This window comes from Manihot esculenta, chromosome 5 (genome assembly GCF_001659605.2).
Source record: "Manihot esculenta cultivar AM560-2 chromosome 5, M.esculenta_v8, whole genome shotgun sequence".
In the NCBI taxonomy this organism is placed as follows: Eukaryota; Viridiplantae; Streptophyta; class Magnoliopsida; order Malpighiales; family Euphorbiaceae; genus Manihot; species Manihot esculenta.
Genome location: NC_035165.2, coordinates 6,961,324 through 7,102,035, shown reverse-complemented (window position 1 = coordinate 7,102,035; position 140,712 = coordinate 6,961,324). Strand labels below are relative to the sequence as shown.

Genomic DNA, 140,712 nt, shown 5'->3' with positions numbered 1-140,712 from the left:
AATATAACGAAAGCTGGAAATACCAATATAACTATCAAAGATTCTACATCAAAATTTACCATGTCAAATCACATTGAGCGATCATTCTGACATTCTTACTATTAATTGAGACTCACTAATTACAGTCATAGTCTTCAAATAAATGCATCTAACAAAGATTTTACCTTATTTTGCAAGATCCAGTCTAGTAATGGCATATCCAGACTGCTGAAAACTCCCATCTCTAAATGAGAAGGAATGACTACAAATAGACACAAGTGACTCCTGACTGATTCACATAACAGCAGATAATCATGTCCATTTAGGTGTCCGACCTGTATCAATAAAGCCACATTAGAGCAAAGTCAAGTGCTCAAAGAAGAGATTACACCATCAAGAACACTAATTAACAATGGTTAAGACTTGAATGACATATTCATAGAACATTTTGAGCACTAAATCCTCCCAATGATTTTCCAAAATAATGTCCATTCCATTCCACTTTCATTAAACTTCTTGTTATTTTTCTTTGTATTTAAGAAAGCATACCCAAGAAACCATGTCCATTCTAGGTGTCCGATGTGTGTTACACATGGAGACTAGGGTGGTATCACATTCTTTCTTAGAAGAAACACATCAAGTGTTTCTTATATCTTTCCTCATATCACGAGTTGTCAGTGCCACATTCTCCCTATATGCAGTTCCATATTTTCCTAATATCAACTTTGTACTAGTCCTCCTCCATGAAATGAGGCTTTTTCATAGTCTATCAACTTATACATCATAAAGTACATTATTATCATTTTCAATTTCAAATGTGCATTTCTACCCACTACAACCATTGAAATAGGTATACTGAAATACATGGAAAGTCGAATAATGCACAGCCGCACTTGGTATACAAAATATTTTCTCTTTTTCGCAATCTAACTTCAGCAATCTTTAACATTAAATAGGACCCTTATCAATACAGGAACACACACACACACACACACACGTGACATACTGAAAATAGGACTGTATAATCACTCAATTATTCAGGCAACAGTATATTAGCATGCAAGCATTTCTCAGCATCTTTTAACCATCAGTATAAACAGAATTAGTCTAGTCTGCTCAAATCCCAGACATCCAGTGTGATATCCTAAAAGATTATGGTGTAGGACACAACCATCTAGTTAAGAGCAGTGTAAATATACTAGCATACCCTATCTTCCAGAATGAACTAGCTGAAACGAATGTCTAGTTTCAGTCATACTTCTGTCAAATGCTGGAACCAGAACAGAGTATACAACAAGCGCTCACCAAGTATTGACCTACCTTCCATGAGAGAACCTATTAAACCACACCGCTCTTTTTTAGCAGTCATCAGGCATTGTATCATTTTATTGGCTGTTTTTTAAAGCATCATAACCAGAACTAAGTCTAAGCAATCTTCCAATGCAGACAAGGTAGATGCGAATCCAACATGTTTGAGAATTCATCAGTGAGTGTCATATATAATTACCACAAGTGAGATGACAATAATGTTGCTATCAAGATCAACTAGATGGGGCATAGCAATTAGATTAATGAGAACTTCCATATCCTGCGATGCATAACTGAGCAGCAAGATTAACAATGTCCAACTATATGTAAGTAGTTTAAATTCTTAACCTCTTCAAAAGATTGGGTAGTGATAAACCAAGCTCATGTTGGTTTCAAAAGATAGTTTCGCTAAACCAGTTCAATACACTATAATGCTCCCAGATCCCATAAAGTTAAAGTTCAAGGTTTCAACCAGCACAAATTACTAATATAAATACAAATTAGCCCCCTCTTAAAGGGAACCTGTGCACTGTAAAGTTTAAAGAGCGAGATTAGAGATGTACCTGGTTAGAAGCAATGTCCTCTCCTAGGGTTGTCCACAAAGGTGATGGTAACCAACTCCACATGAAATGTAAGTGAAGAAAGAAAGAAAGGAAACCTAAGCCCCTTAAAAACTAGGTTTTTTAAATGCCAGAGCACCCAATCGACCTTAATTCGGTAACCCCCATTTGCGCGACGTTTATCAACGATCTTACCTTAATTACCTAAATTACAAACGTCTATCCGTCATGATAATAATAATAATCTACAACCGGAAAGCTTATGAACCATTTTCTCTAGAAGGCTAGAACCCACCCCATTGGAGATGAACATGCAATGAGAACTTATAGCATTAATAGCTAAACTGATCTTACAACTTACAACTCGAAAAATTACAAAAGAGAAAAAAAAAAAAAAAAAAAAGAAAGAAAAACTCAAGAAGTACAAAAAAAAAAAAAAGTAAAAAATAAAAGATCCGATGTTTTTCTACTTTTTGTTTTTTGGTCTATCTGACATACATCAAAATACACCTCAAAGAAACCCCTCGCTGTCACGATCACTTCCTACTCTTTCTAGCTGAAGCCCTCTTTGCCGGCGACTTTTCGCTCTTTGGCTTCACGCTCTTAGCCGGCGTCTTCTTTGCAACAGGAGCCTTTTTAGTTGCCGCCTTAGGAGCAGCCGGCTTCCTCCCTGGATTTGTCCTCGCCGATGTCCTGGCCGCCTTGGCCGGTCTCTCCTTAGGCTTTGGTCTAGCCGAACTAGCCTTAGGCTTTGCTGCAGGCTTAGACTTGGCAGGAGCAGCCTTAGGCTTAGCAACCGTCTTCAGCTTTGGTTTAGCCTTGGGCTTAGCAGCTGCCTTCGTCTTGGCTGGAGCAGCGGTAGCCTTGGTCGACTTTGTTTCCTTTGGCTTGGCAGTAGCCTTTGGCTTGGCAGCAGCCTTAGGCTTGGGGGCAGCCTTAGGCTTGGGAGTAGCAGACTTCTTCTTAGCCTTGGCAGGAGGAGCAGTAGAAGATGGTTTTGGCGCCGATGACCTCGCTGGTGGAAGCTTGAATGATCCTTTCACCTTCACAAGCTTACCAGCAGACACGAGTTTCTTCAAATGGAATAGCAACAGCTTCTTGAAATTTGGAGGCAGCTCCTTCTGCTTCTCTTCAATGAACCTAGTAATCGCATACTGACTTGAACCAGTCTTTTCCTTCAAAGTCACAATGGCATCCTTGATCATCTGCAACCACAGAAACAAACATGTAAATAAATCAAATCAAACAAAACGATCACCTAAAATACATCGAATTCGAATCTGAAAATGATATGACAAGGCATAATCCATAGGACGCACCTCTTCATATGGAGGATGGGATGACGGTCTCCGTTTCCTGGGCTGAGCAGGCTTTTTGGCTTTGGGTTCCTTAGCTTTCTTGCTCTTACCGGTCTTGGTGGCCGGTACTTCCTCAGCAGGTTTACTGGCTTCCGGTTCAGTATTGACGTCGACAGCCGCTACTGGCTCTTCAGTGGCCATTTGACAAAACAAGGATTAGAATCAAAATCAAACGCTTAGGATTCGGGAACAGAAAACTGAGTGCAGAAACGAGGCTGAATTGGATCTACGACTCTATATTAGCAGTTTCGATTGTATGAGGAGGGACCGAAACGGTGGAGATTTAAATAGTCAAGTGCGTGCTGGAGGGTATCCAAAAGCTGAACTCTGATTGGCTAATGTGGCAAGCACGCGGATCTCTCCCTTGTGAAAGTTTGAATATTAGCCGTTGGATATTGGCGTTATCTACCGTTGAGAATGCTAGGCAAGGGGCTTTTATGGTCATGTGGGTTGGGGGAGAATGGATGAACTTGTGAGCATAGGTGTGCTTTTAAGGTCAATTTATTTGGGCATAACTTGAGCTACACTTGATGGATTTTAGTAAGGTCTTTTGCATTTTGTAGCTTATTATATAAGCTTTCTAATGAGTACTTGCACGTATTCTAGAGATTAGTAATTTAGGAGAAATTTGAGTTTGAAGCCACAATGCTCAAAATTAGGGTTTAGTTTGATGTTATTGTGGTTTTGAGAGATTTTAGAATAATGCCTTCATTTGCTTGTTGATTTTTTTATCTCATGTGATAGTAGGTTAGTAAAGGAAGCTATTGATCCAAAAATCATTAAATTTAGATAAGATTTAGATGTTGGTTGATGGATTAAACCACCACTAAAGTTGAACACATAATATAAATCATTTATATACTCATCTTATATACTATGCATTTGTTTATTTCAGGAAAAATATTTTTTATATATTTTATTATTTAAAAAGTTTAAAAAATAAACGATAAAAAGATATTTTTTCTGATCAAATAAAATTATATTTATCTTTCTAATCAAATAAAATTATAGACGTTTCTACGTTTTCAAAAGAAAATATATTTATTGAAATTTGAAAATTTCATTAAAACTACTATTTATGCAAATTTATTAATATCTTTTATTTTCTTTAATTACAATCATGAGAAATAGAAATTTTTTCAAAAAATATCTTTCATAAAAAATATTTTTTAAAAAAACATACTTTTACGGAAAATATTTTATATATTTGAATTATTTTTTGCAAACAAATGAAGTATTATGGATATTTATTTTGAAAAAATAAAGTGAGTTATCAATGTTGCCTTTAAATATGAGTAAACACAACCAATAAATATAATAACATATTCAAAATTATCTAGTCATAATTATATCTCAATGTTCAATGAAAATTTTGATAGATTATAACATAACCAATGTGACATCTATTTAAGTGCACATGAACACCTTCAATTTTGCATACAATATCAAATTAAGAAATAGCTATTGCCATCTGCAAAATTGTAATGTCTAAATACCTTGAATGATGTCATCTTCTTTACTGAAGACATATAATTCACATGAATACCAAAGTTTGAATTCTGATTTTCCATTCCTACTTAAAAAAAACTATTATCATTTAGATAGATCAAAGGGAAAAAGAATTAAAATGTCTCATGATAAACATTCATTCACATCATGTTGTCCTACCAAAGCTATCATAAAAAAATATGTACATATGTCTATTAACTCATGAAGCACAATTACACATAAATGTGAATTAATGAATAGGCTTATTGGATATAAAAATGTATAAATTTTATGCGTTTTGATGGTTATAACTAAAATTTCAATTTTAGACCATAAAATCTCGATTTTTAAATTCGTTGTTATTGTAGTCAATCTTTAATTTAATTTTGATCATAAATGAAATCTGACATATAGACAATATTTTTTATTTTTGTATTTTTTGTTAAAATACATATAAGTATTCACCTAACTCACTTTACCCTCCTCTAACTATGATTAACCATTCACAAATCTCTAATTAATTAAAACCCTTAATTAAAAAAGATAAGATCCCTAATTTTAAGAGATAAAATCCCTAATTTTATCCCCTATCAATATCACATGGTTAAGAAGTAGTGGTGCTCTTTCATTCCGCTAGCAACCTCCCACCCAGCCCCTTTGCCTTTATAATTTCAAATTGTATGTAATAGCTGGCATGAAACTATTAAATAATTTGGATTAACCATTTTGGGCTAAATGGAAAGTAGGTCCAAAAATTATTTGGACCGAATTATTTCAATTGATATCAGAATCACCCTAGGTCAGACAAATTATACGGAGCTAGTGGACCTTTGAGGAAAGAGCTACCCGTGTGAGACGATGTAGAGTCGCCTGAAATACTAATGAACCACAATACCTAGGAGTCCGGTTCTGATTTAGCAACTGTATTCGATTTAATTGCGATGAGGACGTCGCAAATTTAGCGGGACCGAGTATAACGGTCAGCTGCCTTCTACATCGGCATATACGAGAATTCCGAATTGAATATAATAAATAGCACGAAACTACTAAATAACTTGGATTAACCATTTTGGACTGAGTGAAAAGTGGGTCCAAAAATTGTTTGGGCCGGACTCTTTCACTAAAGACCTATTCTCTATTCCATCCACGCTAAGTTCGGCCCAATCATCACGGGTTCTTGTCCAGCTATCTTGATTGTTGATCATTTCCTCGCTCACCAAGCCTTGGTCCATAATGATGCCCTCTTCACATACCATCTACTAGCTTTTCCCATCAATAAAATCATCGGTAGCATTTCCCATCAATAAAATCATCGGTAGCAATCAGCATAGCATAAGTTCAGCTTTCTACGATCTTTAGCATAACATAAGTTCAGCTTTCTATGATCTTACTTGGTGGCTTCTCTAGAGGAATCTCACTGTGGAAATTCTCCACCCTTCGCGTGTTAAATGTTATGCTCATGCTTGCAAGTGATTTCTTCAAATTCTTCAAAATCGCATCATCTCTCAAGCAAAAACCGGTCATCATGTGTCCGTCCTGGACCATTTTTAATTTTCCATGTTTGTGCTTTTAATTTTTTTTTTATGATGAGTATATTTATTATTTAGTGATTTAAAACTTATTAGACTCTGTCAGGAGTTTTAACCAATAACGTTTGGTTAAGACGAAATAATGGAAATGAGAGCTAGAAACAAAAAAAAGTTTTATTAAAATTCGTGAAAGATTGAAAAGTATGTTGAATAGCTAAAGAAAAGCTATTTATAATAGAAAAAAATCTTAATATGTAAAATTATAAAAATATCCAAACAAATAATTAAAATGCAAAATTAATCCTCCTAAACGGTAAAATTTTCGCTTCGAATTTTATGACAAGTCTCTGACTCTTGTCACACTTTAGAAAGTCGTGCTTCTCAAAATTTCTTTTTCGAAAAACTTTCATAGATTTCTATCTGACGTCGGCAGTAAAAATTAAATTCAATTCAAGTCTTTCGTAAAATTTGAAATTAATTGTTTTGTATCACTTAGTAATGTATCCATGAATTGCACAAAGCCTATACTGTTGTGCTATAATTATATAAATAAAATATTATGTGAATAGAAATTTATTTATTTATTTTTCTAAAATATGGAAGATGCAATTATGAATTTGGCGTTGCTCAAGGGATTAAAAGGTTTCACCGCTCATGAAGTTTGAAATATATTAATTACAAGCATATAAAGTGGAAGAAACATGGAGAGAGCAAAGATGCACATTCATATGGATTGGATGAAGTAAGGAAATTAGGCCTATTACAAGCCGAAGAGGCCAAGTTCAAATGGAGAAGTCCAACTCATTTCGATATGACATTGTTTGGAAAGTCTTATTTATCTTAAAATTTATGGGTTTATTTTAATTTTTAAAAATTTATATTCAAAAAAATGTATTAATTTTTTATCACTTTTATATCATATATAAAAATTATGAGTCAAATTAGCATATTTATCTAACAAGAATTTACCATATGAAAATGAAATTTGGCAAATTGACAAATTTTTTATTGTAATAATTGGAGTTTACATAAACTTCTCTTCCTTATACTTTTAAGAGTGACATTTGGAACTAATTACAACAAAAGGCAAATTTCTATTTTGTATTTTGGTAGACTATATTTTAGAAAAAATTACTATTTAATTCTTATGTTAGGAGAAAACTCACTAATTAATCTCTCAATTTTGAAACATGCATTAAAATGTCTCTAACGTTTTAAAAAGTTTATTAGTTAGTCACTCTATTAATTCTAATTATTAAATATTGTAAAAAAGTTTAAAATATATATAAAAATTAATTGGTAGACTTTTTAAAAATATGAGAGACTAATTAATAAATTTTTTAAAATCATAGGAATTAAATAGTAAAATATTTAATAGCTAAAATTAACGGAAGAACTACTAAAAGGTTTTTCAAAATGTTAGAAACGTTTTAATACATTTTTCAAAATCGAGTGATCTATTAATGAGTTTTTTCATTTTATAGAGACTTAAATAATAATTTTTCTAATATTTTATTTTAACTAATTATTAGTTATTAAATATTAATTGTTAGCGATTAATTATTTATATAATATTTAAAATAAGAGATTTTAATAGAAAATAAATATTAAATTATTTATTAAATGTAAAATAAAAAACATATAAATATTTACATGAATCATGTCTTTTTATTTTTATAAGCCGGCTTGCTTTATCTATCTACCATGAATTTTGAAATTGTTGATATATGAGTAATGAAATACCACAAATTTTATAATCCATTAATAATTTTTGGAGAAAAAAAAAACTTAATTCTTTACAAAAAAAACAATTACCAAGCACATTTGATTTCTACTTTATCACTTTCTTTGCTTTTCTCCCATCAATTATCCACTTTTGAATTTTTTTTTAATAAAATATAATTTAGTCCTGGAAGTATAATGAATTTTCCACTTTAGTCCTTGTATCTAAAAAATGCACCTTAATAGTCATTGACATTTGAATTATTATATTAAATAGTCCATGTTGTTAAATTAGGTGTTAAATGGACATTAGTTTGTAAAACTCTAATTAATTAAGAGAAATTAAATTCTCATAATTCATTATCTTCGCTTATTTTCGTTACTCGTGCATCTTTATGGAACTATCGTTCATTTATTTAAGAGAACTAGAGGATTTTGAGGTTTTTACCCAAAAAAATCTTTGGAGACACTAGATCATCTACCTTTTTCATCTTTTACAAGTGTGATCCACATAAACTTTCATGTTTAAATATACCACAAAGGTGATCCTTGTATCCAAATGACCCTAAAACAAAAATTTTGCATCCCTAATTTAAGGGTCTCCCATAATCTCAATGTCCTATTGACTACAAAGTTAAACTCCCTAGATGACAACTCCATCAATACCATCAAAGTCAGTATGAGTATGAGAACTGAGAAGTACTTGTATTAGAATATAAATTCTCAGTAGTTAACCTGCTTGCCTGCACAACTCAACAATTGCAGTAATGCCATCAAACATTCCTTAATAAACATTTTTAGCGAACAGTCACGTCGAATTTGCCAAATATAATAGATTTTATTTTAAGTTTAAATATTCTATAGATAAAATGAATGAGTATGGAATTATAGAAACTTTAAATTTATTTATTTTAAATGTTAAGAGAGAAAAAGAGAAGAAAATGAATTTTAAAATTTAAAAAAAATAAAAAAGAAAAGGAAATTTCAATTAGGAATTTTGGTTCAAGAAAACTAAAGAGAAAAAACATAATAAATATGATGGAATAATGAAATAAACAATTAATAATTAGAACTCAGTCGAAGGTAATTCAAATGAAGAGGTTTATCAATTGATTATTGATTCTAAAGATAATTCACTTAATTTTCTATTATTTGGTTAAAGTGTTCGAATTCCATAAATTATTTCTTAATATTAGATTAATTTGTAAAGTGTTCAATTAATTTTTAATTAATTAATAATTTCATTAAACATGTAGATTTAATTAATTAATTATATTAAGAAAAGAAAAACTCAAACTTAATTAATAATTATAAGTACATTATTTAAAGCAAATTATTTAATACCTTAATTCAATTGCTACTCATATTAACTCAATTAAACAATTACGAATTTACTTAAAATAATTAGCAATACGTGGTTTACTAGAATATTCAATAGGTCTCTTAAATTCTTAAAAGAACAGTAATAGAAATAGTATTTTTAGAAAACAGAAAAAGAATGAAAATACAATTGGATGATAAAATTTCAACTAGATTAACTTTTACCTAATAAAAGAATTTAATTATTAAGAGTTATTACAAAATGCAGAAAAATAAAAGGTGAGAATTCTCTTTAGATTAAAATGTTGAAGAGATCTAGAGACGAAGAGAGATGAGATCGAGAGATGCTCTCCTACTCCTAAAATAGTCCTAAATTTTTTTCAATAAAAAAATAAAAAAATATTAAATTTAAAAGAAAATAATAAATCATTTTACTGTAATTATTTTAGTGATTTATCTGATTATATTTACAGCTATCTCAAATATTTTTAAATTTTATACCACTAATTTCTTCTATTTATTTATCGAGGGTGGATCATGGCCTTGGCAAAAATAAATCTTTTTAGTTAAAAATAACTCTAAAATAATCTTTAATGGTTAATTCAATACTTTAAATTTAATCAAAATTAAAATTTATGTGGAAATTTATTTTTTGTTATTACAAATATAATAAAATTATACTTGGTTCAATAGGGGCTAAAGCAAACATTTAGGGTATGTGCAATAATAATAGTTTTGCAATTATTATTCACAAATAACAAAAGAAAATATAAATTATATTTGGTTTAATAGTTTTAATATAATTAAAAGATCAGTTCCCATATAATTAACATAGATAAGCTCATTGTAGCTCCAAGAATTGATGCTTATCTTTAACTCAATCCTACCTTCAATTCAACCTCCTTGCACAAGCATCTATAATTCCCTTTTGACAACACTCCTTTTACTAAATATCACATGTTTTGCATATTGAAGAATCAACACAAAATAAGAAAAGTATATAGGAAAAATTATAGCACAATTAGAATTTAACATTCCTAATCTTAAGATATAGCACAATTAGAATTAATTCCGTTAAAATTTAAAATCCTTCCATCCAATAATTGTATTAAGTTAAGAGATTAAATATAATTTCAAAAATATCTTTACTAATAATAAAAATTACTTTTACCTTTTATATTTTTAAAGTATCTTTGATTATCTTCAAATTTCTAATCATATTCTATCCTATTTAAATTTTTAAATCATTTCATTATTTAAGACTCTCCAGCCATCAATTCTAATGACCTGAACACGACCACTTCCTCTAACGATGTGAGTCACCTGCAGAGCATAGTCACAAGAAAACCCAGAAGAACACATAGCACCTCCATCCAATCTCACAAGGTCAGCCCCAAGGCCAACCTCAACAACCGGAAGGTTCTTGGTATTCAAGACCACGACCCATTCTTAATGTCGACGTCTAATGGAGCTTCTTCACAATTATAAACCAAGCCACCATGTGCCTCCTTCTTGGGTTCAGGCATCTTAGATGATGCAGGTAGCTTGACAATGCCTTTGCCTGTTTGGTTTCCAATAATTTTATTCATTGTCTTTTCATCCACCTCCCATGCTCGGCTCACAAATTCAAGAAAGAAGCTAGTGAAAATTCTAGTGAAACCGGTAGAAAAGAAATCTGTAAATTCACCAGCTTTGTGTCCTTTGGATGTATCGTCCAATAACCGTACAACCAACTCAACAATCTCTTTATTGAACCACCATGTCACAATACCAAAAGGAAGGGTTATGGCATCACCCTTCTTGATTGACACAACTTTTTTTTTTCTCATGTAGGACAATTGGGACAACACCATTTCTTGACAAAAATTAAAATTAAATAATTCAAATTTACAGAAAAATCATTCAATAACATTACATCAAACAAGTTAAATACTATGATTATCAATTCATCCACTCATGAAATCGAGTTAAAGAGAATATATTATTTTTCTTTTATCTCTAAAATGTAATTCAAAAACAATATCTTATTAAGAAAATCCAATCAATCAATACTGAAAGCAAAAGAAAAAATCCATTCTAATTGTGAATAGAGTTTTGAAAAATATAAAGAGAATGCATTGAGAATAAAAAGAAAGAAGAATAAGAATGATAGTCCCGGTTATTTCTTCATTTACAAATGGCATTTTCAATGGAGAGGTATCTAATTTTATTAGAATTATCATAAAAATAAAAAGACAAATTCATTAATTATGTTATAATCTAGAGATAAAAAAATAACTTTTCTAATTACATATCATATCGGAGGGTAATAAGGTAGTTTACACAGTAAATACACTAATTTAGGGGTTGATGTTATGAGATCCAGAAAATATAGGGTTTATAATAGTTGAGTGAGTTTGGTTTGAGAGTAGGATGCTCCTCTCCTTTTATTCTTTTTCTTCTGTCTGCTAGTGACGTTTAACGGTCTTGCAGCTACTGGCCACCTGTCTCTGTCATGCGAAAGCGTCAGACATGTCATTTAATTCCCCCTGGCACGCGTGTAAACAGGACTATTAGGTGGCTGGACCTGCTAAGTTTCATGGCCGAGCTTGGGGTCGGGAGACTGAGACTCAAGGGAATCTCGATCCGTTTAGCAAGATTGAGTCAAGACCGAATGGGTTGGACCGGTCTACTCTTGAGGCTTCGTGAACCTTGGACTAGTGCTGTCATTGTGGGTTCGGGGGTGATAAAACCCAGCGGTCATCGGGGTTATAACAGTAAAATATATATAATTCATTTTGTAATATAAAATCCATTTAACTTCTATTTAAGTAAATATAAAATCACATTTCATATGCAATGGTAAATTTTCCTATTACTGTGCGGATATGGTAATTGTTAAATTAAAAATATATTTAATTTATTTCTTATGTATAATATTTAATTAATTTTTAATATTTAAAAATATTTTTTTAAAAAAATTTAAAACTTAATTAAGCATTATATATATATAAAACTTAATAAGTATCGTGTAAGTAAAATAATTTAAAAATATTCTATTATAGGTGAAATAAAGTTTTACATATTTTAAATAGAAATAAAAAAAATTATATTACAAAATAAAGTGTATATATTTTACTGTTATAACCTTTAAATTGGTTTATGTCTGTGTAAATTTTATATATTTTAATAAATTTTTTACATTTTTAATTAAATTATTAAATTTTCAATAATTAACTAAGAATCATATTAAAAAATCATAAGAAAATAAGTTGTAAATTATATTGCCTTTTTTTTAATAAAGTAAATTTTTTTTTATTTTATATAAAATAAAGTAATTTTTTATGTACAAAATCAAGTAAATTATAGAAAATTTTGCGTAAATGCAAGAAACCATCGATTTATGGTGTACACTCTCAATATATATATATAATAAAAAAATAAAATAAATAAAAATCAATTTATCGGGTGTACCCCATAAGCATAAATACGACAATTACCATCCTCGAAACCCTAATCTACTCAAGAGTGCAGGACCTAGAGTTTTGGCAAATTCACCTCTAACCATGGTGAGCATATCGTTATCAGCTTCTCGAGTATCAAGCGAACAGAGGCTTCGTATTGATTTTGGTTACTTATCTCTTGTTTTGTTGGTAATCAGGCGGATGTCGAGACCGATGTTGCTGCTCCAGGCATGCCGAAGAAGAGAACGTTCAAGAAGTTCAGTTTCAGAGGAGTAGATTTGGATGCTCTCTTGGACATGTCCACTGATGAGCTAGTCAAGCTATTTCCCGCTCGTGCTCGCAGAAGGTGACGTGCAGAAGCCAAGCGCATCTCTATGTGTTTCTAATTCTCAAATGATTTGTCTTTCTTTCCTTTTTTTTTTTTAAATGGCGATGTCTCCGATACGTGTTAATTTCAATTTTCAGGTTTCAGCGAGGTTTGAAGAGGAAGCCAATGGCACTCATCAAAAAGCTTCGCAAGGCGGTATGCTTTCTTTTATTAGTAATATTATCATGGACGTTTATTTTGCTTGTTATAGGGGGATGTGCCTTTGGTTTTTCTTGTTGTTAATTTGTTTATGGCTTGTGATGGCGGAGTTTAGATGGTCATCAATTGATTGCATTGCATTATGTATCTGTGATTGATTTGGCTGATTGAATTGTGGTTATCTAGTGATTTTGATTTATATTAATGTTGCTCTTTCGTATACATTGATCGTCTCCTTCTGGATTATCTCCGCTGTTATTATCCTCTTGAAATTTTTAAGACAATCTTGCTACTTATTTTCTTTTAAATATTAGGCGCATAAAGAAAAACTGATATATTATTTTTTTAACTTTGGGCCATAGTTGTCAAATTGAGATTCCAATGAGAATCAAAATTCTCATTTTATGATTGAAAATCTAGGATCCAATCGAATCCTAAGATTCAAAAAAAATTCTAAAAATTAATTAAAAATAATATATATTCAAAAAGTAAGTAAAAAAAATCTTACAATGACATGTTTTGCTAAATATATGATTATCATTTATATGACTACAAATATTCTTTATAATCGGATAACATGTGTTTTCTAATATAGTTTTATGTTACAAATTATAAACTTTGGAATTGTAGACAATATTTATTGTACTACATATGCTGAAACTCTCACTTAAATTTAATCAAGTAATTAAATAGTAAAAAAAGATAGCAGATTTTAATTTTATTAATATAAATTGTCATAGCATGACAACTATAATTAATTAAGTAAATTAACTAAAAAGAAAAAAGGAAAAGAATGAAGAGGGAGAGGGAAAAGAATGGATGGTAGAAGAAAAATAGTTCAGGAAAGATTTTATGTACACTTTTTTCATGGCAAAAATGAATGAGATCTTACATCGTAAAAATACAAGGTCTGACAATCCTTTCATAAATAATCGATTGAATCGGGTGAAGACTCGATCAATTCATATTAATTTACTTGATTTACTATTGATTCTTTCAATTTAGTTACAATTTAGGTGAATTTGCAATTACCCTATATATTTGAATCGCTAGCATGTAAAATCGAATCGAGAATCGCAGTATTAGAATCAAGATTTGTAAGATTCAGGTACATTTAAGATTCTCCCTATAGATTTTAGTCGATTTGTTGGAAAATTGATTTGTATCATAAGATTTGAATCGAGAATCATAAGATTCTAACAACTGTGCTTGGGCACATTTAATTTTACATCATTTTCTTTGAGGATCTGGTTAATAGGATGCTTATTTATAACCAGAAGAAAGCAAAACTAAATTCCCTTCCACTCCTTTCCATGCTGGAATGTTGAGATGGACGGCTATTAGCTTACAACAATATCAAATTTGCATGGTTGCACCTAGCAATCAACTTATGAGTTATGATGGTGGATCCTAGGTCAGAGCCAAATCAATTACATGATGCAGTGAGGAAGATGCTGTATCTTTCATTTAATTGGTGTTCCATTATTGGGTTTAATAGATTTCTTATTGAATCGGTAGGTAGTGAATAAGGTTATGGGAAAGAGTAACACCACCACCTCAGTGGATGGGAAGAGCAAAACGAGGTGAATTACTCTTTCTTCAGTGGAAGAAGACAGAAATTTCTGGTTCAAGTAGTAAACTATATGTGATGTAAATAGGTTTAGGATTCAAAATATTATGACAGAGTGCATATGTATGGTACTCAGGTGCCTGTCTACTTCTCCTGCTTTAAATTTGTTTTTTCCATTAAAAAAAAATCTCTCATGATGTTATGAATTTGCCAATTGATGCTACTATTTGCCCTTGGAATTTCTAAAATATACTTTCGAGTTTTTAATGTTTTCACTTTGATGGAGATTGCACCTGAATGATGCAACAGACTGTTTAGAGTAATAGGATTATTTGGAAGGTAGTGCTGCATTGTGTCCATGGGCGTCTCTTACATATAAGAGAGAAGAAGAGTTTCTAAGTGAAGATTGATGAGGTGGCATTAGAAAGGCAGGAAAGGAATTAAGTAGTTGGCTGAAGAAGTTTGGTTGTTGTCAAGTAGATGAATTAGTTACTAGCATTCATGAGTCTGCTATATAAATCAGATATCATCTCTTGTATTGGCATTCCAAGAATTATCAAATATTAATCAGTCTTTCTTTCTTGTATTGGCATTCTTTCTTCTAATTCAGAAAGAGATGAATTAGTTACTAGCATTCTCTACTCTGCATTTCTCCCCTTTCTTTCTCCCCCCTTCTATTTTCTCTCCCTTTTCTTCTCTTTCTGACTTGTTAGGGATTCAATCCTTAACAAATAGTGTCAGAGCCAACAATTTGGAGGCCTAAATTCCAGGTTCTTTCCATTCTCTATTCTTCTTCTTCTCTCTTATATGTAACAGCATCTTTCTAAAGTCTCGCCTTGAAAGCTGAGTTAGCCTGTTGCAGAATTATGACCTGTCTTATAAAGTCTTTCCTTGAAAGTTGAGTAAGCCTGTTGCAGAATATGGCCCCTAGCAGATCTCTTTGTAATCTCAGTAGTTATGTGGTGCTGCATTGTTGTGGCCTTCTTTTAGTATGATTTGTTGATTGGGCATGAGTTGCTGATAGCAACCAACAACAATTAAAAGTATACAAGAGATACAGTCATGGCTTGAGGAAGTTACAAGACTGACTTAGTCCTGGTCAATAAGCTGCTGCTATTTTTTCTCGGATTTTTAGGAATCTTTTTATTTCAGTTGTGATTTTGTATTTTGTTAGTGGGAGTATATTTTTCATTATTTTTAGGAGATTATTGTTAAACTTGCTGTATTTAAACAAACAGCTCATATTGAATAAGGATATCAGGAAATTAATCAAAAGTTTGAGTACTTAAAACTCAAGGATTTCAGATTCTCCTTAAGTCTGTAAACATAGGCAGAAGAAAAAACACCCCTTCTTCTCCTTCATCTTCTAAACCTGACCCTTTGTTCCAAAGACCCATAACCAGATCCTACGCTAGGGACCGTATCATTTTGGTATCAGAGCCGGGCGTTATGGGGGATCCTAAGCCAACACTTGAGACAATGATGAAAATGTTCCTTGATGAACAGGCTGCCAATAAGGCACGCCAGGACGAATTAAACAGCAAATTAGAAGCGCTTACCCTTGATTTGGCGAGTGTTAAGGAGGCTACTACTTCCACTAGAAGTAGCGCACAGAGGCAAGCAATAACAGGCAAGGAACCAGCCAATTCCACTGGTTCTGAGACTTCTTCTGGGAAAACCATTGTTCCTAAAGTCACGAAATTAGACTTTCCCAAGTACAATGGCCTTGAAGACCCGATTGGGTGGTTAAGTCGATGTGAGCATTTCTTTCGCCATCAACACACTCCGGAAGAGGAAAAGCTCGAATTAGCTTCTTATAACTTGATTGGCGTTGCACAACCTTGGTTTATGCAGTTCCTGGATGACTATCCTGATCCAATGTGGGCTGAGTTCAAAGATCAATGCAATCTAAGGTTTGGGCCTACAGTTCAGTCCAATAAGCTGGGTGAATTGGCCACACTGAACCAAACTGGGTCGGTGGCAGATTACCAAAACCGGTTTGAAATTCTTATTGCTAGGGCTGGAAGTTTAACTCGCATGCAAAAAATTCAGTTATATATCAGCGGGTTACAGGAGTACATCGCCGCAGAGGTCGAAATACATAACCCCACCGATTTGGCAATCGCTATGAGCATGTCCCGTTTATATGAGAAGAGGCAATCTGCTTTGAAACCTGCATGGTCGTCCGATGCCCGCCGGAATTACACCCCAAATTCAGTACCCTGCCAGGACGATTAAACGGTTGTCACGGACAGAAATGGAGGAACGCCGACAAAAGGGACTATGCTTCAATTGCGAGGAACCTTTTGTCCGGGGCCATCAGTGTAAAAGGCTTTTCTGGTTGGATTTGATGGAGGACGAAGATGACATGGAACTTAGCACCGATTCGCCACCGGGTTCAGCCCCTGCAATTTCTCTCAATGCTATCACAGGAATTGGTGCCCCACAATCTATGAGGTTGGAGGTCAATTGGAATGGTCAGAAAATCCTAATTCTGATCGATTCGGGAAGCACTCATAGTTTTATTTCTTCTGAATCAGCATCAACGATTAAGAACAAAACAGAGCTACGGTCAAACTTGCGGGTGACGGTGGCTAATGGGGAACAGTTACAGAGCCCAGGTACCTGTCAAAATGTTCCTCTTACACTGGGGGACTACTCCTTCAATATTGATTTATTAATTCTGCCCTTAACTGGATTTGATGTGGTTCTTGGAGTTAATTGGCTCAAGACTCTGGGACCTATTTTATGGGACTTTTCGCACATGACAATGTTATTTTTTAAACACCATCATAAGTTTCAGTTGCAGGGAATTCAGCCTTCTCCAATCACATTAGCTTCCATCCAACTTGATCAAGATGAGCACTTGCTTCAGTTACTGGCAGAATACTCATCTCTTTTTGATGAACCCACCACACTGCCTCCACGTCGGTATTGCGACCATCGCATTATCTTGGAACCAAATACTAAGCCAATTGTGGTGCGTCCATATCGTTATCCTCATATCCAAAAAGAAGAGATTGAGAAGCAGTGTTCGGCCATGTTACAGCAGGGCATCATTCGTCCAAGTCGATCACCGTTTTCTTCCCCGGTTATTTTGGTTCCCAAGGCTGATGGGTCATGGCGTCTTTGTGTGGATTACCGGGCATTGAACTCCAAGACTATCAAAGACAAATTTCCAATACCGGTGATTGATGAATTATTGGAGGAATTAGGGGGAGCTAAGTTCTTCACGAAGCTTGATCTAAGATCTGGTTATTTTCAAGTTCGAATGTTTTCTATGGATATTACTAAAACAGCTTTCCGCACACACCATGGACATTTTGAATTTCTAGTGATGCCATTCGGCCTCACCAATGCTCCCTCAACTTTTCAAGCTCTTATGAATGAGGTATTTGGGCCATATCTACGGAAATTCATTTTAGTATTTTTTGACGATATCTTGGTTTTCAGTAGGACCTGGGAGGAGCACCTCCAACACTTACAAATTGTTTTCCAGCTCCTTGCTCAACATCAGCTATTCCTTAAAAAATCCAAGTGTTCTTTTGCTCAAACACAGGTAGCATATTTGGGACATGTCATCTCTGCTACAGGGGTTCAAGCTGATCGTTCAAAAATTTCAGCTATGCTAGATTGGCCTCAACCTTCCTCTATTCGGGGTCTTCGTGGGTTCCTTGGCCTTACAGGGTACTATCGGAAATTTGTTCCTCTCTATGGAATCATAGCAGCCCCTTTAACAGCCTTGCTCAAGAAAAATTCCTTTCAATGGACTGAAACCTCTCGAACAGCCTTTGAAGCACTGAAGCAAGCTATGGCAACAACTCCATTACTTGTCTTGCCTGATTTTTCTCAACCTTTCACTATAGAATGTGAAGATTTTTGGAAGAATATTGAGTATTCTTGTATTTCACTCTTGATTTGTACAATATGTCTACATGGCTATTTATACACAAAGAATCATATCTAAACAGGAAGCAAATAATCAAATAATAATTACAGAGATAATTAAGGATCCTGAAGCAAATAATCAAATAATAATTACAGAGATAATTAAGGATCCTAATCAAATCAAATCAAATCCCTAGAATCAATTAGGATTAGCAAATAAGTCAACACTCCCCCTCAAGTTGGTGCAAAGATGTCACACATGCCCAACTTGCAAATCAGATTATGATAGATCTTGTTGTTAAGCCCTTTAGTAAACACATCCGCAAGTTGCTCAGTAGAAGTCACATGAACTAGGCTCAAGACACCGTCTGTTAATTTTTCTTTAATGAAGTGCCGATCAATTTCAATGTGCTTCGTTCGGTCATGTTGGACTGGGTTTTGTGCTATACTTATAGCAGCTTTATTGTCACAATACAAGGTTATCTTGTCTCTCTCGGACAATCTCAACTCTTCCAATAACTTCTGCAACCATAAGAGTTCACACACTCCTTGGGCCATTGCTCTGTATTCTGCTTCCGCACTTGACCGAGCAACAACACTTTGTTTTTTGCTCCTCCAAGTGACAAGGTTTCCCCCCACAACTGTGCAGTAGCCAGATGTGGATCTCCTGTCATCGAGAGATCCTGCCCAATCTGCATCTGTAAAACTTTCAATTCGGAGATGACCATGTTTGGAATAAAGAAGCCCTTTCCCTGGCGCAGACTTTAGGTATCTCAAGATGCGAAGTACAGCTTGCATATGAGTCTCGCGAGGGTCATGCATGAATTGGCTGACTAAGCTAACAGCATAGGCTATATCCGGTCGAGTGTGTGAGAGATAAATCAACCTTCCTACCAATCTCTGATATCTTCCAATATCTACGGACTCACCAGTTCCTGCTTTCAGCTTGTGGTTACTTTCAATGGGAGATTCTGCTGGCTTACACCCCATCATACCAGTTTCTTTCAAAAGATCCAGAATGTACTTTCTTTGAGAGATGAAAATTCCTTTTTCTGATCTGGCCACCTCGATACCTAGAAAATATTGCAGTTTTCCCAGATCTTTGATTTCAAATTCCTGAGCTAACAACCTCTTTAGTTGAGCCATTTCCTCTTTGTCATCACCTGTCACCACTATATCATCAACATACACAATAAGAAGGGTGATCTTACCCTTATGATGTTTGATAAACAGAGTGTGATCAGCATTGCTTTGTTGGTAACCAAAGGACATCATGGCTCTGCTAAACCTGTCAAACCAAGCTCTGGGAGATTGTTTTAGCCCATACAAAGCCTTTTTTAACTTGCACACCTTTCCTTGTGTCTTCTCATCAGCGAACCCAGGAGGAATTTCCATGAATACTTCTTCCTCTAAATCTCCATGGAGGAAAGCATTCTTCACATCAAACTGTTGCAAGTCCCAGTCCAAGTTGGCCGCGCAAGATAACAGAACTCTGATTGAATTCATTTTTGCAACTGGGGCAAATGTCTCTTGATAATCCACTCCATAGGTTTGGGTGAAACCTTTAGCAACCAATCTGGCCTTAAATCGTTCAATTGTGCCATCAGCTTTATGTTTCACTGTGAATACCCATTTACAGCCAACGAGTTTCTTCTCAGGTGGAAGAGTGACAAGCTCCCAAGTTTCATTTTTAGCCAATGCTTTCATCTCTTCAATCATTGCTTTCTTCCATTTAGGATCTGCAAGAGCTTTCTTCCAATCCTGTGGAATAGACACAGAGGAAATAGACAAGGCAAAGGCTCTATAGGAAGGTGATAAAGATTCATAAGAAACAAAGTTAGAAATAGGGTGTTTAGTGCAAGATCTGACCCCTTTTCTTTGTGCAATAGGTTTATCTAAGTCATTGAAACATTCAAGAGTTGTGGGTAACTCACCAGAAGAAAGAGTTGTGGGTAACTCACCAGAAGAAAGAGTTGTGGGTAACTCACCAGAAGAAAGAGTTGTGGGTAACTCACCAGAAGAAAGAGTTGTGGGTAACTCACCAGGAGAAGATTCATGACTAGGTAACTCACCAGGAGAAGATTCTTGACTCTGAGTAGACTGCATAATGGCTTCTTCTGCCTTGTCTCTCCTTGAATACCTTCTCAAATCTGGCTTGTCCAAACGACCAGTTCTCTCTCCCTGATTGGACATCTCCCCCTGTCTACTAGAACTCAAACTTTCTGGTTGAACCATATCACTCAAAATCACAGAATTCGGGATCACCTCTTCTTGCTCATTATTCTCCCCCTGAAGAGGTGAGGGGTTGGTACTGAAGTAGGGTTCAGTTTCTCGGAAGGCAACATCCATACTAACGAAGTATTTCCTAGAGGGAGGATGATAACACTTGTATCCTTTCTGTGTTGGAGAATATCCAACAAACACACATTTAAGGGCCTTGGGATCCAGTTTTCCTGCCGTCCTAGTATGGACAAAGCAAACACACCCAAATACTTTTGGTGGAACAACGTATGAATTCTTCCCTTGTAAAACCGCCAAAGGACTCATAAAGTCAAGGTTCTTGAGAGGCATTCTATTGATAAGATAAGCAGATGCAAGAATTGCATCTCCCCAATATGCTTTGGGTAGATTCATGGTGAACATAAGAGATCGAGCTACCTCCAATAGATGCCTATTTTTCCTCTCAGCAACGCCATTTTGAGCACTAGTATAAGGACAACTAGTCTGGTGTATTATCCCATTATTCTCCAAATAAGCAGAAAAGCTACTATCCATGTATTCTCTTCCATTGTCAGTTCTCAAAATTTTCACCTTAGTATTAAATTGAGTACAAACCATCTTATGAAAGGATTGAAAACAAGAAAAGACATCACTTTTAGCTTTAATCAAATAGACCCAAGTCATTCGAGTACAACAATCAATAAAGGTGACAAACCATCGATTACCAGACAATGAGACAGTTTGAGTAGGCCCCCAAACATCAGAATGAATAGTCGCAAAAGGAATTTGACTTTTATTATGACTCAAAGGATAGGATGTTCTAGTGTGTTTAGCATACTCACAAGCATCACAAAATAGAGAATCAAACTGAGTTCTAGCAAACAAATTAGGATAAAGTTTTTCTAAGGCAAAGAATGATGGATGTCCTAACCGTCTGTGCCACTGTATTATTTCCTGATTGACATCTTTATTTTCTCCAAAACAGGCTTGAGATATCGAAGAACCTGGATCACCCTCCAACATATATAAGCCATCATGCAGTCTACCATTGCCAATCCTCTTTCCTGTGTGAAGATCCTGAATAACACAATGATCAGGAAAGAATTCAATTTTACAATTAAGGGCATTGGTGATAGCACTAACAGATAAAAGGTTGACAGGAAAGTGGGGAACATGGAGGACAGATGATAATTTAATATTCGATGTGCAAATAACAGAACCTGTTCCGGATATGGGAGTAAAAGAGCCATCAGCAATTTTGACACTATCTTTGGTTAGGGAAGGAAAATAATTGAGAAGGCCTTTAGACGAACCTGTCATGTGTCTATTCGCACCAGAATCGATAATCCATGGAATATTATGGAGAGATGAAGTATTACCTGACTTTACAACGTCAGATGTGGCACTAAAGAATGAGGAATCAGAGTTAGGAATCGAGATTCTTGTACCTTCTGCTATCGACACCCTTTTACCTTCTGTCATGGTAAAGGTTTATAAACGGTGACAAAATATGGGGTATTCAAGGGTGTACACACAAGAGAGCCCAATCGATTCACCAAAAGGACCGGGTAGCAGCACGGGAAGGCCGGAAAGATGATCGGAATCGTCGCCGGAGTGATCGGAGCAGCAAAGCAGTGGCAGATGATGGGTCACGCGCCGGGAAGCGCCGGGTCACGCGCCGGGAAGAGGTGGCGCGTGAGCCTCACGCGCAAGCTTTTCCGGCGTCGGGGCTGGTCGATCGGCCGGCGGCAGTCCGGCGGTTCTTCTGGTGCCGGCGGTGAGAGAGTGAAGGGCTCCTAAATGGGTTAGTACCAAAAAAGTAAATTTAGGGTTTTGAAACTCTGAAGAGGAAAAATTGAATTTGACCCCAAAAAATCAGGAAAAAGGCTCTGATACCATGAAGATTTTTGGAAGAATATTGAGTATTCTTGTATTTCACTCTTGATTTGTACAATATGTCTACATGGCTATTTATACACAAAGAATCATATCTAAACAGGAAGCAAATAATCAAATAATAATTACAGAGATAATTAAGGATCCTGAAGCAAATAATCAAATAATAATTACAGAGATAATTAAGGATCCTAATCAAATCAAATCAAATCCCTAGAATCAATTAGGATTAGCAAATAAGTCAACAGAATGTGATGCATTTGATGCGGGCATTGGGGCTGTCCTCCTCCAAAACAACAGGCCAGTGGCATATTTCAGTCGACCAATGCCACTCAGACACAGGAATTTGCCTCCTTATGAGAAGGAATTAATTGGTCTTGTGAAGGCAGTCAAACAATGGAAGACTTATCTTTGGGGATGCAAATTTGTTGTTCGGACTGATCACTACAGCTTGAAATACCTGTTGGAGCAAAAGGTACTTTCTCCCTTCCAACAACGCTGGTTTAGCAAACTAATGGGTTTTTCCTTTTCAGTGGAGTACAAAGCTGGCAAAAATAATACAGTGGCGGATTCACTCTCTCGTTGCCATGAAAATGTTACGGCTCTTATGGCAATTTCAGTTCCTCATCTGAATTTATTTGACGAAATCCGTCGAGAGCAATTGCAGAATTTTGAAATTCAGCACTTGATCACTAATGTTAATAATGGAACTGCAGCATTACCATGGAGTTTTAAGCAGGGACTTTTGCTCTACAAAGGCCGCGCTTTTTTCCCCAGCTCTTCCTCTTCAATTCAGGCTGTGCTGTCTGCTGTACATAATCAAGGCCATGAAGGTTATCAGAAAACTTTGTATCGCATCACTAGAGATTTCCATTGGGTGGGCATTAAAAAAGATGTTAAAGAATTTGTTCGTGCTTGCTCTGTTTGCCAGCGCCATAAATCCGACAATCTTCATCCTGCGGGTCTTATGCAACCCTTGCCTATTCCAACTCAAATCTGGGCTGATGTCTCTTTAGATTTTATTGAAGGTTTGCCTACATCTAGGGGCAAAAACGTTTTATTAGTGGTGGTGGATAGATTTTCTAAACAGGCCCATTTTTTGCCTCTATCACATCCTTACACAGCGGTGAGTGTTGCCCGACTCTTCTTTGATTGCATTTTTAAATTGCATGGGCTTCCAGAAAGTATAGTCAGTGATCGTGATGTGCTTTTTACAAGTGCTTTTTGGACCGAGTTATTTACCTTGTGCGGCACTAAACTATCCTTTAGTTCGGCTTATCATCCCCAATCTGATGGCCAGACTGAGGTAGTTAATCGTACTATTGAATTGTATCTTCGCTGCTTTACAAGTGATCGTCCCACCAAATGGATGGATTGGTTAGCTTGGGCTGAATACTGCTATAATACCAGCTACCATTCTTCTTTGAAGGCTACCCCATTTGAAGTTGTTTATGGCAGGCCGCCCCCGCGTTTGCTTTCTTATTCTCCTGGAAGTTCCAGTTTGGATGACTTAGACATTGCTCTACAGTCTCGTGATGATCTGCTTTCTTCTTTGCGCACTAACTTGTTAGGTGCCCAGCAGAAAATGAAGTTATTCTATGACGCCCGGCATCGTGATGTTCAGTACAAGGAAGGAGACAAGGTTTTGCTTAAACTGCAGCCTTATCGTCAAAAATCACTTGCTGCTAGACGTCATCAGAAGCTTCTTCCCAAATATTCTGGTCCGTATACTGTTCTCCAGCGCATCGGTCCGGTGGCATACAAATTAGACCTTCCTTCCGATACTCAAGTGCATCCAGTCTTTCATGTTTCGAAGCTCAAACCATTCCATACCAGTATTCCTGGTAACTTTGCTACTTCAGTTCCAGCCACTGTGCTTGAGGACAAGCACGTAAAAATGGGGGGGAGTAATGATAGCAACCAACAACAATTAAAAGTATACAAGAGATACAGTCATGGCTTGAGGAAGTTACAAGACTGACTTAGTCCTGGTCAATAAGCTGCTGCTATTTTTTCTCGGATTTTTAGGAATCTTTTTATTTCAGTTGTGATTTTTTATTTTGTTAGTGGGAGTATATTTTTCATTATTTTTAGGAGATTATTGTTAAACTTGCTGTATTTAAACAAACAGCTCATATTGAATAAGGATATCAGGAAATTAATCAAAAGTTTGAGTACTTAAAACTCAAGGATTTCAGATTCTCCTTAAGTCTGTAAACATAGGCAGAAGAAAAAACACCCCTTCTTCTCCTTCATCTTCTAAACCTGACCCTTTGTTCCAAAGACCCATAACCAGATCCTACGCTAGGGACCGTATCAGTTGCCTTTGCTCTTAGTTGTCCTTTGCTTTTAGTTTTACTGAGCTCTCGGGTAAAATTATTTTACATCACTGATTATGTTATCAATTTGTTAATTCTTCAATACTATTTGAAACTAAAATACTATTTGAAACTAATTGTTACTGTTCTGTTAATTAATTTTGCTTATATTTCATTGAAGCTTGAAAAGTTTTGTTTCGAACAAAACAAAATATCCCTTTTTTTTGGGTAATCAAGTAACAAAATACTGATACTTTTTTGGTCCTGTGATCTTTATCTGTTATTATTGGTGGAGATCCATAGTGTTCTAGATGTCGGCATGAGTTAATTTTGGTGTTGAAGACAGAGTAAAAGGATCTTAAAATTTGTTGCAGAAAAGGGAGGCTCCACCTGGTGAGAAACCTGAGCCTGTTAGGACTCATCTCCGCAACATGATCATAGTACCTGAAATGATTGGTAGCATTATTGGGGTTTACAATGGCAAGACTTTTAATCAAGTTGAAATCAAGCCTGAAATGATAAGCCATTATTTAGCCGAGTTCTCAATCTCTTACAAGCCTGTGAAGCATGGAAGACCTGGTATTGGTGCTACCCACTCATCCAGGTTTATTCCTCTTAAATGAAGATTTTGCATATGCCATGAACTGCTTATCTAAGGGGGAGTTCTCTATCATCTCGATCCTTAAATTGGCTTTGGTTTTAACAGTGTTACCTCATGTTGAGCGAAAAGGCTGGCAAGCTAACTAATGTTTATTTGAATTTTTCTTTGGGTTAATGAATTAGAAATATTGTCTTGCTGTCTATTTTGAGAAAGAAACGCACCACTTACCTTTTCCGAGAGACGGGCATAAATCAGCTGTGCTTATCGATCAAATGTCCATTATCTAGTGAAACAGAATCAGTTCGATCATGATTGAATATAAATTGTCAGCCCAGTTTGTCAAATTCTACAATTGCCGGCCAGTTTGACAAGTTCAATATTCTGTGAAGCATTATTATTTATTATTTAGAAAAATATTTTCTTTAAACTCAATAAGATCTTACTCTTAAGGGAACATAAACGGAGGAAAGCTATTTGGATCAGATATTGAATTCGAGCTACCGAATTTATAATAAAGTTCAACGAGCTACCAACTCTGTTGCACTTGTCCGCCTCATGAACTTTTTTTTTGGGGGTACGTTTGGGTCTAACTAGAATTTGAACTGAGATCACTTAGTTTTGTATTTGGTTTCAATATTATCACGCACAAGCCTATTGGTATCATTAAATTGTTTTTAATTTTCTAAGAAAATGTAGTTTTTATTTTTTTATTATGCAAATTAAATGTATTAGACGAGTTTTAAATGCACTAATGGTATATCAAGAGAATTCATTACAAAACTCAGACAATGTAACCCAGTTCATCCCTATGTGACGCAACCCTTCACTGGTAAATGAATCCTTCAGTTGGGACAGATAGGCCAATTTTATTGAGGATTGTCACGCTCGGAAGGTTTTTTCCTGATCTGCTTTAACGAGGTTGTATTTTTTGGTATAATATTAACGATAGATGGAATTTCGGTAGGCAGCTCTCCCTAAGATTCCCTCATCTGGGATCTCTTGGACAGCTTACAACCGTTCCTTTCGATCCCATGCGAAGGGGTGCTCCTAGGTAGGTGTAGGGCTTTTTATGTAAAAAAGACAAAATAGAATTGGATTTCCACCCTAATTTAGGCAAATCAAAATCAAATAAATCCACTTCTTTCCCTAGAGACCTAGGAGTAGAACATTTTCACTGTCACTGCTATTTAGGAAAATCACCATAGTTGGCAGTTGGCACCAAGAACGTTCCTCCATAGATATGGAGCTAGAACCCATAAAACACAAGGAAAACAACCTGAGTCGATAGCATATTGAACCATGAAACCTAAATCTCCAGGAGGCATAAGGAACAACTTGTGGTGTCTCTTATAGCCTAAGGGTATCTAGTCACTGGACATGGCAGTGGCTATCTAAGACTCCGTCATTTAATGCATACAAGGCTCTTTCCTTTCGATAGCTGCAAGTTCTTTGAATAATCCACATAATAATTTTACAAGGAAGGTCGATCAATAGATCATCAATATAGACTCTCTCCTTTGGAGTACATATCTGGGCCACAAAGAAAAAAAAGAAAACCATAATTACAAATTCAGTCTCCATGATGGTGTGTAGAGAGTAAATCCATCATCGAAGAGGCAGACCCACAAAACTAACAACAAAACATTAATCTTTCTCTGCGCAGAGGGTAAAAGCAATAATGAACTTTCAACGTTCGACAGTTTTAAGCGATTGGTAGTGATGCGCTAAAATACTTCTATTCAAAGTTAGAAAGAGTTTTTTTTTTTTCTTTTTGAATTCGAGATTATTACAGTTTTTATTTTTACAACAACATAAAGAATATAAAAAGTATGTCACTTGTTATAATTGAAAATAATTTTCTAATTTAACAATAAAAAATTATTCACATATATTAAAACTATGCAAATAGCACAATGTTGGAAAATTAACTCTAGTTAATTACTTCCAAACTTCCATAAAAAAAAAAAGCACTCCCAAAAATAATTAAGAATAAATAAATGAAGCAATGGCGCTTAGGAGGCCCTGTTGCCTACTTGTGTTTAGGATCGGGTATTTTCGGGTACTCGATCCGACCGAACTCTAATAAAACGGATTTGGATAGTTATAATCGGGTTTGAAACGGGTTCGAATTTTAAAAATAATACCCGTTGCGGATTCGGATCGGATTTGGATTTTATGTACAGGGTACCCATCACCCGAACCCGTTTATATAAATAATTAATTTAATATAAAAAATATATTTTACAATAATATTTATATTTTTTTTTATATATTTTTATTTAAAAATTTAAATTTAAATATTTTTTAGAAATATTAAAATTTTTAAATGAAAATTATTAATTAAAAATATTTTTTATATAAATTATTAATTAAAATATATAAAATTAAATGGGTTCGGATTTTATTCGGATATTAATAATCGGGTTTGGTACAGATTCAGATAGTTTAAATTAATTTTTAATCGGATTCAAAATAAATTCAAATATTACTAACATAAATCAGATTCGGATTCGAATAGTTTAATTTTCGTGGGTACCCTATCCGTTTACATCCCTACTTGTGTTGGGCTCCAACATCCTTTTCTTTGCTTTTCGTTTTTTTCCTTTTTCCAATGATTTCTCCAAAAAGAGAGAAAAAGAAAAAGGTTTAACGTAGCTAGCTTTTGCAGTGACCAAAATGAAAAAAGAAAAAAAGGGAAGAGAGAGATTACTAACAGGAGAAGCAAATTCATTGCCAGTATGTTAGGACTTTTTTTTTTAATAAGCAGAAAGGATGTTACCCTACTTTTTATATAAATTAAAAATATATTTAGTTGGAAATTTTTATTTAATTAGGTCGCTAGATCATTTTTTATTGCAATGTACCCCAAATTAAAAATAAAAAAATAAATAAAAATCCTAATCGTAAAATGCCAATGGAGATCCGTAATTTACATTGACGATATACTAATTTAGTAATAATAATAATAAAGTATATAAACTTTATTTTATAATATAAATTTTTTTTCAATTTCTTATTTAAATAACATAAAACTCATTTAACTATAATAAAATGTTTAACATTTTATTAATTTATTGATATGGCACTTGTTATATATATATATATATATATATATATATATATATATATATATATATATATATAAAATAAATTACATTTTAGTCTATAAATTTAACATAATTAACAGATCAATCTCCATATTTTTAAAATTAAATACTTAAATCCTTTTTATAATCAGATGATTCAGATCGTCTAAATGAGAGGTTTTTTCATTCATAATTCTATTAATCAATAAGTTAAAGGGAGAATAAATATTTTAAATATCTGAAATACCCTTACGAGTACTAAAATCTTTGCAAATGTGATTAAATCATTTTATATTGCATAAATTATACTTTAGTCCCTGACTTTTAGTATAATTAACATATTAATTTTTTACATTTTTAAAATTGAATCCTTAAATCTCTCTATATTTAGTCTATTCGAAATTACAGTTTTTTCATTCATTATAGATATTAATTTAAAACTAGTGGATGGTCAAACTTCTAAAAGTATTATTTCTTTTTAAAATATTTTTTATAAAAATCTATAACCTATTTAAAGATTATTTGGTACCACTTAAAAATGATTGAAATTATAAGTATTTTTTAAAAGTTTTGAAATTATCAGGTACTGTAGTATTTTAATAAACGAAAATAAATAAAAAAATAAAAAATGTTAAAACTTATATAATAATCTAAATAAAAGTTAATGGGGATGGAAGTATTTTTTTAAATAAAAAATAAAAAATAAAAATGTTTAAATTTTAATAGATGAGAAAAAATAGATAAAATATTCTTTAATATTTTTAAATTAAAAAAGGATAATAAAAATATTTTTATACTTGCAAGAAATGGATGAAAAGATTGAAATCCGAATGAACTTATATCGAGGAATTTAAGTATTTAATTTTAAAAACATAGAAATCGATTCATTAATTATATTAAAAATTTAAAAACTAACGTATAATTTATCTATTTAAAAAAATAATAAAAATATTTTCATACGTTTATTTAAAATGGAAATATTTTCATGCTTTAAATAGTAAAAATGAATGGAAGACCATTTCTGATTATAAAGAGATTTAAGGGTTATCCGTTAATTATGTTAAAACTCAAAAATCAAAGTGTAATTTATCTATATATATATATATATATATATATATATAATATCTAATTAATTTTTTTGATAAAAAAATTAATTAAATAATTTGTTTGATTTTTAAAATATTAAAAATTTAATTAAATATTAGAGATGAGAAATATATTTTTTAATTTAAAGGCAGAAAAATAATATAGAAAAGATAAAATGGAGTCTTAATTACTTAAATAAAAATTGAATAAGTTTTATGGAGGTTCCTTTTTATATTTGCAATTGGATCCATTTCATTTTTGCAATTGCACTCATTCTTTTATTGTTCGTCAATTAAATTTTATATGTTTATATTTATTTCAATTATATTTTGCTGTTACATTAAAAATTACGAAAATGTCACGTGATCTAAAATCACTCTAGTAAAATTCAAAATACAATTAGTAATTATACTCTAAATTTCGCTGGTTTGGTAGAATAACGTAGTAATAACATGTTCCATGATGTCATACTTCCGTAGAATATAATTAAAACAAATATAAAAGTTGAAATTTAATTGAGGAACAATAAAAGGATAGAGTGTAATTGTAAAAATATTTTTTTTATTATTAACTTAGTTTTATATTATAAAATGAAACTTATATATTTTATTAAATGATTTTTTTAAATTAAAAAATTAAATTATTTCATTCTAAAAAAAAAATAAAAAATCAATTGAATTAATCTCTTGATCAAAGAGATTGATTTCCCAAAGAAAAGGGATTATATCCTAACGCACACCGCAAGAGACATCTCAACCATCAACTTGGATTCATCAAAGGGTTTATCATGATCACGCACGATGAATAACCAGTTACCATTTATGTCCTTGACTTCAATGGCTTTCAGACTTCAATAACAATGGCAATAGCTCCCCGTGCGCCATGGAATTTGAATCTAATACATAGTTTAGCATTAAAAGAAAATGAATGTTTTTATGAGTATACCTTACCTTTCAAAAGAAGAGAAAAGAAAAAGGCAGGTTTCTGATGATTGTTCAATCTTTTATGCTAGGTATTTTAGTATTCTTATGCCCGGAGATGATCTTGATCGGTCGGAGAAAATTTATCATAAATAACCGTCAATCAGAAAAAAAGAAAACGAAAAAAGATACAAAATTTAACTTTGGGAATATCCGGAAGAACTGCTTCAAGCTTTGCTTCATGGAAAATGAAAAAGTTGTTACAATGTAAAGCCCAATTCTACATTTTCCTCTGGTGGGTGCTATGATTCCAGCTCATTGACCTAACTGCTAAGAAGTTTTTGAAGAGCCAACTCCACAGAGTAAAGAAGGAAAACTTTTTTTTTTCTTCTTTTAACAGAAAAGGGAAAATATGTACAGAGGCCATCCATATATAAGTTTACCTAATCCAACGGTCAGAGGCTCGAAAACAGCATGTAAGGATTACGCGTTTGTAGTCTGTGATGGTATTCTGGGGTGGTTATGTTCACCTTCATAACTAACGATGAGCATGGATGGGTCTTCGAAGCACCTCTCAACATGCTTCCTAGCAGGACAACCTCTCATGCTACTACACTTATAATATCCCCTGCAAAAGGTTAAATAATGAAATCTCAATCCAAATAAGTTCCTTATAAAGTTAGTATTGGAGCATATGCAATCCCTAAATACAGACAGTTGAACTGCAGTTCATTAGACTACATCCTCAGTTTTAATAAGAGAGCAAATCAAATTTCCCTACCATGTTCTCAGAGACCTTAACTTAAAATCAAAAGAATTATTAAAAGAATATGTTTCTACTGACTCCCAATTTCTGCTCACTCACCCACCAACCAGCATCTCTGATGCTCTAAATGTTCATTTTGCTATGCCATGCCGTCTCACTCGGATATAGAGATCTCGAAAGGTGAAAATCATAGTTAATATGACACTCTTTTCTCTCAAGATGGAGGGCATGGATAAGAAAACATTGTTTCTTAGATAGAAAATAGTTATTTGGTTGCATTTGAAGATATATTTAGGCTATACTTATTATTAAATAATTTTATATTTTTTAATCTATTTTACTTTACATAATGTAATGTATCTCAAGCATCCGTGTCAAACATGAGATCCATATCCTGTATTTGCTATTCAGAAAATGACAAGTCAGACACAAGGATATGCCATTTCTGATACTTGTACCTTAGTCCGAGTAACATAGACCAACGCTATTGCAAGCTTTAGAACAAACAAGCAAAACCCGAGTTTTTAGCTAGTTTTGTCCAAATGAAAGCAAGTTCACATCATATAAGTAATAACTAGATAAAAGACTGAAAAGTCGGTTGTATTTATACTTCCTTTATATTGTTGGTTGTCAAACTAATAGGTGTAATGACACTAGGCTTCCTCATTCAAGCTAATTCAGTACTTCCAACAAAACAAGAAAGTGAGAGTAAAAAAACATGACCAAGGATGAACAACTATGGGTATCACAGTGAACATTCATTCTATAAGGAATTAATAGATATAGATCCATGCACATAAAAGAAGTACAATAAATTCAAGGAAACTTGCAAAGTTTTTCAGAAATTAACAGATGCATACGTTGATCTAATGAGAAAAATTTTAAAGAACTCTCCCTGTAATGTAACAGTGAATGTACCTAGGATGAGGAGAACCCTTGATTGGCTTCTGTCCATACTTCCTCCATGAATAATCATCAGGAGGGATATCAGCAAGCTTGTTGCTAATAGCAGGTACCTTGACTGACCTCTTTACCCTATGTTTCCTGCCAATAAAGCACAAGTGTTAATAAATAAAGCAGCATAATTAGTATTTTTTGTTTTTTGAAACAAAGAAATGAGGAAAGAAAGCAAGAAAAAAATTTACCTCTTTTTTGAGCAATGGCATCTTCCACTGCTTCCATATTTCACACTCCCATCTTCTCCCCTTCCAGAACACTTTCTTTTATGTAGCTGTGAACTCTGATCCGAATTCCGAGGGGCACCATTCAAATGAAATGCACTTCCTTCTAAATTAGCCACACTACCATCTATACTCAAGGAAGATATGAAAGATCTAGCAGATGAAATTGTAGGAGTACAGCTAGAGTAATCAAAGTTCAGAATATTCCCACTATTGCTCCTTTTAAACATCATCTCAGCTTGCTGCTTCATTTGCTGCTGCTGTTGGAGCTGTAAACGTTGCTGTTGCTGAAGGAACTGATAATGTATTGATGGTGTTTGTTGGCCGAGGTGAAGAGGATTTTTCCCATTTGAACTGAGCTCCAGGGATGGGGCCTCAAAACAAAGGGAATTCTTAGCATTTGAACCCAGTTCCTGAATTGGGTGGCCATCAAGGTAACTACTGGATTGAACAAACTGAAAATTCTTGCAGGGAAGATCCGTCCTATGATGTTGGTTATCTAAAAGGATGCTTTGGGACAAAGGGGTCATTAATTTCTTGAGTTTCCTAACTCTTGCATGACCTAAACTAGAATTTAGAAGAGAAATAACTCTCTTGAACCTAAACACCGCTTCTCCAGTTTCCACCATTAAATTCCTACACTGAACCTGATCTTGGGGTTGAGACAACAAACCCAGAACTCTATGGCAGCTCTCAACGGCTGCCCTGTTAGCGTCTTCAACTTCCTCCATGATAATCCCACTCTCTCAAAAATATCTTAGTCACCCAAACGAGCCAAAAGCCAAAGCACCCAGATAAAAACAGAGCATAAAAACTCCAAATATCTCAAAAACCTAGTTTAGTAATAGATCTTCACGGCAACAACACTAAGACTGAACTGTCATTTTTGGGTGAAGCAGGTGCCATAAAAGAATTCCCTTCTAATAAAAGTCCCAAGAAAATTATTCAGCTTTTCAACGGCTTTAATTTATGAAGATATCAAACTAAGCAGAGGAATTATATCAGCAGAAAAAAAATGATAGAAACCCAAGAAAGAGAAGCAACAAATGAACAGACCTCGGTTAGACTTTGTTGAGATATGAAGTTCATTGTTGTTGGGAATTGAAAGGTGTGAGCATGAAGGCTTTGCTTTGGCTTGACTGAAGAATTCACACACGACCCATTAGAACACAAAGCTCTGTTCTTTAAAAAAAAAAAAAAAATTCCCCTTTTCTTCTCTGCAGAGTGAGAAGGAGAGCGGCATTTCACTACCAAGAGCAAGTTCTCACAGGAGGGGCTGAACAAATGAAACGGCCGTCTCTGTCACAGATTTCAGAGTGGGTCCCACTCTAAGACCGTGGTTATTCGCTTTTTCTTTTATTCGGTCTTCCCTCTTTTTTTATTTAATTTTTTTTTTTTTTCTCACAATCATCATTTATCATCTTCAGTTTTACTACTTCCAGCTCCAGTTCCAAACTAGAAATAATAATTTTACTAAAATAAATTTAACAAAATCCACCGACTAGTATTACGCCCCACTAATCAAATGGATAAATCAAAAGAAAATCTATTATTTAGTTTTTTTTAAAAATTTTTTATTAATTTTTTATTTTAAAAAATATATTAAAATATTTTAAAATTTTTAAAATTTATTAATTAATATTTTTATTAATTTTACTTATGAAATATTTTATTATTTAATTTCTGTAATTTAATTTATTAATTAATTTTTTATTTTTAAAAATTTACTAATTAATTTTTTAATATTGAGATATTTTAAAAAAATTTTATAATATTTAATAAATAAAATTTATAAAAAAATAAATTTATAAACTTTTTAAAATTGAAAAGTTTAAAATTAATTAATTAATTTATATATAATAAAAAGACTAAATAATAATTTTCAAGAATTAAATAGTAATTTTTTAAAATTTAATATAAATTTCATTTTAATTAAAAAATCAACTCTATAATTATTAAATATTAAATATTTATATTAAAAAAGCATATAAATTAATTAAAAATATAGATACTCGAAACCCTAATAAACTCAATTAAAATTTATGTTAAATTACTTTAAAACATTTCAAATTTAATTACTATTACCCAATAAAATATCGTTGTATCGTTTTAATTTAATAATTTACATAAAAAATAATTTATATTTCAAAATTATAATAATTAAATAAAATATTTAAATTATATATTATTTTTAACAATATAAAAATTAGATCATAATTAAAAATAAAATATTTTAATTAAATTTAAAAATATTAAAAATAAAATAAAATAATAAAATTTCAACCTGCTTGTCTGTGAGTAATAGTTTTACTTGAGCTTCTCTCTTCTCTCTTTTAGAGAGAGAAATGTTAAGAGTTTTTATTTCCATTTCTTTTTGTGATGTGACTACTTTACTTGCCACCCTCCAGTTAGACGGTTGTCCTCTCCCTTTGTCTAGAAAAGTAGTTCTCCCTCTTTATTTCTTAGGGTGAATTTTGTATTTCCAAATAATTTCTTTTTTTGAGCATAGAAAAGGATTATATTGATTTGTTGTTGTTTGTGTTTTATTGTGTTTTTTCTCTTTTTATTTCCCTTTTCCCTTTACATGCAAGTGGATTCCTTTGATTTTTTAAAAGTAAGTTTTTTTCTTGATGTAATGGAAGAAAATTTAGATCTTTATTAGAATAATTTTTTATTTTAATTCACCATTTGTATTTTTTTTAAATAAAAAGTATTTTTAATAGGATAAGAAAACAGTTTATTAAATTTATTTATTGTTTTAAACATTTTTATAACTTTATTAATTTTAATTTTAAATTATATTTTTATATTATCTGGTTAATGGACTTCAAAAAATATATATATCTCTCACAGCAATTCCAACAGTGGAGCTCTTCTCCTCGCTTTCTACTAGCCCCTAGGGATATATTAAGTGAGTCGTTGTGACGGAACTTATACCCAATTGGGTATCGCCACGCGTAATATCTCACGCTTCTTTGACACGTACCCCACAGTGAAGAGTTTTGACTTCCAAAGTGTTGCCCGCTTCCTGCTATCCTGCGCCGGGGGAAGGCGTGGCATGGAGCCCAATTAGGGGCCACCACCGCTGACATATAATAGAGTTCTGTCGCTCTTCTCCTCCTCCTTCTTCGTCTTTTTCTTCATATTATTATTACTTTCCACTCCCGCCATATAAAAATAAGTTTATTTTCACATTTATTTTTATTATGTAATGTCAAGTTTTTAAAAAAAAATTATTTATTAGTTTATCGAGAATTTTATTTTTAGTATATGTTGAAATAAAATTTAATAATTTATTATTTAATTTTTATGGAATAATGTGTGTACATATTATTTATATTAATAAAATTTACATAAATTGTAATTTAATATGAAATTTACATATTAATTTTATATTTTAAAAATAAACTATTTAATTTTTATAATTTTAAAAAATATAATTTTATTGATTATTGACTTGCTGAAATGATACTACAGTACGATTGATCAAATACTTAATAATTAAATATAAAATGATTAATATTTATAGCAGACTCTGATATTTAAATTAAAAAATTAAAAATAAAAATAAACATAATATAATATTTTAAATTCAATAGTTTTTGTGTAAAAATTATATATATTATTTTCTGTATTTATTAGTTTAATTTATATTTTTTCCATTGATTAAACAAATAAAAAGTATTAGTTATTAAATAACATTATGAATTATTTAACTTTAATAGAGTAAATAAAAAAGAACATTAAAAATTAAATAAAATTTATTATTTTAATTATTTTTTAAATTTATGTAAAAATAAAAAATAATTTTTTATTATTTTTATATTTTAGGGGAAGAGTGTAATTTGAAAATAAAAAAGAAAGTAACATGCGAAAACATTAATAATGTGTGAAAGGCAAAATATATTGAAACTTGCAATATTTAACAATATTTAATGGTAGCCCTCAACATTTCACAGAGAATCGTTCGCAATCACAATTATGATAAGACAGTTTTCAACATTTATAAATTGAAACCTGCAACATGTGATAAAAGAAGACTTTTCAATCAAAATGAAAAAGAGAACTTCGTCTAAATTCAACTTCCACACCATAAACCATTCTATATAACAATGATATTTTATTGCATGTTTTAATTGTTAATAAAAATTAACAAAAAAATAAATTATACTTGAAAATTATTTTTTATGTAAAACATATTTTTTTTTGTAAAAAATATATTTTAACAAAATAATTTATTTTTATTATTTAATGTTAATTTAAAAAAAATATATTAATACATTTATATATAAAGCTCTTAATAAAATTTTAAAATATAAAAAATTAATTTTTAATATTTTTTATTAATTATTTTTTTAAATATTTAAAAAAATATAAAAATATTTTTTTAACAATTATTTTTCACAAAACAAACCTTTATTAAAAATATTTTTTTAACAATTATTTTTCACAAAACAAACCTTTATTAAATTTCGCTTGCAAGTAAGTGATACATCTTTATAATGATTTTTATCCAGGATGATAAATCTCTTTATGAAAGAACCTGTAAAATAAGGAAAAACGGTCAGGGGTCTACCGGGATGCCCCGGTGAAGACCCTCCGACGTTTAAATCAGATTTTATGAATTAAAGTAGTATATTTAGACAAGAGTTGCAGAGAAAAGTAAAAATTGAGTCCCGAAAGGAGAGGGAAGAAAAAGAGGAGAGCCCCCTTTGAAAGTAAAGACCCCCAGTCTATAATGCTACCTATCCATGTCACTCAGGCCCGTACGTATGGACGTGTCAGATTCTTCCTCCACGCCAAGCGGTCATTTAATTCTCCCTGTCACGCATGCGAACAGGGTTGGTGGGTGACTGGGTCTGCTTCCCTATTTGGCATGTGCTCGTATTTGATCCGAATTGCCTTGGTTGCTGGTCCCAGACTTGTGGAATCGGGCCGTCTTTCAAGCGTATGGTCTAACGGATTTTGAACTTGTGGCCTTCTTTTGGATCCGTCCTTATTCTTGAGTTAGGAAAGCCAGGCGGTTATCAAAGGATATGTTTATTTCTGTTTAGGTTCCAACCCACTTCTGGATCATGAAAAATAATTTCAGTATTAATAAATTAAAATCTATTCAATTTTTTTTTACCACGCGCAAATCAATGTTGTTTCTCCTGAAGTACCAACTTCATTTATTCCAATGAAGCAAATGGGCATTTCATCTATTTCGGGATTAAAAAGGGCCAACTAGGGCATGACATGCAAACACCCAATTTTACCTATTTTTACATTATGGTCTAGGAATCCCATGACCTTTTCTTTGTTTCTTTCTTTTGAAACATTCCACGTCAAAAGAATTAATAGAAGAAAATTAAAAAAGGAAACTAGTCTGCTTAGTTGAGCGTCTTTTTTTTGGAATAAAATCTTTAAATAGTAAAATACCCTTTAGAGAAATGTACCTTGTGTTAATAAAAGAAAGAAACAATTCATTTTGTCCTTCTTTTGTATTGTACCCACTTAAAAAGCATTCTGTCAAAATGTTCCTTCAAATGAAGAAGAATTAAGAACTTTTTCATTTTCATACAAATATGTACCTGCAAAAGTACCACACAATTTTCACACTCTTCCATGGCACATGACATGGTTTACCTTTATAGTGGGCTAAAGCCTAAAGCAAATTAAAGTGAAGACACTGCATTGGGATCTCAAGAGGAATTGGGTACAATTATTTGGAGCTTCTTGTGAAGCTAAATGATGACAGCTGGTTTCTGCTGTTTGGGGCGAGACTGAGTTCAAAAAAAAAATGCTGACCCAAAATTCATTTAACTCTCCGTAAGCAAGCAGACCGATTTAGCAGTTCAAGTCCAGATTTGAAAGTATAAAACAGGTCGGGTCCATCGCAAGTTCAGGTCCAACAGAAAATAGTACAGCTCGTTGATATAACGTGAGGGAGAATAGCTGGCCCTGTCGCAGCTCTGCCCGCATGTATGTCGGGAAATTAAATGGCGGCCTGACGTGGAAAGAGACTCTAATGCACACGTATATACGGACCTATCTGAGTGACAAAAACAGATGACACTGTAGCAGAGAGGCGGTTAGACGTCATTAACGAACAAAAGAAAAAGAGCGGTTAGATGTCATTAACGAATAAAAGAAAAAGAGCGGTTAGATATCACTAACGGACAAAAGAAAAAGGGATAAAAAGAGAGGGATATTTTCCTTTTCGCCTAAACTTATACAACCACCGTAAAACTTTTTTCTTGATCTCAGAACATCACTAAAGTTGTTAACTTAATCCAACCAAATAAAATCTAAATTCTCAATTTTGTTCTTATGATTGATGAATGGGCGGACAAAACTTTCAAAATTTCAAGATGAAACAACACGTGCATCATAACAATGGTGAAGCTCACTCTTGTGCGTATTCAAGTATGGATAAGGAACTACAGAGAGTACAGATACATGTATAGGCAAACAATTGATTGAAGATGTATAAATTCAAATGTATACAAGCTTTTGAATCTATATTAAATTAAATGATTCATGAATCATGAAAGATAAATGCCAAAGTTTTGGAGTCCTAATCATCAAGAATCATCTAAGATTATGCAGCTGACATATATGATCTAATGTTTCAACCATGTTTAAGCTTCTGATTCGCAACCACAATCTCTAAAAACTGCACACTCTAATTCTGATTATATGCAGTACCTAAAGTTTGTGTACAATGTCAAGCTTACCCTTCGGATCCACCATCATTGAGATTTGAGAAGAATCCATGGAATGAAACACGTGTTCTTGTGAGGGTTAAAAGATGCTGATCTAGCGGAAGCAGATAGAAACCACTCTAAAACCAAGCAAATAATGAACTGTAAAAAGAAGATAACTTCTGACACATCCGCTACATCATGCCAAAGAAAGTAACAAAAAGATAAAACTAGTTAGAACAGCTAAGCATCAAGATCCAAAAATTTCTTTAAATTTCCTTTCACGGAATTTGGATGACTGTAAATACAAATGCAACCCATTTCGAAATTGACCATACCTGAGGACCCCGAGACATCAAAGTGAAGAAATTGCTATTCAGCTTCTCCATTTTCTTAGCATCCTGTGCCTGGTCTGCCTTGAACTTCAGACACTGGCAAAAGGAAAAACATTCCACAGCATAAGCAAAGGCACTACTGAAGAAGACAGAAAAAGTAAGGAATTCAGCAATCTTTCTCCTCGTTTTCTTTTTCCAGTTCAGACACTCAGACAGCAGAGGTGGTAGCACAATATGCATTCGGGGAAATTAACAATGTTTCAAATCTTTGCCGCATCTAGCATCATCATGACATGGAAATTAAATAGCCGAGATACCGTCTAAATAACCTGCAACCAACATGCTTTCTTCAGTAATTTTTTGGTTACTAAAGAAAAGGAAGAAGAAGAAAGAAAATAACTGTGAAGTTATGGCAGCTGTATTGCTGCTAGATTACCTTATTAAGAACTTAAAAAAAGACCAACTTTTTTTCTTATGTTGGTTAAGTAATGGTTTCTTTTTTTGACAATTAGGATGTGTTGGCATTATTATTGATTTTTTTAAAAATTATTTTATGACATAAAACTATTTTTTGATTTGGATTTTAGTTTTGAGTTAATGGTAAAAAAGAAATCTACACTTTTAATTTTGTTATAATTGCACTCGGTATTTTTTTTTAATTAAAATCTGATTTTTTAAAGTTATTACAATTGTATCCTATCGTTACTTATACCATTAAAAACTAATGAAATTGTCATGTCAGTCCCTACATCAATACCATATAGTAAATTTCAAAGTAAAATTAATAATAATTCAATACCATATAGTAAATTTCAGGGTAAAATTGATAATAATTTAAAAGTTTATAGTAGAATTGTAACAAAACTAAAAATATAAGATTTTTTTGATAATTATTTATTTTATTAATTTTTTTGAAATTCACTCTAAATATTAGTATAATTTAAAAAAAATAGTGAATTAATATTATACTTAAGAGTTAAAAAAATAATTTAAAAAAGATATCTTAAAAAATTATTTTATTATTTTTAATATTTTTAAACTGAATCATGTTAAATATTATTTTAAATTATTTTTTAATAATTCATTTAATAAGATTATGTTCTTAATGATAATTTTAAAAATAATGCTAAATAATAAGCATATTACACAGATTTAAGAAAAATTGTTTGATAATGATTTTACTCAAAATAAGATCAAGACAAATTATTATTATTATTATTATTATTATAAAATTATTGATAAAACTTTTTAAAAAAATTAAATAATAATAATAATAATTTTTAAATATATTTAATAGCAAAAAAGATTATCATGATAATATTGTAAGTCTCCAAATATATAAGTAATGGTAGGTACATTTAGTCATATATTAAAAGAACAAAGTTTAATTGACAAAAAATAAAAGTATAACGTAAAATTATAACAAAAAATAAAGCACAAAATTTTTTTTTATAATTAATTCTAAACTTTGCTGACGTGGTGATATGACATTAGAGTACAATTGGAATAATTTTAAAAGATTAGATTTTAATTGATAAAAAAAATATAGGAGGTAATTGTAACAAAATTAAAAGCATAATAACTTTTTTGGCCATCAACTCTTTAGTTTTCAATAAAACTATTTATTTTTGTTATTTCCCATATTTATTTTTATTTAATCATATATCATTTTTCTTTATCTCCACGGAGAAAGCACCATCTTCTTCCTTCATGAGTCTATGGCTTCTAAATTTATGACTCAATCGTTGCCAATTAGTACCATTGGACAATCACTACAAATTAGTATAAACATGAGGGATCTTCTCAATAAGCAAAAACTCATCCAAATCAAAGGCAATCACTTGCACAAGTATCTCATTCTACAACTAATAAAAGAAGACTTGGCCAGTTTATCTTAATTTAATGGCAAGATTTGATAGAGGTTTAAGGGAATGATAAATATAAAATGTCATTTAATAAATTAGAAGTATATTTTATAATAGAGCAATATATATTCTTATTATTATTATGTACATGTCGAGACTCCCATAAAATTTGATCAAACAATTAAATGACAAAATTATTATGAGCTCAATTAAAAAGTAAGGATATTGTTGAATTCCACATCAATTCACTACAAGATTTTTCTGGATTAATAACGGATTTTTCCATTACTAATCAATGAAAAATCCGTTACTAATCTGTTTAGTAACGGATTTATATCCGTTACTATGAACCTCGTTGCTAATGCAATAGTAACCGATTAGCAATCCGTTACTAATTTTATAACGGATTTGTAATAAAATTTAGTAACAGATTAAAAATCCGTTACTAATTTAATAAAAATTTTAAAAAATATATAAATATATATAAATTAAATCCGTTACTAAATTTAGTAACGGATAGAAATCCGTTACTAATTTGATAAAATAAAAAATAAAAAATATATTAAATTTATATTCCATTATTAAATTTGTGGTTAATTTTTTAAAAATATTTAAAAAATTATATTAAATTATTAATTTATTTCATTATATTTTACATTAAATAATAATTTAATTATGGTAAACTATTAATTTTTTCATTGTATTTTACATTAAATATTAACTTTAATATTTTAAATTTTATTAATTTTATAAGAAAATTCTTACAAAATTACATGAGAAAAATTTTAAAAATGAAAAAGTGTGAGAGAATGGAAAAAAATGAGATACAAAAAAAATTAAGAAAAAAAAAGAAAATAGTGATAAAAATGAAGAGAGAATAAGGAAAAAGGGGAAATTAAATAAAATGAGAAAAAAGGAAGAAAAAAGAGAAAAAAGAAAAGAAAATGAGAGAAAGATGAAGAAAAAATGAAGAAAAATAAATAGAAAATGAAGATATAGAAAAGAATGAAAGAAAAAGTTAGAGTATATATATGAGAGAAAAGAAAGTAAGGGGAAAAATGAAAGAAAATGAAGAAAATGAAAGAAAATAGAAGAAAATGAAAGAAAAAAAATGAGAGAAAATAGAGAAAATGAAATAAAAATTAAGAGATAAAAGGAAGATTAAAAATGAAAGAAAATTGAAGACAAAATGGAAGAAAATAATTGAGAGAAAAAAACAAGATAAGGAAAAAATGAAGGAATGAGGAGAGAACAAATGAAAGAAATAAAAGAAATGAAGGAAGATGAGAGAAGAAAATAAGATAAGGGGAAAATTGTAATACCCGGCTAGACTCCGGTATCGGAATTCTTACCGTCCGATGGAATTTCGAATGTCGAAGACCTCTAGAAGGGTAAAATCATGTTTTCATAAAATGTTTTTATATATATGTTGATCATGTATGGGATTAAACAGGTTTACAGGTTGTATGTTAGGCTTGCTACGGGTCCCGGCGGTCTTAAGCCGATCTGGATCCTAGCGCCGGTAGCGATTCGATTTTCGGGTCGTTACAAAAATGATGGAAAGAGGAGAGAAGAGGAGAAAGAAAGTGAATGAAATGAAGGGAGATAAAATGGGTGAGTGTATAAATACGCGAATTAGTAACGGATTGAATCTGTTACTAAATTTAGAAAAAAAATGCGGGCAAATTAAAATAAAAAGGCAGTATTATTCTTCAAATTTTAGTAACGGATTTCTCAATCCGTTACTAATTTTTAGATTGATAACGGATTCAGTAACAGATTTTTCTGTTACTAAATTAGAAATAAAAAGGCGAGATTTTAAAATAAAAGTGCGGTATGTTATTCTCTAAAATTTAGTAACGGATGATAGAATCCGTTACTAATTTTCGAATCAGTAACGGATTTAGTAACAGATGATATCAGTTACTAACTTAAAAAGAAACTATGAAATTTCAAAAAATAAAAAGTCGATTTTTTATTAAAAAAAATAGTAACGGATTTAATCCATTACTAAATCTGTTACTAATTATATAATAGATTGTATTTCGTTATTAAATCCGTTATTATTTTATTCATTTAATTAATTTATTTAGTAACCGATTTAGTAATAAATTTAGTAATGGATTAAGATCCGTTACTAATTTTTAGCTAATTTAGTAACGGATTTCAAAATTAGTTATTAAATTTGTAAAAGATTTTATTAAGTAACAGATTTAGTAACGGATTTGTTAATCCGTTACTAAATAATAAAAATTAGTAACGGAATACAAAATCCGTTGCTAATCCGTTACAAATTTGTAACGAATTTAAATCCATTACTAATATCCGTTACTATTCCGATAGATTTTTGTAGTGATTGTAAAAATGGATATGTGTTCCTTATAGGAGCTATAGACACTCCTTCCTTGAATTAGGCCTGGCCCAAATGTAATATAGTATAAGAGCCATAGGCAATAAGATATAGGGGTAAAATAGTAATATAGCTTATTCAAAACTTTCTTCTTCCAATCACCCCAATTTGGGAGAACAGGTTTTTTAAGGCTTAATGGGAAGGAGCTTTCCTTTCTTCATTGCTTTTTCTTCCACCAAACAAATGAAATTACCTTTCTCCTTACCTTTTTCCCTTTCATCCCCTCTTCCCTCTCAACCATACATAGCGTACACTTTCATTATTGTCTTAACAATTTTTATCGCTTTCTTTAGAATTCCATTTATTACATTTGGATAATATAATTAAAATTCATTTCTCTTAGTGTAGTAATAAAATCTCATCACTTTAAACACTAATAATTCTGTAAATCATTATAGTAAAGTGTAACGCCCTGGGATCTGGACCGCTACCGGCACTAGAGTTCAGATCAATTTAAGGTTGTCGAAACCCGTAGCAAGCCTACTATACATTATGTTACACCTGATAAAATTCCATACGTGATTATATGAAAACATAAACATAAATATTCCATGAACTAAGACTCGACCTGTGCGTACATCAAAACTGAAAAACATAAAATATATTAGAGCCCTCATCAAATGCTTCAGTAATGTAAACATTACATGCCTCAAACTTAGTTCAAACTTAAACTCATACTTAAAACTTTTACATAAGAATCATATAAACAGGGGTTATAAGGTCAAAAACTAGGACAAAACACAATTCTAAAATCACAAAGCAATACATGTCCACATCTATGCTATTACAAAAGGCTCTAGCAACTCAGCCAACTTCCTCGAGCTAACTCTAATCCTGCAAACCTGGGGTTAGGGGAAAGGGATAAGCTACAAGAGCCTAGTGAGCAGAACATAAAAATAGTTCAATAAACATATGATCGAATGGAATGCGTCACAACACAAACAATTCACAACACAAACAATTCACATCAAGATGGATTTGTCACCAGTAACCCTCTACAAATTTCAATAGTGCCCGGCCCACGACGGGTGCTCCTCAAGACTTCCACTTAAACATATCATAACATATCCATAATGACAGGGGCGTAGAATGGACAACCCTAGTCTTTCCCTTATATAGTGTCATGGGCGTAGAATGGACAAACCCTGGTCTTTTCATATCCATCATAAAATATTATAATCGAGGGTTAGTGGGTCATCCAACATCCATTCACAACAACAGTAAAATATGCAATGCATCATATTCGTGAATTATAGTGCAAACAACCTAATACATAAACATGACATTCATGATGCATGAGCATGCTTAAAAAGTTTGATTCCTTTAAAAATAATAAATCAGTTCAGTTCTACTCACCTCTGACTAACGCTCGCCTAAGACTGATATAGTTATCTCACTGCAGACCTCTACAGTTTCTCAGGTCTGATCCTACACAGATGGACTCAAACAAGGAACCAAATATAACCTTTACAAGACTCTAAACTACTCCCCAAGAACCTCTTAAAACATACCAAAATATGCATATAAAACAAGCAGGGGAAGGCTGGGCGGGGGACTTTCGGCGGTAGATTCGGCGGTCGATAGTCCCTCACAGATCCGAAAGTCAGTAACTTTTAAGGGCATGTTCGGCGGCCTAAACCCCTTCACAGATCCGAAGGCCAAACCTTCGGGAGCAAGTTAGGCGGTCCAAAGGCTGCCTCCACAAGCAGGTTCAACAGCTGAACCTTGCTTCGGCGGCCCAACCTAGGTTCTCCGGCAAGACAAAACTCAATTCTGCCCTATGCACACAGCCACCAAAAGCTTCGTTTCTCACACACACAGTTAAAAAAAAAAAAAATCATACATACTCAACACGCATAAGGGGCATCTAAGACTTGCCTAATCCCCACCATGCACCAACAACAACACAAGAGGAAACATTCATCATCAACCCTAACCTCAATCCTAAAACTTTAGATTTAACAATTTACATGCATCAACAACTCTTAAACCCCTTTAAAACTTGTCTAAAACTTCTAGAAAACAGAAGAAAAGTAAAGATTTAAACTTATCTCTTGGAGACACAAAGGTGACAGCAACCCAAATTTAGAGATGAGGAAAATCGATCTCCAGAGGTCTCCAAGGTTGAAAACTTTAGATTCAAACTCAAATCTTCAAAAACAAAAGAAAACTCATGAATTTCCTGAGAGATTTGAAGAAATTTCAACAAGAACATCAAAGAAAGGGCATGGACTTCCCTCTGCCCAAAAATGGAGAGGAAGCTCTCTCATTTTCGGGTTGAAGGCCTCTTATAGGTAACTAGAGAAACCATTTTCGATAGTCGAACCTTTAAGTCTTGCCAAAACTCAAAAATTCACTTTATGAAAATCCTATTTTATCTTTCTAAATATTTCAGTTTCGAGATTCCGGATTCCGACGGAGACTCCGTCGGAAGGTTGAAATTCCGACGCCAAAGTTTAACCGGATATTTCATAAAGACTAGGAAAGCAGTCCTCTAAAACTAAATACTGCTTGAAAGAGAATTTTAATCAGCCCCCTTACATGCAACTGCATCCCAAATGTAACAATAAAAATTGGGTGAATTACAAAAATATCCTTGGATAACGCCATCATTAACGAGTTATTGATATATTTTCAAAATTCACTAAAATATTTCTAAGTTTTGATTTTGTTAAATATTTTAGTCTCCTTAAATTAATGGACTAAATAATTATTTATTTGAAATTTAACTAAAAGAATATGCTAGGATATACTTGAAAAATTGACAGAATGACTAAAATATCTAACAAAATTAAAATTTAAAAACGTTTTAATGAGTTCTTTAAAATATGAGTATAAACTTTTTAATAATGTCAATATCCGATTGCCTTAAAAATTTTTAGCCCCATATCTAAAGAAAGCAACTGAACCATGAATTTGTGGCATTGACATGCAATACCTCTAATATTGAGAAACTCACATTTTATCAACTCAAAAAAGCATTATCCCCAATTTGCTTAAAAAAACCCAAATAAATTTGAAATTCCCATTTTGACACATCCCTCTCAAACAATCAGGTGTCATAACATATAAATTTCACTTCATAATAACAATTCAATTATATATTACTCATCTCCATAGATTGTAATTCTAAATAATATCCAATTACATAAAAACATGTTGAAAGTGAACTTCAAATCTACAACATTCATCACATACACATTAACATTACAAATTTTTTCATAAAATAGATAATCTAATATAAGCATAGTTTCAATAAAATGTTTATCAAAACAAACAGACCGAAAGAACAAGACATAAACTAAAACTGATACCTCTATGTTGTCAGCGACTTTGAGAGCTAGCTTGCCATAGCAGCGGCGATCCTTCGTGACATACTGCATCTACGCTCCAATTTCATACCACAATACAAAATACAGATGAAAATTTTTTATAGCATAACGTTTCACCCACTGCTTTTGCTAGGCAAAAAGAAAGCCATACAGTAAATTAAAACTTTTTTTTTTTAATCTGACCTTACGATTCACATTAATAATATGAAACTTCTAAAAAGTAAGGTGTAAGTGTTTTTTTCCTTCAATTTTCTTGGCAACCAAACAGAAGTCAAATACAAAAGTATAACCTACAGAATCAAGATCTGCGAAACAACTGTACCGATCTCTCAATGAAGTCGTTTTACGAAGTTATATAAACTATTTTACTCGCGAATATTAAAGAAGAAAAAATAATTTATTATTTTTAAAAAAATTACTATGAAAATTATATTCATGTAAATTTATTTATTTGAAATAAACTAAACTTAAATATATACTTTATCGGTACACATAATTTTTATACCACTTTTTAAAGTTATCTCAAAAATTATTATTTACTTTTTTTACACCATAATAATATATAAATTAATTATTACAATTTATTTAATTTTTATTTATTTTTAATAAATATTTTAAAATATCAATTAATATTTAAAAAATTTAATATTTTTAAAATGAATGTAATTAAAAAATTAATATTAAACAATTTTTTAATAAATATTAAAAAAATAAAATGAATAAAAATTATAAAATAAAAAATATTTATGTTCGCGTTAATCTATATTTTATTTCAATTTAAATATAATATTTTAGAACAATTCAGAAATTTAAAAATATAATTTATTTTTTATTATCCACCTTTCTCTTATCTATCTAATACTTTCTTTCTCTCATATTCTTTTCATTTAATAATTTTTATCTATTTTTTAAATTTTTTTCAAAATTATAATTCAATTTTCTTTTTTAAATTATAATAACATATAAATTTACTATTATAATTCCATTTAATTTTTTATTTTTAAATAATTTCTTTAATATTTAATAAAATTTAATATATTTGAATAAAATATAATTAAAAAGTTAATAAAAAATTTATATTTATTAATATGTATAAAAAAATAAAGTAAAAAAAATTATGGAATGATGAAAGTAATTTTTATTATTTTTTTTATTATTTTAAAATTATTGTTTAGTCTCCTTACATATAAATCGATAACTATAATTTTATTTAATTTTATTTTAAAATTTAAAATATTTTTAATATTTAATAAATTTAATGTATTTAAAATAAAAATAATTAAAAAATTATATTTATTAATTAAAATAAATAAAAATTATTAGATAAGGACATTATTTTTAACTGCTTTCAGATTTGAAACCTCCTCCTCCTCTTCTTCTGCTCTACACTGGCTGAGCTCTCTGCATAACCGCTTTCAACTTCTCACTTCTCTGGTTCTTCAATGACGTCCTCTTCAGGTCTTCCAAAATGACTCTCTCTGGTTTATTCATTACAACAATAGAATTAAAAGAAGATGCAAAGATGGATAAGGACATTAGAAGTTGATTTATTACTTATAATTTATTTTTTTTTCGTTCTTCTGTAATTTCGACCATCTGTTATTGCTAGAGATTCAAATAAAAAGTTCCATTTCATGTTCTTCCTATGATTTTTTATAGCTATATTTACTGTAATTATTTATTTTTGCTTTTGTCTTTGATATGCAGGTGATAAGAAACTTTGCCTTTTTCTTGAAGCTGCTTTTTCTGGAGATCTCAAACTGATGAAGAGTAAACTTCTTTCTCTAATTATTACTATATATTTTTTTTCAGTAGTTCTATCCGTTTGTTACATTGGAAAGAATTTTTGGAAGCTATTGTTTTTGTGTTCTATTTTGTTGATTTTATTTTCCTGGGAGATAAACTAATTAGTTACTGGTTTTGTCTGTGAAATCATTGTGAAATGTTGAAGCAGCTCTGTCAAAGTTGCTTGATGTATCTGATGGTTTTTTAGCGAAAAGAGTGGAAAGCATTAAGGATCATGATGGTCGAACTGCTTTACACCTCGCTGCTGAACAAGGAAAAACTAATGTGTGCGAGTTTCTTATCGGCGAAGTGAAAATGGATGTTAATTTGAGAGATCGAAAAGGTATGTTTGGATAGATGTCTTATAATTTTAAATAATTATATTTTCTAAAAAATATAAGTAAGATTTTGTTTTAATCTTTTGACTTCAAGATATCATTCTCAAGTTATGTCCAGTATCTAGGTTGGTGAATTTCATAATATATAGTTAGATAGATCAATTTTTCAAATCATGCATAAATATTTTTAAAATTATGTAAGATCCGAAAATTATGTGTGTCAACCTAGCGTATTCGGCAGTAGAGCACGCCAGTTCGACACAAATGAAAGTTCGACGCTATGGGTGCCAAACTTTGGTTTATTCATCTTGTTCAGCACTATAAGTGCCGGACAATCCATGCCATGAGAGCAGTGTCATCTGCTCCCGTGGTGGCAGTGTGGCGTGTTCGGCATCTTGGGTGCTGAACACGCACAAGGTTCAAGGTTTCGTCAGGAATCTCTGACGAAACCTTGACCAAGAAAGGAGTTCATCTGCTCTCGTGCCGAACACTTTTCTTTTTTTATTTTGCATGCGAGTCCTCATAGCTCTGCATGCAAGCCACGCAGACCTGCACGCACAGATCAGGGGAGACTTTGGTTTTTAAAGCCAAGTCTCCCACCATCTCCTTCTTTTTTCCTAATTTTTATTCTTCCTCTCCTACTCTTCTTCTCCTTTTCCAACTCTTCATTCTTCCTCTCCTCTTCTTCTCCCTCTCCAGCTCTTCACTTCACTCTCTCATCATGTATTTCTAAATCTTTTTTTTATTATGAAATATATATATATATATATATATATATATATTACTTTATATATAAAAAAATAAATAATAAATTAAAATATTAAATCTTAATTAAAAAAATATAAGATATTTCATATTAAATGATATCATTAATATAATTTTTTTATGTAATTTTTATAGATTTAGAAATATTATTAAATGAAGTTTAAAATTAATTTTTTGAAAATAATAAAATTAAGTTTTTGAAATTATTTTTTGTATTATAATGAAATTAATAAAATAAATAAAATTATAATAAAATATTTAAAATTAATTTTTGTATTATACTAAAATTAAATTTTTGAAAATACTAAAATTATTTTTTTGAAATTATTTTTTGTATTATAATAAAATAAATAAAATATTTAAAATTAATTTTTGTATTATACTAAAATTAAATTTTTGAAAATAATGAAATTATTTTTTTGAAATTATTTTTTGTATTATAATAAAAATAATACGATTAATAAAACATTTAATTTTTGTATTATAATAAAATTATAATAAAATATTTAAAATTAATTTTCGTATTACATTAAATTTAATTTTTTGAAAATAATAAAATTATTTTTTGGAAATTATTTTTTGTTTTATAATAAAATTATAATAAAATATTTAAAATTAAATTTTGTATTATACTAAAATTAATTTTTTGAAAATAATAAAATTAATTTTTGAAAAGTATTTTTTATAATAAAATAAATAAAAGTATAATAAAATATTTAAAATTAATTTTTATATTAATGGATAGAATATTTGTTATGATATAATATTTATTGTGATTTGTAATAGAATGTTTGTTGGGGAAGCAGCGGTGGGCAGGTGGTTGGGGAAGCTGCGAGGGACATGTCCATGTTGAGCGGGTGCAGAGATTTCTGCACCCCTCACATTTGCATGCATGTCAGAAGAGGCACACCCCTTACGTCATAGGGGTGTTCGGCACCTTGTTCGATATTATTGGAGTCGAATAAGTTGCTCCGCGTAACATTTATTATTTCGAATGGCCTTTTATTCGACATTTTGAGTATCGAACAAACGTGTTCGCTGCTGAACATACTGAGCTAACATATAAAATCTGAAATTACTTTTAAATTTCATGTGAATTAAAAAATATTTTTTCTTTTATATATGGATTGAAAAAATGCTCTAACTAAACATATTATATAAAGTTATTTATGATTATTTAGTTATGATTTGGAAACTGTGAAATGAGTGAATTCTAAGGTGTTATTATTACTATTATTTAATTTTCTTTATATTCTTTTTGTGAGCGTTACATGATTTGCTGAATGTTCTATTTATATAGGTAATACTCCTTTACATTGTGCAATTCTAGAAGACCATTCTCACATTGCTGCTAGTCTTCTTGAGAACGGTGCAAATCCCAATGCAGCAACTGGACAAAAGTTTACTCCTTTACACTATGCTGCAAAGAGAGGTATCTTTTTTTAAAAAAGAAAAATAAATAAATAAATAAAATCTCCTGGAAGAGCTCTTTCCTTGCTTTGATCTTCTATATTGGACTGTTCTTGATTGTTGGATATATCGCCCGTGAATAGAAGTCCCCTGTCTGTGCATGCCTAAGGAATAAAGTTGATTTAAATGTTTCTGTATTTAATTGCCTAATCCAATAAGATATTTGCAGGATGTAGGAAAGTTTTACAACTTTTGATTTCAAAAGGTGCTGAAATTGATGCACAAGCAGATTCTGGCACACCATTGCAGGAGGCGGCAAGTCTTCGCATGGATGAGGCTGTTAAAATTTTGTTAGATAACAATGCAAACGTAAGAAAGACCTTGAAGCATTTAAGTTTCATGCATACCCTTCCTTTCCCTCTTGCTTCTTTTTCGGTTCCAAGTTTTTGCTATATCCGATCTTTTACGCTTGTGCAGCCGAACTTGACATTCCGTCATTTGTTTTCACCGTTGCTGTTATCCCTTTGTGCTGGTTCCATTGAATGCGTGAAGCAACTTCTTAAGGTTCTCTCTCTAAGTTGCTTAGGCACAAGAAATTTCCTACAGGCACCTGGATTTTTGTTCACCCAACCAATAGGATGTTATTAATATAAATTTAAATATGTAACCTGTTAAAATTTAACCCACTAATGTAAATTCTGATGTCACTCCTCTGTTGCCTTTTAATGCATAGGCTGGAGCTGATCCAAACATGAGAACAGTCGGACCTACACCTTTAGAATATGCAGCTTCTTTAGGAGACACAGAAAGTATTAAATACTTGTTGGACGAGGGAGCATTACCGAATATGGCTAGTAATGTGAGTGTAGCTTATCAGTTGTCAACATTCTTTTATTTTGTTATTTGGTCCCTTGGAATTTTAACATTTTGTTTATCAAACAGTTGGGTCTAACACCAGTTGAAGTTGCTGCGAGACACGGTCACCATACGGCTGTCGAGATTCTTTTTCCGGTTACCTCTTCTATTGCATCAGTTGCAGACTGGAGCTGCGCTGGTATAATGAAGCACTTCCAATCCATAGAAGTTAAAAAAAAGGTAAGCAATGCCAAGTCACGTGCTTTAAAAAAAAATATGTGCTCTTGGTGGATATCATTTTGTTGTAAAATAAATTGTATCTAGCCTGGCGATTTCCTATCATAGAAATGTTTGGAACTTTTTTTTAATTCATGTATAATAACGAAAATATTTATTAAATCACACAGAATTCGAATATTTTCGAATTTGATACCTTCAAATTCTGTGTGTCAAATTTTCGAATTTGATACCTTCAAATTCTGTGTGTCAAAAGAGCATTTTTATCAATTATACTGCTAAATACGGCTGTTCGACAGCAACAAAAAGTTCGATACTATGAATATCGAATTGCCATGAAAACATAACAGTGTTGAACAACATGCCACGGGTTATCCAACATTTACAGATGGACATGTTTGCAGGACATGTTTGGCACATAGAGCGTGGAATATGTCCGCAAATCTCTCCACCCTTTCACTTGTCAGCACAGGCGTGTTCGAGACTTTAAATGCTGAACTTTTCTTTGTTCGACTTGTGAAACTTTCTTTTATTCGACTTGTCAATCAAGCGTATTCGACAATATGACCACCGAACATCTTTTTTAATATACAGAATTTAAAAATATTTTAGATTCTGCATGATTTAATAAATATTTTTTTTATTAGGCATGAATCAAAAAAACTCAAATGCTTGCATGTTTTACTTCTCAGATGGAGCAGAGGAAGAATGAACAATTTGTGCAGTTTAAATCAAAGGGACAAGATGCATTCAATAGAAAGGACTACCATGACGCGATCTATTGGTACACTGAGGTGAGTGTATTATGTATAATGTGGTCTATTGTTGCCATTTACTTGATTAATGTTCTTCAACTTTTCCATCTAAGAGTGATGTTTACATATCCGCCAGTGTTTGTGCTGTTGTCAATAATTTGTCCTCCAGCAAAATACTATATATTAGTGTCATTTGGGTTATTGGGTATGACATTGCAGGCCGAATGTTTAGAACCCATGGATGCAAGAGTGAAGTCAAATCGGAGCTTATGTTGGGCTTGCTTGAATGAAGGTTATCGCGCTTTAGCTGATGGACAGAAAAGCCTCTTGCTAGATCCCAAATGGCAGAAGGCCTACTATAGGGAAGGTGTGGGGTGGAAGTTACTGAAGGTATATGGTCTTCTCTAAACTATGACATTATCCTTGTATTATGATGCTAAATTCTAGGATGAGGATAATACTGTTAACAAATCATTTCAGGATTTTGAGAAGGCAGCTGATTCATTTTACATTGGGTGGAGGTTAGACGTGGGAAACAAGGAGCTTCTGCAAGCTTACCAGTAAGTAGTTGTTATCAAATTTAATTTTCTGCTCATTTAATTACATGTAATATGGCCTCCTAGGGAAGCTAAGCAAATGCAAATTCAACAAGCTGCTGCTCGGGAGCCTTGCTTTGACAGTTGCTGCTGCTGTGCAAATAGACAAAATCTGTAGCTGGGTGATGCTGAAGTTCCCTAGTGTATTTTACTTCTATATTACAGACTGTAACGACAATGAAGTTTGATTCCCAACAGACCTTTGTTTGAAAAAAGAAGGCGTGTTTCCAATTTTGAATGTTTTGTTGTATGCGTTAGAAGTAAATTATGGCACCTACAGTCCAATCCAATTAATTGGGAGAAAACAATGTTAACATTGTTTATAAATTGAATGTATAAAAACGCAGAATTCATACTTATTAAGTAATGGTTTCTTTTTTTGCCAATTAGGATGTGTTGGCATTATTATTGATGATGACTGCTGGATTTCTTCACCCCGGACTGAGGTCAGGCCCATTAGAACAGCCCATAATTCGAAAGCTTCTAAATCTCTTTTAAGAGTCAGGTCCAGCCCGCTCAGCTCAAAAATCGGACTCCAGTCAGATTCTCCAATCAGGCCGGCCCAGGTCGTTCGGCCCAATGAACAGATCCCTCTGGGCCTAGCCTTACCCTTATCTTCTGGCTCAGTTCGGAACCCATAAGGAGTTCAGTCCATTCGCTTTGTGGGACCATGCATAGGACAGAGATCTGATTCCCTCGTACGTCCGTAGTAGGGACATATGGATAATACACATTCTGCTACACGTCACTAGCTGCCAACAGGAAACATATAAAAGGAGAAATACTCTCCTCCAGGTCTAAACTTTTTCCAGTCTTACAGAACTCATTGTAAAACCCTATTTTCTGGATCTCAGATCATCAATTGATATATTTTTTAAAATTTTCTTAGGACATAAAAATATTTTTTAATTTGGATTTTAGTTTTGAGTTAATGGCAAAAAAAAGCTATATTTTTAATTTTGTTGTAATTATACCAGTGTATTTTTTTTTCAATTAAAACATGATATTTTAAAGTTACTCTAATTATGTTAAAAACTAATGAAATTATTATATCACTCCCTACGTTTATACTATTAAAAATTAATGGAATTGTCACGTCACGCTTTACGTCAATACCATATAGTAAATTTCAGAGTAAAATTTATAATAATTTAAAAGTTCAGAGTAGAATTACAACAAAACTAAAAGAATAAGATTTTTTGGATAATTATTTAAATTATTTTTTATACTTTATGACTAATGTATTTAATGAAATTATTTTTTGAACGATAATTTTAAAAGTAATACTAAATAATAAGCATATTAGATAAATTTAAAAAAAAAATCAGTTGATAATGATTTTACTCAAAATAAGATTAAGACAAATTATTATTATTATTATAAAATTATTGATAAAAATTAAAAAAAATTGAATAATAATAATAATTTTTAAATATATTTAGTAGTGAAAAAGAGTAAATTAATAATTTTATAAGTTTCTACATTTAGTCAGATATTAAAAAAATAAAATTTAATCAGTAAAAAATAAAAGCATTTGATCATATATTAAAAAATAAAGTTTAATTAGTAAAAAATAAAAGTATAAAATAGAATTGCAATAAAATAAAGCATAAAATTTTTTTACGATTAATTTTAAATTTTACTAACGTGATGCGGTTACATAGCATTGACTTGATAATTAACTTAATAATTCTATTAGTTTTTTAACAATATAAGTAGCGATAGAGTACAACTAAAATAATTTAAAAAATTCAAATTTTAATTAGCAAAAGAAATAAAGTATAATTGCAACAAAATTAAAAGTGCAAACGTTTTTTTACATTAACTCTTTAATTTACAATAAAATTATTTATTTTTGTTATTTCTCATATTTATTTTTATTTAATCATATATCATTTTTCTTATTTCCACAGAGAAAGCACCATCTTCTTCCTTCGTGAGTCTATGGCTTCCAAATTTATGACTCGATAGTTGCCGATTAGTACCATTAGACAATTACTACAAATTAGTATAAGCATGAGGATCTTCTCAATAAGCAAAAACTCTTCCAAATCAAAGGCAACCACTTGCACTAGTATCTCATTCTACAATTAATAAAAGAAGACTTGGCCGCTTTATCTAATATAATGGTAAGATTTGACAGAGGTCTAGGAGAATGATAAATACAAAATGATCATTTAGCAATATAATCTTATTATTATTGTGTACATGTTGAGACTCTCATAAAATTTAATCAAACAATTAAATGATAAAATTATAGTGAGCTCAATTAAAAGATAATGATATTGTTGAATCCCATATCGATCGTGAAAAGAGTTAATGTGCCTCTTATACAAGTTATAAGTATTTCTCTCTTTGAGTTAATTTTTGGATGAATTAACTCTGACCAAATTTAATATGGTATTAAAATTTGAAATATAGAAGATGAAAAGGCAAAAGATTGAAAAGGGAAAGAATGAAAATCTATCTTTCCTTTGATATGTTTACTTGGTGAATGTTATTTCCCTCTTTCTACATTGCAAAAAAAGTACAATAAAAGATATATCAATAGGCAGTAAGATATAGGGATAAAATAGTAATATAGCTTATTCAAAACTTTCTTCTTCCAATCATCCCAATTTGGGAGAACAGGTTTTTTAAGGCTTAATGGGAAGGAGCTTTCCTTTCTTCATTGCTTTTTTCTTTAAAATTCCATTTATTACATTTGGATAATATAATTAAAATTCATTTCTCTTAGTGTAGTAATAAAATCTCAGCACTTTAAACACTAATAATTCTGTAAATTATTATAGTAAAGTGTAACGGCCTGAGATCTGAACCGCTACCGGCGCTAGAGTTCAGATCGATTTAAGGTTGCCGGAACCCATAGCAAACCTACTATACATCCTTTTACACCTGATAAAATCCCATCCGTGATTATATGAAAACATAAACATAAACATTTCATGAACTAAGACTCGACCTGTGCGTGCATCAAAACTGAAAAACATAAAACATACTAGAGCCCTCATCAAATGCTCCAGTAATGTAAATATCACATGCCTCAAGTTTAGTTCAAACATAAACTCATACTTAAAACTTTTACATAAGAATAATGTAAACAGGGATTATAAGGTCAAAACTAGGGCAAAGCCCAATTCTAAAATCACAAAGCAATACATGTCCACATCTATGCTATTATAAAAGGCTCTAGCAACTCAGCCAACTTTCTCGAGCTAACTCTGATCCTGCAAACCTGGGGTTAGGGGAAAGGGATAAGCTACAAGTGCCTAGTGAGCATAACATAAAAACAGTTCAATAAACATACGATCGAATGGAATGCGTCACAATACAAATAATTCACATCAAGATGGATTTGTCACCAGTAACCCTCTACAAATTCCAATAGTGCCCGGCCCACGACGGGTGCTTCTCAGGACTTCCACTTAAATATATCATAACATATCCATAATGCCAGGGGCGTAGAATGAACAACCTTAGTCTTTCCCTTATATAGTGTTATGAGCGTAGAATGGGCAAACCCTGATCTTTCCATATCCATCATAAAATATCATAATCGAGGGTTAGTGGGTCATCCAACATTCATTCACAATAACAGTAAAATATGCAATACATGATATTCGTGAATTATAGTGCAAACAACCTAATACATAAACATGACATTCGTGATGCATGAGCATGCTTAAAAAGTTTGATTCTTTTAAAAATAATAAATTAGTTCAATTCTACTCACCTCTGACTAACGCTCGCCTAAGACTGATACAATTATCTCACTGCAGACCTCTACAATTTCTTAGGTTTGATCCCACACAGATGGACTCAAATGAGAGACCAAATATAACCTTTGCAAGACTATAAATAACTCCCCAAGAACCCCCTAAAACATACCAAAACATGCATATAAAACAAGCAGAGGAAGGCTGGGCGAGAGACTTTCGGCGGTAGATTCGGCGATCGATGGTCTCTCACAGATCCAAAAGTCAGTAACTTTTAGGGGCAGGTTCGGCGGCCTAAACCCCTTCACATATCCGAAGGCCAGACCTTCGGGAGCAGGTTAGGCGGTCCAAAGGCTGCTTCCACAAGCAGGTTCGACGGCTGAACCTTATTTCGGCGGCCGAACCTAGGTTCTCCAGCAAGACAGAACCTAATTCTGCCCTATGCACATAGCCACCAAAAGCTACGTTTCTCACACACAGCTAAAAAAAAAAATCATACATACTCAACACGCATAAGGGGCATCTAAGACTTGCCTAATCCCCATCATGCACCAACAACAACACAAGAGGAAACATTCATCATCAACCCTAACCTAAATCCTAAAACTTCATATTTAACAATTTACATGCATCAACAACTCTTAAACCCCTTTAAAACTTGTTTAAAACTTCTAGAAAACAGAAGAAATGTAAAGATTTAAACTTATCTCTTTGAGACACAAAGGTGACAGTAACCAAAATTTAGAAATGAGGAAAATTGATCTCTAGAGATTTCCAAGCTTTAAAACTTTATATTCAAACTCAAATCTTCAAAAATAAAGGAAAACTCATGAATTCTCTGAGAGATTTAAAGGAATTTCAGTAAAAATATTAAAGGAAGGGCATGGACTTACCTCTGCTCAAAAATGGAGAGGAAACTCTCTCATTTTCGGGCTAAAAGCCTCTTATAAGTGACTAAAGAAACCATCTTTGACGGTCGAACCTTTAAGCCTTGCCAAAACTCAAAAATTCACTTTATGAAAACCTTATTTTACCCTTCTAAATATTTTGGCTTCGAAATTTTGGATTCCGACGGAGATTCTGTCGGAAAGTTGGAATTCTGACGCCATAATTTAACCTTATATTACATAAAGACTAGGAAAGCGGTCCTCTAAAACTAATAATAATAATAATAACAACTGCTTGAAACAGAATTGGAATCAGCCCCCTTACATGCAACTGCATCTCAAATGCAACAATAAAAATTGGGTGAATTACAGAAATATCCTTGGATAACCCCATCATTAACGAGTTATTGCTATATTTTCAAAAACTCACTAAAATATTTCTAAGTTTTGATTTTGTTAAACATTTTAGTCTCCTTAAATTAATGGACTAAATAATTATTTATTTAAAATTTAACTAAAAGAATATGCTAGAATATACTTAAAAATTTGACCCAAGAACTAAAATATCTAACAAAATTAAAATTTAAAAATATTTTAATGAGTTTTTCAAAATATGAGTATAAATTTTTTAATAATGTCAATATCCGATTGCCTTAAAAATTTTCAGCCCTATATTTAAAGAAAGCAACTGAACCATGAATTTGTGACATTAACATATAATACCTCTAATATCGAGGAACTCATTTTATCAACTCAAAAAAACATTATCCCCAATTTGCTTTAAAAAACCCAAATAAATTTGAAATTTCCATTTTGACACAGCCCTCTCAAACAGTCAGGTGTCATAACATATAAATTTCACTTCATAATAACAATTCCATTATATATTACTCATCTCCATAGATTTAGATTGTAATTCTAAATAATATCCAATTACATAAAAACATGTTGAAATTGAACTTCAAATCTACAGCATTCATCACATACACATTAACATTACAAATTTTTTCATAAAATAGATAATCTAATATAAGCATAATTTCAATAAAATGTTTATCAAAACAAACAGACCGAAAGAACAAGGCATAAATTAAAACTGATACCTCTATGTTGTCAGCGACTTTGAGAGTTAGCTTGCCATCGCAGCGGCGATCCTTCATGACATACTTTTGCGAGGCAAAAAGAAAGCCATACAGTAAATTAAAAACTTTTTTTTTTAAATCTAACCTTACGATTCACATTAATAATATGAAACTTCTAAAAAGTAAGGTATAAGTGTTTTTTTCCTTCAATTTTCTTGGCAACCAAACAGAAGTCAAATACAAAAGTATAACCTACAGAATCAAGATCTGCGAAACAACTGTGCCGATCTCTCAATGAAGTCGTTTTACGAAGTTATATAAACTATTTTACTCGCGAATATTAAAGAAGAAAAAATAATTTATTATTTTTAAAAAAATTACTATGAAAATTATATTCATGTAAATTTATTTATTTGAAATAAACTAAACTTAAATATATACTTTATCGGTACACATAATTTTTATACCACTTTTTAAAGTTATCTCAAAAATTATTATTTACTTTTTTTACACCATAATAATATATAAATTAATTATTACAATTTATTTAATTTTTATTTATTTTTAATAAATATTTTAAAATATCAATTAATATTTAAAAAATTTAATATTTTTAAAATGAATGTAATTAAAAAATTAATATTAAACAATTTTTTAATAAATATTAAAAAAATAAAATGAATAAAAATTATAAAATAAAAAATATTTATGTTCGCGTTAATCTATATTTTATTTCAATTTAAATATAATATTTTAGAACAATTCAGAAATTTAAAAATATAATTTATTTTTTATTATCCACCTTTCTCTTATCTATCTAATACTTTCTTTCTCTCATATTCTTTTCATTTAATAATTTTTATCTATTTTTAAATTTTTTCAAATTATAATTCAATTTTCTTTTTTAAATTATAATAACATATAAATTTACTATTATAATTCCATTTAATTTTTTATTTTTAAATAATTTCTTTAATATTTAATAAAATTTAATATATTTGAATAAAATATAATTAAAAAGTTAATAAAAATTTATATTTATTAATATGTATAAAAAAATAAAGTAAAAAAATTATGGAATGATGAAAGTAATTTTTATTATTTTTTTTATTATTTTAAAATTATTGTTTAGTCTCCTTACATATAAATCGATAACTATAATTTTATTTAATTTTATTTTAAAATTTAAAATATTTTTAATATTTAATAAATTTAATGTATTTAAAATAAAAATAATTAAAAAATTATATTTATTAATTAAAATAAATAAAAATTATTAGATAGAAAGAGTATTAAATAATAAAATTTTAAAAATAGTACATTTATTTTATTTAAATAATGAATAAGACTTCTCTTATTTAAATAATAAGACAGACTTCAAATTTTTCTGTGTGTATGGATTAAAGATAAAAGATAAATCTTTAAATTAAGTTAAAATAAGATATTATAATATATTTAATACAACAATTTTTTGAGTAGTTAATCCAACAATTTGATGATTAGAAAAAAAAGTAAAGTCTTTAAAAGATTTATTATCTCTTAAATAACTTCTCTATTAAATAAATTCAATACTTTAATATTCTATTTTATTTCAAAGTAAAAAATCTTAAAGAGTGAAGATGATCTTGGTTATCTAAGAGTTCGGAACGTATCTTATCGGCGAAAATTAAACTATTTAAATTTAAATTTGATTTATATTAATAATATTTAAATTAATTTTTAATTTAATTAAAAATTAATTTAAATTATTTCAACTCATTCTAAACCCGATTATTATTATTTGAATAAAATACGAATTCATTTAGTTTTATATATTTTAATTAATAATTTATATAAAAAATATTTTTCATTAATAATTTTTATTTAAGAAATTTAATATTTTTAAAAATATTTAAATTTTAATTTTTAAATAAAAATATATAAATTTATAAATATTATTATAAATATTTTTATATTAAATTAATTATTTATATAAATAAATTCTAGCACTAAATATTCTATATATATAAAATTTAAATCTGATTTAAATTTCCAATAAATATTATTTTTTAAATTTAAATTTGGCTATAATTATTTAAATTTATAATATTAAAAATTGATGGAATCCGTACCCGAGAGTATTGAAAATTGATGGAATCCGTACCCGAGAATAACGATCCAGTTGCATTTTCTAGTTCAGTGGCCAAACTTTTCATTTACTTGGCGCCCTCTCCCACATTATTTTTAACTGCTTTCAGATTTGAAACCTCCTCCTCCTCTTCTTCTGCTCTACACTGGCTGAGCTCTCTGCATAACCGCTTTCAACTTCTCACTTCTCTGGTTCTTCAATGACGTCCTCTTCAGGTCTTCCAAAATGACTCTCTCTGGTTTATTCATTACAACAATAGAATTAAAAGAAGATGCAAAGATGGATAAGGACATTAGAAGTTGATTTATTACTTATAATTTATTTTTTTTTCGTTCTTCTGTAATTTCGACCATCTGTTATTGCTAGAGATTCAAATAAAAAGTTCCATTTCATGTTCTTCCTATGATTTTTTATAGCTATATTTACTGTAATTATTTATTTTTGCTTTTGTCTTTGATATGCAGGTGATAAGAAACTTTGCCTTTTTCTTGAAGCTGCTTTTTCTGGAGATCTCAAACTGATGAAGAGTAAACTTCTTTCTCTAATTATTACTATATATTTTTTTTCAGTAGTTCTATCCGTTTGTTACATTGGAAAGAATTTTTGGAAGCTATTGTTTTTGTGTTCTATTTTGTTGATTTTATTTTCCTGGGAGATAAACTAATTAGTTACTGGTTTTGTCTGTGAAATCATTGTGAAATGTTGAAGCAGCTCTGTCAAAGTTGCTTGATGTATCTGATGGTTTTTTAGCGAAAAGAGTGGAAAGCATTAAGGATCATGATGGTCGAACTGCTTTACACCTCGCTGCTGAACAAGGAAAAACTAATGTGTGCGAGTTTCTTATCGGCGAAGTGAAAATGGATGTTAATTTGAGAGATCGAAAAGGTATGTTTGGATAGATGTCTTATAATTTTAAATAATTATATTTTCTAAAAAATATAAGTAAGATTTTGTTTTAATCTTTTGACTTCAAGATATCATTCTCAAGTTATGTCCAGTATCTAGGTTGGTGAATTTCATAATATATAGTTAGATAGATCAATTTTTCAAATCATGCATAAATATTTTTAAAATTATGTAAGATCCGAAAATTATGTGTGTCAACCTAGCGTATTCGGCAGTAGAGCACGCCAGTTCGACACAAATGAAAGTTCGACGCTATGGGTGCCAAACTTTGGTTTATTCATCTTGTTCAGCACTATAAGTGCCGGACAATCCATGCCATGAGAGCAGTGTCATCTGCTCCCGTGGTGGCAGTGTGGCGTGTTCGGCATCTTGGGTGCTAAACACGCACAAGGTTCAAGGTTTCGTCAGGAATCTCTGACGAAACCTTGACCAAGAAAGGAGTTCATCTGCTCTCGTGCCGAACACTTTTCTTTTTTTATTTTGCATGCGAGTCCTCATAGCTCTGCATGCAAGCCACGCAGACCTGCACGCACAGATCAGGGGAGACTTTGGTTTTTAAAGCCAAGTCTCCCACCATCTCCTTCTTTTTTCCTAATTTTTATTCTTCCTCTCCTACTCTTCTTCTCCTTTTCCAACTCTTCATTCTTCCTCTCCTCTTCTTCTCCCTCTCCAGCTCTTCACTTCACTCTCTCATCATGTATTTCTAAATCTTTTTTTTATTATGAAATATATATATATATATATATATATATATATATTACTTTATATATAAAAAATAAATAATAAATTAAAATATTAAATCTTAATTAAAAAAATATAAGATATTTCATATTAAATGATATCATTAATATAATTTTTTATGTAATTTTTATAGATTTAGAAATATTATTAAATGAAGTTTAAAATTAATTTTTTGAAAATAATAAAATTAAGTTTTTGAAATTATTTTTTGTATTATAATGAAATTAATAAAATAAATAAAATTATAATAAAATATTTAAAATTAATTTTTGTATTATACTAAAATTAAATTTTTGAAAATACTAAAATTATTTTTTTGAAATTATTTTTTGTATTATAATAAAATAAATAAAATATTTAAAATTAATTTTTGTATTATACTAAAATTAAATTTTTGAAAATAATGAAATTATTTTTTTGAAATTATTTTTTGTATTATAATAAAATAATACGATTAATAAAACATTTAATTTTTGTATTATAATAAAATTATAATAAAATATTTAAAATTAATTTTCGTATTACATTAAATTTAATTTTTTGAAAATAATAAAATTATTTTTTGGAAATTATTTTTTGTTTTATAATAAAATTATAATAAAATATTTAAAATTAAATTTTGTATTATACTAAAATTAATTTTTTGAAAATAATAAAATTAATTTTTGAAAAGTATTTTTTTATAATAAAATAAATAAAAGTATAATAAAATATTTAAAATTAATTTTTATATTAATGGATAGAATATTTGTTATGATATAATATTTATTGTGATTTGTAATAGAATGTTTGTTGGGGAAGCAGCGGTGGGCAGGTGGTTGGGGAAGCTGCGAGGGACATGTCCATGTTGAGCGGGTGCAGAGATTTCTGCACCCCTCACATTTGCATGCATGTCAGAAGAGGCACACCCCTTACGTCATAGGGGTGTTCGGCACCTTGTTCGATATTATTGAAGTCGAATAAGTTGATCCGCGTAACATTTATTATTTGGAATGGCCTTTTATTCGACATTTTGAGTATCGAACAAACGTGTTCGCTGCTGAACATACTGAGCTAACATATAAAATCTGAAATTATTTTTAAATTTCATGTGAATTAAAAAATATTTTTTCTTTTATATATGGATTGAAAAAATGCTCTAACTAAACATATTATATAAAGTTATTTATGATTATTTAGTTATGATTTGGAAACTGTGAAATGAGTGAATTCTAAGGTGTTATTATTACTATTATTTAATTTTCTTTATATTCTTTTTGTGAGCGTTACATGATTTGCTGAATGTTCTATTTATATAGGTAATACTCCTTTACATTGTGCAATTCTAGAAGACCATTCTCACATTGCTGCTAGTCTTCTTGAGAACGGTGCAAATCCCAATGCAGCAACTGGACAAAAGTTTACTCCTTTACACTATGCTGCAAAGAGAGGTATCTTTTTTTAAAAAAGAAAAATAAATAAATAAATAAAATCTCCTGGAAGAGCTCTTTCCTTGCTTTGATCTTCTATATTGGACTGTTCTTGATTGTTGGATATATCGCCCGTGAATAGAAGTCCCCTGTCTGTGCATGCCTAAGGAATAAAGTTGATTTAAATGTTTCTGTATTTAATTGCCTAATCCAATAAGATATTTGCAGGATGTAGGAAAGTTTTACAACTTTTGATTTCAAAAGGTGCTGAAATTGATGCACAAGCAGATTCTGGCACACCATTGCAGGAGGCGGCAAGTCTTCGCATGGATGAGGCTGTTAAAATTTTGTTAGATAACAATGCAAACGTAAGAAAGACCTTGAAGCATTTAAGTTTCATGCATACCCTTCCTTTCCCTCTTGCTTCTTTTTCGGTTCCAAGTTTTTGCTATATCCGATCTTTTACGCTTGTGCAGCCGAACTTGACATTCCGTCATTTGTTTTCACCGTTGCTGTTATCCCTTTGTGCTGGTTCCATTGAATGCGTGAAGCAACTTCTTAAGGTTCTCTCTCTAAGTTGCTTAGGCACAAGAAATTTCCTACAGGCACCTGGATTTTTGTTCACCCAACCAATAGGATGTTATTAATATAAATTTAAATATGTAACCTGTTAAAATTTAACCCACTAATGTAAATTCTGATGTCACTCCTCTGTTGCCTTTTAATGCATAGGCTGGAGCTGATCCAAACATGAGAACAGTCGGACCTACACCTTTAGAATATGCAGCTTCTTTAGGAGACACAGAAAGTATTAAATACTTGTTGGACGAGGGAGCATTACCGAATATGGCTAGTAATGTGAGTGTAGCTTATCAGTTGTCAACATTCTTTTATTTTGTTATTTGGTCCCTTGGAATTTTAACATTTTGTTTATCAAACAGTTGGGTCTAACACCAGTTGAAGTTGCTGCGAGACAAGGTCACCATTCGGCTGTCGAGATTCTTTTTCCGGTTACCTCTTCTATTGCATCAGTTGCAGACTGGAGCTGCGCTGGTATAATGAAGCACTTCCAATCCATAGAAGTTAAAAAAAAGGTAAGCAATGCCAAGTCACGTGCTTTAAAAAAAAAATATGTGCTCTTGGTGGATATCATTTTGTTGTAAAATAAATTGTATCTAACCTGACGATTTCCTATCATAAAAATGTTTGGAGCTTTTTTTCAAATTCATGTATAATAAAGAAAATATTTATTAAATTATATAGAATTTGAATATTTTTAAATATTATGTGTTAAAAAAATATTTTTATCAATTATACTACTGAACGCGTTTATTTAAAAAATATAAATGTCGAACAAGGGAAAGTTCTATACTATAACTATCGAATTACCACGAAAACATAACAGTGTTGAACAACATGCCACGGGTTGTCCAACATTTACAGAGGGGGACATGTTCGGCACTCCCTGCAATCCCCAACCCCAACATCGTATATAAAAATATTAATTTATTAATTCTTTACAAATTTAAAAATTAATTAATAAATTTTTAAAAAATATTTTTTAATTTGAAATGTCTCTCATTTTTATTTATTAATAGATACATGCAAAATTATAATTTATAATTTTATTTTTATATGTCAATTTAAAAATATATAACATATATTTATAATATATAATTTATAATTTTATTTTTATATATTAATTTATAATTTTTATTATTATATGTATTGAAAATTTAAGTATAATACTTTTTATTTTAAAATTTAATTCTTTAAATGTTAAATATTAATAAATAAAAATGAGAGGCATTTTAAATTAAAAAATATTTTTTAATTTATATTTTATAATTTTAAAAAATTAATTAATTAATTTTTAAATTAATAAATTAATATTTTTATATTTGCAGGACATGTTTGGCATACAGAGTGTCGAATATGTCCGCAAATCTCTCCACCCTTTCACTTGTCAGCACAGGCGTGTTCGAGATTTTAAATGCTGAACTTTCCTCTGTTCGACTTGTGGAACTTTTTTTTATTCGATTTGTCGATCAAGCGTGTTTGACAATATGACCACCGAATATTTTTTTAATATATAAAATTTAAAAATATTTTCAGATTCTGCGTGATTTAATAAATATTTTTTTTATTAAGCATGAATCAAAAAAACTCAAATGCTTGCATGTTTTACTTCTCAGATGGAGCAGAGGAAGAATGAACAATTTGTGCAGTTTAAATCAAAGGGACAAGATGCATTCAATAGAAAGGACTACCATGACGGGATCTATTGGTACACTGAGGTGAGTGTATTATGTATAATGTGGTCTATTGTTGCCATTTACTTGATTAATGTTCTTCAACTTTTCCATCTAAGAGTGATGTTTACATATCCGCCAGTGTTTGTGCTGTTGTCAATAATTTGTCCTCCAGCAAAATACTATATATTCGTGTCATTTGGGTTATTGGGCATGACATTGCAGGCCGAATGTTTAGAACCCATGGATGCAAGAGTGAAGTCAAATCGGAGCTTATGTTGGGCTTGCTTGAATGAAGGTTATCGCGCTTTAGCTGATGGACAGAAAAGCCTCTTGCTAGATCCCAAATGGCAGAAGGCCTACTATAGGGAAGGTGTGGGGTGGAAGTTACTGAAGGTATATGGTCTTCTCTAAACTATGACATTATCCTTGTATTATGATGCTAAATTCTAGGATGAGGATAATACTGTTAACAAATCATTTCAGGATTTTGAGAAGGCAGCTGATTCATTTTACATTGGGTGGAGGTTAGACGTGGGAAACAAGGAGCTTCTGCAAGCTTACCAGTAAGTAGTTGTTATCAAATTTAATTTTCTGCTCATTTAATTACATGTAATATGGCCTCCTAGGGAAGCTAAGCAAATGCAAATTCAACAAGCTGCTGCTCGGGAGCCTTGCTTTGACAGTTGCTGCTGCTGTGCAAATAGACAAAATCTGTAGCTGGGTGATGCTGAAGTTCCCTAGTGTATTTAACTTCTATATTACAGACTGTAACGACAATGAAGTTTGATTCCCAACAGACCTTTGTTTGAAAAAAGAAGGCGTGTTTCCAATTTTGAATGTTTTGTTGTATGCGTTACAAGTAAATTATCGCACCTACAGTCCAATCTAATTAATTGGGAGAAAATCGATCTTTTAAAAACAATGTTAACATTGTTTATAAATTGAATGTATAAAAACGCAGAATTCATACTTATTAAGTAATGGTTTCTTTTTTTGCCAATTAGAATGTGTTGGTATCATTATTGATATATTTTTTGAAGTTTTCTTAGGACATAAAAATATTTTTTAATTTGGATTTTAGTTTTGAGTTAATTGGCAAAAAAAAGCTATATTTTTAATTTTATTGTAATTATATCATTGTATTTTTTTTTCAATTAAAACATGATATTTTAAAGTTACTCTAATTATGTTAAAAACTAATAAAATTATTATATCATTCCCTACGTTTATACTATTAAAAACTAATGAAATTGCCACGTCACGCTTTACGTCAATATCATATAGTAAATTTCAAAGTAAAATTGATAATAATTTGAAAGTTCAGAGTAGAATTCTAACAAAACTAAAAGAATAGGATTTTTTGGATAATTATTTAAATTATTTTTTATACTTTATGACTAATGTATTTAATGAAATTATTTTTTGAACGATAATTTTAAAAGTAATACTAAATAATAAGCATATTAGATAAATTTAAAAAAAATCAGTTGATAATGATTTTACTCAAAATAAGATTAAGACAAATTATTATTATTATTATAAAATTATTGATAAAAATTTAAAAAAAATTGAATAATAATAATAATTTTTAAATATATTTAGTAGTGAAAAAGAGTAAAATAATAATAATATAAGTTTCTACATTTAGTCAGATATTAAAAAAATAAAATTTAATCGGTAAAAAATAAAAGCATTTGATCATATATTAAAAAAATAAAATTTAATTGGTAAAAAATAAAAGTATAAAATAGAATTGCAACAAAATAAAGCATAAAATTTTTGTACGATTAATTTTAAATTTTACTAATGTGATGCGATGATATGGTATTAATTTATAATTAACTTGATAATTCTATTAGTTTTTTAACGATATAAGTAACGATAGATTACAATTAAAATAATTTAAAAAATTTAAATTTTAATTAGTAAAAGAAATAGAGTGTAATTGCAACAAAATTAAAAGCGCAAATTTTTTTTGCATTAACTCTTTAATTTACAATAAAATTATTTATTTTTATTATTTCTCATATTGATTTTTATTTAATCATATATCATTTTTCTTATTTCCACCGAGAAAGCACCATCTTCTTCCTCCGTGAGTCTATATGGCTTCCAAATTTATGACTCGATAGTTGCAATTAGTACCATTAGACAATCACTACAATTTAGTATAAGCATGTTGGATCTTCTCAATAAGCAAAACCTCATGCAAATCAAAGGCAACCACTTGCACTAGTATCTCATTCTACAATTAATAAAAGAAGACTTGGCCGATTTATCTAATTTAATGGTAAGATTTGACAGATGTTTAAGAGAATGATAAATACAAAATGATCATTTAGCAAATTAGAAATATACTTTATAATAAAGTAATATATTTTTATTATTATTTTATAATAAAGTAATATATTTTTATTATTATTGTGTACATGTCGAGATTCCCATAAAATTTAATCAAACAATTAAATGATAAAGTTACAGTGAACTCAATTAAAAGGTAAGGATATCGTTGAATCCCACATCGATTGTGAAAAGAGGTAATGTGCCTCTTACACAAGTTATAAGCATTTCTCCCTTTGAATTAATTTTTAAATAAATTAGGTCTGATCAAATTTAATATGGTATTAAAATTTGAAATATAGAAGAGGAAAAGGCAAAAGATTGAAAAGGGGAAGAATGAAAATCTATCTTTCCTTTGATATGTTTAGTCAGTGAATGTTATTTCCCTCTTTCTACATTGCAAAAAAAGTACAATAAAAGATATATCAATAGGCAGTAAGATATAGGGATAAAATAGTAATATAGCTTATTCAAAACTTTCTTCTTCCAATCATTCCAATTTGGGTGAACAGGTTTTTTGAGGGCTTAATGGGGAGGAGCTTTCCTTTCTTCATTGCTTTTCCTTCCACCAAACAAATGAAATTACCTTTCTCCTTACCTTTTTTCCTTTCATCCCCTCTTCCCTCTCAACCATACATAGCATACAAGTATCTATGACCACCACTTTCATAATTGTCTTAACAATTTTTATCGCTTTCTTTATAATTACATTTGGATAATATAATTAAAATTTATTTCTCTTAATCTAATAAAATCTCAGCACTTAAACACTGATAATTCTATAAATCATTATAGTAAAGACTAGGAAAACAGTCCTTTAAAACTAAAATATAAAATAATAATAATGATAATAAAAGCTGCTTAAAAGAGGATTGGAATCAACCCATACATGCAACTGCATCTCAAATGTAACATAAAAAATTGGATGAGTTACAAAAATACCCTTAGATAATGCTATCATTAACAAGTTATTGCTATATTTTTAAAAACTCATAAACTAAAACTGATACCTCTTCATTGTCAACGACCTTGAGAGCTAGCTTGCCATCGCAGTGGTAATCGTTCATGACATATCGCATCTACATTCCACATAAATACAGTAAATTAAAACTATTTTTTTTCAAAAAATATGACCTTATGATTCACATTAATAATATAATACTTCTGAAAAACAAGACATAAATGCTTTTTTTTCCTTCAATTTTCTCGGCAGCCAAATAGAAGCTAAATACAAAACGCATAGAGAGTAACCTATAGAATCAAGATGCACGGAACAATATTTTCTATGAAAATTAAATTCAGGTAAATTTATTTATTTGAAATAAACCAAATTTAAATATATACTTTATTAGTCGGCATAATTTTTATATCATTTTTTTAGTTATCTACAAAATTATTCCTTACTTTTTTTTCATTATAATAATATATAAATGAATTATTATAATTTTTTTAATTTTTTTATTTTTAATAAATTTTTCAAAATATCAATTTATATTTAATAAATTTAATATTTTTGAGAGAGATGTAATTAAAAAATTAATAAAAAATATTTTTCTTAATAAATATTAAAAAATAAAATGAATAAAATTATGAGATAAAAAGGATATTTATGTTCACATTAATTTATATTTTATTTCAATTTAAAGATAATATTTTAGAACAATTCAGAAATTTAAAAATATAATGTATTTTTTATTATCCTTCTTTCTCTTCTCTCATATTTCCTTCATTCAATAATTTTTATTATTTTTTAATTTTTTAAAATTATTATTCATTTTTTTAAATTATAGTAATATATAAATTCACTATTATAATTTTTTTTATTTTTTTATTTTTAAGAAACCTCTCTAATATTTAATAAAATTTAATATATTTAAATTAAATATAATTAAAAAAGTTAATAAAAATTTATATTTATTAATATGTATAAAAAAGTAAAATAGATAAAAATTATAGGATAAAAGAAGTATTTTTTATTTATTGTTTAAATTATTTTAAAATTATTATTTTGTCACCTTCTTAGATTAAGTTAACGAATAAATAGACTATTACATTCTTATTTAATTTTATTTTAAAATTTAAAATAATTTTAATATTTAATAAAATTTAATTTATTTAAAATGAAAATAATTAAAAAAATTATATTTATTAATTAAAGTGAATATAAATTATTAGATAGAAAGAGTATTAAATAATAAAATTTTAAAAACAATACATTTATTTTATTTAAATAATGAGTAAGACTTCTCTTATTTAAATAATAAGACAGACTTCAAATTTTTATGTGTGCATGGATTAAAGATAAAAAATAAATCTTTAAATTAAGATAAAATAAGATATTATGATATATTTAATACAACAATTTTTTGAGTAGTTAATCCAACAATTTGATGATTAGAAAAAATGAGTCTTTAAAAGATTTATTATCTCTTAAATAACTTTTCTATTAAATAAATTCAATACTTTAATATCATATTTGTTCCCAAAAAAAACAAAACAGAATCCTAAAGAGTGAAGGTGATCTTCAATTACCTAAGAATCCAGTGGGCCAATCGTGAAATTTCTAGGCGTGGTTAGAGCCCAGAAGCTCGAAATCCAATCAGGAAGGGCCACGAGGCGACACGAGACTCATCACGTGGAGTTCCCCCCTGCCCAACCGAAACCTTTTCATTTCCTTGGCGCCCTCTCCCACATTATTTTTAACTGCTTACAGATTTGGAACCTCCTCCTCTTCTTCTTCTCTACTCGCTGAAGCTCTCCGCAAAACCGCTTTCAACTTCTCACGTCTCTGGTTCTCCAATGGCATCCTCTTCAGGTCTTCCAAAACGACTCTCTCTGGTTTATTCATTACAACAATAGAATTAAACGAAGATGCAAAGATGGATAAGGACATTAGAAGTTGATTTATTACTTATAATTTTTTTTTTTCGTTCTTCTTTAATTTCGACCATCTGTTATTGCTGGAGATTCGAATAAAAAGTTCCATTTCATGTTCTTACTATGATTTTCTATAGTTATATTTACTCTAATTATTTATTTTTGCTTTCGTCTTTGATATGCAGGTGATAAGAAACGTTGCCTTTTTCTTGAAGCGGCTTTTTCTGGAGATCTCAAACTGATGAAGAGTAAACTTCTTTCTCTAATCATTACTATATTTTTTTTTTCAGTAATTCTATCCGTTAGTTACATTGGAAAGAATTTTTGGAAGCTCTTGTTTTTGCGTTCTATTTTGTTGATTTTATTTTCCTGGGAGATAAACTAATTAGTTACTGGTTTTGTCTGTGAAATCATTGTGAAATGTTGAAACAGCTCTGTCAAAGTTGCTTGATACATGTGATGGTTTTTTAGCGAAAAGAGTGGAGAGCATTAAGGATCATGATGGTCGAACCGCTTTACACCTCGCTGCTGAACAAGGAAAAGCTAATGTGTGCGAGTTTCTTATCGGCGAAGTGAAAATGGATGTTAATTTGAGAGATCGAAAAGGTATGTTTGGATAGATGTCTTATAATTTTAAATAATTATATTTTCCAAAAAATATAATTCAGATTTTGTTTTAATCTTTTGACTTCAACGTATGGTTGTCAAGTTATGTACAGTATCTAGATTCGTGAATTTCATAATATATAGTTAGACATATTATATAAAGTTAATTATTTATGATTATTTAGTTATGATTTGGAAACTGTGAAATGAGTGAATTCTAAGGTGTTATTATTATTATTATTATTATTATTTAATTTTCTTTTTATTCTTTTTGTGAGCGTTACATGATTTGCTGAATGTTCTATTTATATAGGTAATACTCCTTTACATTGTGCAATTCTAGAAGACCATTCTCACATTGCTGTTAGTCTTCTTGAGAACGGTGCAAATCCCAATGCAGCAACTGGACAAAAGTTTACTCCTTTACACTATGCTGCAAAGAGAGGTATCTTTTTTTAAAAAAGAAAAATAAATAAATAAATAAAACCTCCTGGAAGAGCTCTTTCCTTGCTTTGATTTTCTATATTGGACTGTTCTTGATTGTTGGATATATCGCCCGTGAATAGAAGTCTCCTGTCTGTGCATGCCTAAGGAATAAAGTTGATTTAACATGTTTCTGTATTTAATTGCCTAATCCAATAAGATATTTGCAGGATGTAGGAAAGTTTTACAACTTTTGATTTCAAAAGGTGCTGAAATTGATGCACAAGCAGATTCTGGCACACCATTGCAGGAGGCGGCAAGTCTTCGCATGGATGAGGCTGTTAAAATTTTGTTAGATAACAATGCAAACGTAAGAAAGACCTTGAAGCATTTAAGTTTCATGCATACCCTTCCTTTCCCTCTTGCTTCTTTTTCGGTTCCCAAGTTTTTGCTATATCCGATCTTTTACGCTTGTGCAGCCGAACTTGACATTCCGTCATTTGTTTTCACCGTTGCTGTTATCCCTTTGTGCTGGTTCCATTGAATGCGTGAAGCAACTTCTTAAGGTTCTCTCTCTAAGTTGCTTAGGCACAAGAAATTTCCTACAGGCACCTGGATATTTGTTCACCCAACCAATAGGATGTTATTAATATAAATTTAAATATGTAACCTGTTAAAATTTAACCCACTAATGTAAATTCTGATGTCACTCCTCTGTTGCCTTTTAATGCATAGGCTGGAGCTGATCCAAACATGAGAACAGTCGGACCTACACCTTTAGAATATGCAGCTTCTTTAGGAGACACAAAAAGTATTAAATACTTGTTGGACGAGGGAGCATTACCGAATATGGCTAGTAATGTGAGTGTAGCTTATCAGTTGTCAACATTCTTTTATTTTGTTATTTGGTCCCTTGGAATTTTAACATTTTGTTTATCAAACAGTTGGGTCTAACACCAGTTGAAGTTGCAGCGAGACAAGGTCACCATACGGCTGTCGAGATTCTTTTTCCGGTTACCTCTTCTATTGCATCAGTTGCAGACTGGAGCTGCGCTGGTATAATGAAGCACTTCCAATCCATAGAAGTTAAAAAAAAGGTAAGCAATGCCAAGTCACGTGCTTTAAAAAAAAATGTGCTCTTGGTGGATATCATTTTGTTGTAAAATAAATTGGATCTAGCCTGGCGATTTCCTATCATAGAAATGCTTGCATGTTTTACTTCTCAGTTGGAGCAGAGGAAGAATGAACAATTTGTGCTGTTTAAATCAAAGGGACAAGATGCATTCAATAGAAAGGACTATCATGACGCGATCTATTGTTACACTGAGGTGAGTGTATTATGTATGTAATGTGGTCTATTGTTGCCATTTACTTGATTAATGTTCTTCAACTTGTATGGCATTGCAGGCCGAATGTTTAGAACCCATGGATGCAAGAGTGAAGTCAAATCGGAGCTTATGTTGGGCTTGCTTGAATGAAGGTTATCGCGCTTTAGCTGATGGGCAGAAAAGCCTCTTGCTAGATCCCAAATGGCAGAAGGCCTACTATAGGGAAGGTGTGGGGTGGAAGTTACTGAAGGTATGTGGTCTTCTCTAAACTATGACATTATCCTTGTATTATGATGCTAAATTCCAGGATGAAGATAATACTGTAACGAACCATTTTAGGATTTTGAGAAGGCAGCTGATTCATTTTACATTGGGTGGAGGTTAGACGTGGGAAACAAGGAGCTTCTGCAAGCTTATCGGTAAGTAGTTGTTATTAAATGAGCAGAAAATTAAATATGATAACATGTAACGGGTGAATATAGTATTTGGTTATTACATTTAAATTAATTACTCGTAATCCTTTTCTCCATTACTTTATATGGCTTCCTAGGGAGGCTAGGCAAATGCAAATTCAACAAGCTGCTGCTGCTGCTCCTGCTCGGGAGCCTTGCTTCGACGGTTGCTGCTGCTGTGCAAATAGACAAAATCTGTAGCTGGGTGACGCTGAAGTTCCCTTGTGTATTTTACTTCTATATTACAGACTGTATTTTCAACCTAATTTTGAACAATTAATATCAGCCATTGTCTCGAAAATGAACCATCGATTGCACCGCCTAGACAAACACAACACAAGCCACTTTTCTGCTTTTTGTTCCCAACGACAATGAAGTTTGATTCCCAACATATCTTTGTTTGAAAAGGGAAGGCGTGTTTCCAATTTTGAATGTTTTGTTGTATGCTTGTTAGATAGTTGTCAAACTTATTTTTACACGCACTGGGATCATACATCGTATAATAAATAAATTAAAATTATGATAAATACCATTGGAAAAATTATACAGTACTACAATAAGAATTTTCCCGTGTGATACTCTTGAAGCAGAACAACGGAGATACAACGTAGTTTGTGAACACTTTTACTATGGAAAACAAGCATTATTTAGGGTCTGGGACCTTTCGTGCATAGGCTAGCACCATCACAAAATCCTTGGCTGAGGAACCGATGGATGCCGATACTCGTTCTGATGTTGCTGCTGTCTGTATCCAGAGATCAACTAAATTGTACAACAATAATGTGGGGACCACTGTTTGTCCCATAAATTTGATTTCAACCTGCCATAAACACAAATGAAAAACTCGCATTAACAATTGCTGGAGGCACACAAATTTTATTGAGCACTAAGGTGACTGCAATGAGCAGAAGCCAAGGACTAAGTTCCTCCTAATTTTTAATTGCATCGCATTTGAAGATTAACACATAAATTCTTGGAAAGCTTCTCACCTCGGCTTCACTAACAAGGTCAAATTTCTTCATCAGGTACTTCTGGATAAAAGAAACAGGTAAATTTCCATCCCTGCCACAGAAATAAATTAATGCCATGAAATATTTCCCAAAATTAGTTGATTGATTTTACTTTATGGCTTTAAAACAGACTCTAAACAGAAACCTCCAGGTAAATCCATAGAAGGCACAATTCTCCACAATAATTGTTTCACAACCATCTATCAACAACAGTAATTGCCAACCTTGTCCTTAGCTCCAACCTAAACAGGTTGGTCTCACTCAAGTCAAAAGGAACTTACTTTATCCTCAAGTAATTTGCAGGAATTTGTGGCAAGGGTGAATTTCCCTCCCTGAAACAACAATTGATATGTAATAAGTGAAAACAAAGTCTAAATTTCTAAAATCCTTGTGAAGTAATTCTTTTAGAAGTTAGAAGTTGCAAAGAATTCTCACTGGTCCTCAGAAGCTACTAGTGAAAACCAAACTGGACCGGCTCTTTTTTCATGCTTTTCACTGGCAGCATCCAGCACAGCTTGGGATGATATGCCCGGATATCCAAAATTAGAAGCCTTTTTTCGGCGATTCCTGCGCAATCTTTTGGGTCCTGTTGACTCTGAAGGCAACGTATCAGTGTTATTCTTCTCATCCTCTAGTTTCGATTTGTCTTTGTTCTCCTTCAATTTGGTTTTACGCATGCGAGTTTCATTATCTGGATCATTAGTAGATTCAAATTTAGCATCAGAAACTTGTGAAGTAGATTTGAAAGACTTGGTCCTATTTGCAACTTCCACCAAACAATTCAATGGTTGCCAGAGATCTGATTTCCCATCCCATGATTCAGCACCATTATATGTTTCATTATCAGGAGCAGGTTGGCTAGCCTCGGCAGAGGAAGAATTCTGCATGAGAAACATGTTAAAAATATTTTAGTAGCATGAAACAAGCATAAAACTGTTCCTCAAGCTACCAGGAAAGGAAAGAAGAATAAACTTCACATGCGCAGTACCTGCCTTACATTCTGATTGAACTTATTAATGGTTTCAGGAGAACTTGAGTTCTCCAGATGGCCTTCCACAGCATCTTCCTCCTTTTTAATGCGTTTTTCAATAGGAAAGCGGGAACCTCGTAAAGCGGTAGCCTTTCTTGGAACAGGTTTTGTTCTTCTTCCAGTGGTTGTAGTCTGTGTTGATACTTTGGGAGTACTGACCACCAGTGATGAAAGTGATCTTTCCTTCCTTCTAACTGGTAATATAGCTGAGGGTGTGACTTCAGGTGCCTCCACCTTTCTTCTTTTGAATGGGAAAATCTTGGCCCTTACATCTTGCAAACTGTGGTCTGGCCTGATATTAATACAAAAATATCATCAATTCACAATGATTTCTGAACAAAGAACTTCAATTTTACCAAATTGGGCAGGTGTTCAATGTAAGATACATGTCAATGCATGCTGAAAAGGCTAATTTTTTACTATATGCGTTCAGACATCCAAAAAGGAACTACATCATAGAATATCATGTCCAAGCACATTGTGAAGCCTCCAGGTCAACATCAAACAAGCCCAACTACCCCACCCCCCAAACCCCCAATCAAGAAAAAAAAAATCACCTAAAGATGTACGAGTAGAACCCCAATTAAATGCATGACCCCTACCAACACCTTCCGCTGTTTTTATTGCAAATGGTTTCCCTCCTTTTTCAGATATGTAGCTTATTGCTAGTAACAAACTTCTCTTTCAAGAGAAATAATCATACGCCACCAGTTCCTTCAAAACATTTTAGCATCTAGCTCTATTAGTGGAACAGTGGGACAGGAGGGAAGTGAGTTAAGGAGGAAAGAATTTATGGCATCAAACATCATCTCTCAATCCTAGCTGAAAAAGAGAACTAAACAGAAGATGCACCTGACAGCAAAAAATTAACCATTGACCTAAATAAAAAGAACAAAACAGTGAATCAGCCAAAACATTAAGCTGAATATAATATATAATTGCAAAACCCTTGGTACAAATTATGCTATCTATGTCTCATCAAAGTATTGCAATAGCAGAGGCATTAATCATCCCCCTAAATTTTTAACGTTATTTTTCATTGTTTTGTGAACTTCAGGCATTAGCAGTCTTCATGCATGTACAAGCATGAGCATGGACCTAAAACCATCACTGCCACAGCGTTCAAATGTTGCAGACAAGTGTAAAAGATATAATTTTACCCTCAAATTCCTGATATGGATACAATGAGCAATGAATAATAAAGGTAAAGGCAACCCGCGTATGTTTTTAATAAAATAAAACATGAAGCAGGTTCCATCAAGGCAGGGACTTCCAATCCAAGGCATTGTTAGTTTCATGCTATCAGTTTTGCAATATGATAGAGAGAGCGAGGTGTGTTTTTGTGTGTATGTGGTGTTGGGGGGAAAGTGGGAGGAGAAAGCCACAGGCGAGGGCAAGAAACTGACCTTAATTTTTCCAATGGAACACACCCAAGATCAATATTGCATATGGGACAGCAATCTACTCCCTCGTCTGATATCCTCTGATATATACATTTTCTGCAGACTGAATGAAAGTTCAAGAAAAGTAACGACAATCAGACATTTTCCATGTAATAGCTTTCACCAATCAAAAAATTGAAGAAGATCAGAGAACACTTGTGTAGTTCAGACTTTAAAATATGAACTTAGGAAGCATTAACTTTCAACCAGAAACTTTGCCAAGTGGCAACTACCCATTTACTATCACATTCACAAAAAGGAAACTATTCCAATTGCAAAACTGTTGCATGACTTTAATCTCAACCAAGCAAATAATGAAACAGGAAATCTTGTTCACTATTTGTTTATTCTCACTAAGCTTTCTGGTCTTCCAGAATCTAGAATTTGCCTAAAAATAGGGAGGAAGAGAGGAGAAACCAAGCCGCAAAAGTACTAAATGCCCATGGTCTTACAGTAGAATTACGAAACGACCACGTCAAAATAGAGACAAAACCAAACCAAATCAAGATAAAGAAAACGCCTGAAAGAAGAAAGTAACCCACCAAGCTCATCAACAATGCAAAATACAATAAGAATCGAAAGGAAGAAAGATTTAGAAAGTTAAGATTTGAGTGGAAACAAGTGAAATTTCTCAAAAGAAACAAAGAGATACAAAGACTGACACGTATGAAGACATTCAGATATGGTAGTGGCATCTCTCAGTAACTTATTGCAAAGAGGACATGTCATGCATGCTGCAATCGTCTCCCTCTTCACTTTCACCACCTGATTCGCCATCTCTTTGTCTCAGAAATCCCCCCTTCTCGCCTCACTTTAGCTCCCTCCACCCATGTATATTAATCCACACATCTGCATGCTCTTATCAACAACGAAAAACACAAGAGATTCACGTCCATGTTTCTGTATTTATCTGCATTAGACCCAGAAATAGCATCACAAGAAGCAGAAATAGCTCAAGAATGGCAACAATAAAACACTGCAGACATTTTACGGGGTGTCCACACAAGAACAAGAGAGAACCTGAGCACTTTTTGATCTTTATAAGCATATAAAGAAGAGATTTTTGAGATTACTAGATTTGGGTAATGGAGATTTGCGGAGAATCGACGTGGGTTTCGGTGGATTTGGACAGGGAAAGCTTTATGGATGATCTAAATCTAGAGAGAGGGATGAAGAGAGGGGGAGGGGGTCGTCGAAGAAAAGCATGAACCAAGAGTATTTGTTTTTATGTTATTTAATTGTTTTAATTTTCGAGTAATTAAAATTTTTATTTTCAGGAACAATTATTATTTTATATATATTTTATATATATGTGGACAACTAGCGAAGCCGTTTAATTGAAGCTCTAGTTCGAGGATAGAATACGCCGAGGGTGCGCAGTGTGCACAGCTGCACAGGAGGTGTGTTCCGTGTAAGCGACGGCGAGATTTGCGAGGGGCAGTGTCATAGGGTGCACACGCGCATGCTAGCAAGTAGAGCAACGTGGATTTATCTCCGCAGAAATTTAAAGAACTACACTTTTTTATTTAAAATAAATTACATTTTAATTAAATTTTAATATAATTAATAAATTAATTCTTATATAATTTTTAAAATTAAAAATTCTTTTTATTAGTTAACTGATAAAAAAATAAGACTTAAATTCTTTTTATATAAGCGAAAAATTTTATATTTATTAAAAATATATATTGGTTTAAAATTAATGGATCATCAAATTTTAAAAAGTATGATTTATTTTTAAAATATTTTTTATAAAAAATTATAATTTATTTAAAAATTACTTAATATTATTTAAAAATATTTAAAATTATAAATATGCTTTAAAAATTTAAAAATTATAAATATTGAGTATTTTAATAAATAAAAATTGAATAATAAAAATATTAAAAAATAATTAAATAAAATATTATAAATAAAATTAATGAGATTTAAATATTTTTAAATAAAAAATTAAAATATTTAAATTATAATAGAGAAATTTAAGTATAAAATTTTTAAAAAATAAATATTAATTAATTAATTATATTAAAATTTAAGAATTTTGGTGTAGTTTATTTATTTTAAAAAAATAATAAATATATTTTTATATAATATTTCATTTAAATGAATTGATTATAAAAAATTTAAGTATTTAATTTTAAAATTAAAAGAAATGATATATTAATTATATTAAAATTTAAAAATTAAATATAATTTATTTTTTTATTTATTTAAAAAAATTAAAAATTACCCCAAAGACAGTTAAAATTGACGCATGATATAAAACTAAAAAGTGTCAAATTCTCTTATTAATAAAAGAAAAGATTAAATTTTTTTTTTTTGAAATGGAAGTGAAAGAAAAGAATTGAGATTTTTTAATTTTATTTAGATATATTTATCATCAGATTAAATTTATAAGTATTAAGATATATATATATATATATATATATAATATTTATTTATAATTTATTATATTTTTAATAATTTTAAATAACCTATAAAATATAGAAAATGCTTATTTTTGGATGAATAATTATATAAACATCTAAAATTTTGTTAACCTAAATAAAATGTAAACTATTAAAATATATTAAATAAACCTTTACGTAATATATATTGAAAAATTAATTTAATTTTACCCTTTTCTAAATATTGTTTCTAAGAATATATTGGATAAACTTTCAATTTATTTTTCAAATGCAATTTTTAATTAAATTTGAAAATTAATTGACGGGGGAGGCATGTGAGGCCCATTATTTAAAACAAATAAAAAAAAATTTGTCGATTTTATATAATTAAACCAAAACATGATGTTATGAAGGAAAAATAATTTTAATTGTACAATTACAAAAAGTAATAAATAAAACTATGGAGAAGAGGAAAATATTTGGAAAAAGAAAAGGCTTGTGCTTTAATTTTGGTGGGATGTTGTTGTTGTTTGTAAACTTAATGGGCAAGACATGCTGGTGAGTAAAAGCTACTTCATAAAACAAATAAATAATTAATTTTGTATTAAGGATGGGAAGATGTGTTAATTATTATTATTATTAAAAAAAAAAACAGGGGAAATGAGTAATGAAGAAATGTTATTCTATTCACACGCAGCAGAACTATTACAACAAGGCAAAGTCAAACAAGGAATACCACTAAAGTGGGGCCGGTGGGAAACATCTTAGTCCTCCTCCACCAGAGGATCATGGACCCCACCCAGCTGACACTTGCAGACCATTAATCCACACCGTTTCTACTTTATTTTCCACCCAAATACTATTATTCTCCATTTGCCTTATTTTCAATACTTCCTTTTTATTGAGAACAATGCAGTTCTAGATAAATAAATTATTTTATATGCACATTAGCTGAGAAGAATTATTGAGCTAATCAGAGTAAAAATAAAAAAGCATCTATTAAGTCTTATTTTCTTTTTGGAAAAAAAAGAAGAAAAACTATGTTTCAAGCATCCTGGTGATCTCATGTTTCACATGGATCCACCTTGGATTCTGACTTTATAATTGCTAGGAGCCACTTGGAACATTTCGAAACACACACACATATATATAAACTCTGCTGGTGGCTAATAAATACCAATATGGGTTGGAAAAAGAAATAGGGCCGCAAGAGAATTCAGCTAAAATGGTATTACGTGTTAATTTTTTATTTTATAATAAATTAATATTATATCCATCCTCACACCAAATTTAGTAGATCTAATCATTTGTAAATGTAATGTATCTCATAATTCAAACTATAATCAATAAATTAATAAATCATTTTGTTTATTGTGAATATGTAACCTCACAATCACAAGTTTTGGAGTTTGAATAAGAGCTAATAACAGAAATTTGCTACTGCGATGCAAGAGAGTAGAAGCAGATAACGGCTTATGAACCCACCCAAGCAATCATTTGGAACGAAAATGAGTTGAAATAGAGGGATTGGGGAACATGGAAATCATCCAAAATGCTTCAGATGATCAGTTAGCAAAAGCAATCAATGGTCTGGCCGCGTGCTAATCTTTTTCAAAGAGTGCTTCATAAGGGCGGCCTAACTCTTGGAAGCAAATTGAATCGGCCCCAGCAGTAGGCCACATTACTTGTTAATGTCAAATGCAATAGGAAACACATCATGAATACAAAACAATAATATCTCTGCTTGTCCTGGATTTTAGTTACACCTAAAGCCCCATATCTCACTATGCTTTTATCAAACCATGCTACTAGCTGACAAATTAATGCCTCTATAGCACTAACTTTTGTCTAATTACATGACCACCCAACCCATAAATCGATTCAATATTTTCTACATACAAATGATGGATTTAGCATTCTACTTATTTGGATTTCTAACCTGAATTGATGATCGAATCGTTCAACAAGGTCCTAAAGCCATCAAAAAGTGAAGGACTTGGAAGTACTATTTCAAGCTGCATTCATATTCAGGAATCAAGAACCAACAAGACCTTTGTGCCGAGCATATGAAATTATTGATGCGAAAAGACTTGCACAAATTATACTTGTGAGGATGACCACCTAAAGTTGAAGGTAAAAAAATCCAGTGTGAGAAAACTGAACTCTTGCAAGTCAGTATGGTGCAGGATCACGAGCAAATTAAGAACTCTTGGCATCGTTTTCGAGTTTATGTAATGTTGTTTTGGGCTTAAGGTGATTACTAGACATACCCATTTAAATACATAACCATGGCCCTCCCTCCATGTATATTGGAAATTCATGCCAAAAATTGCTGCCACTAGGGAGTACACAGACAAACTCACAGTCCCTGAACATAGGAAGAGCTCTAGCTGCCACAGTGATTAAAGAAAAATGATTAATCAATGCTGGCAGATGAAATTTTCCAAGTAAAATTAATTTAAGGTATTCTAGACTAGCTCAAACTGCAAAGAATAAGGAGATCAGAGAAATTATCCACACCTAACAAAAAAAAATGGAAGGAAATCAAATAAGGTATTAGATTCAGAGGTCGCACCTGAATTAGTTGATTCCTATGATTATCAAGCTGTAGAAAGGGGGAAAATTCAAAATTTTAGTGTTAAATTTCCCTGGAGTTCTTTTTTTTCTGACACTAAAGTTCATTGGTAAATTTCCTTGGATGATGTTTATAATATAACTAACAGAAAAATTCAAAATCTTCTTCAGGGATGACAATTCAGGCTGTCCAACTCTGTACCTGTATGTTGATGTAGTCTTCTGTGTCGTCAATGTATTCACGCAACTGATAAGACAAAAGCATTTACAAAGCATCAGAACAAGCATGCCATAGCAGCAATATTCTGGACCAGCTAAGTTTAATCTCATGGAAAAATTAATATGCAAAAGAGGCACGGTGCCCTACCGTATTCAATTTGTTCAATGTGCCATCAATCTGCATGAAGTACGCCTGCAGAGAAAATCCATATCAAACATAGAATTTTGTGGGAATTTGAGTATTTGACAGGGAAATAAAGCAATTAGATTATATTTACAACCTCAAGCAACATTTCAAGCTCTTCAACATCATTCTCCTCTTGCATTGTTGTTGCACTGGCCCTACTTGTTCTGGATATCTTTGAACCTATGGTAGGAGAGTTAAGGAACCAATTGGGAGCACCAGAGCCACTGACAGGTGAAGATGAGCCAGCTAATTTTCTTGATAAGTAAAGGTCTGCCATATCATCATCATCATCCAGAAGTTGTTCCAGTTCATCCCTTACCTGGAGACCCAGAATCCTTCACAAGTGTAACTCTAAATTTGTGGATAAGAATTGATTCATTTTCATAGCATATTGCTCATTTAAAGCTGCAAGAATTCAACCATATGTCCTCTAACATGCAGCACATATATCTAGAATGAGAAAATTCAAAAACTTTACTAGATTTGAAAATGGATAAAGGGAGAAAACTGTAGAATACTAGTTGAAGACCTGTATTTATTAGATAATCATGTAATTTCCAATTCAGTTGGGGTAAGATGGGTATCTAAAGATATGAACTCATTCATATGTGCCACAGAAATATCAATCTACCTTTTGAACACGATTTGTCAACCTTGTCATGGAACTCTTCAGTTTTCGCACCCGATCCAGATTACGACTGCTAATCTGCATAATTTGAAATTTGACAGAAGCAATGAAGCCTTTCCAATGATTCATAAGATATAAATACTTTTATTATCAATGCCTAAACTGCAAGATACTTGAAGCAGTAAAGTTTGATGTCATAAAGTTTTTACAAGCATGGTAGTGGCAATAATGGCTACATAAGCATTAAGCCAAAAATCTGGTGAAAGGATTTAAGCCTTTACCTTGGAGGTCAGCTCATCTAAAGCAGGATAAGCATCAGTCTCCAGTTCTCGAGTACGCGCATCTAGAAAACTGCAAATGGCTTCTAATGCAACCTCTAATGCTCGGAATTCAAATGGAAATTCTCCATTTCACAATCCAGAAACCACATAACAACAAACAAATTTTCAACATTTTATACTAAAAGCAATTACCAAACCAGCAAGGAAAAGTTAATCTACTGTGGTCATACCATTTTCTTCGCCTGTATCAAAATCTTTTCGCTCTCCAGGATGCACTTCTTCTTCGCCTTGAATTTGGTTTGTGATATTTACAAGAGGTAATCGTCTTTGAAATTCCTCAACAATGGGGATTACATTCTCATCCAGTGGGTCTCTAAGCAATACCTATCTCAGAAGTGCAAAAATAGTCTTCAATTCACTAGTATTCAATTATAATTGAAATGAATTTTCTCAGTTTATTAAGTTTCTTCCTAAAAAGACCAACTGGGAAATTGAAGCATAGAACTAAATGACTCAAAACTGTCTGTTCTAGAAATTTGAAGGAAACAGAGAACTGGTTTACCTCCTCAGCTGTGATTATTGCTTTGATATGCTGAAAGCCACAAACAACAACCAAAGATATACCAAATTAGCAACGAAAACATTGTAAACGACAAAAGAAGCATATTTATTCTACTCCGCTGTATGTTTAGAAACTGAAAAATCTCACCTCCAAATTGAGAACAATAACTCTTTCTCTGCCCAAGATCGCTGAAGGATATGATAAAAGAGGATCAAGAATTCGAAGATCTCTGGCATGAATCTGAACTCTACGCATGATAGCATACTTGTCTACATCAAGAATGGTACTCTCCCCATTTTGGTCCAGCAAAATCCAGCTCCTGGAAACCGCAGTCTTCTTCTTCCGTGAAGCTTGTGTCTCCACCGGAACCAAAACTTCATCTCGATCCATTTTCAGCAGCCCAGTTTCACATACCTCAAACAAGTGCAGTATCCTCTTCGCTGCCCGAAGTCAGCTTACTGGGAGTGAATTGGTGGGATTCACCAGAAATTCATGAAAGCTCGTTAGCGTGGATGTATGAGCTGGGAGAAGGAGTGAAAGAGAAAGAGGAGGAGAGAGCTACAGCAGAAGAAGAGCAGATGAAGATGTAGATAGGATTGCATGGATTATAGTGGGAGGTAGTGGAGAGTTGCAGAGTAAGTTCAAATTGGAGGAGAAAAAGCAACGAGAAGATAGGTTTGATTTAGTTTTAGCTGCATGTATGGACGCGTGCTGCCTCTGTCCCTTGGCTGTATACTGAGGAAGCCTGGACTTTTACGTACCAAATTTTATTTAGCTTCCATATAAAACATATTTTAAAGCATTTTTTAATAAAAAAATATTTTTATTATCTAATTAGAATATTAAAAAATGATAAATAATAAATTTATTTAAATTATGTTAATAAAAATTTTTAAACTATGTAAAATAATATATTCTGTTCTAAAATATATTTTTCATAGATATAACTTTCTCTTTAACTAATAAAATATTTTTCTATTAATTGATTTTTTAGTGATTTAAATATTAAAAAATAAAAAATAAAAAATATATTTTTCTGTAAAATATTTACAAACGAATAGGAAACTCATTTATATATTTTCTTATTAAAAATCCAATAACTAATCAATGATGTGGAAAATATAAATATCCACCGAGTCGTGATGTCCACGTAGTTTAGGCGCGTGGTTGAGGATGCTTGTTTCGCTGGTTTCGTATTAATGTGTGGCCATCCCATGCATGATGTTCACCTATCTTTTACGACCCACCATGTCAAAAAATCATAGAGCCATCAGTATCTTAGAAAGTGAAATTAGGTGCATCTAATATAAGAAACATATTTTAATAGTGTTAATAATTAAATTAATATTTTTATTATATTTATAAAAAAAATTAATTAAATTATATAATTAAATATTTAAATTTAAAGATAAATTTCTTGAATTACATCAAAATGAATACATTTATGTCTATTTTAAAATTCAATATTAAATTTAAAATCGTTGTGTTAATAAATTTCAACAAAATCATAATCCTTCTCCCGTTGATATCAATCCTACCTATTAGTCACAAAATTAAATTCAATATTTCACACAAGTAACTTAAATAAATATCAATAGATCTTATTTTAATTATTTTTCACGTGAATACTTAGTTCTGAGTAAACAAGAGAAAATAAATACATGAATACGATGCTCAATCTAAGTCCAAGACATTTTCAGTGAATCTAAGAAAGAATGAACACCATGCTAAATCTAATTCATCCTTATTTTAAAATTAATCAATTAATGTATTTTACAAAATTAAAATTTTTAATTATTCTTTTAAAAATGTTAATTAACTTATTTTAATTTTAATTAGAGGAATTAAATAGTATAAATATTTAAAATTATAAAAATTAAATAATATATATATAATTAAAATATAAAAATTAAAAAATATAAATAATTCATAACCTTTTTTTAATAAAAAATTAAAGAATTAAATTTTATAAAATTTAAAAATATTTTAAATAAATATTTTAAAATAAAAATAAACTAATAATTTTTTAAAAAATTTGAGAATTTCATACTGATTTACCCTTTATTTTTTTATCTCGAGATACCTAAACTCGCAAGACTAGAATAAATAGATAGTGGGTAGCCACTTAGCTATTTAAAGAAAATTACAGTTTGATTATTTAACTCTTTAAAATTTTATTTTTCACCCCAAACCTTCTAGACAATTAACTTTAAATCCAAATTTAAGTTTACCTTTATTTTCAAAACTTTTATGAATTACACTTTCTTTTGTTAGAAACCTTCACCAAATTGCTTTCCCTGTTATTATTATTATCTACAAAATCAATTACATACGTATCATATTTTAATTCTCATAAATTTAATTTAATAATAAATATATTTAAATAAATTTAAAAAATTTTAAATTATACTCTTTCAAACTTCAATTTCATGTAAAAGAAAAAGCATATTTATATTTTTGAGTTATATAGACAAAACATATTATAATTAATATAATAATAAAAATTAATTGCCACTGAGAAATATAAATAGTATAACGGTTATGGTCAAAAACAAAAAAAAAAAAAAAAAAAAAAAGAAAAAGTTTGAGAGGAAAGCCCACGATAACACAGCTCATGGCAAGCTAGCTCATGGTATAATTGATGCCAACGATTTGTATTACGTCATTCAACTAAATAATTAAATGGCTGCCATAATTATAGCATTTGTTTCTTTTCTAAAAAAAATAATGAAAATAATATTTATTAATTAATTAATTTTCAAATGTCATATTATCTTTTTAATTTGATTAAAATGAAAGGTCACTTTATCCTTGAATTTTGATGAAAAATTTAATATTTCATTAGAATTGGAGATTAAAATAACAAAACAATTCAATATAGTCACATATTTGACTAAATCCATAACTCGATTTAGTTTTTAGGAAATCATTTAATACTTAAAATTTCATTATGTTAATAAAAATATTTATATTATATTCATTATTATATTGTAGTAATTTAGTTCATAGAGAGGGGAGGGGAAATAGACAGCGATAATGAGAATTAGGGTCCAGTATTTGATTTAAATTGAAATAAACAGATCAAATTATTGAATTTTAAAATTTTGATTAATTTTATTTTTATTTGATTTGATTTAATTTTAAATTTATTAAAAATTAATGATTTGGATTTGATTTTGAATCTAAAAAATATCGGTTGGACCACCCCAAATCGAATAAAATTAATACTGTATCGTTTAACAGTTCCCTAATCTAAAAGAGTTTCAATTCCCATCCATTGACGTCCTTTCACTCTTTCCTCTAGTCTGTCTCCACTCTCCACACAGTCGCACGCATCTCACTCTCCACTCTCCTTCAGTCTAGTATCCTCTCCACATATCATCGGGCTGTCGGCGTCGCGAGTCCTCTGCCACTCTCTAGTGACTCCACATCCACACATTGTCACTCTCCAATGTCTTCATGCACCGTCGGGCCGCCGGCATTGCTCGCATCGTCACTCTCCAGTCTCTCCACGCATCGTCGACGTCGCTCTCTAGTCTCCATGCATAGTCGGCTCGTTGCTGTTCATATACGCGCGACCGTGTGATTCCTCTGTCCTCTCCGTCCTCTCAATCAGCCTCTCACCATCTCAGATCGTGCTTCCACTCTGTCGACCAGTCTCCGAGACCAAGAGGCAAGTGGACTCCATTGCTTTGCTTTCCTTGTCAGCTCTCGCGCCTCCAGTCCTGTAGCTCTGTCGTCGATTCGCTGTTGAAGATCTGCAGATCCACTCTTCTACTGTGTTGTGTGCTGTTGAGTGTTGAATTAACTATAGAAGCCAAGAAGGTAACTATTTTTTATTCTTAGGAGTTCTAGGCTTCTATTTTTTATTCTCAGGAGTATTAACTATTGAGAAAATCATATAACTGTGCCGTTGAGCTTTGAAATTGTGTTTAAATTTTGTGTTAGCTGTTCTTTGAAAAGACTGAAAATGAATGAATCTAACTAAATTAGATGGATTCAATTGATTTGATTTTTTTTTTCTCTTATTTAGTTCGATTTAATTTAAGTAAAACTCTTTAACTCGATTTCGATTGAATGCCCATCCTAACGAGCGAATTTTTTTTTTTACAAAGATAATATTTCATTAAGTCTTAAAGGCAATGAGCAAATATCATAGACCTAGCTTAAAGTATCTAAAAAGTGCAACTCATTACAAAGAGGCCAACCCAACCCCAAAGCACAGAGGTCCACGATCCAAAACTAAAACTAAATTGGAACTTGCAAGGAATCCACCTACCTTGACCCAACAATCCAAGCAAACTAGCACCAGTGCCGCCTCTAAAGATGCACAACATCGATTGTCAAGGAGCTGATTTCCAGAAAGGTCTTCTGGATAAGAAAGGAGTTGGGAATTAAAGGAAAAAGAGTCGACTAACCACAAAGAGAACGGGGCCATCCACTAAGGAGGATGCATGTCCAGAGAAGCCAACAAGAAAAATCAATATCAACTCCCAACGATGAGACATGGAGGAGGAAGGCTCTTTGATGAATTCTCTCGCGCCTTTGGGATTAGACTTAGCTTTGTGAGCTTCTTCCGGCAAACTTATTGTCTTTGCTATCACAATAAAAATAAAAACCCCAAATTTGACTTTTCTTGTTAAAAGATGCTCAAAAGATATGAAAAAGAAGGGAAAGAGATTCCAAAAGTTGCAAGGACAACAAAAGAACCATTAACAAGAACCCAGTTGACCTCCTCTCCATAGCCACCAAATGAAGAACCAAAACCTTTGAGTAAAAGAACTTCTCTTCGTTGTTCAGCAAAAGGAACCCTGCAAACTTAAAGAAAAGACAATACCTAAAATGAAAATAACCATAGAAGGCAGATCCATAAAAAAACACTCTCTCAAATAGGTTCTATATACCCTTAACATAACAAAATAAAACTATTTATGCCATCAAATAGTGGAGAGAGTAACCTACGGATCGGGAGGGCAAAGGTCGATCTTCTCCTGTTCCGAGGGATAGACGAGGCCTATGAGCGGCAACGACAAGAGAGCTAAACCTTTATATAAAAATAAAAAAGAATAGAAAATTTCTCTCTTTAAAAAATAAAAAAGTACTGATTTGAGTGTATAATTAAATATGAGTAATTTATATTCATAGTTGTTGTATCAACATATAGGCATTTCGAGAGGTTTGTGGTGGAGGGCATATGGTGATATTTTAGTTAGTTTTTTTTTGTTTGGTCTACACTTAATAGTAGTTTCTCTCTTGCTCCGTCAATCTAGTCTATTGGTTTTTCATTTGATTTTTGTGGATTACTAGTGTTTTATTGTTAAGGGAGAGTTGTACTGTAGATTGCTTGTGATGACTAAGAGTCTGCCTTTCAATCAACAGGAGATCTTGCATACATTGATGATGACAATTTGAAATTGCCACTGCTACGTCTGGTGATTCATGCACCTCCAGGCAAAAAATCACAAAGAGCTCTATCATCTTCCTTGCTGGTGATATATGTTTTCTATTGTCGGTCTAAATTGTATATTGAATAGCCTTTTTCAATATTGGTCATCTCCCTGTTGGTGATATATGTTTGCTTTTGCCGGTCTAGATTGTGTATTCAATTGAATAGCCTTTTTCAATATTGGAAGAAGGTTGATAATGGTATTTCATTGGGCAACTATAGTCTCTGCAGTGTTACTTTATCTTTTGATTTCTTTGCATTTTAATTTAGATCATTTTGATGAGTTTGGTTTTTTTTTTTTTTTTCTTTGATTTCTTGGGCAATAAACTTATAAGGATTTATATTTCTAGACTAGTTTTTCTATATTACTAACTACTTTTGTCTCAAAAAAGTATTCATTTCAAATTATCTTGTTTTTTTTTTTTAAATTTAAAATAATATTAATTATTATTATATATATATATATATATTACTAGTTTTAAGTTATTTAATATTGATATATAAAAAATATGACTATTTAAGAATATTTTAAATTAATTATTATAAATTTTTCAAAAATTAATACTATTAATTAATTTTATTGATTTATATTTATAAATTTAAATGACAGCTATTATCTAACGGAAATAATACTTATTTTGAAGTCATGTAAAATGCAATTCACGGTGTGTTGATTCAAAAAAAAAATTATTGCAATCAAATTTGTATAAACAGTTTTAATGTTTATAATTTAAACATTTATAATAATTTAGTGTTATAATTTTAAAATATATTTTTTTTAACTTTAACTAATAATAAATTTAAAATTGTTTTGACTCGAGCACTTTGCCCAAGGGACTTTTAGCATTTATTAAAGCTCAATGAGGACGAGGCTTCGAAGTTTAAAGGTAGGTTGCATTGGATCACCCAACCCCAAGTTGTCTTGTGAAAGTTTCACATAAATGAGACTTTGATAAGGTTAATGCCCATCAATTCATGCTAAGTGTCGCATTCTCTATGGAATACTTTGCTAAATCATTGCAACTATCACTAAAATCATTGCACAAAGCCACCTACCAGGCTGCGCTACAATTGGAATCTATTTATAATATTTGGAAATGTTATTAAATAATATAATATCAATTATTTATTTTATAAAATCTGAAAATAATTAACTAATTTTAAAAATTTTTTCAATAATTTTTTTAAAAAAAAAATCAAATTAGTATCCCTTTTATCTCAATTCCAACCCGCCCTAGACATCCATGACATATGCTTCATATTTTTCTTGCCTTATGCCCCTGACGCTTTAATAAAAACATATCGTTTAATAATAATTTTAATAATTAAATGTGAATAAAATTTAAAATTTTGCATTTTTAAAAATATAAAAAAATATTCAATATATATTTTTCCTTTCTCGAGTGAAGAGCTATGATAAAAAATTAAAATTCAGTATATTCTCTCCGGAAAAAGAGGGAAAAAATAAAGGAAAAAAAAGAGAGCATATCTAAATCGACGGCTGACGATGCTCGTCCTCATCGTCCACCGTGATTACCCACCGTCATCCGTCCTCGTTATCGCTTCTCAGATATCAAAGCACACCCCAAGGTATATAAGGAGTGTAAAACATTAAATTGACCAGAGAATTAAACCAAAAAAAATAATAATAATAATAAAGGAAAAAAAAAACGTAAAAAAGAAACCCCTCCCTCACAGAACCAAGCATGGAAAAAGCTCTCTAACCCCTAACATCTTCTCTCTCTCTCTAGAAACGCAAAACACACTTAAAAAGGAAGACCTGAAACCCTAGCCTTGCTGTTCAAGTATCGAATATTGTCGATTTGAATCCGTGAAATGTGCTTTTTGGAGAACGATTGATCGAGAAAGAGAACCGCGAGATTGAGGATTTAGACTTTGGAGATAACACAAATACAGTTTTGATATTGATGAAGAAAATCAATCAATGCCAGAGGATTCCGATCCTCTTTCTGCTCTGTTTCACTGTCCTCGCTCCTCTCCTATTCGTCTCAACTAGGCTAAAAAACTTCACTCCCGGTAATATTTTATTCTGTTCTATCAATCTTTTCCATAATTTTATTGTGATGATAAAATGAGACTTTCCTAGCTATAGGATTGATATTATGTAATTTAATTCAACGTGATCAGCCGGAAGACGCGAACTATATTAATATTAATCTTGTAGATAGGATCATCTTGTTGCTGCTGTTTGTATTTTTGGTTTGACTGGATTAATTGATCTTCATGTGATTTGGCAGGTCGGAAAGAGTTCGTTGAAGATTTATCGACTTTTGTAAGAACTTTCTTTACTTAAATTTCCGTCTTTCCCTTCTTTGGTTGCTAAGCAAATTCGGGATATAAAATGAGAGATTCAGATTTATTTCTTTTTCTTATTGTTAATGGTTAAATGACAGAATAATTCTAACATAGAAAAAATTGACTATAATAATTTAAATTGACAACAGAAGTTTGGCTTTAGGATCGAAATGTTAGGAATCCCTGTTTTGACATACTCAATTCAAGTTTTTGTGTTCGCTCTAACTTTTCCAATAGATGTATATTGTAGGCGTGTTGATAATTTATCACTTTCCTTTTCATTGGGTGCAGAAATATCGGACAGATACTGTAAAACTTAGAGCAATTGAGCAGGTAGCTTCATATTTATGCTCTCGCCCCTCATTGTTGGTTTGGCATTCACTGGTTTGCTCCCTGTTCTATCCTTTTCTTTAGCTATGTTTACATGGGTGCTTTGTGATCTAGGAAGCAGGTGAAGACTTGAAAGGGCCCAAACTATTTGTTTATGAAAGAAATAATTTGGATTCTGTAGTTAGTAACAGTTCCAGTAATCGGAGGAATGATTCTAAGCATTCTGAAAACAATAAAGACAGAAGTCATGCAGCAAGGCAATCTAAAAGTACTGGATACGTATTTCATCCTTTGCATAGTAATGGTCAGGAGTTTTTCTTTTCTTTTCCTACACGTTTAATGATTGTGAAGCTTTCTCTAATATCTAACATTTAAGATTCAGGAACCAGCCATGAAAGAAAAGAAGAAAACAAGTACATTCAACCGGAAAGAGTATCATCCATGTCAGATGACAAGGTACATATGCTTATGCTATTCTATAATCATCTCAAAGGAGACTGTTCATATTAGTGTTCTTTTTGGATCTATTGCATGCATGAACTTATAGCTTCACGAGGTTATTATGAAATTAATGAAGATAATAGAATATTATCACTTAGATTTATTTCCTCAGCTTGGAGCATATCATTTACAACACTGATCTGATCTGTTCAATTTTCTGCTTGCCCTAATTTGCAAAAAAGCTGTTTCATTCAATTGTTACAAAGCCTAATGTGTATGCTTCTATGCTTAGTGTACCCAACATGAAAAATGGATTATGTATTTAGTGTTGCTGCCAATTCATTATTCTGATATTTAAATTGCTGCTAATGTTAGTTTGGACAGGATGTTGCTACATTGTATACTTGTAATTTCATATTTGGCATTTAGGAGATTGAAAATCCAGTGACTGAACATAGTCAAGATGAGGATATTTGAGATGGGCAATTATAGTTTAATAGATAAAGAAGTTTGGAAATGAATTTTTTTGTAGCATCATAGTTGACCGTGTTAAGATGGTTGTACTTATCTGGTCATAGTAAATACTGAGTTTCTTTTATTATGTGAAAACTAATACAAACTATTAGGCATGTCAATATAAATGGAAGAGGTTAGTATGTGATAGAGTAAGGAACAAGATGAATAAGATTTGAATAGAAATTATAATGGAGATTGATGATTCGCGTTAATAGGAGGAGGAAAAGAAACTCAGATTCAACAATACGATCTCAAGAAATTCTTTTCAACAAATAAACAAAGAAAAACATGGTTGACAAGCAACCCCCAGGAGCTAAATCCTGTGCTAACCCAACTAGGTAGCCCCAGCACTGTATTTTAAGAAATTAATTCACTCCTTTCTTCTTCTGAATGGTTCTTATTTATAGCTGAACAATTCTTCTCTTCCCATGAGACCCAAGTCCTGATATTCTCTCCAACAACACCCCATTTTCTGCTAACTAATTCCAGCTGTCCGATTCTAGATTCCTCAATTGTTAATCTAAGGACTTCCCTTCCAGTTTTCTTCTTCCATTGCTTCCTAGAATATACTTTCAATAGGTTTGGGCCTTTCTCCATTCCTCCTGGGCTTCTTGATCCATTCCTATCAGTATGTCATGCAAAATGTGGCTGCCACACAATAATTTGTTTGCTGTATCATGACACCACCAAATAACATGCATTAGGAATGTGGTCATTCTTGACTATCCCAGGCCTACTGCCTACTCTCCATGCTTTGCTGATGGAGGCATAACTAAGAAAAATCACCTGACTTTGCCCCATGTTAAGGTTACCAAAGTACTTGCAGGTTCTGTCGCATACAAGGGAAGTGATTATGTTAAAAGTAAGAAGTGCCACTTGCATCATACTTGTATTGATTCAATGCTGTGCAGTTAAGATGATTTTTGCCTTTGTAGTTTTTCTTGTGGTTCTTTCCTTGTGTACATGTTTCAGGTTTCACAAATAAGCCTAGATCATTTGTTGTCTATATTTAAATGATAAGCTTTTTTATACTTCTGCAATCTGCACATTATGTGCTTTACCTTGGCTGCAGAGACAGTACAATCAATCAAGAAGCCGACATAACCTGAATTTGAGGACTCCAACACATAGAGCAATAGATGTGAAAGTAAAGGAGATGAAAGATCAACTCATTAGAGCCAAAGCATACTTAAGTTCTGCACCACCAGGAAGTAATTCTCATTTAGTAAGAGAGTTGAGGGTGCGTATAAGAGAACTAGAACGAGCTATGGGTGGAGTCATGTGGGACAAAGATTTATCAAGGAGGTACCTTCACCACCAATATATATATATATATATATATTAAAATCACATATATATTGGTAATTGATGAATGAAGCTAAGAAAAGAAAGTATGTAGTTTCGCTCAAAAATAAAATGTTACACTAGCTCACTAGCTCTTTATACCATAAATTTATGAGAAGCACCGTTAAGCTTGTTCTGAGTAAGGATGCTGATCAGAATTGGTTTAAAATCTGAGCACGACTGTATTTGCAGTGCACTACAGAAAATGAAGTCCATGGAGGTTTCCTTGTCTAAGGCTGGTCATGTTTTCCCACATTGCTCCTCCATGGCTACAAAGCTCCGTGCCATGACTTACAATGCTGAGGAACAAGTTCGAGCCCAAAAGAATCAAACAACATTTCTTATTAAGCTTGCTGCAAGAACCACACCAAAAGCCCTTCACTGCCTTTCTATGCAGTTGACAGCACAATTCTTTGCCTTGCCACCAGAGGAGAGGCAGTTCCCTAACCAACAAAAACTACATGATGCAGATCTCCATCATTATGCTGTTTTCTCTGATAATGTCCTGGCTTGTGCAGTTGTTGTGAATTCCACAGTATCCTCTGCTAAGGTTAAATGCACTAACATTTTGGTTTCCTTTCTCCCTTACCTTTTTTTATAGTGATAATGCTCCTGGGTACTGCTAACATATTATGCACATTTTCATATCTAGCATGAAAGAGATATATGGGGTCAATATAGCCTCGCTATTAATTTGCTTCCACGTGAGGTCATGTTCATCTGTAGTTACCAGCTATACTGAACTCGGTTTCCAGACATCTTCCTTTCTATGTTAAACTATGTGCATAACATCTGTAGTAATACTGCATGTACTATACACGATGCATTGAGAATTTTTCACTCAAATATTTTTTCTGTTTATGGCGAAATCTTTATCATATTAAGAATAAAATAGGGCTTAAATGTGAAAAATCCTAAATTTCTAGAAAGAGCATGCTAAACAATAGCATCATATTGGCGTTAGTGAGTAGGAAGTATGATTACTTATTCACTGAGCAATAACAAGTATGTGCATGGGACAGTTGTTGATAGTTAGCAATTGCATTTAAGGGAGGAAATAGAATAGGGTGGTGTTAGCCCCAAGCTCAAATTGTGCCTTAGTATTCATGCTCTTACCCTGTTGATTCCATTTGTTTGCTATGTTTGGAGGCACTGATTTTAAATCTTTTTCCAAAAATAGAGGATTGTGGTTCTGTGGAAAACATTATCATTCTTCATCTTGATTGTTTGAATAAAGAGGGCTTTGAGGACCTTCATCCTTGGAGGAAAGTGCCAACTTATCTGATTGTGACAACAACTAAAAAAGAGGGTTAATTTTTGTTTCACTGGAGAGTGTGCTGGATTGAACCAGTGCGTGATGAATTCCTCTCTCATTTTTCAGATTGAACTAAGTGGCCATTCAACACATAGGAGGATGGGCATTAGGATTTAGGACAATGTGAATCTAAAGGTTCAGGGTGGAGTTTTGCTGTCCTGGGCACATTTAAATTGACCCCTTCAAATACTGGACCATTTTTTGTCCTCTACAAATCTTAAAACTTAAGCAAATGATACATCTCTTTACCTTTCTATTTGAGGGATGCTTAAGTGTCAGGTTAGCCAATTTTTTCATCATCATTCTGTGCTATTTATCTTATGATCTTTATGTGAAAATTTTTGCGTGATATATAATGTAAGATATCGATAAACATTGTTTTACCTTTTTCCTTTCCCTTTGGACCTTTTTATCTGTTAACAGCAAAATTTATGCATATGACAACATCTAGGAAGCTTAGATACACCTACAGGATCCCCCCAACTCCCCCCTTCTTTTCAATTTGCCTTGAGTAGAGATAGTTCATGATGTATGTGGATGCTATTTTTTTCTGTTTAGACACACCATACTGTTAGCTTTTCAAATTTTCTGGCCATAACTTCAATAACAAGTGCAATGAAGCTTATGATTATTGTTGCTGAATTACTGACAGGACGCAGAGAAAATTGTTTTCCATGTAGTGACTGATTCTCTCAACTTCCCAGCAATCTCAATGTGGTTCTTATTGAATCGTCCCGGCAAAGCCACAATTCATATCCAGAGCATAGATAATTTTGATTGGTTGGCAGCCAAGTACAATTCAACATTGAGGCGGCAAAATTCCCATGATCCAAGATACGCTTCTTCACTGAACCACCTTCGGTTCTATCTACCGGAGATCTTCCCTCTGCTGAATAAGATTGTGTTCTTTGATCATGATGTGGTGGTGCAAAAGGATCTTACTGGACTTTGGAGTCTTAATATGAAAGGGAAAGTAAATGGAGCAGTGGAGACTTGCCTGGAAAATGAAGCCTCATTTCGCCAGATGGATTTGCTCATTAATTTCTCAGATCCATATGTAACAAAGAGGTTTGATGCCAAGGCATGCACATGGGCATTTGGAATGAATTTGTTTGATCTGAAAGAATGGAGGCGGCGGAATTTAACTGCTCTCTACCATAAATACTTACAAGTGGTATGGATATTGTTGTTCTAATGACATTTGTTTTTGTTTATGCACTGATATGGCTGATGATTTCTGTTGCCTCTGTTCTTGCATCCTGGATTTGTGACATTGCATATACAACACCTGCAAGTGCTAGTGTTTGGTTTGAATTATGTAGTATGATTTCTATTGGCTTGTGGACTCTCTCTCTCTTCCTCTGACCTGGAGTTGTGAACTCTGTCAGAAGGAAGATGAGCTGGGATAATTCTGTCAGCTTGACATCAACAAAACATTAATCGCCCTGAATTTTCGTGTTGAAATTGAACACCTCCTTTTTCCATGGTTTCATTGGCTGTTGTTTGGGCTGGTTATATTATTGCATCTCAGCATGCATACAAGAGGCATTAGTTGAGCCACCCAGGTTTTTACTTCCTGAGTTTTGTTTGACACTTGAGAAGCCAAGACTTTTGCTGCATTTCCTTGTTATCTCATATATGCACACTTCCTTGCAAATTTGCTTGTTGGTGGATTGAATTGTGTACAAAATGTGCAGTACATGCATGCATTAGCAACTTGTGCATGCAGATTCTGGAGCAAACCGTTTAATCTGCACTTGTCATTTATATGCTTGTTTGCCTCATCATTGGCTGCAGGGTTATAAGAAGCCGCTGTGGAAGGCGGGGAGCTTACCATTAGGTTGGGCAACCTTCTATAATCATACAGTCACATTGGACAGGAGTTGGCATAGACTAGGGCTAGGTTATGAGTTGGGCATTAGACAGGATAGCATTGACCAAGCAGCAGTGTTGCACTATGATGGAGTCATGAAACCATGGTTGGATATAGGAATTGCACGTTATAAGAGTTACTGGACCAAACACGTCAACTATGATCATCCATACTTACAGCAGTGCAATGTCCATGGTTAATTGAAATCGGAGCATGCAAGGGACGTTATTAGTCTGCACAACATCATCAGTTGCTTCTTGTTTTAGGAAATTATGTTTGGGTTGATTCTTTAACAATTCCTTTTGTAAATTTCAACTCTTTTTCTTTTTCCTTCAAAAGCCGGGGTAATCTTCTAGTAGCTGAGTCAATTTATACTGGTCATTGAATTGAAATAAGAGTCGGAGGTGCATATTCTTATGCAGTAGTTGCTTAGTGTGTACATAATTCAATTCAGGTATTGGATTTAGATTCAAACAGATAAGCATTTGGAAAGAAGACTAATGAGAAGAAATTGCATGTTCTACATTAAATGTACATTATATTGCTTTTTGCGAGTAATTTGTGTTTCCTTGAAGGCCATCTTTACATTGTATTGATTGTCTAGTTTGCCACTTCCGATTCAGTTTAGTTGTGGTTTCAGCGGAGTAACTCTCCTGTATTGTATTTTTCCAATTTTTGAAGGAAAAAGGAGATGAACCAGAGATGGAAACTATATTCCTTGGTAAATAGTTCAATAGTTTAACTGCGTATCACACTGTATAATTAGGGGTTCAGCCAGCGTGTATGTAAATGTATTCCTTGTGGTAAATGGTTGTATTGAAAATTGACTGGAAGCTGCTGCAAACACCCGTACATGCGTATTATTAAAGCGTACTATTAGCAGATGACCAGAATGAGTATCCCCGCAATATTATTAGCTAAACGATCAGTGGCTAATGATAGAGTGGTTGGATGATGTGACACGTGGTGGAAGGTAGTTGGACTTGTGTGGATATCGGATGTCAAATGAGGGGCTGTCAAGCTATCCAATTTAAGTGTTGCGTTAGACAGACTTTTGCACCAATAATATTGATCAGTAAATTCGAGTAGTAACAAGTTCTGCTCTGGTTTTTTCCTCAAGTCCATTTTCTTCCAAATTGAAGAAAATGGCTACCATATCTGCGAGCACTCCAGCCTCATTAACCACTCGTGCAACTCTTGTGCACAAGAGATCAGCAGGGGTTTCACCCTTACCTGTTCTTGGTATGATTATCTTCTGTTTTTCTCATGAAATATTGCATGTGACTTCTCTATGGATGAAAAGTTTACATATGCATGGTTTAAACTCCTTCCAGGCTTGCCAGCCATGGCACTTAAGGGAAAAGTGAGATGTTCCATGAAGGAAAAGCCATCTGTGCAGGAAAACTGGTGTAAGAAAGGCATGAGTGCATCACTTTTCGCAGCTGTGTGTGCTGCAACCATGTCAAGCCCAGCCCTAGCTCTTGTGGACGACAGGATGAGCACTGAAGGAACAGGACTTCCCTTTGGCTTGAGCAACAATCTTCTTGGTTGGATTCTGTTGGGTGTGTTCGGTCTGATTTGGGGTTTCTACATTGTTTACACTTCCACCCTGGATGAGGATGACGAATCAGGATTGTCCCTCTGAAGCCTTAAGTCAATTCCTAACTGCTGTTTGTCACAATTCCCATTTTAAAAAGAATGTAAAAACTGAGAAGAGTTAGGCTTTTTTCCGTCTTTTGTAATTCGTTTTTCGTTTGTGCAATTTGTGTGCCTGCCTCGTTAATATTCTTCTAATCCTCTTGCTTTATTCTCATAATTAATCTTGCAGTTGCTTCATGCAATACTGTAAATGAAAAATAATCCTTGTTTTAATAACCTATCAAATTCGAGTAATAAATCTTTCAAACGTTAATCAAATTAATCTGCACAATTATATATAGTTAAATTTTTTATTTAAAACAAAACTAATAGTTAGAAGAAAAAAAAAGTTGAAATAGGTGTGGCTATTTGTAATTATTTGATTTTATTGATTCTTATTAAAATTCATTTGATAGTATATAATAAGTTCAAATTTCATATGTTAGGTATTATCACTAGAATTTGTTTATACAAATAATTAATTCAACTTAAAAATGTATATTTTTTTATATCAGTTATATTTTAAATAATGTTTTATCAAGTTTCTAAATTTAAACTATTAATTTAAAAAGTTTAGATTTTTTTTTTAATGAAAATTGTTAGCTTATGTATTACTTGAATCTTTGTAATAACAAAATGCTTAGTTCTCAATTTCATCACTATACTTATTAAGAATATTTAGAGAATAGAAAGAAGTTTTTAGTCTTTTTAAGTGTGAAAGTGAGCAGAGAATATATGTTCATTGACACCACCCAACAAAGTTAATTACAAAAATATATGATGGAAAATTAAGAAAATATATAAAGTGAAAGTGAGTTTATTTGTTTTAAATGTCGAGTTTGTGCTTCGTACGTCCACGTCGTGTTTACGAATGATTTTTGGAAGGCCTTTGTTCGCGGGTTTCGTATTTTGGTTGGGGAAAGATTTGGCTTTTTTTGAGAAACTTTTCCCACCAGAGCTCCCTCACTGTTGCTGGTTTAGCTTTCTTTTAATTTGTTTATTTATGGTTTCGTTTAGTTTTGTAATTTCTCTTAAGATTAAAATTTGCATATTAATGAATTTCATGAATCTATTACCGTGCGTAAGAGTTCGCCTTTTCAGTTTCCTAAGTTGGTGAGTGTCTTATATTGTCGTGAATTTAGATCTATGCAACGATTCATCTTGATAATCATGCAACAAACCTCCTTTAAAAGCTTGGGCTTGACCAGCAGCCTCTCAAAAAGCACTATCAATATCCAAGGACAACTCGAACACGCCTACTCTTTACTTTTCTATGGATGAATAATACTATAAATAAAAAATTAATTGAGAAATTACACAAAAAAAATAAATTTGAAATTAATAAAGCAAATAAAATTTATTATTTAATAATGTTAACTATCTTTTTAAATTATGCGGCAAGTACGATTTGAGTGGATGACTAACGAGAGGGCCCACCTGATGAACGGTCTGGAATCCGAAACAGTCTTCTTATACACACAATGGCTGGGCATAAGGTATATTTATGGAAGCTGAAGACCGAACATAAGAACTACGCATACCTTCCCGGCCCAAAAAAATGGCAGCTGCTACTTCTCTCACTGGCACTGCTCCTAAGCTCACGTCTCCTACTCTCCAATCTCTCTACAGGAACTTCCCCATCGCAATTCCTCTCTATTCCTCCTTTCTCTCTCTCCCCAAAACCCTATCCTCTCTCCCTCCTCGCCGCCTCTCTCTCTCTCCCTCTCATCTCCATCGCCGCCATTTCTCTGTTCGCTCTGACTCCGATAATGGCGCCGAACCTGCTCGCCACTACGATTTTGACCTCTTCACCATCGGCGCTGGCAGCGGAGGTGTCCGCGCCTCCCGCTTTGCTTCCAATTTTGGTGCTTCTGTTGCTGTATGTGAGCTACCGTTCTCCACTATATCTTCCGAGACTACTGGAGGCGTCGGTGGCACGTAAGTAATCGAGGGAGATTAAGAATCTGTAGATAGAAGCTTTTCTGATTTTTCTTCATATTCATTTGGTTTGAAATTTCAAATCTTTGTCAATAGTGTTCTTACTTGTTTATGGATCTAAGATGAATATGTGTTTAGGTAGAAAAGTTTTTGTTCATTTATATTCTGGTGGTTAAGAACGATTGAATTTTTAAAGTAATCCAGAAATAAAGGCGAAATTAAAATGATAAATATTCCACTGTTGAATGTGTATTCAGCGATGAATTTAGACAATAAGTCGGTCTACATTCAGCTAGACCTATCAGCGAAGTTCATATTTTGTTGTAGATTGGTTGTTCAAACAAATCTAGCATGCCGTTTGTAAGTTGGCAGTGTGAGCCACTGGCAAAAGGTCAGGTGAATAGGAAAGAGTGTGCTTTTATCTTTAACACACAGTATCCAAATTTTTGGAAATCAGAGGACAAACCTTAAGTCTAACTTTATCATTTTCCCCCTCTTATTTAAATATTGACCGGTTTTTGATGCAGGTGTGTCCTTCGTGGATGTGTACCGAAAAAGTTGCTTGTGTACTCATCAAAATATTCTCATGAATTTGATGAGAGCAATGGTTTTGGATGGAAATATGAGACTGAACCAAAGCATGATTGGAGCACTTTGATGGCTAATAAGAATGCCGAGTTACAGCGCCTTACTGGTATCTACAAGAATATTCTAAAGAACGCTAATGTCACATTAATTGAGGGGCGTGGAAAGGTGAGATTGTTCCTTAGTCTATGTTATGCGTGCATATAAGTTGTTTGAAATTTGCGCTCTTACTTCTATGGTTTTATAATTCTATGATCCATGCTAATGGAATATTTGCAGATTTTGGATCCACACACAATTGATGTTGATGGAAAACTCTATTCAGCAAGACACATCCTGATTTCAGTTGGAGGGCGACCCTTTATTCCTGAAATTCCTGGAAGTGAATATGCAATAGATTCAGATGCAGCTCTTGATTTGCCCTCAAAGCCTGAAAAAATTGCAATAGTTGGTGGAGGCTACATTGCGTTGGAGTTTGCCGGTATATTCAATGGTTTGAAAAGTGATGTCCATGTATTTATACGGCAAAAAAAAGTGTTAAGGGGCTTTGATGAAGAGGTGATGAACTCTGAATAGTTACAGTCACTTAATTGGTACATACTCTTATTTACCTCACATTTATTTCCTGCAGATCAGAGATTTTGTTGCAGAACAAATGTCTTTAAGAGGAATTGAGTTCCACACGGAGGAGCCACCCCAGGCTATTATTAAAGCAGCAGATGGTTCCTTGTCTCTAAAGACCAACAAAGGAACAGTTGAAGGCTTCTCACATATCATGTTTGCAACAGGACGTAGGCCTAACACGAAGGTTTGAACCTTTTCGTAAAATCTTTGTCTTCCCTCTGGTGACACATAGATATATTGGGCTATTGATTAATGATTGTGACATAGAGGCACTGGTATGAGTCTCAGCATACCTGTCCATGCTGAAAATTGAATAGAATGATTACTGTTTTTTTTTTCATCTTTTACATCAAAATTCTTGCTTTCTTATTAAGTGGTTGCCATTGTGGGCTCAGCAACTCAGTAGTATCCTTTTAAATAAAGGCTGTTATTTATAGGTCTTTGGCCTTCCTGTTACCATTACACCCATTATTTGAAGGCAAAAGAAATTTTGTTCCTGTAATGACTGTTATGCCGGTTACTTGTGAAGGTCGTTATTTACCCATTAAATATCGGTAACAGTTTGTTATCTCACCATTTTTTTTTATGGGAAAATAATTTTTAGTCCCTCAAGTTTAATGAAACTCGATAGTTAGTTTATTGGTTTAAAAAACTCGTTAAAACGTCCATGAGGTATTAAAAATTTCTACTAATCGGTCTTTGTTAACTTTAGACATTAAGTGTTCTACTATTTAGTTCTTATACTATGAATGAAATTCATTAGTTGGTGTTGTATTTTTATAAAAATTAAACTAATTAGTCCCTCGTTTTAGACTTTTCTCGGTACTTAATGGTTAAAATTAATGGAAATCTCCATGATGTTTTAATGTAATTTTCAAAATCAATGGTCTAACCAGTGAGTTTCACTAAACCTAAGGGACTAAATAGTAATTCTCTCTTTTTTTATTAACCAGACGGAAGCAACAACTCTTTCTCATTTTTTTTCCTAGTTTGGGGAATTTTAAAAAGTTGTTTCTTATTCTCTCTTAAATATTTCATAAAAGTTAACTATCTATGTAGAAATCTCTCATTTTTTCTCTCTTGAGCTAAGATTATCGATTTCTTTCTAGTTCTACACATCTATAGCTTACAAATATCTTTATTTTTTTGTCTTCTTTTACTTGTTTGTTGAAGAAAATCATATTTGATGCCTAATTTTTTTATTAAACTTGTAGCATGAAGAATTATTCTTTACTATTTGTTACTTTAGCTTTAAATTGATTATTGCTAATGATATCCAACAATAATGGATTTAATGTCTTTTATTTGATGTATTTATGTTCATCATTTAGTTATATATCTTAGTTGTATTCATATCATTAAACATCTCTTCTTTCCATGAACTTTGCATTTTTTTTTGAAAAATTTGCGTAGTGATAGGCCATTACCATTGCTTTATAGCCATTATAGGTATGTTTCCGTTACTCGCGACTGCGACCCCAATTTAAATCCATGCTCTATAGCCACATGGTCCATGGAAGGACTGAGTGAATGGTAACTTGTTTTGCATTGCAGAACTTGGGATTGGACACAGTGGGGGTAAAAATGAACAAGAATGGAGCAATAGAGGTATTATCATAGATGGTTGGGTTTTCTTTTGCTTGATTTCCGTTTTTCCCTCTTCCTTGTCTCTAAATGTGTTTTAAATAGTTTATCACTTCATTGTCCAGGTTGATGAATACTCACGCACATCAGTTCCTTCAATTTGGGCTGTTGGAGATGTTACAGATAGGGTGAATTTGACTCCAGTTGCTTTGATGGAAGGAGGAGCATTGGCAAAATCTCTGTTTCTGAATGAGCCAACAAAACCTGATTATAGGTACTCAACTAATTTTGCAATAAATGGGTTGTTAAAACCTCTTTGACGTAAATCACTTTGAGAAATGCTTCTAAATAATAACATAAATATGTTTATATTATCACATGTAAAATCACTTCTACATATAAGTTTAATGTCCAGAAAACGAAATGAGGGCTGCTGACTTGGAATATATATTTCTGTGATTATTTGTTTATGTATTTTTCCATTTCTAAGTGATGTATTTTTCAAAAAAGAAAAAAAAAGGAAGTTTCATCCTAAAAGAAACTATTAATGGGAACACAACGAACTAACTACTGCTCTTTTTAACCACAACTCTCTCATTTTAATTTTTTTTTTCCTTTTTTGGTTGCTTGTGTGTGTTAAGATCTTTTTTTTAACGTACTACTCTCAAGTACTTGGTAACATAACGCCATTAGTGCTTACTAGAATTTATGTGTAGCCACTGATTCTTGCATGTTACAGAATGAAAAATTTTTTTCACATAGCAGTCATTTGTGAAAACTGAAAGATAACTGATATATTAACTCTGTTCAAAATCTTGTAACATTGAAATGATGAAACCAGTAAAACCATGAATCTAGAAAATTTGCTCAAATTTTTCTTCCTTTCTGGCTTAAATGTTCTGACAAGGATAAAATATTTAAGTTTACTGAGATGACTAATAGCTAAAGATCTACAGAGATAATTAGTAGCCATCTTACTTCTTATTCTTCTTCCTACTTTTTCTTTCGAGTAGAGCAATTCCATCTGCCGTTTTTTCCCAGCCACCAATTGGACAAGTTGGTCTCACTGAAGAGCAGGTGATTCCTTCTCCTTCTTCCTTGCAGCTGAGATTGGCTTCCTGTGCTTAACTTTATGAGGATTATTGCAGGCTATAAAAGAATATGGTGACATCAATATTTTCACAGCTAATTTCAGGCCGTTGAAGGCCACTCTCTCAGGGCTTCCAGATCGGGTTTTCATGAAATTAATAGTCTGTGCAAAGACAGACACAGTTCTGGGGTTGCACATGTGTGGAGAAGATGCACCAGAAATTGTGCAGGTTTGTGCATTGACCAAAATCGATGCTTCCAGTTAAGGATTTTTGAATTTTGGGAGTTGATTATGGCTTCTTAATCTTTGAATTTGCAGGGATTTGCTGTTGCTATCAAAGCTGGCTTGAAAAAGGCGGACTTTGATGCTACAGTAGGTATTCACCCAACAGCAGCTGAGGAGTTTGTCACAATGAGGACTCCTACACGGAAGATTCGAGCTGCGCCTCCATCTGAGGTTTGTTAAAATCTTGGACCGTTGCTTTGATATTGTGCTGAAATTTGTTCTCCATCATTGTAACCAAATTTCTCAACTTAATAAATGGAAAGTATATATATATATATATATATATATAACTGGTGGTTTTTAAACTGCTTTATGAATGATTGGTCGATTTTTTTCTGATGGCAAAGTGTTGTCCTTGAAAAACTAGACTGTTCCATATTCTCAGAGGAGGGTATGTATTTGTGTGTTAATAATATCAAATGGCATGAAGATTGTAGTTAAATTGTTGATTGCTCTAGCATAATGTATTGGCAAGCTTAGGTTCGTCCTTTATTTATTTTAATGCATTGATGATGACCAGTTTTTCTTCCAAACTAAGAATTTCACATCTGTATCCGTTGCTTCTTCATTGGTTCTTTTATTTGTTCCAGGGAACAACAGATCGTGAAGTTGAAGCTGCAGCAGGCGTTTAGTTTGGGTTGTCTGTATCATACAGCGGCTCCTTTGTGGTGTGAACAGTTACCTATGACTTGCGTACAAAATTTATGGTTTCTAGATGATCTGTTTTTTCCTGAAGAAAATATGAGAAAGAAAACTATTTGGCAACAGTAGTGCACATATCAGCAAATATGTTCATGTGTTCAAATATCATTACATGCCGAAGAAACTCATCGGGCTTTTCTTTTTTCTCTAGTTCATTCTAATCCACGAATTCTGCTTTACTAAATCTCAACCAACTGGGCAGGTAACACCAAGAAAATGACGGTGAAAAATCTGCCGTGAAACAATTGAGAGAGTGCGCTGCTCGGATGCTGACAACAATTGTACTGTTGACTTCTTGAGGAATTGTGAATAACAGAGTTTAGTTGGAACCACTGGGGTGAAAATGACTACTTCAGCACAAGAGAAAGGGTGCTTTTGGAAGGATAGTATGTATATTCATATATATTACTGGTGCTTTCTTGTTATTTTTGGCTTCCGAACATAAGAAACAGCAAGAATTGTGAATCCAGACTCAGAGATCCATTTGGGAAATAATTTTTGCTCAACATTACTTCTTTGCTTTGTAATTCCATATGGTGAGAATTATTCAGTTTTTGATATTGTCTTTCCTTTTGTAACACAAGAACAAGCTTGCAAGTCGTCTACTTTTTGCTAATCGCTGTATTCAATCTTCAACATCAGCCTCACCAGATCACTGGATAACTTTCAGATTTTGCACATGATAACTTCTCAGACCTTAGTGGAAACAAAAAAGGTTCAAATCCATCCCTAAACTATAAGTTGGGAGGCCAAAGTAGTCCCCTTTTACCTATTAATTCTTAGTTTTGGGTAAATAAAGCTAACAAATGTAGCAGTTGCATTGCACGCTGGGATTAATGTTGCCACATGGATTGTGTGATTCCCTCAATTCATTATTATAGGCTGTCTTTTGTTATGGTTCTAATTTGAGTTAAGAAGGCCTTGTTCTCTCCAAACACAAAGCAAATCAACTCAGAATTGGGGATAAAATTTATCAAAGGGGTTTTAGGGTTAAAAGCTGCCTTAACCAGCATATTCTCGCATCTATATGCCACATGTATGGAATTCCTTTCCGAAGACACTCTTATAAACTTTTTTCTGAAAAAAAAAAAAAAAAATTCTCTCTTTAATTTATTATTTTATTCAAAATAAATAGCGGCTAAAAATTCTGACATGTGTTGGCTTTATCCAGAAACCTGATGCGCACACTGTAATTACATCATTAATAAAAAAAAAAGCAGAAAACCCTTCTGCAGCTAAAACTAATTTCAGAAAGTCGTAAAGAAGTTGTAATCGCCAACTGTGGAAACAAAACTTTCTTGACAGATGCATAACTGAAAGATTGAAAACTCAGATAAGCTTATTAAGTCCCCAGATCGCGAGATGCAGCTCAAGGCATTCTCCATTGACCAATTACAGTTGCAATAATTATATTTAGGGAATCAATGCAATATTTGTATTTAGACGGTTAAAATATTTATTAGTGTAGTATTTATACTTAATAAAATATACATTTAATAAATTTAAACTCAATATAATTATATTATATCAATTATAACTTTTTAGATTTAATAAAAAATATAATTCTAATTTATTAAATTTAATTTTATTATATTTTTATTTATTTAGAATAATAAAAAATTATCAAGCTTTTTAAATTATAAGAATATTCACATAAAAAATTCAAAATTTTTATCTATGATTTAATTTAAATATTTAATTTTTAGCATAGTAAAACAAATTTTCAAATATTTTAGCAATTTTATTTAAATTTAAAATTAAAGTTGAAAAAAGTGCATCTATACTTATAGAGTATTATGAAACTTACATGTCACATAGAATGATATTTTTTTAGAATAAGTCTGTTGATATAAAAAATTCAAAGCGTTTGTACCTTTTGCAAATTAATTTAAAACTTTAATGATTGTCCTGATAAGTTAAATTTTCAAATTTTTTGACAATTTTATTTTTAGTATAATGGATATTATTGTAATTAAAAGAATTTTTTTTAAATTATATTTTTCTTAGAAAATCTAAGTCTGAATTTTTCTTTTAATTTTTAAAAAATTAATTAAGTATAAATTTTTTGCACATCCATTATGAAGCTCTATTTCTTTTTTTTTTTTAATACAAAATCATAAGTTTTATACTATGGTATTTTTATCGAATTAGTCTCAAAATATGAAAATTTACTCTTTACTCAAGAAATAGAGTTTTAATGTGCCTTTTTATAGAATAAGGGCACATATTAAGCTTTCGAATTCCTCTCTTAAAAAGCTAAATGTTTATGAATTTGGATCTCTTTATAAGTAAATATCTATAATACTGAAGAAAAAAAAATCTGAGCTTTATTATTTTCTTGTTGAGTTTTTTTTTTAAAAAAAAATTAAATAGTGAAAAGTATTTTAAAAATAAATTGGGGGATCTTTGCCATTTTTATTGTGGAAAATTATAATAATACCTATTGAATTAAAAATAAAAATAAAAATTTGATTCGTCATGGCATTAGAGTTTTAAATTAGTTCAATTAAATATATTTAATTATTAAACTAAACAAATCCTTAATTATTTTATCAATTAATAAAAAAAATAAATAAGCATTCCAGTGTCGTATTCAGTCATTAACATATATATTTTTTGGGTTTTAGCAGAGTGATAAGCTTATGCGAATTAAATTATTTATTTAATAAGTCTTGATAAAATATAATTATATGCACAGTTAAAAAAGTAATTCTCTATAATTAATTAATATAAAAATAGCATCAATGGTTCTTGAGATACACATGAAAAAAATAAAATTTTCTATCTAGAATTTGTCGTCTTCGTATCAAAGATCCATCTTCACACACAAAAAACAAAAACAACATACATATTCATATCTACAACTCGTCTTTCTACAACTATCAAAAAACAATTAGCCCAAAAGTGGGTTATGAGGGAGAGAGTTAAGGCCTAACTTATGGAGATGGTGGTGCATGTCAGAAGGATGATCATCAAGTTTAGGGCGTTCAGGTTGCACCCAGCGGCCATCGTTATTCCTTATCATGCCTTTGTTCTCGTCTTGCCTCCAGAATGGCGGCACCAAGTAATGATCTTTCAAGAAGTCTGATGCTTTGTTCACCAATGCTGGGTCTCTTCCACTTGCCAGCACAAATCTATGCCCTTTTCCATGGTATCTGTCACCATTTCATTTTCATTAATTACCTTTAATTATTTAGTAATTATTGTCACTCCCCACAAATATATAGACTTTGAAACTACAGCCCCACATAGAAACTATAATATTTTTTTAAAAATAATATTTAACTAATTATTATTAAATTAAATATCAATTATATATAAAATATCTATTTTAACACATATAATACAATAAATATTAAATAAAGCAAAGTTGGCTCAAGGGTGGCGTAGTTGATGGAACTACTCAGATGTGAACAACCATTCAAGGTAAACGTAAGAACCTATAATAATATACTACTTCAAGCTTCAAGACATTACGCCAGAGAGTAATTATTTCATACAGTCAGACGTATGATATAATTATTATATTAAAACTTAAAAATTACTTAATAGTTATAATTACATAAGATTAATTAATTATTTAATATAGAAATATAATATATGCATAAATCACTGGGAGCTATGAACTACCTAACATCATTTTGATTGGTTTCCTATCCAAATCGAAGACTCTAATATGTGAAATTTCCTTTTCACGGTAATCATTCCAATTTTCAGTGAATTATATATCTACTTATTTGTGGGAAAAATTTAGATAAACCAGATTTACATGGGCCTGGTTGATTATCTCATATCTTACTGAATGCAATAGTGGACATGATCCCAACTACCATTTGATGCGAATCCCTTTGATTTTTTTTTTTTTTTTTTGGTGGAGATCTCTTCGATAATTTTAGTACTTCATATCTGGGAATTAACAAGCAACAGATAGATAAATAATTATTGGGGACATCACATGCTTTGTGTCAGTCTAGTTGCTATCCAAGTCTTATCTTTTACTCCTATGCTTCATGGCTGTCTGATAGTAGAACTCCTAGGCTGCTATGACCATTTCATGATAAAGAGTAACTAATTTATTATATTTTTTTTCTTCTTTTGAAAGTCTAATAGTATTTATTATATATATATTTTGTGCATTGTGTAAAGCATTGTGCTTAAAATAAAATATAGGAAAAAGAAGTTACCCGTCAAGCAAATGCAAGATAGCCTCCAAGTTATGGGCACAAACAGGGTCACCGGTTTCTTTCAAGAAGGGAGAATTATTGTGATCTAGCAGCAGCTCCACCCCAACATGCGAGTAACACCAAGGCAATCCTCCGGCTAACTTCATTAACACAGACGGCACTTGTTCATTGAACAAAAACCCTGGCGACTTAGGCACCACATCATGCGCATTCACCACCCTCAACACTTTCGCGCCCAGCGACTCCATCCGCTCCTTGAATCTCGTGTTCCCCACTCGAGGACCCGAAAACGAGAACACGCTCACCGGCAGTGCTCGACAATCTTGCATCACGTGTAACCCCGTTTCGACAATATCGTACGCACTTAATATGGCTAGAGCGCTACCTAGACTATGTCCGGTTATGGTGATGCTTACTTCCTCGTTAATGTACATTTCTGTTAATCGTTTTACCTCCGTCAATATTTGTTCTCTAGCTGAGAACTTGCAGAACCGGCAGTTTTCGTCTTTGTCCGTGTAGAGATCGAGGAACCCGGATTCGACCTTTACGGTTGGATCTGGGCATGGGATTTTGTTTCCGTTGATGGGCTTCAGAAAGTCCATTAAATCTGCAATCCACTCCAGCCGCGTCACCGTCCCCCTCCACGCAATAGTGATGTCACGGCGGCCTAAACGCTTTGATGTTTCATCATTGGAAACCGCGACGTATCCGATCCAGTTTGCTTTGCTGCTCCACACCTTTGGCCACCGCGATTGCTTGAAGAAATTTGGGAGGTTTATATTTGTTGTGGCGTAGAGATATCTAGTGACTTCATAACCATGGTGAATCATTCCTAGAGACTCGAAAAATTTACGGCGCATGAATCTACAGCTACCACAGTACTTGGAATATGGGTCGTAATCAAAAGCGTCGTAGCAAGCTTGAGCCATCTCGCCGTATCGGATTAGTTCGGACCGTAGAAAAGGATCCATCGGATCGAGCAAGCCAACCCAATCATCTTGGCCATGGATTTCTCTCCACACATCGGCTAATTTTCTCTCTTGCTGTTTGATACCAGTTGTGTAATCATCGAGCTCTTGTTCTATTTCGAGCTCTGTAATAATGGAGGACAACGACTGGCCTGTTTTGGACAAGGCTCGAGGCAGGGCAGATATTTTAGCAGCGAAATCTACAGAGTTTGATCGCCTAAGTTGCAGAGGGAGGCACTTGTCGGACCGGAAAATATCAGGTTTTCTAAAAGGAAGAAGCGTGTTGGATGGAGAAAGCGCCATTCAAAGGTTGGTGAAGCAGTTGAAAGGTGGTGAAAATGAAATTTTTTAACGGAGAAGGAAATGAAGACCGGAAGAGGATGGTGAGAGCAGGGCCACCCCCGCCAGATATGATGTAGGCTATATTATATAGGCGACTTCATATGTGCCTTCTTTTTTTTTTTTTAAAAAAAAAAAAATTACTATATTCAATATAATGTTTAAAACAAAAAGGCTAAACAGTAAGTCTTCATTTTCTAAAGCAACCAAATAAAAATCTTTTGCTTTTTAACATGCGACTCATGCGGATTCACAAAGCCATCAGGGAAGCTGTTTCACATTTGCGTGAACTGTTTGGATGCTACAATTTATACATGGTACATATAAAATAGTTAATTTCTTCCATACATCTATATTAATGATTTTTTGTTAACGGAATGCATAAGCACCCTAATTTATATATATATTATGATTTTATGTGATTTTTTATTTGTTTTTAAATTAATTTATTTTTAGATAAAGATAATAAGAAAAAACAAATGAATAATCATACACCTGGCAGTAACAGTCGCAAAGTCATGATGCAGAGATTTGCAGTTAGCTGTCACATTTAGAGTTCTTTTTTTTTTTTCTCATATGTGCCAGAATAATAAAGAATGGGAACTGCACAATTAAGAAATGCCTTATTATTGCTGAAGCTTTGCTAGCGCTAACTATTGAGATCTTGTCCTGGTTTTCCATATCTTCTTCTTCTCTTCTTATTTTTTTCTTTTAATTTTTTTATTAAATACATGTGAGGTTTCCTTTGTTATGCGGAAATAATTTTTATATGAAAAAAATATATTGCAAAGTATTATTTTATTAAAATATAAATTTTATAAATCCTTCCATTTTAACACGTGAAATTCACTATTTATCTAAATTAATATTTAAAAAAAAATTTGTGGTTAAAAGATTTTTTTTTTCGAGTGAGAAAATTTTATTAAAATTTATAGTTAAAGTTATTTTTTCATAATATATACAAATATTTGTTGTTTATGTTTATTTGTGTGAAGAATTATAATAGTAAAAAAAATCATTTTATTAGAGTTCTAATAGTATTAGGTGTTGATATTTTTTTTAACTATCATCAAAGAATATGTGTTGAGAAGATTTTTAAAAGATGAGATTAAAATATTTTCACTATTTTGATCTAGTAATACTAGATTAGCATAATTGGAGAATTATCTTTGATATAAATATGTATAATTTTCAAAACTAATATTTTTTGAAAGAATTTTTTTTGTCAAAGGAGAAAACTTATTGCAAGTTCATTAGCTGTTGGCTAAAGGCATTTAGCAGAGAGTAGGTGATGGCATGGAACTCCATCAATTTTCTCCAATAAACAAAATGAAAAGGTCGCACTTCAAATTTTCATACCCACCAACCACATATGCCAAAATAAGTGGTAAAATTTTTCTTCTTCAGGATTGGAGAATTCAAAATAATACCCAAAAACCCTTCTCAAATCACTTTCTTTTTTCCACGATACATGCCAAGTCGGTGATAGAGATCTAGCGACTCTCTTGACGTGAAGAGAAAGGCCCATACTTTACAAGTTCATACACGGTTTCCTAAATGAGTTCAACACTAAAGACTAGACAGAGACCCAACAACATCGCCATCGTCATTTGCAAATAACCTGAAGTTAAATAGTTGTAGATGCTATTTTTCATTCCACAACCAACACTACCTCCGCAGTCAACTAGAAAATGCAATTCGACATTATTGCTTTGATTTATAAATCTTTCTAGGACAAAGATGATGCTCTAATTTGGTTCTTGATCTGTGCATTTGTAATTTGAAAAGAAGGAATCAAGTTGTAAGGATTTTGCCCTAAGGTTTTGGATATATATTGCTTAGATCCGGTATATATAGGTTAAATCAATTATAAGATATAAGTAAATAGATTCTACATGAAAAAAAAAATCTACATATTTATATTTTGAAATTGATTTATCTAGTGGACTAAGTCCATATAAAAATTTTAAAAAATATATATTTTTTAGTAAGTTTCTAAATTTTTAGAATATTCATTAGTTTGTTTCATATATTATATATAAAAATTTAAATTTTTAATTATTTTATTAAAAAATATCAATCCTTTTAAATATTTATATTATTTAATTTCTATAATTTTAATTATAGATATTTAATTTTTATAATTTTAAATATTTATGTTATTAATTTTTTATTAATATTAAAATAAATTGAATAACGATCTTTTATTACAATTACTGAAATAGTTTGATTTTATAAAATAATTAACATTTTTATTTTTATGAGGTAAACTTTTATTAAAAAATAAGAAAAAATTTAATATGACACTACCAATTTAAAAATTTAATCAATATTTTTCATCTAGGTATTTATATGTTAATATTTTAATTGAATAATTTTAAAATAAAAATCCACTAATAAATTTTTTAAAAATAAAATCTTATAATTTTATTGATCTAATGGCAAAAAAAATAATTAAAAAAAATGGATGGAGCAGCTTATTAACGGTTATAACCTGCTGCCATGTTTTAATAAGTATTAAAAAACGCAGCGACCAACAATAATTAAGAACTAAATCATAAATAAGAGAAAAAGGATTAACACTATAATTTGATAAATTATGAGGAAGTAAAGAAAACGAAAGAACGAATTTTTTTTTCATATTTTATTTTCCATTCCTTATTATATTAGTGGATAAAGGATAGAAAATATTTTATTTTTTATTTTATTATATTTTTTGTCTTATATTTTTAATTTATCTTCAAAATGAAGAAAAAATATCTTGAGAAAAATCATGCATATTTTTATTTATCCCCTTATTTTCTCCCTTATTGAACAAGGAAAATGAGTATACCACTTTCTTTCCCCTCCCTTTTCAATCTGCCTCAATAATATATTTTTATAGTTCTTTCTTTATCTCGTTAGGTTTAACTCTCTCTCTACTTAATAGGGTTGTAGATAGATTTTTTATTTTTTTGTTTAAAGATATTTGTGCCTAATAGAGGGAGAGCCTATGATATTAGATCTATTCATTTTCTTTTCTTTTTCTTTTGGATTTGCATGTATTCTCATTTGCATTTATTTTAGTTTTTTTACAAGTTTATTAGCTTTGATGATGGAGGCAAGTTTGAACTAGTGAAAGCCTTCTTCTTTTCGGGTTATTCGAGATCAGGTATCTCTAGAGACGTCATCGATGCCGTTAGATAGCGTACAGTCCTATAGTGACTAGAAGAAATTGAGATTGCCCAAGCTCAGCCTCTTCTCCCATTGAGTCTCCAGCTTCCTTCCTATTAGCTAAGTTCTAAACTCGTGTGCACGCGGAGTCTTGTCTTCAATAGATTATTTTAGTCTCTGGACTCTACGAACGCTTTCTCCCTTATTAGTTTTTCAGTCTTAGTTTATTTACTTTGACAATGATTTTTTTGAAAGGCAGCAGTTCACTTAGAGAAACAAAAGCTTACCGAGTTATAAAACTGATCTATTTCTAATAAAAATTACCTTTGATAAAAAAATTGTTTTTTTATAGAAGTAAATAATAAATTAAAATTACTATGTTTAGATAAAAAAAGCTCTAAATATCTGGATCATATAAAAATAAGGAGGGAAGAAAATGAAAATATGTTCACTCTCATTTTGTTTGGATTAAATTAAAATATAGAAAGAAAATAATGGTGAAAAATAATAAATTTAAAATTACCATTTATTTTATCTTCAATTTAAAGAGAAAATAAGTGTAACAATCTTTTTATTCTCACAATTAATTATTTTAATTATAAATATAAAAAAATAAAATAAATATTTTATTATTTAAAAATATTACTTTTCCCTCTTATTTTACTTTTTAACACTCAAACGATGAGAAAAAAAAACTTTATAAATACTTTTATTTTTCTTTATTAAAGTAATCAAGAAAGGAGGAAAAAAAAAAAGCATATTGTTTGTTTACACGGTAAAAACTCACCAAGTACTAAAAGGTCAGAGAGTTTACACAAAAAAAAAAAAGACACGGTTATCAAACCAAACAAGAGGGAAAAAAGTAAAAATGGGACAACGACAAGAACCTTCCTCATAATGAATCGAGCGCCACGTTTTTCACCTGCCAAAGGGGGCTAATAATGTCATTAGTGAAATTCTTATTGGAGAAAATTTTTTCATACTATTCTGACCCATAATTTAAAATTAATAAAAACTTTATGTAAAATATTACATATTAATTTGAAATTATAATTTTTTATTTGTTGAATATATAAATGTATAAAATTTTTTTAACATAAACTCACCATATAAGTAAATAAATTTTATTTAATTTTTGTATGAAAGAATCACTTATTTCTTTATTAAATTCATGATAAACTAGAATCTGTTTGTTTATAAAAAGTAATTTATATTTCAAAAATATTTTTCACATAAAATATTATTTATAAAATTATTTTTTATGAAAAATATTTTTAATGAGAATTTATTTTTTATTATTTAATTTTAATTTTAAAAAATAAAATTTATTAATAAATTTTTATATATATATATATATATATATATATTTAATAAGAAATTTAATATGTGAAAAATAATTTATTTTTTAATTAAAAATTTTTTTTGTTAATTAAATTTTATAAATACTTTAAATACAGAAAATATAAAAAATATTTTTTTAAAAAAATTACTTTCAGTAAAACAAATACAGCTTAAGTGTATACAAAATTTTCTACATCATTATGAGTTATAATCCAACAATACTCCTACTTTATTATTATATTTTTGAAATTCAAGGCCCCAAAACCTCACTAATCTCTTGAGCATTCTCAACCAGCTTTTCCTCTCATTTGAAGAAATTAAATAGTATAAATATTTAAATTATAAAAATTAAATAATATATATAATTAAAATTATAAAAATTAAATAATATAAATAATTTATAATAATTATATTCTATTATAAAAAAATTTAAAAATTGAAATTTATAAAATATCACGAAAAATTTTTTATATATTATAAAAATATTTTAATTGAATAATTTTAAAATTAATCCGAATTAATTAATTTCATACCAACTAGTCCTTATACTAATTTACCTAATAATTTATGTTAAAAATGTTCTTAAATTCTAAAATTCTTAAGCCAATGCAAGTTTGACACGTGTGTTTATTCAGAGCTTTTCTACACGTGTCTTCGTCCGGGAATAAAAGCAATGAAACCGCCGTGGCTCAAGGTGTAGATTTCCGCTCCAAAAATTCGTTCAGCTTTCAGTCTCGCTGACCCCCTGCTCCTTTTTTTTTTGTTAGGGTTTTCTGTTTCTTGCTTAACCTGTGCTTCTGTGGGTTACGATTTGGCAATGGAAGTCGCTTCGCTCTCGATGACCTCAGGACGCTATCTGCTCTCTCCTTCAGCAGGTCTCTCTCCGTCTCTGGATGCTGTTGCTTTCCGATCTGTAGCTCGGCGTCTCACAATAGTAGAATTGTATTTCCATTTTGACTATTGTTAATTATTTATTTATTTTTTTCAATCGATGATTCTTGTTAGTTATTTCAATTGATAATCCTTGTTAGTTATTTCATTTTAACTCTGGTCATTTTGCATCTGTTCGTGCTTTTTTTAGTTTGATTTCTTTCCTGATTGTATATGGAGTATAAATGTGTGAAATCTGCAGAATCTCTGTTGCTTAAGAGGTTTAAACTTCCTTTACGGCATCAATGTTCACCATCCGTTTCATTAAGACGCACTGGGCCTCTAGTTTACAAGGAAAACTCTATCAAGGTTATTAATATCATTTATCTTTTTCGAATTAATCGTCCTTAGTTTTGCATTGACCTTTCTGTTTTAGAATTTTGGGTGAAAAATTGAGTGTTTTGGTTATTCACAACATCATTTCGTAGTTTGATCTGTGATGTCAGGTTTTATGCAGCCTAAAGAAGGAAATTTCCATCATAGAGGCCAGGTATGCAATTTTGTTTTGAATCAGACATAATTTCAATTTGATATGTTATTTCACAATTTCTTAGCTCAAATTTGAACTCATGATCTTCAAATTTCAATACATCCATTCTCCATTTTCCTGGTTTGTAATGTTCTGGAGAGTATTTGATTGTTTTCCAAGGAAATTTTGAGTTTTCACTGATCTTTTTTGAAATTTACCAAATTACAACTCAACTGAACCTTACCCAATTTACTTAAGGTTATGTTTGTGAATATTTACCAGTCTGCTTCATCGATGATACTGTAGCTTCTTTGCCTTGCAGTTCTATGGATGAGATATATGATGCTTTAGCTGTGCGCCTTCTTCCTACTGCAGCGGCAGCATCAAACCCTAATCTGAAGTAAGTTCTAGACAATTGAATGTAGAAGTAATGTGCACCTGATATCTTTTATGATTGGTTTCACAGTTTGGTAAAGTTGCTTGTGGGTCACATCATGAGTTCTTTCTGCTCATTCTGTTTTATTAGAGCTCAAATTGTTTGAAGTAACAAATTCAGTTTTCCATAATGGCACTGTGTACAGCATTATGTGTTTCTTGTGATCTTATAATAGTTTTATGCTTCTAAAGCACTTCCTCACATGAACGCATACTTCTAATACACCTCTGCACATGAGTGCCTGCTAGTTTGAATCGCATACAACTACGAGCCAACTACTACTTGATCTAAAAGCTCAAGCTTGTGGAGGAGGTTATATCTCCAGTAGATTGTACCCTGATTATATAAAGATATTTTCATAATCTAACTTTAACTTGTGTAAGTATGTAAAATTTTCCATCTTTGAAGATTTGGATTTTTTTTAACCAAATGTTCCTTTTTCCTTAAATCTGCACCAAAGTATTAAAAATGTAATACGCACACATATACACACACCCTGCACTTATAATATATACAAATTCAATTTTTAAAAATGATTTATAAATTATTAAGATAAACTGAAGTGTACATTTAAATGGGGATATCTTCTGTAACAATGATATCAGCCTCTCATCCTGATATCTTAACAGGAGATTTTTTTTTCAAATCACACAGAATCCAAAAATATTTTCGGATTATGTGTGTCAAAGAAGTATGTTTGGCAGTCATACTATCGAACATGCATGTTCGACACCAATAGTGTCGAACAATGAGGTCCTTGCCACGGGAGCTCACTGAACTGCTCTTGTGGTGGCATTCGTGGCATGTTTGGCACCTAGGGTGCCGAACATGCCTGTCCAACACTTTTAAGTGTTGGACGAGCTATCACTTCAGGAGTGTAGAGATTCTCTGCACCCATGACGAAGTGCACCCCTGACGACTCGGAGTTCCCCATCTCCCCATTTCCCTATTTCTTCCTTTCTCTCCACCTCCCTCGTCAGCACACTTCTCCCTCCATCATCTCCCTAAGCACCTCCCTCTCTCTTTAACAGGTTTGTCTATGACTCAATTTTTTTTAAAATATGTATATATATTTTTTGTTTGATATATAAAAATAAAATTATGAGTTATAATTTTGTATGTAATTATAATTTTTATTATTATATATATTGAAAATTTATACAATTATAATTTAGTTGAAAAAATTAGTTTAGTATTAATTATGGTAATTTTAGGATAGAATGACTTCATAATATTTATTGTGATTTTTGGATAGAATAAATTTAGTAAATATATATTATTGTAGTGTTAAATTTTTTATTGTTATTTAGTAAAAAAAATTTAATATTAATAATTAATTTAGTTTTAAAATATATAATATGATTTAGTTATAATGAATTAATAATTTGTTTTTAGTTTAGTAAAAAAAAAATTAAGTGTGATTAAGTGTATTAGAAATTTATAATCCATAATTTAATATAGTGATTGAATACATATTGTGGTTTTGGATAGAAAAAATTTAATAAATGTATATATTAGTGTAGGAATAAATAATTTTTATTGTGATTTAGTGAAAAAAATAAATATTGATAATTAATTTAGTTTTAAAATATATAATGTGATTTAGGTATAATAAATTAATAATTTTTATTTAGTTTAGTTAAAAAAATTAAGTGTGATTAAGCGTAGTAGAAATTTATAATTGATAATGTAATATGGTGATTGAATATTTATTTTGGTTTTTGGATAGAATAAATTTAATAAAAGTATATTAGTGTCGTGATAAATTTTTTATTGTGATTTAGTGAGAAAAATTAATTGTGATTAAGTTTGATAAAAATTTATAAATGATAATTTAATATGGTTATTGAATAATTTTTTGTGATTTTGAATATAATAAATTTAATAAATATGTATTAGTATAGTATTTGATTGTGATGTGATATTGTATATTATTATGTATAATTAGATATGGAGGAAAGACGCAACTGCCGTGACCGTCGTGTTTATATTTTACCGGGTCTTAATGACCCATCATTGCTATATGCGCAATCAGAACATTGGTATGTTACTATATAGCAACAAACTATAGAAACTAGAGCGATAGGCTGCAAAAGGACGTGTACGATTTTGCATTTAGACGATATTTCAGAGCAAATTATACTTCATCTACGGCATGCGGGTTTTTATGGCGCGATACGTTTAGGTTTTTTTTTGCTTTGAATTGACATCTAATTACTGTTCTTGTTGAGCGGTGGCGATTAAAGACCCATACATTTATGTTTTCAGAAGCGGATGTGGGGCTAATTGCTAGGTTGTCGGTTAATGGTGCAGTTGTTGCATGCTGATCATGTCACCATTGGCCAATAGTATGTGATGTATTATTAGATGTCGTTCCACCTAATAATGCCGTAAGAGGGTGTTATTTGAAAATGATCTGGCTAGTTGAGGAGTTTAGTTAACTTTCGGATGATGCTCATGAGGAAGTTGTACAGAGGTTCGCACGAGCATATATTATGAAGGTCATTGGATCTATTTTCAGTGATACATCTGTTTCTTGTGTGAATCTCATGTTTTTAGCGTTATTGGCCAGATCTGGATGAAATCGACAATTATAGCTGGGGCGGGACATGTCTGTATGGTTGTACTGACAATTAGTTCCACATTCTGAAAGGTAATAGTCATTTCTCCTTCCGAAAACATAAATGTATGGGTCTCTAGTCGCCACCGAAGCAAAAAAATCTAAACATATCACACTATAAAAACCCGTATGCCGTAGGTGAGTTATAATTTGCTTTGAAATATCATTCAAATGCAAAATCGTACCCTTTCTTTTGCAGGCTATCACTCCAGTTTTTATAGTTTGTTGCCATATAGCCTCAGACCGATGTTCTGATTATGCATAGAACAACGATGGGTTATTAGGACCCGATAAAATATAATCACGGCTGTTGCATCTTTCCTTCATATCTAATTATACAGAATAATATATAATATTACAATCAAATACTATACTAATACAAATTTACTAATTCTATTCAAAATCACAAAAAATATTCAATAACCATTTATAAATTTTTATCAAACTTAATCACAATTAATTTTTCTCACTAAATTACAATAAAAAATTTATCATGACACTAATATACTTTTACTAAAGTTATTATATTCAAAAACCAAAATAAATATTCAATCACCATATTACATTATCAATTATAAATTTCTATCACACTTAATTTTTTTAACAGAACTAAATAAAAATTATTAATTCATTATATCTGAATCACATTATATATTTTAAAATTAAATTAATTATCAATATTTATTTTTTTCACTAAATCACAATAAAAATTATTTATCACTACACTAAAATATATTTATTAAATTTTTTCTATCCAAAATCACAACATATATTCAATCACCACATTACATTATTAATTATAAATTTTTAATACACTTAATTTTTTATTAAACTAATAACAAATGATTAATTCATTATAACTAAATCATATTATATATTTTAAAACTAAATTAATTATCAATATTAAAATTTTTCACTAAATAATAATAAAAAATTTAACACTACAATAATATATATTTACTAAATTTATTCTATCCAAAAATCCCAATAAATATTATTAATTCATTCTATCCTAAAATTACTATAATTAATACTGAACTAATTTTTTCAACTAAATCATAATTGTATAAATTGTCAATATATATAATAATAAAAATTATAATTACATACAAAATTACAACTTATAATTTTATTTTTATATATCAAACAAAAAATATATATACACAGTTTAAAAAAATTGAGTTATAGACAAACCTGTTAAAGAGAGAGGAAGATGGTGGAGAGGGAGATGATGGAGAGGAAGAAGTGTGTTGAGGAAGGTGGAGAGAAAGGAAAAATTAGGGAGATGGGGAAGCCAAAGTCTCCACCCTTACTTTGCTAAGGGGCTGTGTGTGCACCATGCAGGCATGCATGAAAATGCCGGACACTCACCTATTCGTCAGGGGTGTAGAGAATCTCTGCACCCCTGAGGTGATAGCCACTTAAAGTGTTGGAGGTGCCGAACATGCTCCCATGGGAGCAGTTCAGTGAGCTCCCGTGGCAGGGACCTCATTGTTCGACACCAATGGTGTCGAACATGCATGTTCGGCAATATGACTGCCGAACATGCTACTTTGACACATAATCCAAAAATATTTTCGGATTCTGCATGATTTGATAAATAGTTTTTTAATCATGCATGATTTGAAAAAAAGCTCTCTTAACAGCATGGGAAAGAGATTTGCAAAATGCACTCTGCATTGTCAAGCCTGATTGCAATCATATAAAGAACATTCGCTTTCCAGTTTTAATTTCCATTCTGTAGATAATCTTTTTTTGTCTCTGCCTAATATGCTTGCAGACACATTGTAGGGTTGGCTGGTCCTCCTGGTGCTGGAAAGAGCACCTTAGCTTCTGAGGTAGTGCGACGCGTAAATGAGTTGTGGCCCCAAAAAGGTCCTTCATTTGATTCTCATGTTAAGCCTCCTGATGTTGCTGCAGTTCTTCCCATGGATGGATTCCATCTATATCGTTCCCAGCTTGATGCAATGGAGGTTAAGCTTGCTCTATGTGTCTTCATTATAGTTGTTGGATAATGTTTTAGGTGTCCTATAGCTAATTGTGTTCCTGTATTTAGAATCCAGAGGAAGCCCATGCAAGAAGGGGAGGTGAGCTTCAAGTGTTGAATATTTGCCATTGAGAGATACTTTTCCTCAAGTGTTAATCTTTCGAGTGATAATTCAGCTCCCTGGACATTTTCTCCAACTCTATTACTTGAATGTCTAAAGAAATTGAGGGATGAGGTGAGTGGCTACAGCTGTTGTGAACATACAAAATTTCTCTCTCATCTTGAAATGGTTGTGGGAGGTTTGTCATTAGCTATGTTTGCTTGTATGCTCATCTGTTGCAAGGTGCAATATGGCCAGCTTTTGTTTCTAATTAGCAACAACAATTTCAGGGATCAGTCTATGCACCATCATTTGATCATGGTCTTGGAGATCCTGTTGAAGATGATATCTTTGTGAGCCTTCAGTAAGTAATTGATTTCTTTCTCTTGCATACCATCAACGGAACATGTGTTTGTGCAAATTAGGCTGCTTGTTGATGCTTTTATTGCCCATGTATTCTGATGGGTGATGTTAGAGCTCAATAACTGATCCCATTGACGCCACATAGTTGTCAAGTGCACAATGTACATACAGTATCTAATATGGTAACCTTTGTAAAAAATGCTTGCCTGAAATGGGGAAATAGACAAACTAAAGAGTGCAAAAAGATCAACCTTACTACCATAAACTTCATTGTTGTACTGAGATGTTAGTCACTTAACTGCACTGATGTATGCAAACATTGCCAGCAACCTTGAACTATATTTTGTTGCAATATACGTGCAAGATATTTCTCAATATAGCAACATAACTCTGAAGCAGTAAAGATGATAGTTGTAGTTCATGATGCATCAATTATATACTTATGTTCTTTGCCTTTGCAGGCATAAAGTGGTCATTGTCGAAGGGAACTACCTGTTGTTGGAAGAAGAAGTTTGGAAGGACTTGTCATCTATGTTTGATGAGAAGTGGTAAGGATTATGTTTGTACTTATATTTTACTTAGAGTGAAGACTAGGATTTAATACTTAATGTTTTTTCAGAGTCTAAAGCCAGAAGCCTAGTCTTTGTACATTGGATGGTGAATATCTCTATTTGTATGGTTTGAGATTCTGCTGCTGTGTGCTTTTACCTTGCAATTTCATAGTTGTTAAATTGAGAATCGAATCAAGAATCGAAATCTTCATTTTGTGAGTCGAGAATTGAATTGCAAGATTCAGAAAAAATTTTAAATATTAAAAATAAGGTATGTTCTAAAAAATAAGTGTAAAGATATCATAATTACATATTATAATAAATATAGAATTATCATCTGTCTAACTAAAAATATGTTCTATAATAGAATAATATATTTTGATTATATTATATAGTTTTATATTATAAATTAAGAATTCTTGAATTATATATAATGATCACCATTATGTGTGTGCTGAAACTCTCATTTAAATTTTATCAAATAATTAAATAATAAAAAAGGATAGCATTTTACATTAAAAGATTACAATATATTAATATAAAATGTTATAACTTGACAACTATAATTAGAGAAGTAAAAAACTTTGAAAAATAAAAGGAAGAAAAAGAAGAGGGAAAGGGAAAAGAATAGGTAATAGAAGAAAAATAAGGAAAAAGGTTTATGTGCACTTGTTATAGCAAAAATGACTGAATTCTGAAACTAATAACCTTTTAAAAACTAATCCCTTGAATCAAGTGAAGACTCGAACGTTTTATATTGTTTCCTTTGATTCACTATTGATTCTTTCAATTTAGTCATATTTCAGATACATTTGCGATTTGCACCATAGATACAAATTGCTAAGATGTGGAATTGAATCGAATCAAGAATCATAATATTTGAATCAAGAATCATAGGATTCAAGTACCTTTAAGATTCACCCAATAGATTCAAATCGATATTGTGGGAAATAGATTTGAATCAAGAATCGTAAGATTCTAACAACAGTGTGCAATTTAGAATTAGATTAGTGTTTCAAAATCTCATACATCAATTTACTGCATTGAAGTAATGCACAGAGAGTGCATCAGGCTATCTTCTTTGAGCATTATTTATATGCGACTATCACCCAATGACATTGGCCTTGCTAGAACTAAATTTAATTTAAACAGAGTAGATATTATATTTGTAATGTTTCTTTATTTTTCAGTTTTCCCGTGAGATATATGCGCCTTATCATCCCATGAGATTGGCCTTGCTAGAACTAAATTTAATTTAGATATCTTTATGAATTCACTTCAATTCTTTTCTCCATCTTCCATATTTTGTACCACCTTCACAGAAAGTCTTAATCATCTTTCTTTTGTTTTGGAAACTTGGATTTTGGTTTTTGTGTTCTGACAGTTTGAATAATCAGTAACTGGTTCAATGAGTTCAGTTGAATTTTGTTATGCTATGAAGGTTTATTGATATTGACATCGACAAGGCAATGAAACGAGTTTTAAAGAGACATATTTCAACAGGTATTGGTTTGTTGATTTATAACTAATCACCTCCCATACAAGAAAAATGAAAAGAAAGAATATTTCCTGGTTCAAATTTGAATTTTATGTTGCATGCAGGCAAACCAGCTGATGTTGCTAAATGGCGGGTAAGCTTTACTTTTTATGTGAGCCTCAAATTATCTTTGTGGTGTTGGTTTGACTTTATCACTGCTGCGTGATTTCTTCTGGGCGTAGTTCCTTTAAAACAAAATTCATCCTGCAGGTAGACTATAATGACCGGCCGAATGCAGAACTTATAATGAAGTCAAAGAAAAATGCCGACTTAGTAATCAGGTCTATTGATTTCTAAAATAGTTCTGCATACAATAATACTGGAGAAATGAGAATGGTCAGTTGAGTTTGCTTTACTTTAAATAAAACAACTCTTTTCTCTCCGACTAAAATGAAAAGAGTCTGTTAATGTTTTAGTTCCCATGATTGTTTTACAGAAAAAAATTTCATTATTGTGATCCTGGTCTTTTTAGCATATGATTTTGGAGACAGGAAACAACTATTTAATTGATGAGCTCTTCTGAATCTAGAATAAATTTGTGGTGATCAAGATTTGGTCATCATAATTCCATTTTGATTCTCTCCTTTCAAATCAAATTGGGGCTCGGGTTGAAATTCTTTATTTAGCTATGCAATTTAGGTAGTTCACTCCCTTACAGAAACTTTCTGCTCTACATAGTGGAATTCAAATCTCTTGACATAGATCTCAGGCATTCACTGTGGCATGTTCCCTCGTTGACTACCATGAACATTTGTTTAACTAAAAATTTCTCACTCAAGTCAAGACAGGCTAAGTAGGTAATCATCTCGAGTCATGAACATCCATCCTTTTTTATTACTCTCCTGGAAAAAGTAGATTCTTCACTTTTCTCTTCTTTTAATTTTCATATTTCAGTGGAGAGGTTGCAAAATGTAAAGTATTTAAAGTTAACTCCAGAAAATGAAAATAAATAAATAAAAAAAAAACCTTTGAGTTTGGCTTTCTTCCAAATGTCTCATAATAAGTGGCGTTGCAGTGCGTTACAAACATGACAACCATGTTCTCTAGTCGAAGTAATAAAATTTTCTATTGCTATTTAACCATATGAATATGGATAGGATGAATTCGTATTGGGTAAGAGTTATTCAAATAAAATTTGTAACAATGCCTACTTTAGGATTTAAATCCCAACCTTCTGGGTAAACCAGCTTGGAGGTTAGTTCAATGTCACGTATCGAACCATTTATGGGCATTTGAGTCTTTTTCTTAGTTGACACTAGTTTTCCGTTAAAAATTAAATAACGCTTGCTACTGCATTATATTTTAACTAATGAATTTTTATTTTTAATGTCTATTAAATAGTATTATGTTAATAAATTAATAAATAAAGCATCATTTTAAAAAATAAAAGTAATGAAAAATAAGCCTATTTTGATGGGTACAAATATATATATATATATATATTTTTGTACTTATATGATTAAATTTATGGTAAATGCAAGTAAATATATCTGAGTACATTTAAGAGATTTTAAATTTTATTTTTTTAATTTTTAATTTTCAATTAAGAAAATATTAAAAATTTTTGTTTGGATGGTAAATGCTGAAATACAGTGGCTCTACTCTCATGGAATGAAAAATTATTTTTTATAATATTTAATTAATTACTATTAGAATAATTATTCAAAATTAATATATTTAACCGTTATTATAAAAGATAGTTTATTAATATAGTTAATTAATAGTTATTGTAACCGTTAATATTTTCGAAAGCGTGGGCTAACATATTTAATACTCTTAGTTTTAAATAATTGTAGACAAAGGATTTTCTTGAGAAGGTGTAAGATATATGATTATATTTCATCCTGTAATACTTGCTAATTTCAAACAAAATTCTTTCTGTAATCAGGCGATCTCCTCAAGGGTATAGCAATTATAAGGCAACTTAATTTTTACTGCTTTACACGTATGGTGTTCAGTGGCCGGACAAATCAATTCCATCGGCCGAAGCATTTTACGCCTCTTTTTTTTTTTTTTTTTTATAAGTCATGTAACAATAGTGCATTCAAAGCCTCAAGTGCAATAGTACACGACTCAGAGAAGGGTGGGGGAGTAGATTCTAGACTCTCTGGATAACTCCCTGAGCTACTGCCAATTCAATTAGTGGATAGCTGGACGCGGAAGCATTTTACTTGTATTTCAGTATTTGCAATTATACATATATATAAAACATTGTCCACGAATGGAAATGCATGGATTTCAGCAATGTCAGATCCAAGATACGAAACTCATCCCTAAGCCCTTCAGTTGTTCATAAAATAGAGCACCATCAATAGCATGTTACTTCTGACAGAGCAACGATCACCACCTTCACTAAATTCTATTACTTCTGCAACTGTTCATGTGATCCTCTCTCCTTTTGTCTACGATTCCCCCCTCCCCCGTTAATTTTTCTCGCCTTATTTTTTCAGTTCAGTAAAGAGAGACAAAATGCATAATTTAATCATCTACAATTCAAATTCTTCAAAAATTTAAACATGTCGCATTATATAACTTAAAGTATTTCAACTATGTGCATCAATAACTTCGACTTCACTTTTATCTTCAGTAAATTTTAAAACTTGTTTGGCTCATGTTAAATTCGTTTAGATTGACTAATTCACTTATTTATGTGGATAAATCCTTTTCTAAATAAAATGAATTTATCTGTTTGAATCAAATTCTAATTTAATCAATTAAATCAATAAGTTCAGCGTGATTTTAACAATCATGTATTTCTTTTTATATAACTGAACTTATTTTAAAACTCAAAATATGTTCTTTTGATCACTTTCCACTAAAATTTCTTTTCATTATGAATGTTTCTTTTGTAAATCTCATGGAAATAATAGATTAAGAGAGCCACACAATTTACAAATGGGCTTGAATAAATGCTCCATGAACGTCCACATGATCTTGTTCCCTTCAATAATGCCATGGGACATTTCCGTTTTCCACTACTACGTATACCCATGTCTAAGAATCGCATGAAATTTATATAAAAATAAAAAAAAATCAATAAATAATTGAAGACATCGGAACATACAATAACTACAAGAAGCAATAGCCACATTAATATATTATTACAAATCATTAATTAATAGGCAAACCATTAACACTCAACACCAAGCCAGACATAGCCCAAGTCTCATTAAAAAAAAAAAAGTCATTATTGTTCCAAGTCCACAATAATTAATACTCAGGCAGTAGAGTGTCTCACAATACAAATACATACTTAATATTGTATATTAATTATATAACAAACCATAATTTAATTAATACATAAACAACCCTAGCAACCTGCTCAATATCTTTATATCCATCTGCATGCGAGTTTACTTTTGTACTTGTCCTGTATCGAAGAAGCAGGTTCTGGTTGCTACATCACTACTTCAGCTTCTGTTCTTGCGTTTCTCCATGGCTCTTGGTGCTTCAATTCCAAGTTAAAAGGAAAAAAAAAAAACCATTTCATTAGCTTTTGCCGTAATTAACTAGAAGGGATGGGAATTGTCAATTATTAACTAGTAGGTTAATGAAGTACTGACCAAGTCCAGTTGCCTCCGTTCCTTTCATTACACGCAGCCGTTTGCATGACTGAGCAAACATCCTGTTGAGGTTGAAACAAATAAGGAAAATTAATTTTAATTAATTAAAAATGATTATAGTAATACACTTTTGTTAATAAAATTTTTAAGAGGGATATGATTAATAATGAACAACTTACTCCCATGGGACATCACCCACAAGCATCCAGTCACCTTCCTTATCTTCATAAGTTGGGACATAGTCGGTGCCATTAAGAACATCTTTAAGCTTGCTCTCGTTCAGGAATTCTCTCATTCCTTGGGGTCCACAATTTCCTTCAAACATATCTCGTATAAATTTTAATGAACATATAACGAACAAATTTATTATTACAGGACTCTGCTTCATGTAATACCTATAGAACTGAAAGAACTGAACATCTTTCCCAGGGCATCGGAGAGTTCCTGGTAGCTCTTGCACATGCTTAAGTCTACTTTTCGGAGGTAAGGTGCCCCATCCAGGCTGACCTTGACAAAGGTTGCGTTGCCGTTGCCGGATAGCTTCTGCTCACACTCCTCAGTGCTGCTCTTTTGGACAGATAACATGTTTTTTCGGAAGGATCGGACTGGAGGCCAACCCACTACTTGTGCCCTAAAATTATATATAATTTTATTTTATTCAATTGGGTTTCATTTAATTATTTCTATGTAATATTCAAAATCAAAGAGCATTTAATTGTTTTATAAGTAAAGAGGTTATAAAGAGGAGAGAATCCCAGAAGCTATGAGAATGCTGTGTACAAAAGCAAGTCAATTAAAAAATATCCACAACTCTCCTAAAAATAAATATTTGTAAAATGAAAATAAATTTTTAAAAAATTCTCAATCTATATAAATTTATAGTGTAAAATGATAGTGAGATTCACATGAAACCTCATATATTTAAACTATAGATTTATATACATCTGATTTAGATAAATTTTTACCGTTGGATAAAAAATTTTATGCAAATTGAATTATAAATAAATGAAAAATGGTTAAATATTTATTTATTATAATGAGAAGGATAATATGCCACAATAATATACAATTATTTAGAATTAAACTCACCTTAATTGATTTAGGAATTTTTAGATAAATTTATTTTTTTTTGAAAGCATTAGATAAATTTATTTTACCATGTTGTTTATAGATTATCTTAATTAAGTCATTATATATCATCCATAGAATAAGATTACGAATTAACTAACATATGTTGATTCATAGTAATTATATTACCATAAAATGATTTGATCGACTTAATTTACAAATTATGTAGTAAATTGAGTCCATCTAAAAATATTTTATTTAATTAGCTAGTGAATAAATTTCTTAAAAACCAAACACAATACTAATTATTCCGAATAAATTTTATTAAATTAATAATTTATGTATCATTAAAATGATTATATTAAACTTCTATTTATTTTAGGGAAAAAAATTTTCAATTTTTTTTTAATTTTCTAATATTTAGAATATTCATAAAAATTGATTAATAAAAAAATAAAATTATTTATAAGAAAAATAACTCATCCTCCCGACTTTGATAATCTTATTAATTAATTTGTTTGTAAGAGATCTACATGTATATCTTCTTACTAGCTTGTAAATTTGCTGTATTACGAAACTGCAATACTGATGTATGCTTGATTATAACAGCTGTAACTTCAATGGTTCTGTGTGTTTATAGATTTTTTAGCAATGATTATGACAAATTGCTAGATGAAGCCCATAAATTTGCAAGGCTTCCTGTTAATTATGCATTATTACTGAAGGTTGCTATTTCCTTTTCTCCCTCTATATCTCTTCCAAATTTATTTAATTCATAAAAAATATCTCTGGTTCTTGATAAATATGCTTGAAGTGCTTCTCCTAGCAACTAATATAGAGATTCAATGTTCACAAATGTAAGTTTTTTGCATATCTAAAAGCTAATTAGCATCAAAACCAGAACCAGAAGGATAGTTCTGGAAACCATGTCAAAGAAAGAAAGACAGAAGAAAACGAAAAGGAAAAAAAAAAAAAAAAAGTCAGATCAGAAAAAGAAAAGAAGAAATATGAAACTCACTTAGCTGGAGGCTTTTCTGGATCAGCAGCAAGAAGATTCTTGTGTCTTTGTGAATTATTGGTGTTGTCATTTGGATAATCTATCTTAGGGTCTTTGGAAGAAAGATTAAGCTTCAAATCCACAGTCTCAGAGAAGCCTCTCTTTCTTGCCACCTCTCCATTGTTATTCCCTGGTAACCCTAGCCTGAGCTCAGTCTCCTCGAATCCCATTTTTGTCTTGTCTACAACTTCCATGGCTTCAGTGTGTTATGGTTCTGTTGAAATGGCTGAGAAAATGGGAAATGTAAAGTTTTGTTTTGTGAGAAATGATAAGAATAATAATGGCGAATCAATCAATCAATCAAAGAGGAGGTTTTGTGAAGAGTTTGTGTCGCTGGGCTTTATGGGTATTAAGATTCGGATGTAGGGGGTACTATTTCCTTGGTTAATGGGTTGTTGACACGTGGAATTTTGTCTGAGCTGGAATTTTAAAAGTTTGCTTGTCTAGGTGACGAAATGGTGATGCTTAGGTTTCCCATAATTGTTTATGGCCTGTTAGCTTCAATTCCCATTTTCACTGCTGCATGGCCCACACTTATTCCTTTGCTTCCCATTTTACCTTCTTTAAAACAAGCATTTCGCTTCTCTCGTCAACAAGAAACAACCCTAAACATTACAAACAAGTTAATTAATTAAATTCAAATTAGAAATTTTGTAATCTGATTCAACTAAATAATGTAGTTAATAAAAAAATATATATGAACGTGCATGCCCAGTTTGCCAACTAAATAATAATAATAATAATAATAGTAATATAGAATTTGCAATTTGAGTTTGAATGGTGGGAATGGTCCCTGATTGTTACGTCAATCAGGAAACATTCTCAAGATATGCAAGGTATGGCCTGGCATGGATGTAGTTATATCATCATAGTTAATGTGGAAATTTATATTTGGAAGTGGTCCTTTGGTAGTTATTAATAATAAGAGCTTGCATTCCTTTCAGATTTCCTAATCCTCATGTTCTGTGGCACAAAACTTCTCACCAATTATGAACGTTTCCAACATATCCCATCTGCATTCTCTTACATTTTCAATGCTTTCAGATTCAGTTAGCCCTTATTCAGGAAGTGAAATCTAGGTTTTCTATGCATACAAATTTTCCTCATTAAAGAATAATTATACAGTAAAGATTGGAAAACATGCAGAATTTTTATGTGTGTCTGCCATAGAAGCTGTAACTAATAATTTTAGTAGACAATAAAAATGCGGAAATGCGCAGTCGACATTCTTTCTTTATTTGAGAAAGGTATATAAAAGGAAATAGAAGAGCCCTTCACATGACTGTCAACTTTTGGAATTTCCATGAAAAAAGAAAGGCATCTAGGCTCTAAGCTAGCCTAGGAAGAACTCTTTACTGCAAAATCCACAACCCCCATTGTATATGATATTATTTTAGATTCAATGTAAAAGTAGATTAGCTTTTTCCTTTCTTTTAAATAATATAATAAGTCAAAAGAAGTTCTAATTAACTACTCCATTAAGAAGTCTATTTATTTACTTTATTAATTTTTCTATTAGAAAGTAGTAATTACTGATCAAGATATATTAGGAGATGCATATAAGATAAATTTAAATTGTAATTTTTTAAAATAGAAAACAAAATTAAATTAGATTTTCATATAACTTTTTGTACGATATTATAATTTATGATACTTGTTACATATATAGTTTTCAACATATTAAATAAAAAATACTAAACGAAGAAGGGTAATTTTAATTAGTATATAATGTTCTGAGATTTAGAGAAAATAGGGCTTTTAGAGTGTGTGTAGATTTAGTCTGAAGGGTTATGTTTATCTTTTTTACTCTTTTTTCCCTTATTTTCTAGTAATGCATGACTGCTACCCTGTTACAGTATTATCTATCTCTGTCATGCAGAGCCGTGCATACGAAAATACCTACCTGCTTATTTTTATTAGGCAGCTATTTAATTTTCTTCAGACGTGCATGCTAATAAGGTCACGGTATAGCTATTTAATTTAAATGATTTTAAAATATTAATAAGATAAAATTTAAATTATAAAAAATTTATTTTTATTAATTAAATTAATCCTATTAATTACGGTAATGGGTTACTATAATATGCAATGTGTTCCACAATAAAAATGACGGTAACAAAAGAAACTCTTAAACAGGAATATTTAAAAGAAATAAAAAGAGAAGTCCAATAGTATATACTCTCTTCACTTGTATTGAATGGAATTGGTTGAGAATAGGAAAGAAAAAAAAATGATTGGTTGAGAATAGTGGGACCCAAAGGGTAAAAGAAAGCATGTGAATAGATTCAATATAGAAGAGGCCATGTGAACTTGTTGGGTCTGCCTCATGGGGAAGTGTCGCCCAAGGCGTGTCCAACCCTTTCCCATGTGCGCCGCTGCAGGGCATCCCACTTACCACCTCTCTCTCCTCTTTTATTTTATTTTACTTTTTATTTATTGTATTAAATTACTCATTAACTAAATAACTATCTCCCCTAATTAAGGGAACGAAATCTTCACTGACGAAGATCTATTCTTCTTTTTAGTAAGATTATTTCTGCTATCTCCTGACACTTGTTTGCCCTACAAACAATCCTATTCATAATATTGACTGTACCCAAAATCATCACTAATTAATTATTTTTCTTTTAATAAAAAAAATCTAATTTTTGGATATAATAATGATTCAATGATTATTTTGATCACAGAAAGTGTTGGATTATTCATTTGGCGGTGGTTATATAGGACATGAAAAGAAATTGCGGGTCAAATGGTCTTAAAGTTGTAGGGTTAGGAGAGAAAGGATCCTACAACATGAAAGAAAAGAATTATATATAAATGTCGTCAAATTAAGAAGCTATTATTATATTCTTAAAAAAAGGTAACCCTTCTCCAATTACAAAAACAACTACTCATATCCTTAGCTAGCTGGAAAGCATTATTTGCAATCAAAATATGAAATGGTTACGTATCCCAGTAGCCTCTCCTTCACTCCTAAAACTTTGCATGGGTTTCTGTGATTAATTATAACTTAAATCACTTTTAGAATGTAACTTTTTCTCCTTTTTGTGCCTTTGTAATTCAATTCTACGCCATATTTTGATGAATAGGTATGACTGAAATCTCCAAAGGAGAGCTAGCTGGTTCTAAAAAGATGCGTACGTGCGCTCTTTTGCATGCACGTTTCACTCTTCAAAACCTAAAGCTGGAGTATATCATAATAGTTTCTGTTTTGAGTTCCAACACATGCACTTGTAAAGTTCTTTCTCCTTTTCATTTACATCATTGAATTAGGTTATTATAAAGATGACTTACGTAATCTTCACATGCAACCAAAATTCTTCGTTCTGCTTAATGCATGCAAATTATTAACACAATGAAAAGTTACAAGCTCCAAGCTTTAGTATTTGAAAATCCTGCATGCATAGTAACCTTAATTCTAGAATAAATGAAAAGGAAGATAAATAAATGTAAATATATATTTGAATCATATGGGTATTGCCTGAAACAGTAATCCTTTTATAATAAGTTGACGATGTGTTGCTAGCTAAGCTAGAACAGTGATGAAATGCAATCGTGTGGCAAAGGGAAGAGAAACGAAAGCCAGTAAATATGTGGACGTGCGGGTGGCCAACAAAGTTGGGAATTGTTGGTGTGGGGAAGTGAAGGTGACAGATTGATTGTATTGATTGCAGAAATAAATTGCTGGGTATGACGATTAAGGGAGATGTAGCCACCCAGATACCAGCCAGGACTTATCTGGGCTTGGTTGTTGTCTGATATCCTGTCCCACTTTTTGATGCCAAAATGGGCCACCCTTGGTTCCATCTCTAAGGGAACTTGTCAATGTTAGGTTCGAGCCTCTTTCACCCTATCTGGGACCAGCACCCTCGCCATTATTACTGCTTCCATGGGGTCCTTTGTATTTTGGAATCAGCTCAGCTCAACCTCACGTGTGCTTCTATGGATATGCCATCGACAATTCATGCTTCAAGGGATTTTGTGAATGATACGTGACCACAAAGAACGATGCCACATGTCTACAACTTCATAAATGAATCCAAACCTACCGATTGATTAAACACCCTAAAACAAAATTAAATAAAAATTGAAAAATAAATAATTATCTCATATATAGCAAAATGTTAGAGATTTAAATTTTTATTCGATTCAGTAATGATAATTAGCAATTAAAAATTAAAAGTTGACTGAATAAAAATGTATATTTACTCTTGAATTATTAATCACTTATTTTTTAAAATTGCCCTTAATTATTCATCAAATTATTAATTTGGAATCCACGGAGGGTGAACCGAAGGTGGACGAAAGTGGCCACGGTGTGCTGTGGAATTTTGGGCCTTTTAAGTCCCAAACCTAAAGTAGTAATAGCACGTGTGGCCTAAGGGGTTGAGGCCCACATCACACGCGCACTTCACTGATTTGATGCTTTTGTTTTGTATTTTTCCTCAAAAAGCTTTTTCTTTTCTTAAAAAGAAAAATAAATAAAAAGAAGAAAAGGAGCTCATAAACTACAAAACGACACTCCGAAGGTCTATTACTGTAAAAGCTGATGAGAACCCAAAAGAAAGCTATTACAGAATCTGTCTAGTAAATTATTATGGGTAGCTTGTTTGATATTTTTAGTATTTAATTTGATTGAAATGGATTTAAATCTTATATAATTAGATTTGAGGTGAATTTAAATTTGAAAAAAAAAATGTTTATGTTAGGTTTAAATGGATCTCAAATTTTGTTTATTGAATATTTATTATCTGAATTTGTTTAATTATATAAATTAGTTAATTAAAATAAATATATAGTTTATAATAATATTTATACAGTTTTATATATTCTATTTTAGATAAATAAATTTTAATTTTCATAGATTCATGAGAAGTCCTTATAAGAAGAAGTCACAATCTGCACATTCTCTATGAACTGCACAGATATATATAGCCCACAGGCCAAAGCAACCTCGATCATCAGCACTAATAAAATCAGCAGCTGCCATGACAAAAACTTATATTATCATAATTAATACAAAACCCAGATTTATGTGGTCGAAACTATGAACATGTAACGATCAAATTTTCATTATGGGCATACGCATAAGCAAATTGTTTGTTGCACTTGTCCATCATTTTATTTATTGCAATTTTCATAAGATCAAGTAGTAATTGGCCATGCATCCCAAGAAAATGAAATCTTGGTGAATTCTACACCACAAGGTTCCATGATACATCTGTCGACCAGCACAAGATTTTGTTCTTCAGTTCCTCTTGGTCATGGAGTCTTCAATGTCTGTGTGAAAGCATTCAATGTGAGGTTGGCTGTCCTTGATTATGAAAAATGAGTTTTTTATATATTAAAATTTTTAAAAATATGGCAATTTTTATATGTATAATTGCTGCAATTAATGTACTCTTGAAAATGTAGTAGTAATTGTTCATTTTTACTTATGAATTATCTAAACGATTACTCTCTTTTTAAAAATATTAAATTTTTTATACCTGCGTCGTAAGTTTTATATCTGTTATTTAATTTCTAATTTAATTAATTTATATATTTATTATTGATATTTTATGTTATTAAACATTATGAGATTAAACTTTCATTATGCATATATTGATAACCGCTAGATTTTTCCATTTCGGACTGGGGCCAAGTCCATATCGTGAGCCCATCATTTGGGGGTCCAAGACTTTTCCCGACAGACTGATCCAACCCGTTCCCCTCCAGATCGGATTCCATCCAATTTCCTCAATCAGGCCGGCTTAACCTCTTAGGCCCGATGAATAGATCCTTCTTGGATTCATCCCGTGACTTATCTTCCGGTCCAGTCCAGAATCAGGAGGGAGACCCACCTGTCCGTCATGTGGGTCCATACGCATGCGTTCCCGGGGAAAATCAGGGGCCGTTACGCATGGGACAGAAATCTGATTCCCTCGTACGTTCGTATCAACGTAGCAGGAACAAGTGGTCCAATGATATACGTTCTGTTAACACGTCACTAGCAGACAAAAGGAAACATATAAAGGGAGAAATACTCTCCTCTAGATCTAAACTTTTCCAGTTTTACAGAATCCATTATAAAATCTTATTTTTCTGAATATCAGATTATCAATATAAAATTATATTAATAATTAATTTTATTTTATTGAGAGTTTTTAACACTACATGAATCTTTTTCTTATAAACTTTTTTTTTATTCACACAATTTTTAATAGTGCGAATTACTTTTCTAAATTTATTATTTCTCATAAAATCTATATTTATCTAATCCAATATGAGATTAGTTCTCTCTTTCTTATTAATAAGAAAATATAATTATAAACCCACCTCAAATGAGGTGGGAGATCAACAGGCAGTTGATACATAATTACAATTTTTTATAGAATTACTCATAGAAAAATTTTGAGATGGATTTTAGTTTTAATATCCATAATTATTTTTAGATTCATCTAATAATCTGCACTAAAATTAAAAAATAAAATTATCTATCTAATAAAAAAATAACAAAGATATTTATATAAATTTGAGCGTAGTCTCTTCACTATTATTTTTTTTATATGAAATAATTTTTAAATAATTATTAATTTGAAAATTTTCATTATTCCCTCTTTCTATATATATAATAGAATTTTTTAGAAAAAAAAACATTGGTAGCAAATATACCCACTACCACGAATTCGACTTTTAGTGGGATACAAGAAATTCGACTGGGGTAAAAAAAATTTCTATTAAATACGTAAAATTTACCACTAAAATATGTGAAATTAAAATTCATCATTAAATTACCGTAAAAATAATTTAATTTTTCTTTTAATTACTTAAAATAATTTAATTTTTCTTTTAATTAAAAAAATATTTTTTATTAATTAATTTAATACTCCAAACATTAAAATATAAAAAATATTTATCGTGAAATAAATGAGTGTTAATCTCTATTTATTTGTGAAAGATAATTTATATTTAGAAAGTATTTTTCGTGTAAAACATTTCTGTTGAAAATGTTTTTCACAAAACATATTTTGTAACAAAATAATTTTTTTATTATTTAATTTTAATTTAAAAAATAAAATATATTAATACAATTATACATGCAGGTTTAATTTATTTTTTCATTTTTTAAAATGATTTAATTTTTATTTTAATTAAAATAATATATTTTATCAACTAAATTTTTTAATTTTTTAATATAAAAAATGTAAAATATTTTCCCACCTTAATATTTTATTTGATATGTGAATTATTGAATGACAACATTTAAATTGTTGAAAAAATATATTAATCTCTTTAAATTTGGTTACATACACCACTTATAACGATATCGTCATATACATTAGAAGCTGGAATTAGGAAAATAATTTGAAAACAAGATTTAAAACTCGATTCAAAATTAAAATTTTTATTATTTAAATATATTTTGTTCGATAAAATTAGTGATTAATCAAATTAAATCAAAATAAATAATTTACTAATAAATAAATATATAATTAATTTGTTAGAAAGAAACAAATATTCAAAATACTAAATTTTATTTTTTATCATAAAGGTTTATGAATTTATACTCTAACAGAATTCCATATGCAGCAAAATTAAGAATAAAGGTTTTAGTTTATTAGTAAAATTCAAATTTAAATTAATTTTATACAAATTGTATTTTACTTATTAATTAAAAATAAAAAAATCAATGACTAATTAATAAATATTTCAATGAATGTAAATGACCAATTAAGAATTTTTACATATTAAAATGATTAAATAATAAATATTTAAATATTAAAATAATAATAAATTTTTTAAAATTTTAAAATTATTTTAACATAATTTTAAAATGAAAAAAACAATTAACCAACTAGTAAATTTTTTTAAAAATCATCCTTGCCTTTCGATAATAATTTATGCGTAGTCGAAGTACAAGTGAAGATATTCATGGTCAAGTAAAGCCTTAACCCAAAAGAAAGAATTTTGATGATTATGAGCTGACACTGCCACATGGCATCCCCCATGTCGTGCATCACCCACCAACCAAAATCAAACTCAAGTAAGGGTCCCACTCATCTAAAACCCACATGCCATGCCTTTCCAGTGAACGACACCCACGTGGGACCCCATGGGTCACATGGAGATGTCCCCATCAAACCTTTGTGATCCAACGCTCATCCATTCACTTCTTAGAAGATCACATCAAAGCCGTTGATTCCTGGTCCACAGTCTTCAATACCGTCGGCTGTGCTTGTCTCTCCTTTGTCTCCCTCGCTTTCAGCACTCAACTCCATGGTGTTCCTCAGTGACAGGCAACCAGATCTATTCCTCTCACAAACATTAATGATTTTGCTTCACGCGCACTCCAAAGCGCGTTTGACAGGGTCCCATTTCGAGACCCTGCATGTCTTCCATTTATTGGTCATTGAGATAGCGCGTGGAGAAAAA

At 31.3% G+C, this 140,712-nt stretch overlaps 16 protein-coding genes, 1 long non-coding RNA gene and 1 pseudogene across 34 annotated transcripts; 10 read left to right on the top strand and 8 right to left on the bottom strand.

Annotated features, from left to right (window-relative positions):
• Positions 1-2,272: 2,272 nt before the first annotated feature.
• On the bottom strand, positions 2,273-3,482 carry LOC110616324 (histone H1). Its single transcript, XM_021758710.2, has 2 exons — positions 3,167-3,482; positions 2,273-3,052 (listed from the first exon to the last, which is right to left on the bottom strand). Exons 1-2 carry the CDS (start codon positions 3,344-3,346, stop codon positions 2,384-2,386), a joined length of 849 nt encoding a protein of 282 aa, XP_021614402.1. The 5' UTR covers positions 3,347-3,482; the 3' UTR covers positions 2,273-2,383.
• A 7,021-nt stretch (positions 3,483-10,503) lies between these two features.
• Positions 10,504-12,746, bottom strand: LOC110614864 (annotated as a pseudogene).
• On the top strand, positions 12,700-26,070 carry LOC110616177 (40S ribosomal protein S15-4). 2 transcript variants are annotated; one of them, XM_021758525.2, is made up of 5 exons: positions 12,700-12,812; positions 12,905-13,053; positions 13,173-13,230; positions 15,517-15,573; positions 25,500-25,703. In XM_021758525.2, the coding sequence occupies exons 1-4, from the start codon at positions 12,810-12,812 to the stop codon at positions 15,529-15,531; spliced, it is 225 nt and encodes a 74-aa protein (XP_021614217.1). In that variant the 5' UTR covers positions 12,700-12,809; the 3' UTR covers positions 15,532-15,573; positions 25,500-25,703. The 2 variants fall into 2 exon arrangements, with proteins under 2 accessions (XP_021614217.1, XP_021614216.1); XM_021758524.2 differs by lacking the exon at positions 15,517-15,573 and having other exon boundaries at positions 25,500-26,070.
• Positions 15,824-18,623, top strand: LOC122723753. Its single transcript, XM_043957165.1, has 2 exons — positions 15,824-16,983; positions 17,577-18,623. Exons 1-2 carry the CDS (start codon positions 16,253-16,255, stop codon positions 17,638-17,640), a joined length of 795 nt encoding a protein of 264 aa, XP_043813100.1. The 5' UTR covers positions 15,824-16,252; the 3' UTR covers positions 17,641-18,623.
• Positions 26,071-31,028: 4,958 nt separating the features above from the next.
• LOC110614724 (probable WRKY transcription factor 21) lies at positions 31,029-34,030 on the bottom strand. Its single transcript, XM_021756362.2, has 4 exons — positions 33,822-34,030; positions 32,730-33,685; positions 32,503-32,628; positions 31,029-31,446 (listed from the first exon to the last, which is right to left on the bottom strand). The coding sequence occupies exons 2-4, from the start codon at positions 33,494-33,496 to the stop codon at positions 31,302-31,304; spliced, it is 1,038 nt and encodes a 345-aa protein (XP_021612054.1). The 5' UTR covers positions 33,497-33,685; positions 33,822-34,030; the 3' UTR covers positions 31,029-31,301.
• A 14,706-nt stretch (positions 34,031-48,736) lies between these two features.
• On the top strand, positions 48,737-54,365 carry LOC110615928 (26S proteasome non-ATPase regulatory subunit 10). 3 transcript variants are annotated; one of them, XM_043957110.1, is made up of 12 exons: positions 48,737-48,851; positions 49,101-49,163; positions 49,348-49,521; positions 51,582-51,713; positions 51,921-52,060; positions 52,169-52,255; positions 52,425-52,550; positions 52,634-52,786; positions 53,476-53,577; positions 53,758-53,928; positions 54,019-54,098; positions 54,167-54,257. In XM_043957110.1, exons 1-12 carry the CDS (start codon positions 48,836-48,838, stop codon positions 54,168-54,170), a joined length of 1,248 nt encoding a protein of 415 aa, XP_043813045.1. In that variant the 5' UTR covers positions 48,737-48,835; the 3' UTR covers positions 54,171-54,257. The 3 variants fall into 3 exon arrangements, with proteins under 3 accessions (XP_043813045.1, XP_043813046.1, XP_043813044.1); XM_043957109.1 differs by having other exon boundaries at positions 48,738-48,851; positions 54,162-54,365; XM_043957111.1 differs by lacking the exon at positions 52,169-52,255 and having other exon boundaries at positions 54,162-54,365.
• Positions 54,366-62,034: 7,669 nt separating this feature from the next.
• On the top strand, positions 62,035-66,062 carry LOC122723678 (26S proteasome non-ATPase regulatory subunit 10-like). The gene is made up of 9 exons (XM_043956774.1): positions 62,035-62,162; positions 62,412-62,474; positions 62,659-62,832; positions 64,893-65,024; positions 65,232-65,371; positions 65,480-65,566; positions 65,736-65,861; positions 65,945-65,995; positions 66,042-66,062. Exons 1-9 carry the CDS (start codon positions 62,147-62,149, stop codon positions 66,060-66,062), a joined length of 810 nt encoding a protein of 269 aa, XP_043812709.1. The 5' UTR covers positions 62,035-62,146.
• Positions 65,996-68,214, top strand: LOC110614861 (hsp70-Hsp90 organizing protein-like). Of its 2 annotated transcripts, none has more exons than XM_043957078.1 (5): positions 65,996-66,097; positions 67,199-67,300; positions 67,481-67,651; positions 67,742-67,821; positions 67,890-68,214. In XM_043957078.1, the coding sequence occupies exons 1-5, from the start codon at positions 66,062-66,064 to the stop codon at positions 67,891-67,893; spliced, it is 393 nt and encodes a 130-aa protein (XP_043813013.1). In that variant the 5' UTR covers positions 65,996-66,061; the 3' UTR covers positions 67,894-68,214. The 2 variants fall into 2 exon arrangements, with proteins under 2 accessions (XP_043813013.1, XP_021612236.2); XM_021756544.2 differs by having other exon boundaries at positions 67,885-68,214.
• A 4,100-nt stretch (positions 68,215-72,314) lies between these two features.
• Positions 72,315-75,666, top strand: LOC110615926 (serine/threonine-protein phosphatase 6 regulatory ankyrin repeat subunit B). 2 transcript variants are annotated; one of them, XM_021758145.2, is made up of 12 exons: positions 72,315-72,413; positions 72,661-72,723; positions 72,908-73,081; positions 73,395-73,526; positions 73,735-73,874; positions 73,984-74,070; positions 74,240-74,365; positions 74,449-74,601; positions 74,731-74,832; positions 74,912-75,082; positions 75,172-75,251; positions 75,383-75,666. In XM_021758145.2, exons 1-12 carry the CDS (start codon positions 72,398-72,400, stop codon positions 75,483-75,485), a joined length of 1,347 nt encoding a protein of 448 aa, XP_021613837.1. In that variant the 5' UTR covers positions 72,315-72,397; the 3' UTR covers positions 75,486-75,666. The 2 variants fall into 2 exon arrangements, with proteins under 2 accessions (XP_021613837.1, XP_021613838.1); XM_021758146.2 differs by lacking the exon at positions 73,984-74,070.
• Positions 75,667-75,787: 121 nt separating this feature from the next.
• On the bottom strand, positions 75,788-79,994 carry LOC110615927 (E3 ubiquitin protein ligase DRIP2). Of its 6 annotated transcripts, none has more exons than XM_021758149.2 (8): positions 79,840-79,994; positions 79,429-79,676; positions 78,731-78,830; positions 77,283-77,616; positions 76,730-77,175; positions 76,576-76,626; positions 76,274-76,346; positions 75,788-76,104 (listed from the first exon to the last, which is right to left on the bottom strand). In XM_021758149.2, the coding sequence occupies exons 2-8, from the start codon at positions 79,541-79,543 to the stop codon at positions 75,928-75,930; spliced, it is 1,296 nt and encodes a 431-aa protein (XP_021613841.1). In that variant the 5' UTR covers positions 79,544-79,676; positions 79,840-79,994; the 3' UTR covers positions 75,788-75,927. The 6 variants fall into 6 exon arrangements, 4 of the variants coding, with proteins under 4 accessions (XP_021613841.1, XP_043813012.1, XP_021613840.1 ...); XM_043957077.1 differs by having other exon boundaries at positions 77,292-77,616; positions 79,787-79,989; XM_021758148.2 differs by having other exon boundaries at positions 79,787-79,988.
• A 2,802-nt stretch (positions 79,995-82,796) lies between these two features.
• On the bottom strand, positions 82,797-86,313 carry LOC110615766 (magnesium transporter MRS2-I). Its single transcript, XM_021757854.2, has 11 exons — positions 85,752-86,313; positions 85,605-85,634; positions 85,273-85,426; positions 85,043-85,164; positions 84,765-84,839; positions 84,228-84,452; positions 84,095-84,139; positions 83,930-83,974; positions 83,729-83,758; positions 83,424-83,543; positions 82,797-83,274 (listed from the first exon to the last, which is right to left on the bottom strand). The coding sequence occupies exons 1-11, from the start codon at positions 85,992-85,994 to the stop codon at positions 83,188-83,190; spliced, it is 1,176 nt and encodes a 391-aa protein (XP_021613546.1). The 5' UTR covers positions 85,995-86,313; the 3' UTR covers positions 82,797-83,187.
• A 2,486-nt stretch (positions 86,314-88,799) lies between these two features.
• LOC110614859 lies at positions 88,800-90,855 on the bottom strand. 3 transcript variants are annotated; one of them, XR_006350677.1, is made up of 2 exons: positions 90,563-90,855; positions 88,800-90,415 (listed from the first exon to the last, which is right to left on the bottom strand). It is a non-coding gene; the product is annotated as an uncharacterized LOC110614859 (long non-coding RNA). The 3 variants fall into 3 exon arrangements; XR_006350676.1 differs by having other exon boundaries at positions 88,800-90,422; positions 90,567-90,855; XR_006350675.1 differs by having other exon boundaries at positions 90,567-90,855.
• Positions 90,856-92,703: 1,848 nt separating this feature from the next.
• LOC110615467 (probable galacturonosyltransferase 6) lies at positions 92,704-99,764 on the top strand. 3 transcript variants are annotated; one of them, XM_021757311.2, is made up of 9 exons: positions 92,704-93,087; positions 93,309-93,343; positions 93,658-93,699; positions 93,811-93,994; positions 94,079-94,152; positions 95,726-95,958; positions 96,190-96,547; positions 97,965-98,486; positions 99,110-99,764. In XM_021757311.2, the coding sequence occupies exons 1-9, from the start codon at positions 92,979-92,981 to the stop codon at positions 99,383-99,385; spliced, it is 1,833 nt and encodes a 610-aa protein (XP_021613003.1). In that variant the 5' UTR covers positions 92,704-92,978; the 3' UTR covers positions 99,386-99,764. The 3 variants fall into 3 exon arrangements, with proteins under 3 accessions (XP_021613003.1, XP_021613005.1, XP_021613001.1); XM_021757313.2 differs by having other exon boundaries at positions 92,705-93,087; positions 93,811-93,964; XM_021757309.2 differs by having other exon boundaries at positions 92,705-93,087; positions 93,811-94,000.
• Positions 99,765-100,213: 449 nt separating this feature from the next.
• LOC110615468 (photosystem II reaction center W protein, chloroplastic) lies at positions 100,214-100,979 on the top strand. Its single transcript, XM_021757314.2, has 2 exons — positions 100,214-100,427; positions 100,520-100,979. Exons 1-2 carry the CDS (start codon positions 100,331-100,333, stop codon positions 100,828-100,830), a joined length of 408 nt encoding a protein of 135 aa, XP_021613006.1. The 5' UTR covers positions 100,214-100,330; the 3' UTR covers positions 100,831-100,979.
• Positions 100,980-102,318: 1,339 nt separating this feature from the next.
• LOC110615642 (glutathione reductase, chloroplastic) lies at positions 102,319-108,189 on the top strand. The gene is made up of 11 exons (XM_021757632.2): positions 102,319-102,761; positions 103,289-103,514; positions 103,626-103,904; positions 103,978-104,154; positions 105,525-105,578; positions 105,680-105,828; positions 106,568-106,631; positions 106,703-106,873; positions 106,963-107,100; positions 107,520-107,597; positions 107,834-108,189. Exons 1-10 carry the CDS (start codon positions 102,382-102,384, stop codon positions 107,559-107,561), a joined length of 1,680 nt encoding a protein of 559 aa, XP_021613324.1. The 5' UTR covers positions 102,319-102,381; the 3' UTR covers positions 107,562-107,597; positions 107,834-108,189.
• Positions 108,190-110,388: 2,199 nt separating this feature from the next.
• Positions 110,389-113,221, bottom strand: LOC110614825 (phospholipase A1-Igamma1, chloroplastic). Its single transcript, XM_021756502.2, has 2 exons — positions 111,816-113,221; positions 110,389-110,786 (listed from the first exon to the last, which is right to left on the bottom strand). The coding sequence occupies exons 1-2, from the start codon at positions 113,084-113,086 to the stop codon at positions 110,525-110,527; spliced, it is 1,533 nt and encodes a 510-aa protein (XP_021612194.1). The 5' UTR covers positions 113,087-113,221; the 3' UTR covers positions 110,389-110,524.
• A 5,084-nt stretch (positions 113,222-118,305) lies between these two features.
• LOC110616068 (putative uridine kinase C227.14) lies at positions 118,306-127,179 on the top strand. Of its 4 annotated transcripts, none has more exons than XR_006350809.1 (12): positions 118,306-118,491; positions 118,749-118,855; positions 118,993-119,036; positions 119,338-119,415; positions 123,852-124,044; positions 124,128-124,158; positions 124,235-124,293; positions 124,449-124,522; positions 124,983-125,069; positions 125,141-126,575; positions 126,675-126,703; positions 126,820-127,179. XR_006350809.1 is itself a non-coding variant. In XM_021758380.2 (12 exons), exons 1-12 carry the CDS (start codon positions 118,434-118,436, stop codon positions 126,904-126,906), a joined length of 909 nt encoding a protein of 302 aa, XP_021614072.1. In that variant the 5' UTR covers positions 118,306-118,433; the 3' UTR covers positions 126,907-127,179. The 4 variants fall into 4 exon arrangements, 1 of the variants encoding a protein (XP_021614072.1); XR_002488140.2 differs by having other exon boundaries at positions 126,457-126,575; positions 126,820-126,878; XR_002488141.2 differs by having other exon boundaries at positions 126,453-126,575; positions 126,820-126,878.
• Positions 127,180-129,739: 2,560 nt separating this feature from the next.
• Positions 129,740-132,660, bottom strand: LOC110614921 (auxin-induced protein AUX28). The gene is made up of 5 exons (XM_021756611.1): positions 132,259-132,660; positions 130,568-130,803; positions 130,352-130,487; positions 130,173-130,234; positions 129,740-130,057 (listed from the first exon to the last, which is right to left on the bottom strand). Exons 1-5 carry the CDS (start codon positions 132,489-132,491, stop codon positions 130,020-130,022), a joined length of 705 nt encoding a protein of 234 aa, XP_021612303.1. The 5' UTR covers positions 132,492-132,660; the 3' UTR covers positions 129,740-130,019.
• Between the last annotated feature and the right edge of the window lie 8,052 nt (positions 132,661-140,712).

What these genes read in the sequence shown, in the direction of transcription:
- LOC122723753 (XM_043957165.1), top strand. Translation starts at nt 16,253, where the DNA reads ATGGGGGATCCTAAGCCAACACTTGAGACAATGATGAAAATGTTCCTT. An exon ending in TCTGCTTTGAAACCTGCATG is followed by an intron (nt 16,984 to 17,576) that starts GTCGTCCGATGC and finishes CACATGACAATG; the next exon opens with TTATTTTTTAAACACCATCA.
- LOC110615467 (XM_021757309.2), top strand. Translation starts at nt 92,979, where the DNA reads ATGAAGAAAATCAATCAATGCCAGAGGATTCCGATCCTCTTTCTGCTC. An exon ending in TTGAAGATTTATCGACTTTT is followed by an intron (nt 93,344 to 93,657) that starts GTAAGAACTTTC and finishes CATTGGGTGCAG; the next exon opens with AAATATCGGACAGATACTGT. An exon ending in ACCATAAATACTTACAAGTG is followed by an intron (nt 98,487 to 99,109) that starts GTATGGATATTG and finishes CATTGGCTGCAG; the next exon opens with GGTTATAAGAAGCCGCTGTG.
- LOC122723678 (XM_043956774.1), top strand. An exon ending in AGATCTCAAACTGATGAAGA is followed by an intron (nt 62,475 to 62,658) that starts GTAAACTTCTTT and finishes ATGTTGAAGCAG; the next exon opens with CTCTGTCAAAGTTGCTTGAT. An exon ending in ACACTATGCTGCAAAGAGAG is followed by an intron (nt 65,025 to 65,231) that starts GTATCTTTTTTT and finishes AGATATTTGCAG; the next exon opens with GATGTAGGAAAGTTTTACAA.
- LOC110616177 (XM_021758524.2), top strand. An exon ending in CCCGCTCGTGCTCGCAGAAG is followed by an intron (nt 13,054 to 13,172) that starts GTGACGTGCAGA and finishes TTCAATTTTCAG; the next exon opens with GTTTCAGCGAGGTTTGAAGA. An exon ending in TCAAAAAGCTTCGCAAGGCG is followed by an intron (nt 13,231 to 25,499) that starts GTATGCTTTCTT and finishes AATTTGTTGCAG; the next exon opens with AAAAGGGAGGCTCCACCTGG.
- LOC110616324 (XM_021758710.2), bottom strand. Translation starts at nt 3,346, where the DNA reads ATGGCCACTGAAGAGCCAGTAGCGGCTGTCGACGTCAATACTGAACCG. An exon ending in CCCATCCTCCATATGAAGAG is followed by an intron (nt 3,053 to 3,166) that starts GTGCGTCCTATG and finishes CTGTGGTTGCAG; the next exon opens with ATGATCAAGGATGCCATTGT.
- LOC110615642 (XM_021757632.2), top strand. Translation starts at nt 102,382, where the DNA reads ATGGCAGCTGCTACTTCTCTCACTGGCACTGCTCCTAAGCTCACGTCT. An exon ending in GACGTAGGCCTAACACGAAG is followed by an intron (nt 104,155 to 105,524) that starts GTTTGAACCTTT and finishes TTTGCATTGCAG; the next exon opens with AACTTGGGATTGGACACAGT. An exon ending in GAGCTGCGCCTCCATCTGAG is followed by an intron (nt 107,101 to 107,519) that starts GTTTGTTAAAAT and finishes TATTTGTTCCAG; the next exon opens with GGAACAACAGATCGTGAAGT.
- LOC110615927 (XM_021758149.2), bottom strand. Translation starts at nt 79,543, where the DNA reads ATGGCGAATCAGGTGGTGAAAGTGAAGAGGGAGACGATTGCAGCATGC. An exon ending in ATCTGAATGTCTTCATACGT is followed by an intron (nt 78,831 to 79,428) that starts GTCAGTCTTTGT and finishes ACTTTCATTCAG; the next exon opens with TCTGCAGAAAATGTATATAT. An exon ending in GCAAATTACTTGAGGATAAA is followed by an intron (nt 76,347 to 76,575) that starts GTAAGTTCCTTT and finishes TTTCTGTGGCAG; the next exon opens with GGATGGAAATTTACCTGTTT.
- LOC110614921 (XM_021756611.1), bottom strand. Translation starts at nt 132,491, where the DNA reads ATGGAAGTTGTAGACAAGACAAAAATGGGATTCGAGGAGACTGAGCTC. An exon ending in GTGGGTGATGTCCCATGGGA is followed by an intron (nt 130,235 to 130,351) that starts GTAAGTTGTTCA and finishes CAACCTCAACAG; the next exon opens with GATGTTTGCTCAGTCATGCA. An exon ending in AACGGAGGCAACTGGACTTG is followed by an intron (nt 130,058 to 130,172) that starts GTCAGTACTTCA and finishes TTGGAATTGAAG; the next exon opens with CACCAAGAGCCATGGAGAAA.
- LOC110616068 (XM_021758380.2), top strand. Translation starts at nt 118,434, where the DNA reads ATGGAAGTCGCTTCGCTCTCGATGACCTCAGGACGCTATCTGCTCTCT. An exon ending in AAAGAGACATATTTCAACAG is followed by an intron (nt 126,576 to 126,674) that starts GTATTGGTTTGT and finishes TGTTGCATGCAG; the next exon opens with GCAAACCAGCTGATGTTGCT. An exon ending in CTGATGTTGCTAAATGGCGG is followed by an intron (nt 126,704 to 126,819) that starts GTAAGCTTTACT and finishes TTCATCCTGCAG; the next exon opens with GTAGACTATAATGACCGGCC.
- LOC110614861 (XM_021756544.2), top strand. Translation starts at nt 66,062, where the DNA reads ATGAAGCACTTCCAATCCATAGAAGTTAAAAAAAAG. An exon ending in CCATAGAAGTTAAAAAAAAG is followed by an intron (nt 66,098 to 67,198) that starts GTAAGCAATGCC and finishes TTTACTTCTCAG; the next exon opens with ATGGAGCAGAGGAAGAATGA. An exon ending in GAGCTTCTGCAAGCTTACCA is followed by an intron (nt 67,822 to 67,884) that starts GTAAGTAGTTGT and finishes ATGGCCTCCTAG; the next exon opens with GGAAGCTAAGCAAATGCAAA.
- LOC110615766 (XM_021757854.2), bottom strand. Translation starts at nt 85,994, where the DNA reads ATGGATCGAGATGAAGTTTTGGTTCCGGTGGAGACACAAGCTTCACGG. An exon ending in TGATACAGGCGAAGAAAATG is followed by an intron (nt 85,165 to 85,272) that starts GTATGACCACAG and finishes TGTGAAATGGAG; the next exon opens with AATTTCCATTTGAATTCCGA. An exon ending in AAGACTACATCAACATACAG is followed by an intron (nt 83,759 to 83,929) that starts GTACAGAGTTGG and finishes CCCTTTCTACAG; the next exon opens with CTTGATAATCATAGGAATCA.
- LOC110614724 (XM_021756362.2), bottom strand. Translation starts at nt 33,496, where the DNA reads ATGGAGGAAGTTGAAGACGCTAACAGGGCAGCCGTTGAGAGCTGCCAT. An exon ending in TGCCATTGCTCAAAAAAGAG is followed by an intron (nt 32,629 to 32,729) that starts GTAAATTTTTTT and finishes CTTTATTGGCAG; the next exon opens with GAAACATAGGGTAAAGAGGT. An exon ending in AAGGGTTCTCCTCATCCTAG is followed by an intron (nt 31,447 to 32,502) that starts GTACATTCACTG and finishes AACCTTTTGCAG; the next exon opens with GGGATATTATAAGTGTAGTA.
- LOC110615468 (XM_021757314.2), top strand. Translation starts at nt 100,331, where the DNA reads ATGGCTACCATATCTGCGAGCACTCCAGCCTCATTAACCACTCGTGCA. An exon ending in TTCACCCTTACCTGTTCTTG is followed by an intron (nt 100,428 to 100,519) that starts GTATGATTATCT and finishes AACTCCTTCCAG; the next exon opens with GCTTGCCAGCCATGGCACTT.
- LOC110614825 (XM_021756502.2), bottom strand. Translation starts at nt 113,086, where the DNA reads ATGGCGCTTTCTCCATCCAACACGCTTCTTCCTTTTAGAAAACCTGAT. An exon ending in ATCTTGCATTTGCTTGACGG is followed by an intron (nt 110,787 to 111,815) that starts GTAACTTCTTTT and finishes AAATGGTGACAG; the next exon opens with ATACCATGGAAAAGGGCATA.
- LOC110615926 (XM_021758145.2), top strand. An exon ending in TAATTTGAGAGATCGAAAAG is followed by an intron (nt 73,082 to 73,394) that starts GTATGTTTGGAT and finishes CTATTTATATAG; the next exon opens with GTAATACTCCTTTACATTGT. An exon ending in GCGTGAAGCAACTTCTTAAG is followed by an intron (nt 74,071 to 74,239) that starts GTTCTCTCTCTA and finishes TTTAATGCATAG; the next exon opens with GCTGGAGCTGATCCAAACAT.
- LOC110615928 (XM_043957109.1), top strand. An exon ending in AGATCTCAAACTGATGAAGA is followed by an intron (nt 49,164 to 49,347) that starts GTAAACTTCTTT and finishes ATGTTGAAGCAG; the next exon opens with CTCTGTCAAAGTTGCTTGAT. An exon ending in TGTTAGATAACAATGCAAAC is followed by an intron (nt 52,061 to 52,168) that starts GTAAGAAAGACC and finishes ACGCTTGTGCAG; the next exon opens with CCGAACTTGACATTCCGTCA.